This window comes from Mastacembelus armatus, chromosome 24, assembly GCF_900324485.2.
Source record: "Mastacembelus armatus chromosome 24, fMasArm1.2, whole genome shotgun sequence".
Lineage (NCBI taxonomy): Eukaryota > Metazoa > Chordata > Actinopteri > Synbranchiformes > Mastacembelidae > Mastacembelus > Mastacembelus armatus.
In genome coordinates, this window is record NC_046656.1 from 16,535,000 (window position 1) to 16,679,178 (window position 144,179).

General features: G+C 39.4%; 3 protein-coding genes across 16 annotated transcripts in view; 2 read left to right on the top strand and 1 right to left on the bottom strand.

Moving 5' to 3' along the window:
* Positions 1 to 2,825: 2,825 nt before the first annotated feature.
* sipa1l1 (signal-induced proliferation-associated 1 like 1) lies at positions 2,826 to 64,410 on the top strand. Of its 6 annotated transcripts, XM_026318279.1 has the most exons (26): positions 2,826 to 3,020; positions 9,395 to 9,524; positions 22,611 to 22,665; positions 36,586 to 36,708; positions 36,959 to 38,514; positions 38,752 to 38,974; positions 40,526 to 40,656; positions 41,936 to 42,124; positions 43,010 to 43,184; positions 44,010 to 44,113; positions 44,332 to 44,489; positions 49,031 to 49,610; positions 51,771 to 51,869; positions 52,207 to 52,382; positions 52,600 to 52,887; positions 53,272 to 53,421; positions 54,054 to 54,187; positions 56,452 to 56,549; positions 56,867 to 57,354; positions 58,389 to 58,580; positions 59,408 to 59,576; positions 60,130 to 60,364; positions 60,670 to 60,840; positions 60,964 to 61,075; positions 61,387 to 61,465; positions 62,493 to 64,410. In XM_026318279.1, the coding sequence occupies exons 5-26, from the start codon at positions 37,087 to 37,089 to the stop codon at positions 62,634 to 62,636; spliced, it is 5,523 nt and encodes a 1,840-aa protein (XP_026174064.1). In that variant the 5' UTR covers positions 2,826 to 3,020; positions 9,395 to 9,524; positions 22,611 to 22,665; positions 36,586 to 36,708; positions 36,959 to 37,086; the 3' UTR covers positions 62,637 to 64,410. The 6 variants fall into 6 exon arrangements, with proteins under 6 accessions (XP_026174064.1, XP_026174063.1, XP_026174065.1 ...); XM_026318278.1 differs by lacking the exon at positions 9,395 to 9,524; XM_026318280.1 differs by lacking the exons at positions 2,826 to 3,020; positions 9,395 to 9,524 and adding an exon at positions 16,532 to 16,620.
* An 11,261-nt stretch (positions 64,411 to 75,671) lies between these two features.
* Positions 75,672 to 122,227, top strand: LOC113137669 (regulator of G-protein signaling 6-like). Of its 3 annotated transcripts, XM_026319508.2 has the most exons (18): positions 75,672 to 75,739; positions 75,776 to 75,923; positions 108,274 to 108,370; positions 109,722 to 109,772; positions 110,392 to 110,498; positions 112,535 to 112,586; positions 112,990 to 113,054; positions 113,261 to 113,337; positions 113,991 to 114,072; positions 114,224 to 114,298; positions 114,558 to 114,659; positions 115,175 to 115,236; positions 116,691 to 116,801; positions 118,171 to 118,296; positions 119,008 to 119,194; positions 120,710 to 120,799; positions 121,349 to 121,402; positions 122,177 to 122,227. In XM_026319508.2, exons 1-18 carry the CDS (start codon positions 75,672 to 75,674, stop codon positions 122,225 to 122,227), a joined length of 1,605 nt encoding a protein of 534 aa, XP_026175293.1. The 3 variants fall into 3 exon arrangements, with proteins under 3 accessions (XP_026175293.1, XP_026175292.1, XP_026175294.1); XM_026319507.2 differs by having other exon boundaries at positions 75,672 to 75,923; XM_026319509.2 differs by lacking the exons at positions 75,672 to 75,739; positions 75,776 to 75,923; positions 121,349 to 121,402 and having other exon boundaries at positions 108,280 to 108,370.
* Positions 122,228 to 123,803: 1,576 nt separating this feature from the next.
* lama2 (laminin, alpha 2) overlaps positions 123,804 to 144,179 on the bottom strand; it is a 138,586-nt gene continuing 118,210 nt past the window's right edge. For 4 of the 7 annotated variants that reach the window (XM_026319504.2, XM_026319503.2, XM_026319501.2 and 1 more), the window contains 17 exons: positions 143,715 to 143,835; positions 142,679 to 142,834; positions 142,175 to 142,228; positions 137,675 to 137,826; positions 137,390 to 137,566; positions 135,757 to 135,946; positions 134,068 to 134,154; positions 130,777 to 130,889; positions 129,952 to 130,045; positions 129,331 to 129,426; positions 128,661 to 128,741; positions 127,707 to 127,784; positions 127,432 to 127,510; positions 127,149 to 127,280; positions 126,850 to 126,980; positions 126,297 to 126,516; positions 123,804 to 126,073 (listed from right to left, as the gene is read on the bottom strand). In XM_026319504.2, the coding sequence (XP_026175289.1) occupies positions 125,913 to 126,073; positions 126,297 to 126,516; positions 126,850 to 126,980; positions 127,149 to 127,280; positions 127,432 to 127,510; positions 127,707 to 127,784; positions 128,661 to 128,741; positions 129,331 to 129,426; positions 129,952 to 130,045; positions 130,777 to 130,889; positions 134,068 to 134,154; positions 135,757 to 135,946; positions 137,390 to 137,566; positions 137,675 to 137,826; positions 142,175 to 142,228; positions 142,679 to 142,834; positions 143,715 to 143,835 (2,122 nt within the window). In that variant the 3' untranslated portion in view covers positions 123,804 to 125,912. The remainder of the gene's footprint in view (positions 126,074 to 126,296; positions 126,517 to 126,849; positions 126,981 to 127,148; positions 127,281 to 127,431; positions 127,511 to 127,706; positions 127,785 to 128,660; positions 128,742 to 129,330; positions 129,427 to 129,951; positions 130,046 to 130,776; positions 130,890 to 134,067; positions 134,155 to 135,756; positions 135,947 to 137,389; positions 137,567 to 137,674; positions 137,827 to 142,174; positions 142,229 to 142,678; positions 142,835 to 143,714; positions 143,836 to 144,179) is intronic. The other 3 variants (XM_026319506.1, XM_026319505.1, XM_026319502.2) reach the window with 2 other exon arrangements.

The window sequence follows — 144,179 nt, forward strand, 5'->3', positions numbered from 1 at the left end:
CCGCTCTCTCTCTCTGGGTTACTGCGGTCATGTATCCAGAAGGTGGTTGCCCAGTGTCTGACTTCACTACTTAACATCTTAATATTTCCCAGACAGAATATAATAGTCGTCTGCTGCAGTGTTGCCATCAGCTGCGATAACATCACATTTCTGCGATGTAAAGGGCAAGCTGTAAATTCTTCTTCCTCATTTAGAGTCCTTCTTTCCACACAGTAAAGTTGAGTGATGATCACAGAGGTGGAGTCCAAAATGCCACAAGTGGAAAAGTTTTGACAAATTTTCTCTACCATATGGCGCCTGTACAATTTAAAGGCATGTAAAATAATTCCTTAGGGGAAGCATTCTTCTTTCTTCTTAAGGGTTAAGTGGTTGTTAAATTCCAAGTTCAATTTCATTTATATCCATCAGGACACATACGGGATTCATTTCCTGTACAAAACAGAAAAATGCTATGCTCTTTCTTTTAAACTAACTACACAAATTGTATAGTACAGTACTGTGCATTGACACTGATAAAGTAGCAAAACTTTTGTACCATTTGTTGATGTGCATACTAGATTTATGCATGCACTTTGATGTCTTTTGTCCCACACTAGAATGGACACCATAAATGTAACACCTAGTTACAGCTGGAACAAATTAAAATCAATTGTCTATAGCTCCAGATCTCAAAATAACATAAATCTGCACAAAATAATAAAGTTTTAATATTAAAAATAGACCAGACAAAGTTGGGTTTGTATACATCTATCAGTGCATATATTGTATCATTTCCTTTTGGCCAAAAACAATAAGTTCCATTACCTTGTTGTACACAAACCACCAAGGTATGCTTTGGAGAAAAGTAGGGATGAAACAGTCCATTACGCTGCATTGTTATTTGCATTGATTCTGGCATTAAGCAGTATCAGGCATGATGTGGCGGATTCTCATTACTCATTATAAAATTAACTGTTTCCATTATTGGATCCATACCTTAACCTAAAACATTTGAAAGGAGAGTTTTGATGGCAAAAAATATCAGCAGATTGTCAAGTGTTTTTGAAAACAGCTTCTGCTCTGCACAAAGACTGTAAATATGCCATATTTTAATCTGATTATAAAGGTACAGTAGTTGAGAGTGCTTGGTGAGATCCTATTACATCATTTCCAGAAGTGTAAATCTCATAATTCCATCACTATGAATTAAGTGTTCTCAAGTTGTTGCTATTTTCTGCTTTCCAAGTAACAGATGCATAACAAACAGTAAAGTTACATTATCTCTGATGGTTGGCCATGTGTCTTAATCCATACTGAATTGCATTATGTGGCTAACCCAATAAGACTACTTCAGTTAATCCTGAGGGAGCAGTTTTTCACCAGAGAACAATAAAAACTGCCCCCGCACATATCCGCCCCATGACAGAATGGGGTGGGTAGTGTTAAGATCCACAGAGCTATAGGAATAGAGTGACTTTAATGACAGTAAGCTCTTTTCCTTTGTCTTTATTAGATTGTTATGTAATCCTGGATGTCATTTTAGAATAATGGATGCATAGATGGAAAGTAGAACTAAAAGGAAGGAAGAAGTAAAAGTGAAGCGATTGAGTAAAATGACTATACAAACTGCTGTCACTGGAAGCAAAATGATTAATTGGAAAAAAAAAGAAAACAGGCAGGTTTTAAGGACAGTACAGAAACAAGGTTGTAACTATTCACAGGTGATTATGTAGGAGAGACTAAGATCAATTCCTGTGACTCCCATACTCTTCACCCACTCCTGATGTTGGTACTTGCTGAGCTGCTTTAATTAGGCCAATGCTCTGTCTCTTATCTAATTAAATTTTTATGCTGAAATCATTAATATATGTGAGGAAACTTGCAAAGCTGGGTGTATATCATTTAAGTAACAATTCCTCCACACAGTAAATTTCATGAATACTTCTACATTTACTGTGAGTTTGTATCAGGTTTTTTGGTGTTTTCCCAGTAAACACCAGACCAAATGTAACTGCAGCTGCTCAAAACAAGTTCCAGTGTAAACACAACCCTGAAGCATCAAACTTTAAAAGGCAGCGAAACACCCCAGCTGTATTTTATGGTTTCCCTTGAGCTAATTTATATTTACTTTTGGAAAACATGAAATGCATCTGCTGTATCCTGTCTGTCGTACAATGGGTTTGTATGTGAAAGGTTTATAAGGGATTGAATTACTGTGTGAAAGATGCCATGTCTAGTGAGAAATCCACACAAAATAACTGTGGGTAACTGTGGTGTGTATAAAGTCATGAGCTCCATACTATGTCAGTACTTAGTAACTCCCCTTTTGCCAACTGTTAACCATGAGATGGGAAAATATTGTGTTCAGTCTGTTAACATTTGTAGATTTATCTGCTTGTTGCAAGGGTGGTAGTCCCTTATTTTCCCTTATAAAGTCGAGAAAATATGCCATTTGCGCAGGGGTGCACAAACCTTTGCATACAACTGTACGTTTCCCCTGATGGTCTAGTAATAATTGCTGTGTCTGAATGCAAACAGATGATGCAATATCAGCTACCTGGGTTTCATCATCTCCAGTGTCCATCAACACCCAAACATCAGATGCTTCAGGAGAAACACCTCCGATTCTGTTGCCAGAGCAACGCTTTCGCTCTCTCCCATCCGTTAGCCGGTTATGTATCCGTCCGCTCTTCGTCCTATCGCGAGACCGCGCAGTCTAGCACGACCGTTTCGGTTCGTATCGCGATAGTAGAGCCGAAAGCAGCCGAAAGAGGCGGTGACCTCCTCGTCGACTCGAGGCGGAGCGAACCGCTGCAACTTTGGATGAACTTCTGATTTGAAGGAGCCGAGAGGCGGTGGGCAGAGTGCACGGACAACAACAGACACAAAGGCGAACAACCCCAGAAGTTTTCTGCTACGAAATCTTTACACCCGGTTAATTTTATCTTTACCGACCGTGACGGTTTGTGCGTATCGATGTTTGACCAGCGAGAGCGTTATTATTCCTCTCGAAATCGCCGACAAGGTGGAAATTCATAAAGGTGAGTGCCCTCGCTTCTCCGTTGGTCTTCTCAGAGACACTCAGGCGATATCACCATTAGTTTTTGTTGAGCCGCAGTCTTGTTGTTAGTGGTTTATTTAAACGCTGCATTTGGGTGTTTAGGTAAACGTTCATGGGCTCAGGTGAGAAAACAGCACTTGAAAGTTCAACTAGCAGTCAGGTAATGTTAATGAGAAACGCCACTGTGTCGTTCACGGCTCGTGCAGCGCCTTGATTTGTAGCTACCATCTCATTGAGCGAGCCGCATTTTGACGAGCTCTCGTATCAGTCGTTTAATTTAGTTTAGCTTTTAGCCACCATTCAGTTAACATCCCGTTTTCCGTGCCTCCCCATCATACAAGCCACAGTTTACTATTTGCAGAGATTCACCGTTGCTCTGAAAGAGTCAGGAAACCGTGCAGAATGACCATCAGATAAAGGTAATTGTTGTTTAGTTTAGTCCCTGCGTGGTTGCTGTATAATTGGGATGGCTAGTTGCTGCCGCTTTTGTGGGTTTCCTGTCTGTGTCAGCCTCAACCTCGCTGTCCATCTTTTAGTTTTCACCCACGCGAATGTCATGATGTGCCTGATTTATGTGATGTAACGTTATTTATGCCAGAGAAATGCAGTCGTAATGTTCTGGTGGAGCAGATCATTTCTCAGCAGCACTTAGTGCAAAGTCACGGCTGTTGCAGTGCATTTCTACAGAACAGGCAGTGCTGTCGTTTGCAGGGGGTTTGGACGTTTGCAGGCGGTATTTCACTAAAGCTCTGGACGGTGTGGATTAGGGAAGTGGCGCGGTGTGTTGGGTTTTGCAGGAAAAGTTAATTTTAATCCGAGTTTCTAGGCTACGCAGTGTTATACAATGCACATAATATGTTACTCATGAAATCGATGCACACCTGGGAACTTGCAGGAAATTAAGTTGGAGCATGACTTATACATAATGCTCTGTCAAAATCACTTTCATTAATCAAAATGGCCGTCTGTGTAGTCTAGTCAGATTGGAATAGTGATGCAACACTGGTATATTCATGAGATAATGTTACCATTAAGGCTTTAATCCTGAACTGATTTAATCCTAGAATAAACATATGCTATTCTTCAAGTCAAATAAAATCAATTCTTTAGGTTTATTAGGATAATTCCTAATACACTGAAGTTGGATTATATGAAAGTTTAATAGTCACTGTTTGTGTCTGAGCTCTCTTTGGTCCTAATGACATACTAACAGGATGAGGATGAGGATGTTTTTGTAAGTATCCCTTGTAACTGCTCTATATTATGTTACTGCTGCCATATTTACCTGTGGGTGAGTCTGTCCCCTGGGCATCACTGTCAACCCTCCAGGGGCCTCTAAACACACACAGAAACACTATGCTTCCTCCTTTGACAAGTCCTAAATAGACATGTGAAAGAGATCTCATTTCTATTCATCAGTTTGCAGGGGTGGGTCAAATTCTCAGCAACAGCAGCATTAGAGATACATTCCTTGCTAGACAGCGTGTCAGCTGCTTTGTCCGTTTTGCTTTGGCTACTGCAGCCGCTGCGTCAACACCCCCTCCCCAAAACTCTAATGTATTAGCAGTCAAACATCTCATGCCATCATCCCTCCCTTGTTTGTGCCTGTGAATGCCAAGGATGAGCAGATATGGAGGCTGTGTCGCATTTACAATATTAAGTAGGCTATTGAAATTGAGTGTGTAGGTGGAGGTGCACATGTTCTGTAACACATGTAGCTGTCGAATTAAAAAGGGGAGGTGGGGAAAAAAGAATTAAAGGGAAGAGAAAAGAGAAATGTCAGAGTTGCTGATAGGAAGCTACAAGATAATAATGGGTTAAGCAGCTGGATTTGGCTAAAAAGTACTCTTTGGGAGTGCTTCAGCTTCCTGCGCTATCTTACTGAGTTTCAAATGAAGAATTTCCCTCGGTCTTGGTCACTGGTTGCAGGCAAATATTTTAGGTTTAAATTTGTATCAGATGCACTATGATTGGTAAGTTGTGACTCTTCAAAAGCCTTTAATGTGTAGCCTAGGCATATCTGGGACAGGCAAGATTTTTGGCAGTACACATAAAGAAAAATCTGGCTAATGCAAAGTCAGGGAAAATGGGCCATTTCATTTCTCATAGTTGGCCAGCTTGCACTTTTGCTGCCTTTTAATGGCAAAAGTTGAAAATGGGATTTTACCTGTTTATGATCTCCTATACTGGCCTCACTATGTCCCTCCTCCCTTACCCGGGTACTTTCTTGCATCTCTGCCTCATCCTCCCCTTCAGTCTCACTTCTGTTGCTAATTCTTTACTCTCCACCTCCCACGAGTCCCTCCTCCCTTCTCCCATCTCTGACAGTGCCTTTTCCTCTCATCTTGCTTCCTTCCTGTTATGGAAAGCATGCTAGGACTCTGACATTCTCATCATTTTTGTCCACATTCCTCATCATACCTCTATTTCTCCCATTCCTCCATCTTCTCCCTCTTCTTTTACCTGATTTCTCCTTGTCCTTTTCTTTATGTTTTCCCTCCCTTTCTTAGCTGTATTTCTCTATGCAGGAGACTGGAATGTGAGTTCCTTCTGTTTAAGGACCTAGGGTGGGCTATCTCATGAGAATTATCAGAGCAAGAATTACTCTTTAACAGTGACTAGATTGCCCTACAATGCAGGATGATTTAATAAAACCACTAGACCCTGGCAAATCAGGGTTTTTCCAGTGAATGTCAAAGTGGCCTTCTTGCTGAAATGCTGTGCAGATTTTCTTTATTACCTGGGAATAATAACTCCTATTTCAACAACTCCTGTTGTCTATGATACTATGCTAGCTAATTAGCACTGGCTATTATTAGCATGATTCACATTGCAAACAATATGTGGAAACATTGTAAGGTCTTGCAGTGACAGATTACAGGGGAAAATGGGTTTGTTGTTATGAAGCAACTGCTGTTGCTCTCAGGTGATGGTTTTCTTGTGAACAAAGTGGTGATTGTAGTGAAAGGTAATGGTGAAAGCAAGAAGATAAGCTCAAGGAAGAAGAACACACCAATGTAACTTGTATTCTTTATTTAATTCATTTGAATTTAAAATACACCAAAACTGGTTGATTGACTTGCACAGAGAATGTTGCCAAGTTGCCAGTGCATTTCATCACCTGGATTGTTATTATTGTCTTTGTGTGTGTGCATTTCATACAGCCACATAACCTGAATGATAACACATCCAGGTGAACTTGGGACAATACATTTAATTCAGCAGATTATAAGTCAAGACCAGTTTGCTGAGGCAGTGGAAAGCCAGGAAATACTTTCAGATATTTTAAACAGTAAACAGAAAAACAGTATCCCTGAAGACTGGAGTAAAACCTTGTTAGAAAGCCCAGGTCTGTGTGCTGTGACACATTTGAAGTGCAAGCCAGCATATTGTTTTCACTTAAACCGCCCTGCGGTGTTTTCTCTGATATGTGAAATTGCTTATCTCTTTTGATCCATGCTCTTTTGCAGAGGATGAATTGGAAACCCTGTTGAGGGTTTTGGTAGGCCATGTCAGGACCTTTCATAGCAGAGAGAGAAGAAAACAGAGCACAAGAAGTGGCAGTTAATTTTAGCCATTTCACATGAGGTGAGGGGGACATAAAAACCAAGTTTTCCTTGAATTAGATCCCTGCTGCTTTCTCCATTTTATCTCAATTAGAGCTGTAAGTGTGGATTATAGCACACAAAGCAGCATAGATTCTGAAAGATCAGCTTATAGTTGTGAGAAACAACTCTATAAAAATATCGTGATACAGTAACAAGGCAGACTAATCCATGCAGAAGTAAACAGAAGGAACATACTGTACAGATGGCAAGCCCAGAGAGATAGAACAGTCTAGATATTATGGGAACAATGCTTAAATGTTGCTCTAGCTATGAAAAATAATTTGAACAGTGTAAGACAGAATAAAATTGAAGCACAAACTTTAATAACAGAAAAAAAGAAAGATACTACAGTGAATGTCTACAGTACCCTGACAGTGATTACATTACTCGTATTTTAATTAATCTGGCTAATTAGTTAGATAGTGAAAGTGACCAGTGAATTTAGATACATTGACCTTTTCAAAATGTCTGGCATGAAGAGTCAAATGCAGGTGTAACGTGTTCATTATCCTGCATCAGAAGTGGCTTACTGTGTGAAATGTGTGTGAATATTGTGAAAGATGTTTTCAAATCTTCCTCTCTTCGACTCCATGATGACATTGCATGAATGCGACTAAGAGAACTTGTAAAGCTTATCCCCAAACATGTATGGAAGTGTCACTGAAGTTCCCACCAACTGCCTTGCCATCTGTTTTCAAGCAGACAGAGCTCTCAAATTTCTGTCTTGCTGGATGACTAAAAGGATGTTGCTACTGTTGGCCGCCTGGGCTGGTATTAGTGATAGAATGATTTTCTGACCCTATTGGATTTGTTAATTGCTGCTGTCACTCTTGTTCCATCTTGTGGAAATTAGTGTGAGTGTGCCTAGTTATTTCACCATTCAAGTTGTGATTTGATGGTAGGCTGGAGCCATATTGAATTTTTTTGTCCAAAATGGGTTTATTAGTTTTATTAGATACATATATGGCATAAGTTGCAGACACACCATGGCACATTATAATCAAATGTAATACAATAAAAAATTTGGTATGATAAATTCTGTTCTGAAATCCTAAACTGGTTTCCAAAACCTGGAACCAAACAGTCATAATTTAACATTTTAACAGTTCCTCCAGTGAGAACAATTTTATCCAGATGGGCATAGAAAGATGTAAGGATAATGAGGAACATTTTGTTTTGCAAAGGACATTCTGTTAAGATATTAAAGCATTTCAATTGTGTGATGGTTTTACCTGAGGAGGCCCTGTAATTTGAAGTTTTAGCCAGATGGAATTTATTTGTCACAGGGATGTACACTGATTTTATTCCTCTGTGAAACACACAAATGTCTCCTTCTCTTTCAGTGTTAAGTGGAGCCTTAAATGCCCTTTGGTTTTTGGCATGATTGTCAGTCTTCTAATGTAATTGGTGGACCTTGAACTGAAATATTTTAAGTCATGGCCATCTAGACATCTTCTTCCTTGAAATATATTTATGCACTAATAATTCAGTGCCCTATTTTGAATTCAGTCCTACATGCAAATCAACTTCTGTGGGGTGCAATTAAAGAGTTTAGTTAGACTTTAGTTAACTGTTTTGCTGTGGAATGGCCTTGAGAGTCATTCACAGCAGACATCCTAAGAATATGGCAGAGCTGAAGCAGTTCTGTTAGGAAAAATGGTCCAGAATGTCTCCTGAATATTGTGCAGGTCTTGCACTTGACTCAGGTTATTGCTGCCAAAGGAGGTTTGACCAGTTATTAAATCCATGGGTTTGTTTAGTTTGTCCACCAGCACCGAGACTCTTTAATGGACGTGCTCCATAAAGACACACAAGATCGTCACTATTTGTGTGTTATTAGCTTAAACGTTTTGTGTTTCTGTGATTGGGACTTAGATAAAAATTTGAACCTTTAATGCAGAAAACTGCAATTTCAAAAGGTTCAGACAGTTTCTTGCCACTTGCCACCTAGGATGCAAGCTGTGACTGTGTGTAAAAGGCTACTCATTTTCACCAAGGCTGTCATGAACATAATATGATTGAAATACTGAATTGAATTTTCCCAAAGAATATCCTTGGAACTAGCTCTTTATCATGAACTACCTACTGTGGTTTTGCACTGCCTAACATGCTGTTCATTACAGTCCGGTTAACAAGGAGCATGACTAATGTTTTGTCACTCATATTCCCCTGGAACTGTGTTGGCATTCAAGCATTCAGATGGCATGAGAATCCACTCGATTTGACGCCTGAGTTACTTGGGTAAAAACTGTAAAATAAGTAAGAACATGACCGGTTACATAATGCATACAGTTCAATTTGGAAACATTTCTTCCTTCTGCTTATCCTGAAGATTTTGTGTTGATTGATAAATCTTGCAGAATCTACGGTTGCTATTGTTTTTCAGTTGCACTTATAAGTTTTATTGGTCAAAGCTGATGAGATAGTATGCAGTATTGTTGTCATATTACTGGAAAAAGAGAAGACTGCACCAAAATTAAAATCATCCTCTTGAATCACTGATTAGTGTATTCCTGCAGTATTAGTGTGATTGGGAAAAGAAGAAAAAATTAAACTAGAGGCTTTTCTTCTCAGTCAGGTAATAATTTGATTATGACCAGATTAGATTCAGACTAATTGGTAGATACTGAAAGTTTTGTTGTTCATCCAATGAACAACAGTGCTTGCATAGTGAAGTTTGCAAAATACCCTAAATTCAGTTTTCAAATGCAATTTCCATAACAAAACCTCTCTTGTTCTGCTATAGGCTGACCTCTGATGGCAGTCACACAAGTAAGGGAAAAACAGGCACAGGATTAAAGAAAGACATATGCTGGTTATTTCATCACTGCTGGATGAAGTTGCTTCTTTGGTCTAAAGGAAACCTACTATTTGAGGTTTGAAAAAGCTGTTATCTGTTTGCAGTGTGTTTTCTTTTTTAATTGCATGCAATCTATCTTACATACAGTTTCTAATATTGTCAAATGTTTGAAGCTTCTGCCTGCTTTATATGATGTAGAAGATATAAGGGATGTTGTCTTTTTCTGTGTCATAGCACACATTGCACACATCTGCCACAGCATGAAGAGGTTCAGAGAGAAAAATTTGGCTTTAAAGTCAACAAGCTTTTGAGTTGTTTCCCAGCCTTGAAATTGGTTCATTAAGTGTGCTGTAATTGACAGTCTCTGTGATTTCACTGTCAGTTTGAGTTCTCTTCCTTGGCTGTAATGGCCCACTGAGCCCCAACAAACCAAACAGATAATCTTGTGGCCATGTTGATGTTTCTGGTAATGCCGTGGCCTGGGAGGGGTTATGTTAAGAAACTGGAACCCACATTTCAGGCAGAGATGTGGGTTATTTTTCAAGAAACTTTAAAGTGTCAGTTAAGAATAAATTGACATTTGTAAAGAAATATTTTATAAATAGTTGTTTTGGCATAATTTCTGCTCTCCTTGTTTCTCCATAACATTTGATTCATCTTACAAAATAAACTGTCATAGTTTGGTAAAAAACATTGTCAAGATATTTGTTGAAACTGTAACAAAAAGGTATAAAATTGGTGTTGTGTGAGTATGGCTTGATCACCTGTGTTGGCAGTGCAGTATACAGTATATAGTCTTTTCCAGTTTTAGGTGGGAAGATAGCGTACTCCAGTGAGGACTGAATGTCTGCCCAGTGCACAGGGAAGGGTCCAGCCTCCCATGACCTTGATCAGAGTAAACACCAAATAGATAAATTGATTTTCCTGCTTGAGTGCAGGCATTGCTAACTTGCTAACAGTGCTGCTTATTTTTGTGCTGTGCTTCTAAAAGCTGTTTGAATGTTGTTTTAAATATGTGTATGTTTATGCAATAATTTATATTTTAACATAAAGCATGTCTACTATCTAGCTGATAATACATTGGTACTGAAGTTTAATTGCATGCAGTGGCATGGATGTAGAATTTTATATTAAAAAATGCTTCAAGCAAAGTATTTTTATTTGGTGAGCATTCAAAATCGGACTTAATGCACATCAAGGGAATTTCGGCTCTCTAAAAAGGTGAATGAAGATTCAGTGCTCACTCATTGAACAATGGATGAAAGATCATTGTAATGAAAGACATCTTTGGGTTTGTGCGTTCCAAGGATGTTCTTGATTATGCCAAGGGTGGTAAACACATAAATCCCTCTTGAGTTATAGAAAGCAGCAGTTTCTGGCTGAGTAAACAGTCTTCCTGCCTTGCAGATCCCTGTACTGACACAAAGCCAGAGATTATGCTGATAGTGGCGAATTCTTCTCCAACACTTGCTAGGAGCTTGATAGGATGCATATAATGCAGCAGTTGTTTAGGACTGGTCAACATTTTGTAATTTATTTTCATGGAATACCTGTAATATTATCACACTGAATGGTGTTATTGTTTGTGTTGTCTAACAGGTCAAGACATGGATTTACAATCATAAGCAGATGCAATGTAAAATGTAAACTGGCTATTGTTTGGCATTATGTGATGTAATTATTGATGTAATTATTGAGATTTTCTGTTTAGCAAAATAACTATTTAATAGCCTAGTAGCTTCACATTGTTGATTCCAGTGCCTCCTGCACAGACAGACATAAATTAGGCCTGAAGAAGAAGTAGACCTGTAGACAATTTTCCTCTAAACCAGAAAAATGAGGTCACAGTGGCTATGTGTCCAACATCTGTCTTGCAGGTGGTGGAAACAGAAACCAAAACAGGAAAATGAACTATCATGATCTTGAATGCTCATTGTAACCCCTCTGCTTACTTTGCTCATCCAGTAAAGGGGGAGTTTTGACATTCAAGGTGATGGTCTTTAAGTTTCCATTCTTGGATTTAATAGATTTCAGGTTCATGGCTTTGCAAAGACCAAATGTTTGCTAAAAGTGTATCAGTCTTAGGTTAATCACACAGTTATTTTAGTTGAGCCATGGGTGTACATTGGCATGCAGAGGAATGTGAGAGAACGCTGTGTATACACAATAGGGTTGACCTCATCGTTTTCAGCTTCATCTAAGCTCAGCATGTTGGAGGACAATAAAATATGTGCGGCCCACTACCCAGTCCTCCCCCTCCTTACACTGTGTGTGTGTGTGTGTTTATGTCCTGATCATTGAGGTGTGTATTTACTTTCTAGTTTACAGAGGTTCTTAAATATTTACCCAGGGTTGAACTGGTTAATGATTATTTGGACAAACAGAAGGCTACACACAATATGACATGTTGCAGAGAAACCAATTCCAATGGGCTTTGTTCCTGATGACAGTTAGTGGATGCAGTCCTAACCTCAGTGACCTCACTCAGCCTCCATGGATTTGAGGGTGAGCTTTTGGTTAAACAATCTATAAACCAAAAAAACCAAAAGAAATTATTTTTCAATACGAAGACTCATGGCAGCATGGTGGCTGAGTGGTTAGCACTGTTGCCTCACAGCAAGAAGTTCGTGGGTTCGCAACCCGGCCTTTCTGTTTGGAGTTTGCATGTTCTCCCCGTGCTTGCGTGGGTTTATTCCGGGTACTCTGGTTTCCTCCCACAGTCCTTCTTTCTACCTGAAAGAGAGCTGGGATAGGCTCCAGCAGATCCTCGTGACCCTGGTTAAGGAATAAGCGGGTATAGAAGATGGATGGATGAACGAAGACTCAGTGAGTGACATGGTCTGTTTTATAGTTTTTTTTATTGTCTTGATGGTTTTTAAAAACTTAAATAACAACCCTTCTTCTTCCCCTCCATCTCATTTATTTATTTATTTATTTATTTTTTTGAATTTCACACAACCAACCCTTATGTTGTTCAAAGTAGACAGCAACCTGAAACCTTCTGTCATCCAGAAAAACCTCTTGCCTCTGGGAGCAGGTGATAGTGACTTTGGCTGTCCGAAAACCTTCCTAGCTAACATTGCTGTCCTTCTCTTACACCTGCTTCCTCTGCATCTCTGTCTATCATCAAAACTCAGACTGTTGCTGCCTTGTTACCCAGTCACTCAAACAGAGTGGACCGCTCTATGGCATTAGAGTGCTTTAAATGGTCATTGGAGGCACATAGTGCTTTAATCCATTCCAGTGGCATTTTGACAACTTCCAGCTAATGCCTCCGCTGGGTCTCTCCAGCTGCAAGAAGGAAAGCTTGGTCAGTGGTTTATGGATGTGAGATGTGTGAGCTTAAGTAAGCTGCTGTTTTTCATTAGGAAGCTACTGGTGCATGTGAATAAAATTGGCTGCCCTAGCAATAGTTTCTCATTGACAGTAGGCCAGTTTAGAAGGATTGTTTTTAATGGAGTGACTGCCTGAAGCCCTTTAACATCTCTTAAAGCTCTTGGGTAAAATGGAGGTTGAAGAGACGTTGAAATGAAGTGAATCACGTCAACCAGCCCTCCATATTTTCTGTACTTTATAGCTGACAAACTGGTTTTAGAGAGGTGGCTTTTTTCCTCCTGTTAAACATTGCAGTTAGTGAACACAGTTTCACAAAATAGCAAATGGACTGAAGTAACTACTTTGTCTGGAGGATACTGCTGCTCCATAATTTCAAATTTGTGAAATGTGTGCCTGTGTGTAGGATTATACTTGTGAGAAGCCAAATGTAGTTATAATGAGATATTGGATGACTTGAATAGCATCATTTTAGTTGGACATCACAGTCTGTTCCCATGATGAGAAGAGTATCTAGAGGGTTGTATAGCTCAAAGCACCACTGGTTCTCATTGCTTCCTGATATGAGATTCAATAAGCTAATGTTGCCAGGCAACGGGTGCAATTCCACTTTTGGCAACTATTGCTTAGTAACAAAATTTGTTTCCAAGAAGTAAAGGCAGAATCACTGCTGTGATTAATGATAGATATAACCCTGGACTCTAATAAGCTGTTTTAGGAATTTAAAGCAGTATATGAAGTGCTGAGCCAAATAATGCAATAATAGTATGGTTTAACTGTGTTAACCCATAACTGAAGGGAATGATCTGCACAAGTGTCATGTTTTATTCACTTGAATCAATTATCAAAGTAAACGAGAAAAAACTACACACAGTAAGCTGCTAGATTAATATTGCTGGTTGGCCTAAGAGCGGACATCTTTATACACGAACTTCATTTTACATTTTTGAGTTCTACAAAGCTCAGTCCTTCACAAGTACCCCCACAGGTCGTGTCAGCACTGAAGCGCTCTTGTCTCACAATGCATTTCTATCTGCAAATAGCCAATGGTGCACTAGTGGGAGGCGAAGTAGGAGGAGAGGGGTGGTGTGAACAGGGCCTGCGGGGGTGGTGCTGTTACATAATATCAGATGAACCCAGCTGTGCTGTGTTGTTTAGCCCATGGGTGAAGTGGTGCCAGGCGAGCTGAATGATGCGTCCACCTGTGCTCATCAGCGTAGGTACAGGATTAGGGTACAGGTCAGAGAACAGATTGACACTGAACAGATTGATTGCATGTAGTCAATGTGGATCTGAAGGAACTTAAAATGGGCAAAACATGAAACTGCAGCACTGACGTCTCGCTTCCGGCACTGCGTTGCCATGGCAGCACAGTTGTTGTATTGTCAGAAACCTTGGAGTGTAATGATAATGTGGGGTTCCAACAACGGTAATTAGAAGCCATTTTTCTGTTCTTTTTTCTTTCTTTCTTTCTTTTTTTTTTTTTTTTTTTTTACAACTAAAGCTTCCTTATCCTTGCAGCTTCACTTTAGTGGCTCAGTGCACCAAGAATAAATATTTTTTTTTATCATGTTTTGTCAAAAAAGACAGCTTACACTAGTTAGTACCAGCACACAGATCTTGTCCCCTCATGTTAGCAATGTGTTACTCAGTGATTGTGAGCCTGAATTTCTGTGAAGACTCAGTTATTGTTAATTTCCCCAGCTGGCTGGTTTGTTTCCCTTTCCAGATTCTGCAAGTAAAATAAAGCTTGAATAAAGAGTAAATAATACACTACAGGTGTCCTCAAGGAAGGGGCCTATCACCCTGCAAGCTCTATTTAAATAAAGCCTGCATCACAGTCACTATCATTAAAAGCTCATCATGTTGCCCTCCCAGACCTCTGTAATTAAAGGCAGAGGCGTCTGTTTTAGCTTGAAATCTGTGTCTCCGATATGGCATTACAGCTAGACATACTGCCAAACAGTTTTCTCACATGTACCACTTAATAAAAGTTTGTTTTGAACAGACGGTGGCTGAAACTTGCACAAAGTGAGCACACTCTACTTGAACGATTAAAAGAAATGCTAACAGAACATTTCTGTTAGCAATATACAGCAATCAGGTCATTTCTGTTGGCTATAACATGACACAAAGTATAAATGTAAGGTTGGTGGAAATATTCTTCCAGATGCATAATACACTGATGAAAATGTACATCAGTTATCAGTGTTCATTTTGGTTATGTCAATGGGCATTTTTCTATCTTGAATGTACACTACTTATAAGAGGAAAAAATTGGGCCTACAGAAACAGGCAAAAGATTGTGGTGATTGATTTTCAGATGAGATAGTCTAGCAACAGTCAGTTGAACATTGCCCAGCAGAGGCTCCTTTTCCTTTTCTAGGCCCCAACCATTTTTGCCCCCTATGAAAATATCTGGTTAGAGCATGGTGGAGATCAGCATGTACTCTTGGGTTTCCTGTGCAGAAAGTTAGTACTTTGCCTCTTGGCACTGTCTCTCTACAGCCTTCCTCACCACTCTGTTTGATCCCTCATATGAGCTGGGTAAGTGGAAGAGGTTAGACAAAGAGGGAGATCAGAAATGGCCACAGAAAATTGCATAAAAAAACATGGGTAGGGACTGAGAACTAGGTAGGCGTAAGGCTAGATGAGGCAGCGATAAGGAGTAGGAAAAAAGAAAGATGAAGTTTCATTGGGTAGATGTGGAGAAAAAAACTAGAGGGAAATGTAAAGACATTTGATTTGTACAGGGAGAAAGTCAGAGGGTAGAGAGAAATACTAGTAGAGGTTTAAAAGTGATGGTGGAAAGGTGAACCTCACAAAGATCCAGCCCTACACTTAATTGTTTTGTTTTGCCAGGAAAAACCCCAGATGCCTGCAGTCAAGCAATGGCTTGACCCTTTCTTTGGTTGTGAGCTGCAGAGCTGAGGGCACTGCAGAGAAAGCTTAGCAGTAGGCCATTCATTCAAAGGCCTTTTCTCTTTTGTACCCATTTGGGAGGTGAAAAGCGACACATCTGTCAAAGTGTCACAGAGCTCGCTGTCTGCAGCCTTGTCCTCTTTCCGCCTTGTTTCTTATGACAACGAATACCCAGCACCCCCTGAACACTGCACTGTCTGAACATGCACGTCAATCTTCCTCCACATCTTGCGACTGATGGCCTCACAGATGGTTTAGGCCTAATCGATCTACTTCAGTGGTCCTGCAGAATGTGTCTTTGAGTGCTGAATCTATGCATGGTTACGTTTGTGCAACACCAAAATTGACAGATTAATGATTAATTTCCCTTTTAAGTCAGCCGCCATTGAGTTTGTTAGAAATAAAAACTACATCCACGTGATTCTTTTCAGATGGTCTGGGGTCATTGCTGTGCAGTTTAATGTTGCATGCATTGTTAAACCAACTAGATAGTAGCCTTTTTGTCTATGTCTCTATAAGGTTTTTTTTTTTTTTTTTTTTTTTTTTACTAAAACTAATGGTAATTATGTTTTATGCTGTACCATATGGTTTTGGCATGAATTCATTCTTTTGAAGCTCCGTGTTAGCTCCTGACTATAAACAGTTTAAACATAGAACTAAAATACCAACCACTTGTTTATTGTCAAAAGAAGAAATGTGTTTATGCCTTTATTTACACCTGTGGGCCCTCCCCTGTTAAAGTCATTGTGATCTGTCTTCCCACAGAACTTGTCAGCCATTTTTTTTTTTTTTTTTTTTTTTTTTGTTTTGCCTTTGCCTGTTAATGATGCTACCTGGGACCAAGCCTGCTGCTTTCTGATCATTCAGAGTGTCAGCACAACAAAGAGAAGAGGGAGACAAACTCTCAGCTAATTACTGTAAGTAGTAGGGTTGTGTCTTCAGTAGTCAAAATTAAAAGCATTAGCATTCACTGTTCTCTCCCTCTTCTTTTTATCATGACGTTAGAACGTTGTTAGGACATGTTTAGGAGCTCTTTGCCAAGAGCATGTGTTGTTAAATTGTCATACTGCTACTTCATACTATTCTGGTTAGCACTGACTCACGTTTCTTGATGTTATATCCTATGAAATGACACATATGTCGATTTCATGTTAACTTCTCCATTGATTTAACATAGTAGTGTAGAAATCAAATCATATATTTTGCAAACAGATCAGTTTGCAAAAATTAGGTTTCAATTACATACAGCTTCATCTGTCATTATCTTATAAATAAACACTATGTTGTTCACTTGGACAAAATACATCACAAGCTCTGCAGGCCGACTGAACGATGGTTGTATAATATTTATTTAGTCAGACAGTAATGTGTGCTTGTATTATGACTCATTACTCTACATTATCTTAAAATGTGCAAAGTTAGCAAGAAGGGAAAAACATTCCTAAGTGTTTAAAAAGATTACTGGCTTAATTTATAGTTATATAAATTTATAGTGTGAATGAGAAATAAAGAAAAGTTCCAGAGAAACAAACAAAAAAGAAAGCATGTTTTTTCAGGGTGTTGTGGGCTTGATTTTTATGAGCTTTGAGGCTGGGGATGTGGTTGCTGTGATTTATAGCTTTCATTATCAAGGTTTTAGCAACCCAGCCTTTCTATGTGGAGTTTGCCTGTTCTCTCTGTGCTTGCGTGGGTTTACTCCGGGTACTTCGGTTTCCTCCCACAGTCCAAAAACATGCATGTTAGGTTGAGTGGTGACTCTAAATTGCCCATAGGAGTGAGTGTTAGTGTGTGAGGTTGTTTGTCTTTGTGTGTCTCTATGTGTCCCTGTGATGGACTGGTGACCTGTCCAGGGTGTACCCCTGTCTTCCACCCAAAGAGAGCTGGGATAGGCTCCAGCAGATCCCTGTGACCCTGGTTAAGGAATAAGCAGGTATAGAAAATGGATGAATGGATTATCAAGGTTTTACTATACTGTTGGCTCCCTAAAAGCACCATACACACACTAGAGATAACTGTAGAGATTTGTGCTCTTCCTGTGCTCAGTGGGAAGTAAAGACACATAGCAGTCTGGAGACGAGGAGCATGGAGAACAGAAAGATTTTTCCAGTTGAACTTGTGAACTCAAGTTGCAACTCTACCCATATTTCTGTCTCAAACATTTTAATTTCTGTTGGTCTATTTGGATCTCAATCTGTGGCACTCTCTTTGGCCCTTAGTCCCTCTATTTACTCAGATTTTGCCCAGTCTTCTGCATAATAGTTTCCGTACTTTCCCTCTCCACCTCACTGTCTTCTCTCTCCACGAACTCTCCCGCCCTCAACTCTGGTACGATTTACAGTCATGGCAAAGGATCTGCAGCTTTGGTCACATGTTTCCTTTTTCCAACATTTATTGCCTAGTTTTTTTTTTTCAGGGACACGCAGACTTTCTAATTTTTCCTTTCTTTTCCTCCTTTTTCATGTTTTTTTGCAATTAAACTTGGCTAAAGCACCAATATGGCAATAAACCATCATGTCCTTAATGCTTGAGTGATTAACAGGAATTCTCTCAATAGACTCTCAGTATGTAGAAAATGGCACAAAGTTGGACCTACTGTTGAGGACTTTAAGGACATACTTCTGATGACTATGACCATGGAGATAGTAAATCTGAGGCTTTTATGGCCTTTAGGTGAACTCGTCTTGGCAAGTCAGGGGCTTCACAAATACCTTGGCCTGTCAAAGCTCTCTGGTCTTCAGTGTGAGCAAACACACACGACAGGTTTGAATAGGTTTTGAATAGCAGCAGCTAAAAGTGGGTTTAATCCAAGCTCCACTCTGAAGGTTTAACCGACAAATAGATTTGATACAGCAGCTCTGCCAGCCTGTATCCTTGTTGTTCAAAGGGTTGACGAATGTGGGAGAGGAAAACTGAGGCTTATGTCCCCATGACTGAGGAATGTGAAAAGCAGGCAGTTGAGACTTGATGGAGAGCTGTGGCCAAAACAATGAAGATAGATTTAGAATGGGCAGATGTGGGGATAGGTGGCAAAGGAACAAAGCTGGTTGTGCTGGCTCGCAGTGGCTTTGAAATCCAGAGAGTTTATTTGTACTGTGAGTTTCTACAAGTTCTCAGAGCTTCGTACATCTTTTATAGAGCTTCATGCTGCATGCTTCTTCACTACCTTTATCATGTCCTGCCACACACTTGAGTGATGTGGCAGGCGACACAGAATGTGGCACTTATGCAATGTGGGGCATTCTCTTAGTATGGGGTCTGAGGTTGATATTTTTATGGGCCATTAAAAATGGTGTTGACTTTACACCATTATGGTGCAGTTTCTCTTTTAACAGTCTTACCATTTGTGAAGCATTGCCAGCTGAGAATTTGAGTCCAGGCTTAGGTAGAGTGGGTTACATAAGAAGTACTTAGAAGGTGCTAATTACTCTTCCAGGTGAAATGCTTCTTCTCTTATAGGCAGAATGTGAGATCTTAATGGCATATGTGACAACACTTGAATTCTTTTCAAGCATATTTTGGCCTGTCTTGATTCATATCAGTTGAATACTTTGTGAAAAAGTACAAAAGCCAATATCCAGGATAATTAATTCTATATTGCAACAAGCACATGCTTTTATGAGTTTACATGAGAATAGAACAGGAAAAAGTGTCATCATTTTCTGTCTCTCATGTCACCTGTTGTCTTTTCCTAGTCCCCAGTGTACCCACTTACTTCTGTTGGAATAACACTTGATAAACAGTCCAGGTGTTTTAGGAAATTACTTAGCCTTTAAAAAAATGAAACTGCCATTTGTAATATATTATATTAATAAATGCCCACCACACTCTTTAAACATTTTCAACAAGAAATTGTGATCAAATCTCTTTGAATTCTTTGGTATTTCCAGAATGAATCCCAGTAAGGATTTGTGTTACTATTGGGAGGAATCATGACCATCAGTAGCTCAGTGGGGAGGAAATCGGCTCCTTAAATCCACTTCTGCGTTCTTGTGTGTCCTGCCAGACATCTGGACATTGTCTGTTGTATGACCCGCAACTTGAGGTAATGCTCTGTCTGAATCATTATACCACCAGGATGATTTAGGTTGTCAAACTGTGTCTAAAAAATCTTGCAAAGAAGCACATTCTTCTTAATAACAGCATTATTTTATCATATAGGATTTTATTTTATAGCCAAGTCTAATAAATGGAACTTGGCTCAAATATATACTAAGAATGGTGTTTACTATGGAAATCACGGTTACATTATGTTACATTTATATTACCAGGTGGACAAAAACTCTAAATCCAGCTAAGAGTTCGTTATGTGATAATTTGTTGCAAACTTCAACAGTCAAAGCTCTTGTCTCCTGTGTATGAACCCACATATTTTTCGCAAATCTGCTGAAAGAGAGTGCACTATCATTAACTAGTAGGTTTATAGAGCATGACTAATCACTGGGCTTCATTAAGCCGAACAAAGTTGGGCATCAGCAACTGTCACAAGTCTCCCAGTGTATAACCAGTGAGATGGAACAAAAGATTGTCCACATAGTTACTGTATGTCTCATTCATGTTCTTACACTCATTTTCACTGCATGTTTATATCCTAAAACGGTGGGTCAGGAATGTGTAAGATGTCAGTCATTTTCTGAACATTAGTCAGACTTTAGGTTTGCCAGTCAGAAAATAACAGCTGAAAGGAAGCTGTCTTGTTAATGGATAAGTGGCAAAAAGTCATGCCTGTAGAGGAAACGCTTTTTCTTTCTGTGGCTTCCTGAGCTTGTCATCCCCTCACATTGCCATGAGCAGGACCGGGCAGTTGTCGTAAAAGTTCTGTAACTAAAGCTAAAGCTGACTGTAGGAGCCAAAGTCAGTATCCACAGATATTTGATGACTGTTTGGTGAAGAAAGATGACTGGAGGGTTTGAGATACAGTACAATAGGATGACCTAGGGTTGAAGTGTAGTTGACTCATGCTTAAGTTGTGCTTGTCCTTTTGTCAACCAAGCAACTGTGGATAGTGGTCCAATGAGTGTGTGTGTACAGGTGTTCTAGTTTGACATGGGTGGACTACCAGCAAGCCTCATTAGGCTGAAAGCCAGTATGTAGACTACAGAAAGGTTCAAGGTCCAGGTCAGCAGTCTGAACTAATCGCCTGTCCTGTAGAGAAATGACAGTGAAGCTGACTAGTTGAGGCTTCGAAGGCACAAATAATAAAGTTTGGAGTTTAGGATTAGATTGTGAAAATTAGTTTGGAGTTGATTAATTATTTATATAGAGAGTTAGGAATTGAAGTTATTCAGTTTGTACCTGGGGCTAAAACCTGAGTGATGATTGATCATTGTATTGTTTTGACCTGCCAAAAAAACATATTGAACATATTACCAATGTAGAATATTTTTCATAATTACTGCAGCATACTGTAATTCTGAATGTGCTGCCTTGCTTTAAATAAAGATTACCCCTACTGATGTCAGTAGAAATGATTGCACTGGTAGGATATCTATTTAATGATTGGGCACATTTTTTGTGCCATCATCCAGTAACTTAACTGAATGTGTCAGCATTTGACTGATTTGGTTTAGCAGGTGGCAATTTTTTGTATGGTTACCTGTTGTTCTCTATATGAGAATTTGCTAATGTACAATAATAGTGCTTCGCTAGTTCAAACATTTCAAATGACATTTTAATTGTTTTATTCTTTTATCTTATTATGCCTGATCTTATTATGCCTACTAATACTACTGAGATCGCATGAATTCAGGCCATTCAATTTGTGTTTTTCTGGTCTGTAAGGCCATAGTGCATTTGACTGCTGCTAACTATATAATTACTAGATTAGTGACCTTTGGTAAGAAGCAGAATGTAAATGTTAGTAGTCATGAATGCAAAGCACAGATCAAGTCAAATCAGAATTCAAGAGGACCACACAGATGGAAATTATAACAAGTGTCTCTGGAGTCTGCAGAGTTGGCGGTTGCTGTTGCCTCGGTTCTCCAGGAAATCCAGCCAGCCTCCACAGAGGGGAAATGAAATATGTGTGTTGGTGTGTGTGTGTGTGTGTTTAAAAACAACTGCCAGATGACTCCCCGCTGCACTCTTGTTATCCTTTGTTACCAACTGTACAGTTAAGATCTATATTCGAGGCATATTTGGGGGGCTTTTTCATACCAATTTTTACCAACTCTTCTTTTTGGTGTTTATCCACACAAGCTGGCTATCTGCATTATACATGTAGATCACCTCTGCAACTACTCTAATTGATGATATTCATTAGAGTGTGGCAATTAGGGCCTGGACCTCATTATAGTCGTGATGATTTATAGAGTCTTGTTAGTGTGTCTCTGATGGTCCTTGAACTTGGATTAGAGATACTCCATTAAAGTTTGCACTTATTTATTTTTCCCAGAGGCTTTTGAAACTGATTTTAAGTAGAATGATTCTTTGTCGCCTGCAAAATGATCAGACTGCGTTTTTATTCATTCTTGCTTTACTAATAAATTTGTTAATGTTGTTGTAAGTCTGTTTATTGGTCAAAGTACAAGATATACCCCTGAGTAATTTCTGATATTTAAAGATGGGGTAAAATATAGGGAGCGATTAAATCATGGATGCCCATAAGGCATGTGTCAATCAGACTTTGCTTTTTACATGAGGGTGTCAAATAAGAATGAGGTGATACAATGTACAATGTATCACCTCATTCTGCCTTATTTATAAAGAAGTGAAGGTTTCTTGTCAATTGATGTCAATTTTAGTTTTAAAATAGTTTCTCATTAACCACTTGATGCACATAATCAGTTACACTTGAAAAAGCATTTTATCATGGTGGAGGTTAGATTTAACTTAAGTTTTATTTTATATATAGTTACTGCATTCATGTATTCATTCTTCTAACTTTGTCATACATCATTATCTCTTTCAGGTTCAGCAGAAAGCTTTCACAGTGTCTCATCAGCAGTTCACCCTAGAGATTATCAGTGAGTATCTAAATTTCTCTAATGTCGTGAGGTTGCTGCTCTTCTGTTTAGCTTGTTCTTTACAAAAAGAAACCTCTGAACGTTTTTGAAACGAATGACACTTGTGGTATTATGATAATAAATTTTAAAAGCAACCTCAAATAATGGTCAAAACAATTATTTTTTGCTTTAAGTATTACATTCTGATGCATTTCACCACAATATGGATGTTCTCTTGTATCCTATAATTAGTGGGATTTTATTTGAAAGGTTATATATTATGTAGTCATACTGTGTAGATACTGGACAGGTGGCCTAGCAACCTTAATGTTGTTTAGTCAGGTGGTAAAAATACAAGTGGACAGTGTTTTGGTTTGGTCGCAGATAAAAAAAAAAGGTTATTAATATACTAATATTGTTATTTGTAAGTTATAATATAATCATGCAGATTGTAAAATTGAGAAGTAAGCCTTTAGAGATTAAACAAAATGGTGAGTAGGCAGCCCTTGTCCATGAGATTGAAACAGCATGTTTTGTTCCAGTAAATGTTTTGCTTCTCTGTGTGTATTTCTTTCCCTCTCTCACTCCTTCTTTCTCTCTCACCTCCTCCTCCAGCCAGCAATGCTGCTCTCCTCCCCTCCCACACACACACAGACACTACTGTACAAGTACAAGAGAGAGAGGACAGAAAGGAATGAGAGATGGTGGGGAGAGTGAAAGAAAAACATGCCACAAAAGAGAAACAGAGATGATTATAGAACATGGAAGAAAGGAATGTAATGAGAGGGTGAGAGAAATCAAACAAAAATCTTGTGAGATCCCAAACTAATAAGAGTTGTCAATATAGTCATCAAACATTGTATCGTTTAGAGCCCTCCTGGTCACTCTGTTTTTTAACAAAAGAAGATACAGTCCAATTTTTTTTTTGTCTATAAAACATTAATAATTAACATGATATAGTTTGTTTTGTATTGATTTTGTACAAATTTTCTCCCTGTAACCTCAGCTAAAGATGTGCCCATTAAGGTGGTTTATAAAAAAAAAAGAAGTGGTTTTACAGCAGTTAGACACTTTGGACAGTGTTGTAGAGTCTTAAAGTTACTCTGTCAAGGGGAAATCAGCAATGTGCAGTGAGTGTCAGATCAGATGGCATCAAGTCACAATTACTGAGGTGAAATACCACTTATAGTCATATTTCTCACAGGAAGGACATTTATTAATGTTACTTCTTACATGTTCAAGAATTACTGTTCAAGCAGGAAAATAAGCTATGCAGTAATATCTGCTGTATTGCTTTTGCACCGCTTCTCTGGGACTCTCTGAACAATCTCTTTTATTACTGCAACACTCATTATATAAGGATGTATGATCATATGTTGATGTAAAGGATGTACAGTAGCTAAATTGAATTTACAATGGCCCAGAGTTCTCATTGGCGTATGGAATGGACTCTCTTAGAACAGAGCTCCACATATGTTTGCCCTGGATTTGCTACTTTTGTTCTATCCCTGGTAAAAGCTGCACAGCCCTGACAAAAGTGTCTGTGGTTACAGGCTTAGATGTGTTTGCCTTTAGTGTTTTGAGGGCTTGTAGCATTATGGATGGCTCCCCTATTGCCATGTCTGCCAGCTGTGTTTCTGTGAGTGAGTTAGAAGAATGGATGGATAAATGAGTGTGGGGAAAGAAGAGTGTGAGGGGGACAGTGACTTGACGGACTCACTTTTTCTGTACCCATCTCTCTCTCTCAGCATCTCAGCATGTCATCTCCTCCCACATGCTCTCACATAGAGTGAGGAATCAATCCTTCTCACTTCCATTATCTCTCCCTATCTATCTCCACTTTCTCACCACTTCATTCTGCCCATTCTGTACCAATCCAATACACTTGCTGTGGGCACAAATGAGTGTGTGACTCTCCAGTCCCACAGCAATCATACCACGTCCTCATTAGATCTATTCTAGTGGCCCACCTTATCCTGCTTCATCCTTTTCCCCCTGTAATTGGGCAGAAACCTTTGCCTACCTGTCAGCATGAGCCCCAATACAAACACTGCAATTTATTCTTTACTGGCACTGGGTTTATTAGCACAGTGTAGGTTTTGACAATACCTTCAGAGTGATGTTAGTTCATTGTTGTCCAATGTTAGTTTGAGTAAAATGGTGCATCCTGGTGAGTCAGATCTTATTCAAACTACCACCACCTTTGCTACCTTATGGATAATAGCTACAGTGCAACCAGAAATAGGCAATAAAAAATGAAGTATAGATTTTTTTTTTTTTTTTCCCCCCCAAGCGTTACACTTAAACTTAGATGATTTGTAAGTTCATTATTGTGACATCTTTCCTATCATGTCCAATGTTTAAAGTGTGACAGGCATGGTGGTGGCTCTCTTCAAAATCTTTTAAGAATGTTATGGATGAGTAGGTAGGTAGGTATGCATTTAACTGGATAACATAGAAAAATAAACATAACACATTACATAGTACTTTCTTAAAAATCTAATTTTGTTGTTAATTACTGAGTCGTAGTTATAATTATATATGTAGAAGGACAGACTTTTGCTTTCACACTTGTTTTGGTTACATTTATATTATTGTTAGAGCCTGTGTCTTTATAAGACAACTGGGCCATTTGGCAAAGGAACCTGTTTAAAGCAGTCTTTACATTTGTGGCATATAGGATTTTTTGGAAGGATGGCACCAATAGTCCTAAAATACAAGATGCAAGTTAGGTTATTAGTAGAGCATCTTCCATGAGCAGATGTGTCTCTCAGTAAAAGGCAGAACACAATGGAAAAAAGTAAAAGCAAGTATCAGGTGACTTCCATGGCCCAGTACAGTCTGGGAACTACTTAGAAACATCTTTTAAATATTAAAATGCTTAACCCTGAATGAAGTTGATTTAGAGAGTATGAGCAGATGACTGATTATAAGCAAGAATGATTTTTACTGGTTTTTGGCAACACTAAGTAGAGATGTCCTAAACCTTAGTCCCTGAGGTTTTCTGAACTGCAGGTAGTCCCAGTGGAAACAAAGCATGTATTATAAAACCTGCAGATTGGTGTTAACACACCCTAACACTTAAGCAGATAATCTGCCGTTTATTGAGGTTTTGCAACACCAGTTTGTAAGTGGTGTTACTTTTTCTTCGAAACCCACTGTCAACCAGACCTCAGTCTGGAGTGTGACTGGCTCTCCCATTCTCTATCCGACATGTCGCTTCCTCAAGGGAAGCAGGAAGTGCCTGAGATGTGTTTCCTGTTGTAATGAGAGACAGCTTCCTTGGCTGCAGCACAGGCTGGCACAGCCGTGAATTGCAAAGAAACAGGAAGGAATAGGGTTTCCTTGCCATGTATTCACTGCAAATAACAGCTACCTGTATTTTGCTTTTACTTTATTCACACATTTTCCCAAAGCATAAACAGCCACCTTAATATAGAGGCTTTTAGCCTGTTATTTTGACTGTACAGTCTTATTTTCTTATGCTTTTGTTTATTTTAAAATACACTTCCTGTCAAACAGTATCTTGTAAATAATTTTGGTAATCACTTTCACAGTTGACTTAACATAAAGGGCCTTTCTCTGTCTTCTTCATGGCATAGATAGTTGGGCTGTTGGTATAATGCGTTATACAGTAAAACGGATTATGATCTCTTGAACTAAAAGCCATCTTGTTTCCATTGGACCTGATTGATAAATATGCTGGCCAATATTGGCTTAGCACATAGATTTTCTTTTTTTTTGCCATGTATATCCATAAATAAGCAACAAGAGTTTAAGTACAAAATGTTTAGTTATTAATATAGTTTTTAAATTCTCCCAAATTAATATTGGTATTGGTCTTTAATATTTATAAACATTTTAATAAATATCTTTTTCATTAGAGGCCATCTAAAAGCTAAAGGTTTTAATTTTCTATCCCTCATTTCACAAGTGATTTTGGCACCCCCCCATCACTTTTCCAGAACATAATTTAGAGACCTTTGGCTGCATAAAACACAAAATGGTTAAATGGTAAATGGTTTGTACAATTTGTCCACCCACATCACAGGTTTTTATTGTTTATCAGGCTACACTGGACTGGGTTATAGAGGGCTAACAATACAGACAGTCTCTCCTGGACACATTTATAGTATTGTACTTAGCTGTTCTCATGAAGTGTCAGAAACAGTTTGCCAAGAATGAAAAGATGAGAGTCAGAGAGACAAATTCAGTTCCTAGCTTCTTTCTCACGTCCACAGCTGGCCAGTTACAGTGTGAAGTGGGTCGGAATATTAGATTTTCAGATTTGGAAAGTTACGGTAATGGTTTGATACAGACTCCCTTAATCTGATGTCACAAAGGTGTGTGGTGGCGGGGTTTCCGAAGCAATTTGACCATCGAAAAAGTGATTCTGACAGTATACTGGCATCTTTATTCTGTATCTTTGTCTTCTGTGCAGTTGGTAAACAAGAAAAGTGTGAATCACACCTAGCCCATGTTAAGGAATTAGAAATAGAAAAGTAGGCTGACAAAATCAATATGAATGCCTATGTGTTTAGGTAAATAGAGAGAATAAGAAATGAAAAATGTATCCCCTTTTGAGATTCTTTAGGAAAAGTGCAGTTTTTGGTTGGAAAAGTATCTTTTTTGTGCACAGAAGACTAAAACATAGAGAAAAATATGTAGTTTTAAATGCAGCCACCTTAATGTGGATGAATTCTACGACTGGGAGCTCAGGTGGCAATCTGTTGAATTCCTCTCTGGCTTCATTTATATTTCCCTTCCTTATTTGTCATGCCTGTCATTTCTCACCTCCTGTCCATGTTCTGTCTGTCCTTGTCTCTCTTCTGACACAGAAACTACATGTACATGCCCCTCTCTTCACTGCGGTGCTGTTCCTGCCCACGCAGAGCTACGCCATTTTGGAAGACTGCAGCTCTTTTCAGATTGCAGTTATCCATTGCTTTTTTTTCCACTGGGGCTAAAGAAATTACTTGCACTATGAGTCAGTGGATGACAAGACATCCTCATTTACTCCATTGACTTGTTTCTTATCAATCAAAATGCAGCATGTGTTACCAGTTAAAAGTGAACCTTTCATTACATAGTTGTAGCAGAGGTAGTGAGACCATGTCAGTGTGCCTCTCAAAAACATGTAATTATCATCAACATTTCTGATTCTGTTCCCATCCTTCTCCTTCATCTGTGAACTTTTGCAATGTTTCAAACTTGTTTTCCTACAGCCTGGATATTCTTTAGAAATAAGGACTGTAGATTTATTTTTGTACATATAATTCAAGTGTGACAAGGTCTTTGCCTTCTACCAGGATTTTATTTACAATTTAGTTTTGGTGACAGGGCTGTGGTTTGGAGTCCTCTCTCACTTGCTCGATTTCTCTACATTTTTTTTCTTTCTGAAACTCCCCAATCTTTAGTTCATTTAATTTCTCATAATTTTTTTGCATATCTTGTCATCCTCTTTCTCAGTGCCCTCACTTCACTCCCTTTCTTTATCTTTCTACAGTACATCAGCCCCCAGCCATCATGTTAATTACACCACAGTCCTTTTTCTCTATTATTCACCACTCTGCTATTTCTGTCACTCTCACTGCTATGCCTGCTTTTGCAACATTGGCAGCATTTGGTAGGGTCTGCAGTGGCTGTTGAAATGAGGAGGGGGTGTGTACTGGTGCCCAATTCAACAACAAATGGATGTTTGGCGTCATCTGATTGGCACAGATTAGAGGGCTCTCTGTGGTGCGGAGGTGGCTCTTGCACAGGACCATGCGGCTTCATTGCCGCCGTCTGAGCACAGCTGACTGAGCTATTCACGCAGAATGTGTTTTACTATTTTAATGGCATTTTGTGCTATCGCATTTAATTGAATGGATGAGTACAGAAAATGGCTTAGAGTGCTCGCAGGAAATAAATTTCACCTCGTTATTAGCTTTATTTTTAACAATTGCACCTCAATGCTGAGGTCAGACCAGCCTACAAACAGCTGCAGCATTCCTGACAAGCGAGAGTGGAAAAATAGTCGCTGCTTAAATGCATTGCAGTTGTCTCTTTATCAGTTTAGCAGTGATGCACAAAACATATTAAATGTAATTCAGAGAGTTCTCCAAGGATATTTATATATCAGCTGCCATCCCTTAACAGCCGCTTGCCGCTGCATGATTGGCTACTTTTATATGATGAACTTCATGAAGTGTAAGTCTTCGCACATGGCAACTAAAACCAACAATGAATTTTGTGTACCTAATTTAAAACCTAGGGAGTTGTCTTTTTTCAAAACACATTAAGAATAGTTTGAAGTCATTATTGTATGCATGCGGTCTGTGTTAGCTTCTTGTGCTGTTTTGTGTAGCTTTTTTGGGGGGGGATTTGTGGAAATAGTCACTGGAAACTCACCAGTCTTATCCTTTAATCTTGTTTAGTTAGGTCAGGTTTATTGATTAGTGTTGTCATGTCCTCTGCCAAAAACACTCATCCGCAATTTTTTCCATATCTGACATCTTTTGGGAAGGAATGCACCAATACTCAGTTTTGCATTAGTGACTCATTTACACACAGTACAGATACCGGCAATGCAGTAGTAATGCCTGTACATTGGATGGTATTAGTAGCTTATTTTTAGACACTAATTGGTTATGGTACATGTATAGGAACCTTGTAGATAGAATTCTTATTCAGTTTGTGTGTGTCTGAGTGCATGCATATGTTCTCCACTATTTACTTATTCATTGTCTCATGGAGATGCCCAAGTGTGAACAAGGTGTGCCAGCATGTGTTTTGCAGTAAATGTCAGCAAGTCCCAAGGTATTTCAGAGAAAGTAACAACTGCTTGTCAGACTTGCAATGCAGGAATTCTTATCAAATAACCTTTTCTCAAATTATCCCATTTGCCCTTTTGCTACAACTCCTGTTTCTCATTTAGGTTAGGTGTAGCTTTTGCTGTTTAAGCAGCTGTAATAATATATTATATTTTCTCACGTTTAAGTATCTAGACTACACTTGATCAGAAATCACAGGTGTGATGCAAGTGGGCACCACAGTTTAACAGACAGAAAGTTTAAAAACATTCCCATACAAACAAATCATTCAGTGAAATGCAAAGTAACAACAACAGAGCAACCTCCATTTTTCCACCACAAAGTTTTTCTTTTGTTGAAATAAGCAGGTGCCTATTCTGTCTGTAGATTCATTTAAATTACAAAAGTGATGAAGCAGGTATGTTTTTCAAAAGTTGGAAAATTGGCCTCTAGTGATGCCAGCTGTGTGGCCACTTAAAGTAGCTTACTGCTTATTCCAAAACTACAGTAAGTAAATAAATGCACTGACTTAATGTTTTTGGTAAACTCAGACGTTTATTTGCAGTGGCCCTGTTAGGACAGTTGTTGTATGCTCTGTGGATTTGTGCTACAGGAATTGTTTAAACCTTTGCAATGTCTCATCAGTCCATTGAGCAGCAGCCTGTCTGGTTCATGGATGGGTGAACAGCTTGAACCAAATGTGTTTGTTGTTTAATGGGGTTTCCTCAGCAGAATGACACGGAACAGAAGGATCTGGCACAATATCCCACCACTCTAACAGAATAAACTCAACCTACACCTGGTGGATTGCACAGCCATATACTGTGATATCAAGGCTCCAAAGGCTAAAACAATTGAATGTCAATTAGATTCAAGTGGACCTACCGGTCATCAGTGGAACTATAGTAAAATACTTCCTGCTCTAATCATCTAATTCAGCCAGTAGAAATATGGACCTGTGAGTGGCTCTTTTTTGCTCGGAAGAGTAATGCTGGCAATTTTTTGAAATTACAGTATCTGAATTTAAAGAACAGTTCTCCATGTATAATACTGTTATGTGCATAACTCAAAGATATTGCAATTTGAGGGTAAGGAAGTTGTGTGGTAAAACAGTTAATGTTATTATTAACCTATAAATGACAGAACAGCCTACAGGGAAAAATCACTTTACTAGTGGACCAACTAACCCTCACACTCCCAAAATCCTTCTTGCTTTCCGTAAATAATAGATCAGCCATCACAAGAGCACCTGGCCATGTGGACCTGATTCATCACAGCTCATGTGACCCAGATATACTGTGTTGTGTGAGTGATTTCAAGGCAGCAGGAAGGATGAAGAGAGCAGTAGTTCATTACTTCATATTGTGGATTTTTGGCTGCATGTGAGCTCATAAGAGTTTGTCTATAGAGATCGAACTGGCATTGCCTTTCAGCAGTAATCCTGAACAACAAAAAAACATTAACACACTAACGCTGAGCACAGAACAGAATAGAGGAGTCTTAAACACAGGTAATGTTTTGTGGCTTTGGTTGCTGAGCAGAAGAAGCAGATGTATCCTCCTTCATGTTCCTATTCTCAATATATGTACGTTAACCAGCTCTTTACTGTAACATAAATCTTACATGCACATTGACGCAAGAGATGTTGGAAGGCCACTGTGTGTCATTTGTGTCATGGTTGCACACTGAGCACTAAGTGGCACTTATCCTCAGGTTCTTTCCTCTGAATCCCTGTCCTTTCTATTTTCCATCACCCTATCTGTTGTTTTCACCATAGAAAGAGGCATCATCATAGCTGTTAATCCATAGGGATGGAGCAAAGTGTGTGTGTGTTACTGTATTTGCTGAGATGCGATGCTTAAAAGCACTAAAAACAGTGTTCACAAGCTTGCAATCTAGTGATGAGGGAAGTTACATGTCTGAAAGGAGCTTTCTAACTGGCTGTTTCATTTTACATCGATTTTAATTCCACAGGGTGAGCCTATCAACATGAAACTTTTTATCTGTTTATCTTTGGGGTTATTTGTGAGTCAGCCCCCACAGTCAAAGGACAGCTGTTTATGTCACAGTCGGATTTGCATATTTTTATGTCTTATACCAGCTTTCATGAAATCTGAGAGGGAGGATTTTAATAAAGTCACTAATATAAGTGTTAATGGGGACATGATGAAAAGAGTCACTGATATGGAAATTAGATGTACTGTATTTGTTACTCAGTTCTTCAGAAACATCTGTTTGACTAATGAGACAGTTGGAAGCTAATTTAGAAAAGAGTTAATATTTAAAATGTTAATCTATCTTGACCAGTACTGTACAAAACTGTGGTGTAAAGCAGTTTAGCTATCACTATAGCAAAATTAATATATTCCACTGCTATCCCACCACTCTATCACTAAGTGACTGCCACTTACTGTAACAATTGTACAAGTAACTGTCATCACTCAGTCAAATCTTGATGCTCATCTCCTCCTGTGGCCATTAAGCGATAGCTTTTGCAATTTCATACCCAAGCGAAAAAGACAATGACAGCAGACTTCAGAGCACCCAAAAAACCCCTTTTACATTTCAGTGAGCCAGAGAAGAGACCCCACCCTACTGCCAAGCTCTGCAGAGGGAGTGAAAACATCTAAGCACGTTTATCTTTCCACACAATTACAGTTTCACTTTAGAAGGCTCTGAGCTGAAACTCCACCACGTTGGACTGCCTGCAGCCTGACAGCTTTCAAAGAGAATAATGTTTGATTTAGTTATTTATTTTTTGCTCCTTATTTCTTATCTTTCCTCTGTGTCTTGGCCTGCTATTTCTTTATATGCCCTCAGACATGCTGAGATAAAAAGCAGCATGGCTAAGTAACATTTAGGTAAACTCTGTTAAGTTTTGACTCGAGAGCTTTGACATTACCACTGCATTTTGGTTAAAATTTTTAGTTTTAGGGATGTGAGTAAGGCATATCAGTCACTGCTTTTGTGTGTGTGTGTGTGTGTGTGTTGCAGTTTCCACAGAATACATAATATCTGGATCAGTTACTTTGAAAGGTTCTGCCTGAAACTTCAATATGCATTCCCACACACACTCACATAAACATTACCCCAACTGAATAGTTGACAGCCACTAATGCTGCACAGTCTGTGTAAGATGACTTAGGTGAGAAATTAAATATGTGATGTGATGCAACAATCATCTGGGTCCTTTGTGTGTGTGTGTTTGTGCGAGACAGCGAAAGAGGCACTTGAAAGACTGAGTAATAATCTGGATCTTTCCCATGTTTTTTTTTTTTTTTTGGTCTTAGGGTTCTTTTTTGTTACCTCTGGTTTGTTAACACCCAGTGCAAATGTCTTTACAGTCACACCTATGGCCAGCAGCATCTTGGCAGCAGGTGTTTCAACAGACATGCTGTCAAAGTTTGAGTCAGTCTCTCTCTATTTGTAATTGGCGTTTTCCCACTTGCAGCTCCTATTGCATCCCTAGTCATTCAAGAAGAGAAGTTTTCTATTTGAATTTATCCTTGAGAGGCTTTTGTCATTGTTTTCTTTATGTCCAAAGGTGTTTAAGTTCCTCCCTCTTGTCTCCATGGAGAGTTTGGGCTGGGTCTGGAACTGTTTCTGTTGTGGGCTTATAAAGCCCATTGAGACACTTAAGTGTTGTCAGTATTTAGTAAAGCATGACGAGACTTGACTTGACTCACCAGTTGGTGCGGCAGTGTCTGTGTGGAGAAACAGGTGTATAATTGTTAAATATTGGCTTTAAAACAGAATAATTACTAATATTAATATTATTATTAATATAAACTAGCTTATATATGTATATTTTTGGTTCTTTTATTATTATTATTATTATTATTTTTTTTTGGCTTTTTTTTAATTGCTCTCTGATTGCAAGGTGGTGATCTTTGGCAAATGTAGACCTGTGACGAACGCACCTTTTTCAGCTACAATACAGGCTGATTAATGAATACAGAACAGTAATTCACCCTGCAATTTTCGGTCTTTCAGTCATTTTTTAGCACTAGCCTCTGTCAGTCAGTTAGTCACTTAGCTCATGTGCTCTCTTATTTTCAGGTGTGTGTGACTCACTGTGCACTGGAGCAGATTTATAGTCACACAGGCCCGTACTCGTACTCATACTTTTGCTGTTTGTTTACAACCTGACTGTAGCAACCACAAACATTTACAAGATCTTAAAATTTTAGTTTCTTTTACAGTAATTATCTCATCTCAGCCATAGTACTCATTAATTTGTTTAAAGTTATTTAATAAATATTGCCTTTTAGTCCTCATCAGTGTTACTTTGAGTTTCATAGTTTTTTTTTTTTTTTTTTTTTTTTTTATGATTGAGATGCAACTATAAATTCATAGAAATATTTCCATTGGAAAGGCAATTTAGATGAAAATCCAGGTTTAGAAAATTAGATGTTTACATATCAATATCAGGTTTGTATCTATATTGGCAAATATTATAACGATGCTTTCATGGTTTGGTAATGTTTAAATGCAAATAAATTCCTGTGTTAACAGTCTGTTTGACATTGCCTGCAGTCACTCTGCGCATCACTTAGCTGCACCGAGCTGCGATGCTACATATTTACCTCAGGAATCGCTCTGATTTAGACACTGGTAAAGGTTACTGTGTATCTGTCAGTGTAATTGGTCCTCTGCGACTGCAGAGAGGCCAGCTATGCCACATTCATTCGTTTGAACCCCCAGTCTCACATACAGTATAAGTCTCTCCCGTCTTACTCTGTTTTGTCTTGATTTCTCTTCCACTCTCATTTACACTCATTTAACAGTACTTTGCAGTTCACAGCAGAGAATGAAAAGAGTACTCTGCAGGTAGTTACTTTTTTTTTGACTGAGGCAGCATGGACTTATAGAGGAGAACAGTGTTTTCTTTGTGGCTATAATGAATGTATGAAAGATAATATAACTGTTCTTATCTTTGTGTTTATGAAAATAAATAAGGCAATGTCAAACTGACCATACGTAGTCCTGTGAACTCCACATTTTAGTCAGAGTAGTGAATCATTGCCAAAGTACTGCAGTCCTTGAAGTAGCTCAAGTGGACAAATGGCATGTGACAAACTTTGTCTGCAGTGATAAGGTCCAAAATCTGTGGTTGTTAGGAAACAATCTGTTATTCACTGTAAACAATACCCCGCAACTCTTCCATCACCACACACACCAGAAAAGAGGAACATTTTATGACCCAGTCAAATGTATATTGTGTACTGGAGGTAAAGTGGCTTACAAGTGAACACACTTTCTCAGAGTTGTGCATTTCCAACTTTGGTTATTGTTTTATCAATTTCATTATTCTTATTTTGTGAATTAGAGTCTAATATAAGGAGCTTTTTGAAAAAGGTGGTAACCTGCTGGTATTGTGCTGATATTTTGATATGTGCAATGAAAAAAAAATAGGTCTTGACAGGCTTAATTGATTTTGTTGGCATAGCTGAAAACGCCCCTGAGGAGGTTCAGTTTTAATCATGCTTTTTCATTTGCACAATTCTCAATTTCTTAAGGGAATCAATTGATATTGTTTAATTATTATACACACGAGATAATTGGATATTGGTTGTACTAATACACCACACATGACTGCTTGTGAGATTAAAAAAAAAAATTACAGTGTGTTTGTCTTTTTATTTATTTATTTTTTTAAATATACTTTCAAACAGAAAACAGAGTGGCCTCTTTATAGTATAAAAATGTTCCTACAACACAAGGCTATGTGGTATGTGTGTCTGCAAATAACACATGTGGTTACCAGCACCTAGAGAGACTTTCAGCTTTTGCTTTGAGCTTCTCCCTGTTAGACTTCAAACGCTTTTATATTTGAAGCCAAACCAAAACTGAGATTGAGATGTCATGCTGCTTTAGCAGACCAATCTTAAAAAACTTACAAGCAGTGCTAGGGCAGAGTAGATACAGTAGTGTCACGAGTGCTCGGCTCAAGGCCACAGAATACCACAAAAAAGCACCTCAGATATTTGTTAAGGGGTTAGCTCATTCATGTCACAAATCAAAACATTTCCTCATTTACTAGCAGTGATATTAATCCATACAGGTAGTTTTGGTTTAATGAGATAGCAGTGAATTTTCCAAAACAACCTTAGACTATGGGAGTGATTGCCATTTTGTCTGTGCTATATTTGTAAAACTGAACAGTTCTCTGTGAGAACAATTTCATGGTTTCTTTTGATACTTGGTGGAGTTAGTACCAATAACAAACAGTTCGAAGTGAGGTCTGTGGGAAGTGAAGGAATCGATGGACTTGTTCCCTTTTTCTCTGTCTCTCTTTCACACGTACAATATACACACACAGTCAAAGAAACACGCACTGCACAAGTTCTTATCTCCATGGTGATACAAACTGGTCTGGAAGTGAGAGGTAGTGCGCCATTATAGACAAACCAGTACACACATAATCAGGCAAATTAAAGTATCTTCTCAGCTCTTTCATTAGTGGCCGCAATAATGTTAATTTTGTTCTTTCATTAATATTCCTCAAGGAAAATCCAGATTTTAGAAATGGCTACTTACAAGACCTACAAGAGATTGTAGGTCTTACTTTTCTAGGTGTCTGACAGTTGAAAGGAAAAAAAACCTTATACTCAAATAAGTGCTGCAGTGATAGAATACTGACTTGTAGTAAAAACAATGCTCACAATCAGTTCAGCAGATGCATGTTATGTGTTGCCCTTCTTGACTTTGAGTGCCTGGTATGGGTTTGAGATACCAAACTGAGAAACCCTGATGGAGTAGTTTGAGCAAAGTTCTCCATAGGGCCATAGCAGTGATTGTTCCCACAGGCAGCGTAAAGTGATATCAATGTGGAAAAATTGGATGGCTTGACCTCTGAGAAAACTTGTGAATCATCTTTTATGGCCCTGAAGTATTGGTCTTTTGAACACATAGAATATCCTTGGCTTCTCAAATATAGCCTCATTTTGATTGTTGCTTCAGGTTCAGTTGTCTTTGTTAGGTACATGATATTACAGGCCTCTTTCTTCTAAATTTCTTAGAAATACTACAGTTTCCCATTGCTGACTTTGTAGTGCTGATTTTCTAACTTAAATTCTCTGATTGTTCCTCTGTTTTCTTCTGGTTTTCTGCCCTTTTTTTTCTGTCTCTGTACTATTACTCTCAGTTGCTGGGATGGTCCCATCAAGAATGAACTGAGTTATCTTCTGGCATGATTGAATTGCGGATGGCCATTTAGACACTTCAGCTGTGAAAGCTCAACAAATTCTTTTCATTGAGCCCTGGAAAGGTACAGTTTCACTACATTTTTTTTAATACAAACTTACAATCTGGAATCAGTATTTCATGTTTTATGTACAGTAAGTTTTACTTTTTTAGTACTTGCTGTTTAATTTGTAAAAGTTAAAATCAAGCCAATGTTGCAATATCTTTTTTTTATGAGAGACTTTTGATTTCATTTCTTGACTATGATGACTATTGATTGTCATTGATTAGCATTGCATCCTATTTATGTTTGTTTTCCTTTCCCCTTTCTCCAGCACCAGATGTGTTTGTGAGACTCTGTCACGTCATTCAGTCAGCATTATGTTTACCCAAATCTAAACCCATCAGGACCCCATCCCTGTCTTTCCCTTCCATCTCCCCTCCCTGCACCCTTTTCTCCATCATGACCAGTCTGAAACGTTCTCAGACAGAGCGCTCTGTTGGGGGCTCAGTGCCAGCCACTGATGAGTTCTATACCCGCCGCTTGCGACTGCCCAATGGAGGGGCACCACCTCCCCGTAGTGAAAGCGCCCACATCTCCTCGTCGTCCACTACTGGCACCAACCCCGGCGTCCCCAAGATGGGTGTTAGGGCTCGTGTGGCTGACTGGCCCCCAAGGAAAGATGGGGGAGGAGGAGGTGTTTGGCATATCACAGTGGAAACGGATTCACCTAGCTCTACAAACACTACTAGCTCTTCAGGATCAGGAAGTGGGGATAGAGAAAGACTTGGGGGTGGGGGAGGAGGTAGTGGAGGAGGAGGAGGAAGTGGTGGTAGTGGTGCTGGTGGCAGTGGAGGAGGAGGGATGTCAGCCGGCACGGCCCACAGCAATTTGTCAGCCAAGCTGGGCCACCTGATAAGTCCACAGGACTCATCCATGCTGCGCAACATCCACAACACACTAAAGAACAAGATGCAGAGCAAAGGAAAGGATAATCGCTTCTTGTCACCGGATGGCTATCTGGGCTCACCTCGCAAAGGCATGAGGCGTATCCGCCAACGCAGTAACAGTGATATAACTATCAGTGAACTAGATGGGGATGGTAATGAGGGCTGGTCCTTCTCTGGGTGGACACCAATGCACCGTGAGTATGGCAGCACTTCATCCATAGATAAGCATGGTGTGTCAGGCGAGAGCTTCTTTGACATGCTAAAGGGATACCAGACCTCTGAGGCCCCTGATCAGCGAAGCCCAGCTCCAGAGAGGCTAACAGAGCTCCTTACTGTAGCACCCATAAAACAGGCTGCCCTAGACCTGCCGGATGGACCTCTAGGTCCAGCAAGAGGTAGTCCTGCCAGCAGGCTAAAGGAACGAGAGAAGCACTTAAAGAGAAGGTCAAAATCGGAGACAGGTGGAGAGTCAATATTCCGTAAGCTGCGCAGTGTGAAGGTGGAGGGTGACACATCGAGGGCTGGCTCAGATGTTGAAGATGGGGGGAAGGGAGATGAGAGTGGCCCACCTCCAAAACCTTGGAAGTGCCAGAAAGGCTTTGCCCATTTTGATGTCCAGTCTCTACTCTTTGACCTCAATGAGGCCATCCAAAGTCGACAGTCTGGATCCAAACGCAAGAACACCACAACTGGTGCCTCAGCTGCTGCTGCTGCCTCTGCTTCAGCCGCGTCTTCCCTCTCCTCCAATCAGAGTGGTGCATATGGGTCACCCTGTGGCTCACAAGAGGAGCTAAGCAAGGAGGGGACAGGAGGAGGACATGGTACAAACCCTGCTTTGGACCCTGGTGATGACAAGAGCAATGATCTGGTGCTCAGCTGCCCTTGTTTCAGGAATGAGATTGGTGGTGAGGGTGAGAAGAACATCTCTCCTGCTAAACAGGTAGGTTTTGAACAAGAATAAGATGATGATCTATAAAAAAAATGTGTGTACTCTCTATAGTTACTTGTTTTAATTCCTGTAAATATTCCTGAATATGGTCTAGGTCAGTTTTTACACATTTAAATCATGACTTTGCTGGTTATCATAAAAATGTTGGCATTAAAGATAATTTAAAAGGTTATTATTGCATTATGAATATGCATTTGCTTTACTTTAGTCTTGTATTTTATCCTTCAGCAGGGGAGTATAGGAAGTGGCGGGAGCTCAAGCAGTTCTTCTGGTAGTACAGAGGAAGGACCTTTGGATGCCACCCTAACTACCCACTTTACCAATGCTGGTGTGGCTGTGTTGGAGGCACCTAAGGATGGGCCAAGCCAACATGCTGACAGGTCCAAACGATACATTGTGGAACATGTTGACCTTGGCGCCTATTATTACCGAAAGTACTTCTACCTCAGAGGTAGGCAAAATTGGATGGGTTAAGCCTTTTTATTTCTAAAACCATCTTGACCTTTATTTGCTGTTCTCTCTCTGGTATCTTAAATCTTTTTGATCTTATACTGTGTTTTCAGAATTTTTGTTGAAAAATATTCCTTTAACCCTCTGGGGTCTGAGGGGGTTTTTGGGGCCTGGACAAATTTTGACATGTCCTGACATTTGTGCTTTTTTCAGTGTTTCTTAAACATATTAATGTCTAAAGTCTAATAACACTGTAATCAGCACAAAATTGGCTACAATAATATGTGAGCAGCAAGTTTATACATTATTGTGTTTTTGAGAAAAAAGTGTTTATGCATGGCTAGTGAAAAACTACAATTTTTTACTCACTGAAATAAGACCATAAAACACAAACAGAACATTGGTTCACAAGACTTTGGAGACCAGCATGTTGTAGGCTAAAGTGTTTACTTCAGAGTGCTGTGAATGTCATCTTGTTCACACATTCACAGAAAACAATACACTGATTTAAATTTTCTAAGACACTTTTTGTCCAGAAAGGCCATATGCAAGAGGGTGTGTCTGAGGATGAATAGTCATGTGATTTACCTGAGAACACAAAAGACGCACTGAACGTCCAGACAAAGGCGCGCATAATGAGCCTTTCAGTCAATGTAGATGGGACGGATTAGTGCTGTACAATACAACACAATGAGGAGCCAAACGATCCTCATTTGAGTTAAAATCAGTGTTTTTACTCTGAGGACAAGGTAAACTGTTTGTCTCTGTGAGGAATGTAAGGAGCGCCGCTTCACGTGCGTAACGCGCCATCATCCAAACGCGTCGAAAAAGTGAGTAAATTCTATGATGAAGTTTGATATTTTGTGTCATTTCTCGGGGGCGTGCACATATTTACCTGGTTCACCTGAGATTATTTACATGTGAACAGTGGACAGTGTATAAGGCGGGACCGCATTACCTGTAATGAGGTGAGACGGGAAAAAACGGACTTCTCCTTAGGTTCATATGGATTAAATAAAAAGTGATGATTTGTTTTCGACTTGAATTGTTTCACTCAAAAGAAAACATTTCAAGCTTTCTAGCCATATAATTCTTATTTTTAGGAGCCAAGTATTCGCTGAGATTCTGGTTGTTTTATTTACGCGTCTGTGAAGAGAAATGACAGAGACAGAAAAGTCCGAGAGCGCACCCTGTCGGCTTTCTTTATTTAAAAAAAGCACAACGTTTTGTTGTTATTATGATGGTATACCACTAAAACTAGACCCTTTACAGATTTGAATGATATACTTCTTTTATCTGTACGATCAGAATTGACGGAGTAATTTAAGTTTGTTTCGGCCTTATCAGAAAAAGATGCGTCAAAACGCGTCGGCGCGTGCGTCGACCCCAGAGGGTTAATTGGCAGAGAAAATTACATTTTCTACTTACAGGCATGCTTCATTTTAGACCACTATCACAATATGTATGCAAATTCTTCCTTCTATAATTTCCCCTTTTCTTGGCTATAATCTTCTTCCACCCCTGCCTCAAATCCCATTCCTCCTCTCCCTAGAACACTGGAATTATTTAGGGGTAGATGAGAACCTGGGCCCAGTGGCAGTGAGTCTGCGGAGGGAGAAGTTGGAGGAACATAAGGAGCATGGCCAGCAGTACAACTACAGAGTCATCTTCAGAACGAGTGAGGTACATTAAAATGGACACATGGACCTCTTACACTTACTGTATATGCACATTTACACGTATAGAGCTCATTGTTGTATTGATGTATATGTAAATAATCAATCTCCTGTGTCGGAGTTAACTTATAAGATCCATGACTAGCTTTGCTTATTGAAAAACGCAGATGGAGACATTATGCCGCATTCATCTCAAGGTTGGCAGATACAACTGAAGACTTTAGATCCCACAGCCTCCATTCTTTAACACCACTTCTATTACTCTTTCTTTCATTTGTAAAATTTGTTTATTCACAATTCTCAATCTGTAGTTTTCAGTGAAAAGAAATTCCTTCAGCTCTTGCTATCATCTTCTCCTAGAGCCACAGACCCATGTCCTCATTCCCTGAGCTGAACGCCCACCGACCATGTTTGTCAGCCTTCATCTGTGAAGGACTGAGCCATTTTGCAGCTAAACGAGACTAAAATAGTGCTGAAGGTATTTGAGTGAAGGAAAAGCGCTGCTCTCGTACTGAAGTGCACCATGAGTAATAGCCATTCCAATCTCTTGGGATGACGCACGACCTACTGTGCTATGTTTTTATCTATTTTCTTCCATTCTCTTGCCTCCCTTCTCCTCTGAAATTGCTATTTTCAGACCAGGGAGAAGGGCAGGTATAGATATATCTGAGTATGTCTATGTCGGAGTGAGTGGGTAGCACTAAGCAGTAAGTCCAGTGTCCACTGAGGACAGTGAGTGTCCACTCTTCAGCTTCTCAAGTGCTTCTTGTCTTTAGTTTGTTTAACCCTGAGGGTGTTAGCACCAATGCTGGACCTACCAAAAACTATGTAAAGACACACAGACACAATACACATATTCATAATTGATTTTAGTAGCCATGGGACCACTCTAGACATCTAGCTGTATATATGATAGAAATTAAGGTCCTGACTTATTTATGAAAGTCCTCCTAAAGTCTGTTTTAGCCTGAAGTCTAAAAGTTTTCACTTTAGAAACTATAGCAGCACAACCGACATGCTGTCAAGTTTTCTACACCCTGTACATACAGGTAAAAATTATCTGACAGGTTCAGTTTTTCTTGCAGAAATAAGGCCATTAGTTAGGCAATGGTAACTATATAAATGTCAAATTATACTGTTATTGACTTTTTTGACTTGTTTTCACAAATCTACAAATTATAGGTGTTTTGTTTCAAAATCAGCTTGAAAAAAATTGTTGTTCATCTGATCCTTGCATTTCATATCGTATTTTCTTGTTTTGATTCCCTCTGGTTGGCTGACTTCAGCTAAATACCCTGAGAGGCTCCATCCTGGAAGATGCAGTACCTTCCACATCTAAGCATGGTCTAGCTCGGGGCCTGCCTCTTAAAGAGGTGCTGGAGTATCTGGTGCCTGAACTGAATGTTCACTGCTTACGCCTGGCACTCAACACACCTAAGGTCACTGAGCAGCTGATGAAGCTGGATGAGCAGGGGGTAAGGAGACAGTGAGCCAACTGAGTTTGACCTTTGATTCCTCATATTGGGGAAAATGCGTTTTATGCTGCTATCCATTCAGTGAAAAGACAGTGTTACCCAGACTTCCTGTTGTCATCGTCTTTCTTTTGATGCATTCAGCATGACTGATCAATATTAAGCTAAAGACTAAAGACAGGCGTTTCCCAGTGTTTATCGTGTACTGTGTACAAATAGTACAATTTATTTTCAGTAATTTTTTCATTTTATGTGTAGCTGTTGTTTTCTAAAGGAAGTATATCTCATTGTGGAGCGGAATTATAATTTTTGCTTTATTTAACCATTCACTTCCACTGATTATTAGTTGAATTAATATTAATAACACCCTCACATGTCATAAACACACACACATACATTTTTGTGCAGCTATCTCTGCACACTTTTTGTAATACAACTGTTTAAAAGTGTGTCAGAATGTAAAGACTGGCCAAAATGTCCTGTCTTATCTATAATGTCCTCACTACCATGGTTTAAAACTCAAACTAGCCCTCACAGTGTATAGCCACACACACACACACACACACACACACACACACACACACACACACACACACACACACACACACACACACACACACACACACACACACACACACACACACACACACACACCTTAACCTTAAAAGGAAGAAATAGACAAACCAAGCTCTTTGATACTCATGCTCCCTGATGCAATCACCAGAACCCCTGTAAATGTCAGCATGATTTTGCTGCAAAATGGCATCGCGATCACTGCACAACAACTCAAGGTGGCTGTTCTTAAAATGCCAACATGTTTACTGTGACATGAATTTTACAGACTAATATACTTATGTCTCCAGTTATTCATTATTGTTCTCGCTACAGCTGAGTTTCCAGCGGAAGGTGGGGGTCATGTACTGCATGGCAGGCCAGAGCAGCGAGGAGGAGATGTACAACAACGAATCAGCTGGTCCTGCACTTGAGGAGTTCCTTCATCTGCTTGGGGAGAGGGTTAGACTAAAGGGCTTTACCAAGTATCGGGCTCAGCTGGACACCAAGAGTATGTACATACACAGAAATAAGTTCACTTACAAGCATAGTGGAGCAGCAGATAATGTTAACACTAGCTCTGAAAACAAATGCCTATTGATACTACAAGCATCTGTACATATTTCTTTTGTTTTACTTTCATCTATGTGACATTTCTGTTTTTGATTTTCTGCTCCATACCATCTTGCTATCATTTAAGTAAAGTTTGACATAAAATACAACCTTCAGTAACATCTAGTAAATTAAATACAGTCATGCAAATCACTCCCTGTAGGAGTGTAATTAATTGAGGAAATCTTGCTAGGTAAAGAATGGCCTTTAAAACACCTTGCGACTGTTTTGTTCTCTGAATAGAGTGCATTGCTAGACTGTGGAGGTGGTTATTAACATGCACCGGCTGTCTTTAGGGCCAGAGCCTTTTAAGAGCTTAGGGAACACTGTGCTATCTGATCAGCATTTGCAACAGAGATAAATGGGGAACATAAGGATAATGCTTAGTCATGATTAATACTTAGGTTTTTATAATGGAAATGTTTCCCAGAGAGAAATATGGTATGTTGGATGATAAGAGTTCTCTGATTAACTGTTTTCTGTGTTCCTGGAATGTATTTTTAGGTCATTGTGTTTTTGTACTCTTTTATGCCAGCAATATTCTCATCAGAAACCTGCTAATACAGTGTAATGGTTTTTTCAAATTTGAGTACAGACCAAGAAACCAAACCAATCTGAAGATCAGTTCTAATCAGAGAGATTTGAGATAATCAAATATATTGTATTTTTTTTTTTTTCTGATTTAAATGCCTGAAAAATTCACATGTAGTTATGTCCTTGTCAGCTGATTCAACAGGCACCCATTCCTTGTACACTACTTACAAGGATTACGAGATCATGTTCCATGTGTCCACCATGCTGCCCTACACACCCAACAATAAGCAACAGGTTTGTTAATTCAAAGTCTCACACTTTATGATAATGTCAGTCATTTTGGACATTATACTCAACACTCAATTTCTACAGGACTCCTATGATACAGTGTATATTTTATTTTAATATTTCAACAAGTTGAACGCAATGCATTGTTTTTCTTTGTCTGTGCCTGATTTAATACACCTTGATGTCTAACTCTTCTTTCTTCTGCTGTTCTTGAACTTTTCCAGTTGCTGCGGAAGCGTCATATTGGGAATGATATCGTCACGATTGTGTTCCAAGAACCTGGGGCACTTCCCTTCACTCCCAAAAATATTCGCTCACACTTCCAGCATGTCTTTGTGATTGTGCGGGCACATAACCCCTGTTCTGAAAACTGCTCCTACAGGTGAGATTCAACAAACCACAAATCGTATACAGTATTTATACATGGTAGAAATGGATAGGCAGTTTTTAACTTGTCTGGTAGTGAGTGCCAGAGTTGGCCAGCTGCTAGAGTCTAGTCAACCTCATGTGTCATACAGGAGTTATCCACAGGCTTACCATATATTGTCATAGAATATGATGTTATAGGGGGATAAGCTCAAAAGACATTCTGGGCAGAGTAAACAACAGAAAAGCAACACCTACTCTCCCAAATCAAGTAGAAAGTTTGGGAAACACCCCTAAACAGCAGAATTCACACGCCAATGTAGAGTGTCCTTGGGCTGAATTAGAAAGACATATAAAAACACGTCAAATAGATTGTGCTGTGTTAACTATAGTATACCTGCTTTTTGTGTTCTTTTTCATATTCTTTACCCAAAAAATGGGGAGTTGGGTGTGTGTCCAACCAGGGTGGTTGTCTTAAAATGCGCCATCTCATATTCAGGCCAGTGCATTATACATATTTTGAAAATGTCTAGATAGATACTTCTATCATACTGTTGGTATGCACTTGACTTCTCATGAATCACTTTCCATGACCAATGAAACAATAATGCTCTTATCTGCTGGTTGAAGGAGTTGTGTAGCTCTCATTGCCTTTGCAGTTCTATCTCTCCATCATGGAGTAGTCTTTGAATGTTGAGAGTCCTCTCTACAGCTCATGATTTATTACCACTATTAATATTAAATGCAATATGACTGCCTGTAGTTATTTTTGAGAAATAGTCAATTCTGCTTTTTCTCTTTCTTGTTGAGCTGTTCTTAAAATAGCTATTCCAGTCTTGTTAGCTACTTCACTGTCTTGCTCTCTATGAGTCTTCCTGATAGCTGTTTTAATTGTTATCTTTTAGCACACTGTATGAGTTCATGATTGTCCCATATGGGGCTACTTCATTACTGACTAACAATATGAATGAAAAGCTTGGCGCTAAAGTGAATATAGGGCAAATGCTGTTTACATGTGCCTTCTGTAATTCTTGAATGTGAATTCAGTTTACAAAACTAATTACACACACGCTCTGTAGAGATGGAACTTAAGGTTTCAGAAGTAAATTACAGCTCATAGTTACCACCAGGAATTTGGCAGTGAGTTGTAATGTATTGAGTAAGGATGACCTAAATACTGTGAATCTCTAGTGTGGGTTTCTCTAAGTTTTATTCACATTCATACAATGCAGAGTAATCTTAAAGGTCTTAAATTTGGAAAATTTTTAAGTGTCTTAAAAAATACTAATGTGCGCATGGGGCCTTGGTCATTTTCCTGCCTTCCACACTGGCGCTGGAGCTTATTGCCCAGAACACAATGGTGAAATAAGAATTAGATCACGGCCCTTGTTCTGTGTGAAAATGTGTTCCTAAGTTCACCTGAGGCTAATATGAATCTGCAGCACTTCCACTAAGGTATAACAAGTCGCCTTCTTCAGTGTTAGTCTATGTCGAGCTGCAGCAGAAGGATATCTTCCAGTAGGTTTCATTGCTGGAAGCAGCTTATTACTTGCCTGTTACAGAGTGAATCAGAAATGCAGTGCAAAAATTGTTCACAGCACAGGCATCCAAAGGCAGTACAGTACTGCTGAAAGTGATATTGTATTCTTGACCAAAAATGGTGTTGTTCCTTAAAATAATATATTAGCATTGTGTCATTGTAAACAAATTGTAGTAGATGAGCTCATTTCTGGGAAAGCAAGTAATGACATCAGGGCTCTAATGCTTGAATATGTTTGAAAAAAGTGATGCCAGTGCAGGTGTACTATTCACTTAAGTACATACCTATCATGAGCATACACTAGACCAGACAAGCAAGCATTACATAGTATGAGGTAATAATGACTGTATGACTGGACTCAACCCTATGATGTGCTTTGCATGATGTGAGCAATCACTTGCTTCTTCACACAGATTGATTCTAGTCTCATTATTTAGGCCTGATTGGCTTTATGACAGTTTTAGGTGTTTTTGGTGTGTATGTTCGTCTTTTCTTGCAGTCTACTTGGGGTAGTATTGTAAAAATGATAAAAACACTGCTACTACAGGGCTGAAGAAGCTCCCATAGTCTTTCTTTTTATTTTTTGGTAATAGTTTTTTTTTAATTTCAAATCCAAATTTTTCTTTAAAAATTTCCATTCTGTCCCTTTGAACATCTTCTGAAATGAATATACATTTATTGTTGTATATATCCCCTTATCTTTTAGATCATGTTAACCAAAAAAGCCATTACACAAACCTGAGCTTAGTATGTGTACCTTGCCCATATTCACACTCCTATACGTGCATGTTCTTTTTCTTGCCCTGGCTCAGTGGGCAGCAGGTTGTGGATACTGGAAGAGCGAGACTACCCACACACTGGATATTAATAAGACCTCAAATCACTGAAACCACAGGAATGTGCTCTTTCATTTCTTCTGCCAAGCCTCCTGCCATGAGTATCACACAGCAGCCACAGAGCTCAGCAGTCTTCACTGCACCAGATTGTCCTTTCACTCCGTGGCTTTTTCATGATCATCCTCTTTTTTGATTTGGTCTTTATTTTCTTATTCAATTCTGTCTTGTTCTCTGGCCTCTGTATTCTAGACCCCCTTCTTCTCTCTCTCTCTCTCACACGCATCCCTTCTTTCTGTCCTGCATGAGTCACAGGTCTTTGGTTGACCGATTCACAGGTGTTTGAGATCAGCACAAGTGCTTTTAGAGCTCAGTGTAATGTATTGAGTGATGTTTGTAGTGCTGGAGGAGAATAAGAATAAAAGGTCACAGTTTATTTTCATCATTTGTTCAGCCTGCTTATAACCACTTTAGCGGCTTGTCTGAAATACTCTGCATGATTCATTTGCCATCTACAGAAATGCATGGGAATAGTGACTGTCACTCATTTGTGCATGGGCTGTTGATTTTGAAATTGAGATTGTCATATATTGATTATATGTTAGTAACAAATAAGAACGCTGTAAAATGGAAGCTAGTTACAAGGACAGTTGTGAGCTATGTTTTATCTGGGATTTGTTTTGTTGATGTCATGCCAATAGATCTTTTTCTTTTTTACTTTTTACTATTTTTTGCTAAACAAAATAGCTTATTTCAGCTGGAAACAATGCTGATGAGGGTGGTAAAAGTGAACCAGAGCAGTAAAGCTGTGGGCCAGAAAACCAAAACAGTAAACTGAACCATGCTGTTGAGCTCTGCATTGTTGAGGGGAACTGTAAAATCTGGAGTCATTGTTTGAGAGGGTTCATCACTATGTGCTACGCCTTTCACATACAATGTATCCACTGACGTTGGCTGCCCAAGGTTATAAAAAGCCTAATTATGAAAATTCAACACCTTCTTTAAGTTGTAGGGAAGTAATACACTAATATATTATCATGTTTGTATGACTCTATACCTACACTTACATACACACTCTGCCTTCTTCTCTGCTTGTTTTTGTTCATGAGAATTCTGTAAATATGCCATGTGGGGAATGTGGCAAATGTACAGTAAACAACGTGTATGCAAGCATTCATTTATCAACACTGTATTATTAAAGTCTATATTTTCACTCTCCAAGGCAAGTTCAGCCAGAAAAAATGGTTTCCTCTCTTGCCTAAGTCTGCCACAAACAAGGAAAGGTAGGAAATCAGGTGTCAACAGTTTGATGGGTAGCATAATTGAACACTGCAAGTCCCCCCTTAGGACAGGGCGTCTTAGAGATATGTTTAGAAACATGTGGGAGACATATTGTCTTTAGTTGCTTATTAGAAAAAAACGATTAATCCTGGTGTCAACATGTGTGTTGATGCATGTCAGCAGGGAGCCATGTGGGATGAGGGCTCCGGTTTCCAGTGCTACTCTTGTCAGCTGGTAATTAACACCTGAGAGTAGATCTGTGCTCATTTGGTCACAGAGCTTGAGACAGAAATACTGCTCTTTAGGTCAGATAAAAGCCGTTAGTGTCCTATTTTGTCAAGTGCCTCAGACTGAGACATTCAGGAGATCAAATTATTACAAAAAAAGATTTTTCTCCTAAGTAAGTAACCTTTTCATTCCTGCACAATCTTCTCATTTTCCTTTTTTCCCACTTTTCTGGAACTACTACCAGGAGGTTGTGCATAGCAGTCACCTCTCATCGTTCTCCTTTCCTCTCCTTTGTCTTCGTGGCTGAGTTCTTAGCATACCAGACAGGGCAAACGGCCTCAAATGGCCATTCCAGGGACCTAATGAAAGGAAAAGGGAGACGAGAAGAAAGGAGGTGGAGAGCACTTAAGGGGGAGGTATAGGGAATCAAAATATTATAGCATATAATATCTATATGCTATAAGGTAAAAAGGCAGTCAGTAAACAGAGCCTCTATGCAATAATAAATTCATTTTTACTTATCATGACCAACATTTAGACAGGACTGTGTAATAATGCCAGCAACACTGAATCTAAGCTGTATCTGGCCAAATTGTTGCGCTGTCTAAAATAAAAATTTATTTATTAACCATTAGTTATTCTCTCTCTCTTCCTGTTCCTCTTGTTCTCTTATAGTGTGGCAGTCACTCGTTCCAAAGATGTGCCCTCTTTTGGTCCACCTATCCCAGATGGTGTGACCTTCCCCAAGTCCTCTGTGTTCCGGGACTTCCTGCTGGCCAAGGTCATCAATGCAGAAAATGCTGCTCACAAGTCACACAAGTTCCGTGCCATGGCCACCCGGACACGCCAGGAATACCTGCGTGACCTGGCTGAACGCCACACCACCAGCACACCTATCGATCCCTCTGGAAAGTTTCCTTTCATATCACTGGCCCACAAGAAGAAAGAGAAGAGCCGACCGTCTGTAGGAGCAGAGCTACGAAGCCTTGGGGCAGTCAGCTGGCCTGTCCACGCTGAGGATCCTGGGACCGGAGGGGAACTGGAGGCTCTTCTGGCTGTCTCTAATGACTTTCTAATCCTGTTGGACCAGGAGGCCAAATCTGTGGTGTTCAACTGTGCCACTAAAGATGTGATTGGCTGGACACTGAGCAGTCCTGCATCTTTGCGGATTTTCTACGAGCGTGGGGAAAGTGTGTCTCTGAGGAGCATCAGTAATAACACTGAAGATTTCAAAGAGGTGGTCAAACGTCTAGAGGTTAGAAGACACACACACCAATACATTATAAAGTTGATAGCACTGGTGGTAGTGTCCTTAGTATGCTTAGATAATGAAACTGTAAAACCTATTTTTAATTGGAATGTGTTTGAGAAGTACTTATTTGCTAGATTTTTGTTATATAAGTATCGTGTTTATATCAGTCATTGCCATTTGTTTGTCTTCCTGCCCTGTGCTGTCATGGATGAGGTGGTTAGTACACATGCAGAATAAAAATTGGTTCCAGTTTTTTTTGCCAAGAGGGCTCATATTATGTAGTCCAGCGCTGTCAGCAGAATGAGTTTTGTCCCTGTTACTACTGCATTGCTCCTGCTATAATACTAAGCCATGAGGTTGTTAAAAGAGCTAAGAATGGCTGAAGGTGACACAGATTCATTCACGCAGCACAAACCAATGCTGGGAAACCATATCAATGAACTAAAATACTGTTGGCAGCAGCTGATCATTTACCTGGCCCACTCAATCTCTCTCAGTATCCACTGTTGGCTGTCAGTCTGCCAGAATGACAACATCTCTGTGTTTACATGCCAAAGCTGCTGTCTCATTATTGGTCTTAGCTTATTGAGGGAGTTTCAGAAACACCTCTGGACAACATGCTGCTAATGGCCCATACATGTACACATACAGTGAAGTGGCACTAGCTCTTCCTTAGCTGTTTCCATGGAAACTGGAGAGAAAAAGGTGTTTTCTTATGTAATCAGTGCTTTAGAATACATTCATTTCCCCAGCCTCTCTCTCTATCGTCAAACTGAGTGTGTGGGCGAGTCTGTGTGCCTGGTATTACTCACACTGTCGGGACCAAAACCTGTTTAGACACTCACATTTTTGGATTCTACCTTTCTCGTGGTCCCTCCCTTTGAATTTATGGGTGACAACTTGGTTTAAGTTTAAGCTAAGTTCAGTAAAATTCTCCAAGATATGAATATAAGTCATTGTAAAATGCCCATGAGGCATGAAGGTACACGTCCGTGAGAAGGTTTTTATCATGTATTTATATAACCTAGACTAAGTCCACCATCTTCAGTTTGCCCACCTGCATACAAACGTACTTGAAAACACATACATTGTTATTTGGCTCAGAACTTAGAAGTGTATCAGTTTCAAACTGCATTTTATGCTGCTGGTGTTATTTTTCAATTATTTGGAATACCTTGGTGCTAGAGAGAGGAGGGGAAGTGGCCTTGAGCCATCTGATTTTTTATTTTTTTATTTTTATTTTCACTCATCTCTGTCTCTCTCATACTCTGTTTCTTCCAGTCTTTGCTCTTATATTTTTCCTCTTGTTTGTTCTTTATCATTTCCTGCTTTTTTTCTTGTACTCTCTTCCTCTCCCACGCTCACATTCCCACTTCAGGTGCCAGTCTGCAGCATCATTTATTCATGCTTTTCTGTGAAGTTTCACTTCTATAGAAGTTTTGTTAACACTATTCAGACAGAGAATTGCAAAGAGTAGCAGAGAATGAGGACTGGTTTTACCAGGTCCTTTGTCAACTTATTGGTTGCCCTTTGCAGTTTGACAAGCAATCTGGGTGGCTTCTTTTTAAAAATCTAACCATTTTCAACTTTTTCATATCACACTCTTTGAAAAAGACGTGCTTGCAGTGTTCCTCGATCCTGCCTGCTAAGCATCACATCCTTCCATGAAAAAACATGTAGTTCAAAAACGTTTCTTCTGTGTGATGCGTCAGTGTGTGAACTCAGCCTAAAGTGTCACAGCCCAAAACATAACTGCTTTCATTTGTGTCATCTGTCGAGTGTCTGAATGTCTGTGCACACATTTGTAGTGAGAGGTACACCACTTTGGCTGGAGCAGAAATTTGTCTGTATTTGTAGTAAGATATCTCTTGGAGTTCTCTTATGAGGCAGCATGGTCACACACCTGAATAGACATATACTTGGATAATTACATCCATTGCCTTGTTTGTCTATTAAAGATTTGTTTCCAATATTGGCTGATTTTACAGACAAAAATACTATGGCTGCTTTGGAAGAAAAGTTTGCCTAATTTTTTCTTTCTTGTTCTTTGCTTCCCCCTTTCTATTCCCATTTGGCCCTTTTTCAACATCTCTCATCCCATTGTTACCATCACTCCTCTCACACTCTCTACATTGTGCGTCTCTCTGCTTTCCCTACGTCCAGTTCCTGACTAAGGGCTGTGAAACATCAGAGATGACGCTTCGTCGCAATGGCCTAGGACAGCTCGGCTTCCACGTGAACTATGAAGGCATTGTGGCTGAGGTACGTAATCCAAAGGCTCATTGCACATCTGAAAATACTTCATTGTTCTGTTTTGCTTTAATGTGTTAAACATCAGTCAGGCTGTGCCTGTAATTTACATGTGTTGTTATGCAATATGTAATTTTAGATACACTTTATTTTTGCAAAATGTCCAAATATACAAATTTGAAAAGCCAAATTGTTAATTTCTGTACTGTTGTTCAAAATCACACAATATATAAACAAATGATGATCTCCATACTTTTTCATTGTGCATAATCATGAAATGACATATATGGACACTTTGACTTGCTACCTTGGATATTACTATTCTAGTATCTCACTTTGTTACTCCTAGGTGGAGCCATATGGTTATGCCTGGCAGGCAGGACTGCGTCAGGGAAGCCGCTTGGTAGAAATCTGCAAAGTTGCTGTAGCAACATTGACCCATGAGCAAATGATCGACCTCCTGCGCACCTCAGTGACGGTGCGCGTTGTTATCATCCCACCTCATGACGATGCCACACCACGCAGGTAAGTGGGATGGGAGATTCATAAGTGCCACAGTTTGTTCCATACTTACACTCACCACTTGCTCCACCACTTCATTTTCATTCATTGTTACTGTTTTTGAGACATGGTAAACAAATGAGCTCTTCTCTCATACCAGAGGTCACATAGCAATAAACAGGAATTACGATAATCATATTTTAGACCTTTTCTATTAAATCTGTTTCCTCCCTCTCTGTAGGGGCTGTTCAGAGCTCTATCGGATGCCTGTGTCAGAATACAAGGGTAGCAGCAGCGATAGTGGCTCCTTTGAATACAAGTTCCCCTTCCGCAGCAACAACAACAAATGGCAGAGGACGTCCAGCAGCCCTCAGCAGTCACTCACTGCGTCGCCACAGCCCCACACACCCAACCGGGCCATAAGTCTGGGTAGCTCTGTGGGAAAGACCTTGTCAGCTGAGAGGCTAGAGAGGGGTGCAGTCATTCCACGCAGTGTCAGCAGCGATGGCCGACCCCTGGACTCCAAGAGGTTAGAATATGATGGCTTTTTAAATCCGTATCAGCTGAATTTCACATTTTATTAGGGAGAGAGTGGTAAAGGTTTTCAAATGAGAGTATAAACAAGGAAATACAGATTTTGAAGGCCAAAACTCAACAGCTGGTGAATCAACAAACCACATAAAGCAGACCATTGGGTATTTAGCTGATTTTCCAGCAGAAACCTAAATAACATGTTTTTTTCATTTGATTATGTGGGAAATGGGGCCACAAAGTAGCAATCAGTGGAATTTCCTCTGAAGGAAAAACTTCTGCAGTGCTTTGTTTTGTTTATTTCAATTTTCCTTTAGTTCCCCTGTTCCCATTTGCCTGTGAATTCTCACAGTTCCTGTGTGTGTGTTTATACATATCCTAGAATGTCTCCAGGCAGTGAAAGCTACAGCCTAGCTTCCTCCCTGGCGTTGGGTCGTTCCCCTCACAATCGAAGCTCTCCCAGCAACCTGTCTTGTTCCAGCGACGCCTCCGGAAGCTCTGCTCACTGGAGACAGAAGTCCATGCCTGAGCAGTAAGGAAGGGGGGCAGGGCTGTGTTTGTGTCTGGGCTTGATTTTGAGTATTTTTATGCAAACTAATATGTATCATATATTAAAAAAACAAAACCATTTCTCTCAATATCATACAAAAGTTTTAAACTGTCTTGAGGCAATTAATTTTTGCTTTCATGTTTTTTTTTTTGTTTTTTTTAAAATTATATAAATAGTCATCAGTATCTACTCAGTCACTGATGCATTATATTGTCAGAGAATTTATTCATTGTCTTCTTTAGAAACAAAACATATTGAGCACTGTCAAAAGCAACAGTTAATCTCATCTTATGAGACTGTTTTAGAAGCTGCTTTCTTTCATTTCATGTCAGTGAGTGAAAAGTTGAAATGACTGTTGTATCAATGTATGATATTAATGTAGGTGAGGTGATAGCATTTGTGTCTTTGTCTATGATGATGCTTTTGACACAAGCTCTTTTTCTGTCTTCCACCCACTAAAGCCTCTGGCAAAGTGTATTATGTTTCAAGCTCCTTGATTCTGTCATTTATAGCTCTGCATTTTTGATCAGTGGAAGCACACATTTAGCTGATTTTAAAAAAAAAAAAAAAAAAAAATTGAATTCTGATTTTGTGTGTTTGTGCTCATTTACTAGGTTTGTAGGCAATCGCCATTCTCCGATGTCTGCAGAGAGACGAGAGGCGGTTGGAGAGGGTGGGTCCAGTGGAAAGTCCACTCCCAATTGGTCAAGAATGGAAGATGGGGGAGGAACAGAACGAGGGTCAACAGGTGAATAAATCTTATAGTAAAGTGGAGTTAATAGACTAATCTTAGTAAAAGAGCAAGGTGCATTGACTTAATATAAATATATTCTAAATCTTAAAGTATAAATGTATTTATTCATGCCAGTTTTATAAACATGAGCTACTTGTGTGTATGTGCACTGATGTTTTTTTATGGGAGGAATGTGAAGGCACTTGAATCTTGAATAGGAAGGCAGGGAGAGTCTAGGAAGGAAGTGATCCATATTAATAATATTTCCAAAGACTTTGAAATGAAAGATATCCAGAGGAGCGCTGTGTTTCTGTGGGCCTCCTCATCTTCCAGTGACAGTGTTTTGGTTTTTTTTTTTTTTTTGCAGCAGCTCCTTCCAGTGCTGAGACTCTGACAGCATCTGCATTGCCTCTGAACAACACTTGTTGTCATTCCCAGTCTTCCCCTTTTCCCCCTTCTCCTCCTTCTCAGCTAGCTGTGAAATATATTGCTTTCACCGAGAAGGTCTTAATCACTGTGCAGACAAAAATGTGGGAAGATAATGAGACAAATAGGAAAAGAGAGAATTGTTGATTGGGGGAAAAGGAGGTATTCAAACAGTCTCAATTATAGTATTGACTTATGGCTTTTTTCATCCCTTTCCCTTTATTTTACAAAAGAAAATGAAAGGGGAGAAATTCCTTTCTTTACTGTTAATACAGCTGGCCGACCTCTTCTTTGTGTGCCTTTTTTTCCTTCCCTTCCTTTCCTCCAGTCTGTGCCTCATTCTCTCCTTTCATGCTTGCCTCTCATTCTCTTTTTTGCTCTTGTACATTGGCTTTCATTTAATTATGAGTATTCTCCCATGCAGTGTTTTGGGGAGTTTTCTTATTTAGCATCTTGAAAAGCTATGGAAACTACATGCTCCTCTGCCGCTCTTCTGATTCCCAGCAGGATGTTGCTTTAGTTGATTGTTGACCAGCCAACTTTCAGCCCTGTCCTCAACCTGCTCTTGACCACCACAATCACAGAGAAAAAGGCTGTAGTCTTTCATTTTGTGGTTGTTTGTAGCACTTATGTCCTTATTGGTCAGGGTGGAACAATGCAAGCTGGGCCAGCTTGGGCTAAGTCAGCCAAGTGTCCAGCCCTATACAGTCCACTCTGTTTTCTGTGGTTTACAGTTCTGTCCTCCTCTCTTCCTCCCATATTTACCCCTTGACCCTCTAGTCTTCAGCAGTGATGATGTGGCTGTGCAATGTCCAGAAATAGCACAAGTCATGCAAAGGGCAGAATGGTCACTTTTTCTCTTTTTGCCTCTCAAATGCCGTCACACACAAAGAAGACATTACGGTAACTTGTCCCTTAATGCAGCCTGAAAAGGGTTTTGCCTTAGAGCATCAAGTGTTGAATTTTCCATTTAACACAGCAGTTGTTTGTTTTGATAACCTGTATCAGGTTTATGATTAATTCATGTAATGCCCGGTGAGATGCAAAACATTGCTTTTTGTCATGACATTTTTTTTTTTGTTTTTTTTGTTAGGTTTTTCTTTTAGCTTTCCAAAGTCCACAGGAGTGCACACATTTCCCCAAAATACTGTAAGATTTTGTTCTTGTTTTGTGATGAAATGTCAGGCTTTTTAACCCGGAACATGCAATTGACCAGTCACATCCAACAAAAAGTATGTATTCACATATGCTGTATATGTGTACAGAGGCCCTCAGACAAGAACGTAAGCACATTTACATCCAGTTATAATTAGTGCAGAGAGCCCCACTGGCCGCTGGGCAAAGAAAACTGCAGACTAAGGATTATTCTAAGATATGAGGAGCTTACAGAATTACTAGATTCACCCCACCAGATGTTATGATAATTCCCTTAGCTTCCCCTCTCATGGTGCTGTGGTCATTAGCTGCCTACTCTATGTCTTGTTGCATAACATCTAGACAATTATGCAACAACCCAATTTATACCCAGATTTTTGCTTTAAGACACATCAACATATTATCTCACATGGCACAGCTTGTCCAGAGCAAACAAACCAAGCAAGAACTGTCTGGGGACAAATGTTGTGTTTCATCTGTGTTGCTTTTGATGACAAGTGATCTTTGTTCATGGACAGAATGAAAACACTGTAAGTGTTAGAAGCCTCCTAGAAGTACTATAGTAGCAAAATACTCATTAAATGAACAGAGAGGGAAACAGTTGATCTGTTGACTCATCAACAAATCAACTGTTTCCACCACAGGGTCTGTGCATGTGTTTGTTACCAACCCTGTGTGTTGTGGTCTCTTTTTTGCAGATGCCCCAGTCTCCAAGTCTGGTCAAGGCTACTCAGGAGCCCCACGCATCCAGAGGCAAGAGCAGGTCATCCACCTGTCCCCAAAGAAGGGCAGCCAGGTCAGCCTTTTCCACCTGTCTCATATAGTTTACTTCTGCCCTGTAACTCCCTTTTCCTCAAATGACTTTTTTTTAATGAATTCTGGATCTCTTAGTCCATTTTCTTAGTATAGTTTATGATAATTTATAATTCAAGTCTCATGTTTTAAAGACATTTTTACAATGTTTTGGTCACCAAATAACAGTTTTTTTTTGTTTGTTTGGTTTGTTTTGTTGTTGTTTTTTTTTTTTGCTGAAGATACGTGTTTTTACTAACACAGAAACCTCCCTCATCTGTAATTTCTCCTTCCTGTTCCACTTTCTGTTTGTTCTGGCAGTCGGACGGCCCTTACTCTGGTCACTCCAGCAGTAACACTCTATCCAGCACAGCTTCCAGTGGGGGTCACAGCGACAGTGATAAATGGTACGAACTGGGAACAGGTGGAGGCTCCAGTGGTGACCAGGGTGACACAGAGCCCAATGGCCTAGGAGGAGGAGGCTACCTCCAGGGGGCGTCGGCCGACAGTGGCATTGACACCAGCTCTTATGGAGCCCCACACCATGCCCACCCGCACTCTCATCATGGCAGCACCACCTCCCTGCTAGCACCCAGTGGCAGCAGAGAGAGCAGGGACCGCTCAGCATCCCCATGGCACAGCCCGACTGAGGGAGGCCGTAGGATGCTGGAAAGATCACCTGCTGCTGCTGAGTCACCAGGCCCTCCAGGAGAAAGGAGCCTGGACGGGACAGGCCGAACCCCACCTACTCATCTCCTTGTTAGAGACAGCAGCACTTACAGTTTGAGTGAGGCTGGATCGCACTCAAGGTCTGTCTGTCTGTCTCTAATTGTGGTGATATTTAAGTGTTTGTGTGAGAGGAATGATAAGTTAATGCGTTTGTGCAAACTTGAAGCTGCACTCCTGAGAGAGAGTGTGTCCAAATCTGGGGGTGGGACCTCCTATAGAGTTTCAACATAAGTCTGAGGTGTGTTAACATGATTAACATTAACATGTATAAGAATAAAAAATCCACGTCCACACAGGTTATACTGTTTATCCAGCCCAAAAATATATTTAGCTATTAGCAGGATAAGAGTAGTAGAGATTATCGTAATTTTAATTGTAATTCAGTTATTCACCTCATCTACCTTGTCATTTATCTTATATGAATTTGCCTGACTTCTGCATCATATTTCCAATTCTCAGTACTCATGCCAATATCATTTCACCCTAGAAGAACAAACATTGGACCACCTCCCTCTTAACAACTTTTTCCTGGAAACTAAGTGCAGGAGTAATTTTAACTCTGTCTTATCTTTCCACTTGAGGCCTCCGGAAATGTGGAACATGTCATCCTTTTCACAGCTGACATCTAGACCTGAGGGAACTCCATTGTACCACTATTTCTGTTTGAGCAAGTTTCCCCCATTCAGAGAGAGTTACAGTTCCTGACCTTGGCATCAGAGTTTAAGCTACATTTGTATTTTGTCATAGTGGCAGAATAAGATGAGGCTGCCAGGACTGCACTTACTGCAGATGATACTTTTGGTGATAGCACAATAATGTACATCCTCCCTGGAAATTCCTAGATGATAAGCATCTTACACTATTAAATTTTTCAATTAATGCTTGATCCAAAATCAAAATTGATTTCTTAAGGGGAAAAAGTTTGGATTCTTCTGTCAAATCAATATAGTGATCTTGATAAATCCTGTCACTGCCTTAGATATTTTTCAAGCCCAGGATTGAAATACATGTAATGTGCATGCCTTATATCAGTGTCCAGGTTTTCTTGTATATGGTGCATTATGATGATATGTAACACCTCTCACTCACCTCCCTCCTTACCTCTACTCATCAGCACCAGGCACTCAGGCCACAGCTCCCCCAGAGAGGAGTCATCATCTTCAGCCACATCTCCTTCATCCCAGTCCTCAGTGTCCCCTGGGCCCAAGAGCTTCTACCCCCGCCAGGGAGCCCAGTCAAAGTACCTGATTGGCTGGAGGAAGCCTGGCTCTACCATCAATTCTGTTGACTTTGGAGATACACGCAAGTAAGAATGCGCCCACAAAGGTCATGAATTGTGCCAAGTCTGACAGTGGATTTTAAAGTGTCAACAATTCAATACATTACAGGTAATGTTGTGCATTGTTAATGTATGATTTTTTTTTTTTTTTAATCAAGGCTTTGCCTCTGGTAGGTCATCATCATATTTTTCATTATCATCATAGTATGTGTGGTTTCATTAAAGTTTACAGCAGAAGTTGCATTATCCTCTTTTATCACTGAAAACCAGCCTTTTCATAAGATAGTCAAGGATTTGTGGCCAAGATCAACAGTTTCCATTTATAACAGATTATGTACAGCAGCTCATGCATGTATGAATGAACAAATGCATATGAGAACTTGTACAATTTATTCATCAGCGCATTAATGTTAAATTAATGACATTTTGTGAAGATTATAAGCATTTACGTTGAAACTGTATCAGAGGTGATGATGGAGTATTAGACTGCAATATGCATTTTTTCTGCATCCTTAGTTGTATAATCTGTGACAAAATATTACTAGCTTTGCTATGATAGTATTTGTTCCAGTGCTACTGCATAAGACTGCTTTTGATCCCATTTTGTCCACCCACCATATTTTCCTCTTGAGGTGTGTTTGGTGCTAACAGTATGCATACTACTTGATTACCCCCTTGTGGCTGTAAAGAATATTGCACTAAGGCCTAATAATGACACATTTTCTTTTGCAAAAGAAAATGTCTGTTGCTAAATCAGAATGATCACATATTTTTATCTCTGTAGGGGTAACACATTACCAGCACATTGTGTGTCATTATTAGGTTTGCCTAATTGTCAGGCTGTGTGCGTTTAGGAAGTCTCCAGGAGAGAGTGGACCGGAGGTCATTCCAACTCCAGCAGCCAGGCCTTCTCTGAGAGACATGCACTCTCCCCAGCCCCATGCTAAATCTACTATTGAAGAAGATGTGAAGAGACACAGTGCTCCAGACAGCCCTCCACCACCGCGCAGACATAAGGAAAAGGTGCTTCTGCAAGCATGTTTGTGTATCTTTTACACGGAAAACCTGTTTATAGAAATATAACTAACAAAGTAATAATTGCTAGACTTTAAAAGTGATTAAAAACAACTTGCAAATTACAGTTAAGTCCGGCTTGCATTGATTCAAAATTAGGTCATCATAATTTTGGTCTTAATACCATATGCCATACTCTCAAGGTGTAATGTGTTAAATAAAGATTTGTGACTGGAGGATTTCACTTTGAAACCTCAAGGCATTATCAACTTTTGTCTGATCCATTTTTCATGTTGCAGAGCTTTCTATTATAGGTGTAATTTGTGTGGCAAAACCAGTGAAATCTGAATCTAATCTATATGTAAAAGGTGAATTAAATATTAGCCAATAGCTACCTAAATACTAGTAAATACTGGTAGCAAGTTAAACTGGATGTAGCATTAAAATTTTCTTGCACCCAGTAACACTGATGCTCCTGGTCTCTTTCCAGGTGTTCATCTATGTAACGCTTGATTTTTAGAATCAGTTTCATTTTGTCATCCTTCACCTGTAATTCCTGCAGCATGGCCAGAAATCACCACCAGGCCAGCCTCTCAGCCGTCGTCGATCACTCCATCGTACGCTGTCTGATGAGAGCATCTATCGTGGCCAGCGGCTTCCTTCCCTCAGCGATTCAGTGGCTGAACCGGCACTTAGCCCCGACGTTCTCTTCAGCTGCTCCACCCTCCCACGCTCACCTACCACCCGTGGCGTGCCCCTTCGACGACCTTCCTATAAGTTGGGGGTCAAACTCCATGGTAAGAAACTAATCTTTCCCAGAGAGGTATATTTACCCCCAAAGTTTGTTCTTTTCTCTTCTGTTAATGTGATGTTACTACAAGTCATTCAAGACTAAAATAAAATCATCAAATCAATACAGAAAAATGCATATGGTTTCCATCATTATATCCTTTGAATGAAATTGATGCAGGAGGGTTATACATCCACACTGTGTGGAAGGATATGACAGATCTAATATGGCTATACTGTAGGTCCACATCCAAGTATTCAGGTACTTACACTACTTACACTATACACTTACACAATACATTTTTCTTTATAGGTGACCTGTCTGCATCTGACACATCGCTGGTGGATTTGGTGGAGCGTCACCGTGGACCCCTTCCACAGGAACTGATGCCCCTCCCGTCCTCAGACAGAGACAGTCCTCTAGAGTGGACACACCTGGTGGATGTGGCCAGTACCTTTGAGAGTGAAAGAAACACACACTATGGTATTACTAATAAATGCGCAAATCTTTATTTTCATTTAGATGATTTTGTGGATTTTAGTTACTTCTGCACCTGCTGCTTTGTTCTTCCTCTTTGTAACTGCCATGTTTTCTGTATTCTTCCAGTGCAGAGAAGTTATGTGTTTGGGGATTCAAACCATCGAAGCAGCGGCGCCTCCAGTCCCCAGCAGCCTCACATAGAGCTGCAGCCTGCTCCACTGTCTCGGCCCTCTTCTAGGTAACGCCATATCCTATTAACAAATCACATATCCTTTCCCTGATTATGGCCATAAGCTGTGGTACAGACATGGCTAAAATTGTGACTAGAAATACACATGAAACACATTAAGTAACTTTCTGATTGCAGCTTGTTTATTTTGCATCTAAACTAGAGATGGTGCCACATGGTGTCTGTTGGTAGTGTTCACTCATAGTTCTATAGGATATGTTAAGGCTATGCTTAAACATAATTTAATAGACTTTCTAACTCTCATACTGAATGCATTAACAGTACATTACAAATGGACTTTGTTACTTTCTTCTCCACAGTGAGGGTCACATAGGGCTGGAGAGGAAGGTTACTAAACTGGAGGCCATGGTAAAGATGCTTCAAGAGGACCTGAAGAAGGTGGAACCGAACACACACATTTTCATACAGTGTACACAGTACTTATATACCTCACAATGCATGCGTAGAGTTCCAGGTAATTTTAATGCATCATGCAAGAACATTTGTCTGAATGTGTTAATGTACTATGTCTGCTGTTCTACACTGTGCTGAAGGACTCATTTGTGGGCCCCTATTGAAGTACCAGTAGGGATGAAACGTTGAAGGTTGTTTTTGATAACGTTTTAGCTTCAGTTGGTACTACAGTGGCCTGGTCTGTGCCAAGAAAATCCTTTTCACACCATTGTACCACTATCTTGGGCCTCCTTTGTTGACACCAGGGTAGATAGATCTTTATATATGCCAAATTCTACAACTTCTATGCCAAACTCATTTAGTTTTTGTCATTATGTACAGTGAATCAGTCACCTGGTTCATAGTTGACATAATCAGAAGGTGAAAGGTCCTCTGTTTCTGTAGCAGTATTCCTTTGAAAGATTTGAGTTGTTTTGAGCTGATAGTTGCAGACTTTACAGGCTGCCTATTAACAAGCCTTTTACACGGTGAAATGCCTTCATCCAAAGAATTGCTGCAGTCTGCTAGTGATTTATTTTGTAAGCAGTTCTTATTAAATGTTCACCTTTCTGTGAAATGCTATGCTAGATGTTTAATTTTTTTTATTACAGTAACATTGGATGATTTTAACACCAAAAAAACTAATATTTTTCAATCCCACATCTCTCTTGGACAACAATTTTCATTCCTTAGAATTCAGCATTCATCTGCTGGAGCACCAATATTTTGTTTATACTACAATTATGGATTTAGGTTTTTGTGCTTTTGGTGGATTTACCGAGACAACTGCTAAAATCTATCTACATAGCCCTGGAAGTTCTATGTAGCTGTGACTGTCTGCAGGGCTGAAATGTTTATGTAAACACCAAACAGATACACTTCAATTTAGCAAAACATTCATTGTGTATTTATAATTAATTTTAATAGATATTTAATTTATAAAATGTAACCAGCCTTTCTCCACCTTTCACAGGAGCGTGAAGAAAAGGTGCGCCTTCAGGCTCAGATCAAGAGGCTGTGGGAAGACAACCAGAGACTACAGGAGGAATCCCAGACCTCTGCTGCCAAGCTCAAAAAGTTCACAGAGTGGGTCTTCAACACCATCGACATGAACTGACTCCTACTGCACATTTTAACACACACACAAATGCATACATCAGCACACACAGTCTGGAAGGAGAAGTATTGGCGGTCGACACTAACAAGAAATTGTGCACAAGAAAAGTGGACACTTGTTAGACCCATTTAGCCGGATGCTAAATCCTCCTGCCATCTTCCATTGGCTTCAAACATCAATGGCCATTATTGCCAACCAGTCTCCACATACCCTATGTTAAACCTCTCAGGATGAGACTCAAGAAAATGGGTATTGTTTATCAGATTATGAAGGAATGACCTCTGCTTTCCGATAGCACCCTGAGACCGTTGCTGAATTGATCTTCCTCTCTTCTTTCTGTGCCCATATCTTTTTCTCAAAATTACTAACACGGAGAATGATTTTCTCCTCCCTCTTTTCAAAGAAGTCGACTTTGCCTTTTGCAGTTGCCTCAGAAGTGAAAATTAATTCTCCTCATCCCCCTGGCATTTTTCTCAGTGGATGTGCCCCTGTTTTTAGGACAACCTACAGTCGATATCGGTCACTTTTTTGTTTCCTTATAGTTCTAAATACCTTTCTGAGTTGAAAGGCGGCTTAAGTCTCTTGTGCCAAATCAGACCTGCCACTGGAGAGGCTAACAGGAAGTCCCTGAAACGCCACACAGAACTGTCAACTCGGCCACAGGTGTTTGCTGTAACACAAACACACACATGCTAAATCTAAAGTCACAAGGCCAGTGGACACAGGAGAAGCTTTCATTTCCTTCACATGTACATAGGGCGTAAAGAGGTTAGACAAAGCTGAATCCTCAGAATGCTCATTTCGGCTGTTTTTACGTCAGCCACCAGCACACAGGCAGGTCAGTCGTCTCTGCATGGGAGAGAAACCTAGATTTGTACAGTCGCTTTTTTAATTTTTTTTTTCTCCTCTGTGCCATTAAGATTTGGACTGCAGCATTCTGTCTGCTTCAACAGCACAAACCAACGCCCTACACAGGAGTATATTTAGAAGCCATTGGCAGGTGTGCCATAAAGCTAGACTGGTAGCCAGAGTGCTTTGGTGCATCATGAACGCATGTGTCTTAAAAGCAATAGAAAGAAGTCAGGAGTCCTGCCTTTCTGTCACATAAAGGAACAGTTGGCTCTTTTTGATGTGGGAAAAGATGAAGATTACACTTATAAGGCACTGTTCCCTGTTGCACAAGAGCTGCAGTTTTTCCACTGAACACCATTCTTTGGGGAAAAAGGAAAGAAGACACAGTCCACTGTCTGAAATACAGAGAGCCCACTGAAAACAAATGACAGATGTTTTTGGGAGGAAAAAATAAAGGGGGTCTTTTTTTTCCCAGGTTAATTTATTTCCTTGTATTATAATTCCAATAAATAATGTTCTATTCGTACAGTACAACTGACATCAGTGTTTAGGTCCTCAAGACAAAGGTTGCTAGCTATATTATTTAAATGGCTTTCTTTCTTAATTCTGGCTAAAGCCTGACTATATGCTTTTTATTCTGTATTATGTTGTATTTTGTGGTGCCCAAGCCTGCTGTCGTGTTGCTTACAGTGCCCTCTAGTGATGACCAGTGGAAATGTCATGATTATTTAATGTGCTGCCAGTCGCTCTCTATTTTTCCAACGCCTCTTCAGAAATCAGACATCGACTAGGAGGCCACACAAACACACAGGACAGGGGAAAAATCAGATGCCAGCTTCGAGAGACAATCAAAAGTTGATCTTTTTTTTTTTTTTCTTTTTTGGATAAAAAAAATGAAGCTGACATTAGGTTTACGTGTGTGTGTGTGCGTGTGTGTGCGTGTGTGTGCACGCGCGTGTGTGTGTGTGTGCGTGTGTGTGTGGTTGGGGTTGGGGTTGGGGTTGGGTGTGTATTTGTGTGTGTTTGCGGATCTATAGTTTCCTTAAGATTCAGTATTTGCTGAGAACACAACAGATCTTTTAAGAACATAATCTAAGAAAAATAAGTCATAAGATTAAAATGCCCATAATAAGAGAGAGCTGCAGTACCTGTGGTTCCAGTGACCATGTGTGTTGTCAGTGTGTGAATGTACATTAGTCTGTCCAACTGTGCCTACACTCACTTATTTTGGCCATTTACTCCCAGACAGAGCAGGGATGTGCCTTTGAAACAGCACCTGGGGAACAGATAAAAAAGGCTCTTCATCCTGAAAAATAAACACACCTGGTAACACACACATACACACACACCTTATCCACTTATTATTTATAATGAAGCACACATTTACAACTGTAGACTGGTTCTCAAATGTTGGGGAATTTACCGCTAGGCTTTAACCTTTCTTTTGCTGAGATGGATATTTTTACTGAATACAAACAGAGCAGGCAAAGTGTATGGAAATGCATCTGTTTGTGTGTCTTTGCATTCATTTACATGCAGTATATCAGTCACACCAGATGGGTCCTGGAATAAAAGTGTATTGGAAGAAAATGTTTCTCCAAATCACAAAGCTACTTACAACACAAACAGGAGCCACAAAGTTAATTTCCCCAACCAGGTGTCTGACCCAGCTCCACTGGTGTTGGGGTTATTTCAGGTCTCTAATGTGAGCATGTACATTGAAGCTGTTGTTCACAGTGGGATAAGCCTTAATTCCTTATATTAGCAAAGAACGTTTGATAAAAATCCTGGTATTTAAAAGTAAATTTGCATTTTAAATTGATGCAATTAAAACCCTGCATCATAAGCACAAAACGGCACCTGGTCTGAATGTAAAGAAAATATACAAACCTAAAGAGATATGATCTTTGCTGTAACTGACATTCAGCTCTGCAGGGTGATGACTGGACCCTTAACAAGTCTTGGTTCTGTTTTAAGAATCTCGTGTCAGTGTGTGGAGCATATAGACACCAGTGGTGGACATTCAGTAACTCAAATATTTGTTTGTTGAGAGGATGTGGTTGTTTTAAAAGTTCAAACAGTTGGCCAGTTGTGAAAAGCAGTCTAGCCGTCATCCAATAATGTGAAATCCTTAAAATATTACCCGATGACGAGTCATATACGCAGAACTATCCCTGACCTACAAAGTTTAGACGTAAGTTCTTTGCCATGAAGACTGGTTTCCTGTCCTGAAGTATGTCATTGCTTAAATAATGACTTCTAGATAATATTTTGTATTTTATTGTACATGGAGTGTTCTAGTTTTTTGTATTTTAAATGAAGTATGGCCAAATGACAAAATGTGTAGTGTAGCTGTTCTGCCTGCATCTTAAAAGGTGTGCATCAAGTTGGATGTTAGATACAGTTGTCAACACAAAGGCAAAAAAACACACACACACAAAGTCCAGTTCCTGTGTTCTGAATGAGTTATTTTACAATGCATAGTTTTGTTTTTCTTCCTTTCACTAGGTTTTGTTGCTTTTCAGAAGGATATGGAAAATGTGAATGTGCAGATGTTAAAATGTTTTCATTTTGTAAAATCTTATTTTTCAGATCCTTTGCACAGTGTTTTCTATGAGGATTGTGTTTACAGGTTTTGGATAAAAGAAGGGTGAATTGATCCATTCCTGTGCAATATTGTGTAGATGTTGCTCTGTAGTTTTCCTGCCAGTGCAGTTTCAAACAGAGGAAGGTGCTTGACCTTATTCACTTCAGAAAAATTGGAACCCTCCTTTTGTTTAGGCATCACTGATCAGACAAGAGCAGACTGGATGTTGTTTGTACTATAGGGGTGCTGGTTTTCAATCAAGCACAACTTTGCAATGTCAGTGACTGCATCAGGGGAAGAAGGTTTCACAAAGCTCAGTCACAGCTTACACTGATCAGCTTTGTTTCCTTTTGGTGGAACAGGCAGAACAAACTAAACAGTAATGTGATCAGCTCTGACTGGAAACAAAGCACACAGTTTCAAGCGGACCATACATTTTGCAGCGTTAAAGAAACTGTTTACATCCCGGATCCATTGTCTTTGTAAAATGTAAAGGTATGAAAAAGACATTTGCAGTGATCACAGTATTAAAGTTTATGAAATAAATAAACTGTTTTGATTTGTGATGCTGTCAACTTGTTTATTTCTGCACTATTAATGTCTTGCTTATGCTTTTAACAGCAAACATTTGTCATAATTTTCTTCATAATCTTTTTCAAAGCTGCTGATGCTGATTGTGTCCTTTAGGGAGCAGGTGGAGTGAGGACAGGGTAGTGGACTGGCTGCCTCAGGCTCTTGCTGTCCTGCTAGAACACGGATTCACCTGATTGCACTTTACCTGCCAGAGCCATAACAAACCACTTCACCTGCACTCATTACTCACTAGGTTTGCTGAGGGAGATTACTGGAAATTGAAAAAAATTCAGTTGCTAAACTTTGCAGAAGAAATAGTGCTCTCATTTAATCATGGAACTAAAAGTCAGCAGGGAATCAACCTAAATTATGTATTTCAACCTAAAGTGCATCACTGTCTTACAGGTCAGTTTCAGGTAATGAGTGCTTGTCCTTATATTCTGTATAATGATACAGAAATAAGACAATTATAGTACTTGTTATCAACAGAGTGAATACCAGCCTTTTTTTCTAAATAAATGAGTCATAATATCTAATGTTGGGGTGAATAAATCTTAGCTTTTTAATTTCTGATGGTAGCAAATTTCCGTAGATATATTTTGTTTGCCTTTGTTCATGAGTTGGATTGGTCCCACAGTGGTCACGTACTCTAAAATGCATCCATTTTTATTTGGAAAAGAGAATAATAGAGGGATCGACCTTGGATTGGTCTTTTTGATGTTGAACTGCTTCTACAAATGTGTGCTGCATCAATAAACATCTGACTAACATCATTACAAAACATGTAGCTGCAGCTGTGAGCGATATAAACAGACTTGTCACCACTGGTGCTGTGGACTGACCGGTGCTTGTTTCAGTCTGTCCACAGGCAGCAATGCTAGAGGCCAGCGCAGCAGTCACAGCAGCGGTGCTACAGAGGAGGAGATGTGTAATGCGGAGGAGGCCACTGATTACTCATCTTTATGTACAGGTGGAAAATATGGAGGCTGAGTCACCTGGGGTTCCTTTCAAGGATTTGCTGATCAGTGAGAGCTGGACTCTGCTGTGTTTTTGTGCTTGTGTGAGATCATTTGGGAAGAGGTAAATGCATACCCCTGGGTTTAAAAATAACACCAATCAGTATGTCCAAGATTCACAAGGATTGGGTTTTCCAAAAAAATCTATATTTGTTTAAAATGCTTATGTATTTATATATAAATTGCCACAAAAAACAAAAAGTGTTAAAATAAATCCATTCTACTTTCTAAGAAATAATTTCCCCAGTAGGTTCAGATTATACACTTACAATCTATACACTTACAGTTGCAAAAACACCATTTTAATAGTATTATCTTAAAAGTTAATATAGTGAATGCTAATTCACCAATGATCTGTTTACACATTCAGCAGACATGGAACAATATTATTCAGTTGAAGCCATTCTTTGGCCAGCTGTTAGGTGTAAGTCCAGTATTCATTTTTCTTTTAGCTTTGTTCTGGTTTTCATCAGGGAAATATGTGGTTCATTTGCTGCCAAATGTTCCATTACCTTCACCAATTAGTTACTGTGTTTGCTTTTTGGTGCTGGGCTGCCTGATGCTGCAGGAAATTCTGCTGATGAGAACAATAAGAGTGAACCAAAGCACCAGAGCCATGGGCCTGAAAACCAAAACACTGAGCTAAATGACATTAAAATGCTCCCGAGAACCAGAAGGAACCACAGAACTACGTGATAAGTTTCTGTGCATTTAACACTACAGGAGACACTTAACTTTGCACATAGTGTTTCCACAGTAATATAAGAAGTTTAGTTTGTGCAGTTTTAATCATGCTTACCAAAAAATGCGTACCCAAATTAAACTAGCTGCCGTACTTACATTTTAAGGGTTATATTGATAAGCTTGGTATCATTAGAAATGAAACACTTGCTAATTTATTGTGAAAACGTCTAAAAGGATCGGGCTAAGTCACACTGTACTAAACCTACACAGACACAAACTGGGTACGTCTAGGTGGACCTTATTGTGCCATTTGGAGACTCCAAAATTGGCACAATGTAACCAAATGACTATGGATGTAGAACTGTAAAACACCATATGTTTTTAATACAAAGCCACAAAACTAGATAAACTACTCATAGAAAATGTATTTATTGTAAAAAAAAAAAAAAAAAAAAAGGTGTAAAATAGATAAAAACAGCCAATACAGCTGTAGTGCTGGTTCCTCCTGCCTGGTCCTTGCTGCCAGTTCACCTTCTGTTCGTCAAACCCACAGCTCAGCCTGTTGACGCGAACCTGTTTACATAGAAAAACAGCTACACGAGCTGTGAAAGCGTGTAAATAAACCTATATACTTATAGGTATATAGTTGTGTAATAGTCCTGAGGTCTGAGTGAATATTTCAGAGAACAGAACAAAAAACCAGGAGCTCAGAGAGCAGCGGATATTAGCTACCCTGTGAGTCGTGACTGCCACGGCTTTTATACTGATTGAAGGTCTAAAGCCTGACAGACACGCTTGGTTATGGGTTTATTTTATTCACAGGAGCCTGCAGAGTGTAAACATCTGTAAACGTCTGTTTGTTTGTGGTAAACAGTTAGTGGATTAAAGCTTTTTAATGAGGACTGAAAAGTGAAAATCGATGGGTTTTTTCTTTCAAGCGTGATGCGTCTTTTGGACTAAAAACCTGGAGGCATTTTGTTCCCTGGACTTTTAGGAAGAAACTGATAACAACACTTCAGTCCATGTGTGGATCTGTACACATCAGCAAGGGGAAGAAGTATCGCCTTGCTGTGTTTGTACTCTTGTTAAACATTAAGAAACTGTTGTCGCTGTCATAATTCAATCCTGTATTGGTTTATACCATTTGAATCTTGAGGCTTTCTGCGATCAATTGATATATAGTTTGTTTGACTTTATTTATTTACGATCTTTAGAAACATCTGGAAAAACAGTTTCCGGCCCGGATACAGGCCATGGACTTTTCTAAGAGTAACTACGTCTGAACTGTGAAGCGAAATGCAAACATTAGTTAAACTGTGATCAGTGAGTAATGAGTAGCCAAGCAGAGAAGACCATCTGTGGATAAATATCAACTACACATGTTTCAATAACAAAGTTTATTTTCTTAGAGTCTTAAAAAGTCCCTTTTTCCTCAAATGATTAAAAGTGACGGCTGCACCAAACACAACTCAGACGCTCAACAAACACTTCTCCCATCAGAATCTTTTAAAGGCTGTAAAATGTTACATACAGTGGCTTTCATTATATATGCATTATGAACATTGATGCTTTTATCCCACACACTCCAGCAGTCCACACAATGCATTTATGTCTCTGTGCAGCTCTCAGCTCTTATCCAACACTCAAGAGGAGGGAGGGAAAGTAGAGATGGTTTGTTCTCCAGAGGCAGAGCTTTGTTGTTTTCTGTCATTTGAGACGTGAACACTTTTAAGGCCATCTATCAGCTTACACAATACCTGTCAGTCTGTGTATAGTCAGCAGACTGTCGCAGTGACACACACATGGACAGCACTACTACTTCTATTTTTGATCTCAGTTTTTATGTGGTGCATTTTGAGAAGCTGTAATTAGTCCTTTAACAAAGACTCAGAATTTGTCTCATGAAAATATGATTCATAAAATGGACACAGAGACCTGATACAGTCTGAAAGCTTTCTGTCCACTTTTAATTTGACCACACAGGCCATGAAAACACTTTAATTTGGCAGAAAATAAAACCATCCAAAATTCATGTTAGTCACCTCTTAATTTGCAGACTGGAGTTCACCCACCTGACATACAACCCCCCCCCCCCACCTGACCTCCTCTGCACCGTCCTTTGGGTTTAGATTGAGAGCTCTGGCTGGTATCCAAAAGAACTGGATTGTAGATAAAAGCAGCTAAAATGAGGTTCTTTTATCGGGTGTCTGGATTAAACCCCAGTGCTGCTCCTTTGGACTGAAAAGAGCCAGTTAACAGGGTTTGGGAGTCTGATCAGGATGCCCCCCTGGATGGTTGTGGAGGTTTTTCAGCCATGTCCAACTGGAAGGATTTCTTGTGGGCAGGCCCAGAACACACTCAGGGGCTGTATATCCCATCTGGCCTGGACATCACTGAGATCCACAATGTGGAGCTGCTAAGTAGCCAGGGAGAAGTACATCTGCTCGCCCTGTGACTATACTGCCGCAGTCCTGGAAAATCTTAGAATGTTTTAGTTTTTATCTCCATATAAACATTTTCAGGCTCTGCACTGGGCTTTGTGATTTTTTTCTGGAACATGACCACAGTCCTGATCTCAGTGCACTATTGAACTAGATTAGCACACATCTCATACTTATAGAAAACATATGCATTTTCTCCAACATCTGTATTTGTGCACAGTCAGATATCAGATATTTCAAAGCCCAAATCGTCCTTATACATAAATAACAGAGCAAGTGCTAAAGGACAGAACCACGCCCCTGATGTGTCTCCACTTCACTCAGTCACTTCAGTTGATTTGAAAATAGAATTAGGTCTAGCTCATCAAGGGTCCTTGCAACAAATAGATGCACAATTAACTTGTGTATACAAATACATGTTAAAAGACATGTAGCAATAAAAGAGTAAATGTGGAGCAACCCCCCAGCCACTTACCACCACATGCACACACAACCCAGTGGGATCTTCTTTTCCTGTTTACTTACTGTTGCTTAATAATTCAGTTGGTCCAGAGTGGAGGATTCAGTTTCCAGCCACGAGAAGACATGATGCTGCTGCTGATGCTATGTGTCTGACTTTGTGTGTGGATAGCAGCCTGTCAGAGTGGTCCATTAGTATCATTGTTGTTTTTGACGACAGTTATCTGGTAAGTGCATGTATTGATTTGTGAGCGGATGTCAGTTTTTCCATTTGTACACTAAACAGCAGATGAAAGTGACTTTTGAAGTGTGTTGCCACTCTCTGTCCCATTAATATTCTCCTGAATTAGGCCAGCAAATATTTTTAGACTCCACCACCAGCGGTGAAAATATATACAGCTTTAACCACTGTAAACATGCTGTGCGCCTGACATGCTTAATGTGAGATCTGATCACATGCTCTGTGGGAGTGTAAACTGCTCCTGAACACAGTCACCACCCACTTTCCCCTGTTAGTCCATCATTGCATCAGATGCTTTGATGTGCCCCGAACCAAAAGACCCCATCAGTTACAAGCTTATCTGCCGGGCCTGTGGCTTCCTGGTGTAAAGCTGCTAAACCTGCAAGTGTTCAAGACAAGAAAATAAGGGGCTGGAGGGGAAGGATGAGCATGTCTCCACACTTTGTTTGAAGGTTTGAAGAAGGAAGGAAAAATAGTTGAGGGCTGTTTCATGTCTTTGTTGCACAAGCAGCAGAGCAAACAGTCCAAAACATTTACAATTCAGTGAATATTCTAAAGCTTGTGGGCACATTTGTCTTAAGAATATCAAATACCTTCCTCTGTGCATCTGAGATACAAAACAGTGTTGAACAGTGTGGAATCTGAGGTAACTTTTTAAAAAATCTGGTCTCAGGATCATCAGAGACGTTGTTTTCTAACAACAGGCTCATTTTGTTATGATCTTACCAAATCTCTGGAGCTGATTGTATAATGAACTCATTTTGAGAAAACTGTCTTGTTGTCCTGAGATAATTAACTAGTGAATGCATTTATTTCATCTGCAGCCTCAGCATGGTAGAGACTGAAAAATAATTTAACTAAAGAGCTAAAGAGCAGTGCTTAGACTGTTTTACCTGGTCGGACTCTTCTCTGTTGCGAATGTAACCACACCCACAGTGATGTCACAGCATCCTGGGGTACACCTGTACATCACTACATGCAGCAGGAGGAGTTCAACCACTGGGGGTTAGCAAAAACAAGGTTTCCTCAGGGCATTAGGTGATCCCTGAGAGAGGTCAGGGTCAGTCAGTGTGTGGTGATACTATATGCTGTATGCTGTGAACTATATGTGGTTCACAGGATATCATGCTGCATTTTAAAGCCAAAGAGAGAAAACACACACACACAGACACTTTGATTGCGATGTGGCCTGTCTGAGTTAAAGTTTGTGTGAGTCTACCTTAAACCTTACACAGCTACATTCCTGACCCTGATCCATTCCAAAACCAAGACCTAACCTACAGTGAGAATAAGAGACTGGTTTTCCCTAAATGTCAGATGTTGTACAAGGCTTGAATGTTCAGCTAAGAAAAGATGACCCTAAAGTCCAGCACACCCCTTTGGCCTTTCATGTTCTCACAGCTGAGAGACTCCAAGTCATACTTTTATATTTACATCTTAGGATTGTTGTTTGATGAATTGCATATTTGTTTGGGAATGTGTAAAGCTGATATACAGTGTCGACCAAGACTCCAGGCATTATTACCCAAATCCTAATGCAGGAACAAATGCGCACACTCTCAAAGCAGGATTGATTGTTAGTGGGAGAGAGAGCAGTATATCTCTCTGTCTCTTTCTCTCTCTCTCTCTCTCTCTCTCTCTCTCTCTTGGTGTGCAGCTCTTTGCTGGGTCGGTGAAACTGCTTTTTGGCTTCGGAGCTCCAAGCGGGAGAGAATCCGGAGCTGAGGTAAGGAGGAGGGCTGTAGGGGCGAAGATGATGTGATGACGATGTGAGCTGGTGAATGAATGAATACATGAAGATGTTTAAAGAAAACTGAGTGTCTATTGCTTTGTGCCTCATATTGTTAATACTGAGGTGCTGCGATGCGAAGAGTGATGGACTGCTGGGATGTTGGATGTTTCAGAGTGTGTGTGTGCGCGTTTTGCTGCTGTTAATGTATCTAACATTTCTTAACGTGTGCGTGAAAATGCGTCTTTGAGAAACATAAAACTGGAGGTGTCTTGTATAGAGCAGGGTATATCTACTGATATGGGTGTCTGGGGGCAACGTGCACGCTACTGTCTGTGGCTGCACCGACGGTTTTAAGTGTCACTGTGTGTGTGTCAAAGAGTCTAAATCAGGCTGCAGCGCTGCTGGATCCGTGCGTTTGGGGCGCGGAGCGGTCCTGTGAGGATAGAGAGACCACGGACAGCTGCTGGAGAGAGAGAGAGCGTTTTGTATATTCTTATGTTGATGTTTCATCACCACCATCCGTCACACCAAAACTCTTATGTTTCATATTTTAGCTTCATATTGATTCTTTATTCACACATGATGGAAGTTGGCCCATTGGCTATTAAATGCACATTGTGTGGCCATAAAGAGAGATGTATGTCGCAATAAGGGAAAACTTAATGCTTCAGCTTTGTGGTGACTGTGGAGAAGTCCCTTTACTATTTAAGTGTCTGTGTACAAAGTCACATCCATAGAGAAATACATTTCCCACTGTGGTGGAAGAGCTTCATGGCTCTGCATACAACTCTGCAGTCCACCCCATCCAGGATCTTTGGGGTGAAGTGGGACACAAGTCAGACCTTGTCCCCCAACACCAGTGGGCAACCACAGATCCTGTGGCTGACTGTGCAGCCAGGTTCCACAGTCTTGTGACAGAGTGCAGGATGTTTTAGCAGCAAACCTCATGCTCATGGTTTTGGAATGAGCTGTACAATCACACATAGTGCACCAATGTGTCACCTAGACGGTCTTTTCTGTATCTTTTGTAATGCTGAAGATCAACAAACAAATGTTTCAACCAATGCTTTTGTTAGAGGGTGTTTCCTTTTAAATGGCTTTATTTGGTCAGGTTCTAAGACGGTGATTGATTTGTTCTGTGTTGACTGTTGAAGAAGAAAGGGAACACACACAACATGTTGTGTTCACATGTAACATATGGGGCTCAAGCGTGCACACAGGGCTTGTATGCTCAGATAAGCACAAACAGCTGGTTGATGAGAGTATTGATCTGAAGAGCAGTTATGCAGCATAATGTCTGTGCCAATGGCCACGACATAAGACATGCACACACACACACTCACTTAACAATCACTTCCAGGTGTTTGTGTTGTATTTCCTCTTTTTATCATCTCTTTTTATTTCCTGCTGGATCTTCCATGTATTTGGACTTTGAGAACTGCACCACTGAACTGCATTTCCCATGTGCCCTTGCATGACAAAGCACAGGTGTGGTCTATTTGATGTCGTTAAAAGCTTTTGGCAAACATTTGCCTGTTGAAGGTCTGAGAATTGTTTATCTTTAAACATTTTCGGTGGATTTAAGTATGCAGAGGCTTCTTTTCCCCCTACACACCTCACAGTTATGGCCTTTTTGTTGAGCGTGTTGATGTTCTCAAAACAAACTACTACAAGTAAGTAGTTTCTTCAACTTGCCTGGAAACAAGAGAGTAAGTCCCATTTAAAAAGGTAAGGAAGATGGTTTCACTGACAAGTTAATCAGAGTTTTGATTATAATTTTGTTTTAATTAAAGTAACCTTTACTTATACGCGATGATGATACTGGTGTGATTGTAGGTGCTTAGATGCTTCTGTGAAAGGTGTTTCTGCAGTGACTGATGTTTTTTAATGCTTTCCTAACCAACACTGGGTATTGTTTTGTTCTAGCACTTTGTGAGCAATTTCTTTGAATAATTTAGTGCATTTCTCTTGTTTTCATAATGAGTCTGGGTTATTGTTTCATAATGAGTTTAAGTTATTGACTTGAAATAAGCGGAAAACACAACAAATGGAGATGAAAGGTTTTAAGTTTGCTGTACTCTAATGGAGATGGTTTCATTATGCGTTTTATGACAGGAAACATAGCAGCCTATTAATTCTTGAGGTGAGTGACACAGAAAGATGCTGCAGGGACAGAAAGCAAAAGTTGATTGGAGAAAGGAGATAATAGAAAAAAAAGGATTTCTGATGCCTTTATTTCATCCATCCTGTGCATGCTGACAGAAGACAAGAAAAAAGACAAAGATGGGAGACTGGAGCCCAGCAGTTGCACTAATTCATCTCTTTCTATCTGTCCTTACAGCAGCTTCATAAACACAGGAGGACATAAAGGAGGGAGACAAGGCCTAACACAGATAAAGAAGAGAGGATAACTTGACACCGGAGAAAACAACTGAAAGGAGATTTTAGTGATGGCTGAGGCCCTGAAGCAGCAGGAGCAGGAGGAGGAAGAGGAGCAGCAGCAGCAGCAGCAGCAGCAGCAGCAACAGTCGCCGCTGTCACCGCCACTGCCAAGCACTGAGGAGGAGACCGACCCTGATGAAGACTCTGAAGAACTGAAAGAATGTGTCCGGCCGACCCCGACTCGACCTCTGCTGTCCATGAGGTCAATGAGCAACGTGGAACCAGATGATGATTCCCCCAACATGATCGTCTACAGAAAGGTAAGAAAAAGTCTTCTGAGTGTTTAGCTGGTTATGTTTGTGAGCGTCGTGGTGCTGCTGAGAGCTCAGATGGAGGCAGAAAAGTGGTTTCTGTTGGTGATCACTTGCACCTTGTCACTCTCATACTTTGTTTTTTTAAATATAGAAACATGAAAACTTTAAATGAGATAATTGTTTGAGTGTTACAGAATCTTACAATTGGTTGTTACTGGTTGTGCTGTAGACACTGGAAAGAAGCTGAATCCCTCCCAGCACCATCAGGGTGCTCTAGGGAAGAGGAGAGGGCATATCTCTCTCAACACATAAGTGATTCTTACCATTTTAGCTGTAAGTTTAATCTCAGAGGTAAATCAGGATGCAGAAGTATAAGTTCAACACTGAGTCAAGTGGCAGCAGGGAGGTCAGCTGGTGAGTGGTTATGATTGTTTGTGTATAAAGAAATTATGAATCCAGACTATTTTGTGGTGTCTCCTTTATTAGGTTGGCATTTCTGAATTGGACTGTTTGGATGCATGTTGTTGGAAGGACCAAAGTCAAACTCATTCTTAGTGTCTTTTCGTGAAATAATAGGGAGGAAATTGTGATTTTCATTCACTGAAGCTAAACCTCTGAGTTTTTGGACAGATGGTGGAAGGAGGGACAGGTGGCTTTCAAAACAATATTTTTATCTAGATTTTGGGATAGAAATGAAAAACAATCTTTTTGTGGCGAGCAGTACATTTTATATGCTATGTGAGCTAAACTTTGAGAGAATCTAAGCAATATATGCATGACACTACCTCTGATCTTAGGCAACAACACATATGGCTCATTTACTGCCATGAAGGACCAGAAACCTGCAGCAGAACACTTCTTTCCTTTTGTTACTTATCACCTCACAGTCACCTTTTGATCTCATCATGAAATGAAAAAGAAAAATTTCAGTTTCTCACAGAGGAAATCAATACAGTATTTGTCTGTACACTGTAGACGTGGAATAAAAGACTAGGGACGGGCATGAATCAATTCTGAAGCCAATCTTCCACCTCTTAAAATGATCTGGGTCTGAGAATGAATGCAGGGACATGTGAATATAAACATCCTCCACCTGCAGTGTTTTATCCCTGGTGAACATTGATAGAGAGACAGGCTTGCGTGCTGTCCTGATGCTCTGTAAGTATGGGAGCAGCAGGGAGGGGAGTGGTGATATTCCTGCCCTCAGCATGTGGAGGCACCAGGCTAAGAACATGGACTCTGTGCCAGTATTGCTTCCCAGCAGGCAGTGAGTCCACAGATTTACTTATTTATCATGACTGTGGAAACACACAGTGAAGAAGGGATGAGACAAAGACTGGTGTAGGGAAAAACTAAATTAAAGAAAACACATAGAAACATTTCAGGCCTTTTCCTATGTATACAAAAATATTATTTGCTGAATTTTGTCTGAAGGGAAATGCCAAGAGGCTATAATTAAAACTGAAAACTCCAATTCATGCAGAGTATAAACAGTATATTTACACACAGTGGACAATATTGATTAAAGTGCATTTTATAACATGCTGTCAAAATGAATTTTTATGAGCCTGCAGGTGAGGAAATGCAACACAGGGCATCAATGTTGCTACTAGTCAGCAAAACAGAGAGAACAGCTTTAGATAGATTTTCCTTCTGGGGTGAGTTAAAACCAAGTGACTATGTTTCATTTTGGTCAACAAGCTTCTGGTGGACTCTGGCTCTGCTAAATGTGCTAAACCTTAGGAGATTACAGTAGTGGAGCTACTAAAATAAAGAACCATTATGCTGTACCTGTAGTGAACCTGCAGCTAATGCTGAGGTTGAATTGGTCTGTAGTTTTTGTTGTTAAAAAAATTCTTGATGTAGTTGAGATCAGTCATGATGGTCCATGTAGGCACTGAGGCAGGCTCTGTGAGGATCTGAAGGCTGATTTCTTCTAAAGTGTTATAGTTTTAATGGACTGCATAGTTAACCACAACAGACCGGATGTCTGTCTACTCTAAAGTGTAAGTGCTGCTGCAGTGTTTTTCTTGGGGAGATGTCGCCTCAATCTGACAAACTTAGTGCACTGATTTCTGGTTAAACCTCTAAATATTTGCCACAGACTCACCCTGACCTTTGCTGGGCAGAGGAATATTTCAGAGGTTTTTCAGCTTGGCTTTCAGTGGACGGCATCATTTATCTTGTTGCAGTGCCATCTCCGTAATGAACAAAAAATAATAATTAATTGAATTTTCAGGTCAAAGGAACCTTTAAATGTATTGGTAACTTGCATAGAATATAAACTACTGGTGAGCTCAACATGGTCAATGTCACTAACCACAGTGAATCAGGCTGTGAAAATCTGTATCTGTTGGAAGAAGCCTGTGTTGCAGCAGGAATTACAAGATGCCAGCAGCTGCTGTTGGCTTTGATAAATTTGAGTCTGTGGCTGGTTAGAGAGGGAAGTTTACAGAGAGAAAGTGGGAGAATAGACAGAGACAATATATGAACGTGCAGCAGAGAGTATGAATCCTTAATGTTACTGTGGGGGAGCAGCAGTTAATACACACAAAAAGTCAGGAGAGATCTTGAACAATGTGGGGGTGGAGAAAGTTTAAAAACACAACAAACCTGAATGAATGAGTAGATGTGATTGACATGAATTATTAGTCCATTCAGGAGAAGCTGTTTGAAGCCACACACATATATTGGCAGAATTCAGAAAGAAAACATTTAAGCAGTTTTTTCTATGTTTTCTAAACTTCTAACTTTGATTTCAGAAATGTGTTGTTTGGATTTGTCTGGTTGTTTGGATTCTACACTTAATTTAAAGTGATGGCTTTATGATTTAATTAGTGCCTGTCAAATGACTATTTAGATTATACAAAGTAAATGACAACATTACATAAATGTGATATGCATAACAGTACAAGCTGAATCCCTCTATGATCCTATGGTTAATAATAGAGACACAGGTTAGTAGTCATTTATACTATATATGCATACTACATATGTATGTCAATCAGTCACCCATTCAGTTTAATTCTATTTGATGCTATTCTATTTTATATTGTAATATATTCTTTTCAGTGCTGACAAAAGTGGAGGGTGTTGACTCACCTTTTCACCATCCTGAATTTAAACCCGTCAGCCAACATCTGCTCACAAGCTGTGTGTGTGTGTGTGTGTGTGTGTGTGTGTGTGTGTGTGTGTGTGTGTGTGTGTGTGTGTGTGTGTGTGTGTGTGTGTGTGTGTGTGTGTGTGTGTGTGTGTGCGCGCGCGCACACGTTGCATGTTTCTGTGTACATGTGCATGAGATTGTGTGAAAAAAGGGATGCAGAGTATTTGTTTGTCTGTTCTGTTGTTCCAATGTATGCGTGTGTTTCCGTACAGCTGTGTGTGCATTGCATCGCACTGCACCTTTTTTTCATTATTCTCTGGTCTCCACTCTAACAATAGCAGCTGTTGAACTCCATGCCTGTTTAACAAGCTGTTTATACAGATACCTGTTCCCATATTCCTCTGAGCTCCACGGAACGTGCTCGGAAAGAGCTTGAGATGGTTGTTCGATGTGGCTTTTGCAGCAAGGTGCTGTGCTGCAAACTGGACCTTTTCAAACAGAATATGATTTTGTTGCTGTTTTTATTTTGCATTTGGTGCCACAATGAGCAATTTTTGTATACTAGCCAGGGAAGGCAGGATATATGAGTGTGTATACATCCAAGTTGCTCTTTAGTCTTTCTACCAAAGCAATTTTTCTGCCTCTTCCCAAACAACCCATATGAGTTTTTTTTGAAAAATTACTGATTTATTTTCTGGAGCTTCTATTGTAAAGTCTATGAAGAGGTGATGATCATGGTTAGAGAGAGATTGAAGATGTGACAGAATCTCAGGTGGTGAACTCAACGACTGCCAAGGTATGGGTAAATTAGGAAATTTCAGCTTTTAATTTTGGCCCTCCTATTTAATAAAAAGACTTGCATTAAGATTTTAAATTGTATCTCACAATCATGACAGCATGGAGCAGTGGAAATGGAGTACCAGATATGAAATATGTTGAATAATGAAACACTGGAATGAGCTTAATGGCTGTGGTATCTCTTAGTGGCTCTATTCATCAAGAGCTTTGCTTGAGGATGTTCAAAAAATTGGCTTTTCCTTTGGGGTCAAACCCTCCAGTGGTAATGCTTTACAGTCTGCATGGGCTGCTGGGAAAGATGTTGCAGAAGGTTCCTACAAATTAGGAGTTTGAAGTCGTAGATGCTTTGTAAAGTAAATTAAACATTTTTCCACTGGAAGTTTAATAATTGCTTTTACTTCATGTCAGTTAAATTCTCTTGTTAGTGTTTTCAGTAGATTTTAGTCTATAAAGCTGGTGGGTATTTAATTTTGACTCCAGTGCTGCAACTGTTAACATAAAAAACAAAAAAGTATTTTTTCCCTACACCAGTCTTTAAGGAGCTGGAGCAGAAGTGAGACCTTTTGTTGTTTCTTTTGGAGCGTCAGTATTCAGCAGCTCAGACGGTGTGTTTTATATGCTTGTGTTTTTATCATGTCACATGCCACCACTAAAAGTCCAGAACACTTCAAAGTAGCTGTGGGGGGGGGGAAGCATCTTTATGTATTAATACATAATTTTTCAGATTTAAGCTGTTTTTCATGAGAGCATTTACAGAGTGACTTTGAAACTGAAGAAAACTTTTGGAGACAAAATTCATACATAAATTTACAACCATATACAGAGAAGTTTGAAGGTTATGTGTTATAGGAATGAAACTGAACGTGTTAAATCAGCAGATCAGAACAGTCTACACTCCTCGTAAGGATGATCACAGTCACATTTTTTGAGAGGGGATTTGTTAAAGTGATTTGTGCAGGGGAAAAAACAAATGAGTATAATTTAGTGTTAATATTTAGAAGAAGTATAGTTTGTTGTAGGTCATGACTTATTTTATGCTGTTGAGCTTTTGAACCCTTTGCAGCTGATAAACTTCCAGACATATACAATCACTGCAATCCAGCACATATCTATTAGGCAAAGATATTCATTATGAGCAAGAACATGAATCATAGCTCGTTGAATCCTCTCCACAGCTTTCACACTGATGGCATCAGTATCCAGGCAGATGCGGATGAGGATTGTTACTTGGATCATGTAGGAACGTCGTCATTTTTTTCAGGACATAGAGGAATAGGTTTTCAACCTTATAGCTTTCTTAATTGCCTGGTACAAAGACTGGAGATGATTACCTTTATCTGTCAATGTGTCAGACAGTTTTAGGATTAATGAAACAAACACAACTAAAACAAATCAAGGATGATCCTTTTAAATTCCAAAACCAGCAGTGAATCCTACTAGAAAATACTGTAAGAATCTGTGTTTGTAATGGGGGTAATTTGGTCACATATATACTGACACTGCACTTAGATTATTAGATAATTTTTTGTGCTTTTGCATTAGTACATGAGACATGTCTTCATGTGTTCATGTTTGCCTGCATGTGGGTTTGTGTGGAGGTGCCACTTATCACTTAGTGAATGACTAAGTGCATCTAATCACAGTGCAGTCACATGCAGATGTCTGAGGAGAGCTCATCACAACAGAGCAGGTAGAGAGCAGCAAGCTAATCAAATCAAGGTGATGGTGAGGGGCTAATTGGGGGAGTTTAAATTGCAAATTTTACAATGATGGGGTGATCATTCTTATCATACATTTCTGCTTTGCTGTGTTCTTTCCTTCTAGTTTGGTAATTTTCTACAGGAAGAATGAAAAAATGATTTTGGCATTGTTGAATGTGTGAAATTTAGGCCCCAGTGTTTTTAAGGAAAATTGTTTCAATACTTTACTTGTTGGCAAACAGTTTCTTGTTTACACATCTTGCTGTTTATGTCAGTTTGATATAGTAGCTGGTGTATTGTTGGCTCCTGAGTAACTCCGTCATCATGTTGAAAAATCCTACAATTGTCAAAATTGATATTTGGTCCTGATTGCACTTGGGTGTCTTAAAAAATAATGTGTGCTTACATGAAGAGTTTAGATCTCACTTAAATAAATGTTTAAATGTTTACATTTTTCCAAAGAAACCTCCACTGGTTTCATTCTTGGTAGTGAAAGTGATGAATAAGGTCAGAACTGGGGTCAGGGCAGTATTTCCTCCAGAATCTGGTGGTGGCAGTAGTCCCTCCCTAGCAGGGAGTATTCCCTGGGCCTGCAGAAATAATGACATCCTGAGTGCCCACTGAGTTCCTGTATCGGTCTCATCTGATCCTCCTCAGAGTACACTTACTGTACAGCTGCACTGATTCAGTGTGTTTTTCTGGCTTTGAATGAGTAACTCAGTGTCTTTGGCATGTTTTTAATAAACCCAAGTCACAAAATGGGAGCTTTAATGTAATGGGAGTTCATCCTTTATTTCTTCTCACTGATTAAAGAGTTGAGTTAATCTTAATGTTTAAGTAGTGAAAACAAGCTGCTGAGATCTTCTGTCAGTTTATATCTAAACATCAAAACACCAGAGCCAGAAAAGAAACATGAACAACTTTCTGAACAGAGGCACTCGAATGAGCCTGATCTGAGCCAGTTTCTGAGCTCCTTGTAAGCCCGTTCAGTGTTTACTTCTCTGACAGCAGAGTTTAGAGAGTGAGGGGTCTATTGAGGCATCACTGTATTTGTCATGCTCTGGTTGTGTTGGGCAGCAGGTGTCACACAAATCTACTTGCTCTTGCTTCCCTGTCAAACTGTAGGTGCATTTGGGAATTTCCAGTAATGTGTGCATGAATAAAGTGTGTGTGTGTGTGTGTGTGTGTGTGGCAGCACATCAGTGAACTGAGTGTTTTTAGATTGATATTCATATTTCTGGGCAGTGACTCACCTGAATCATTGGTGGGAAACTACCCAAGTACAGTTGCTAAGTACTTGTAATTACTTGAAAATGTACATATTCGTTTTGATTTTCCTCGTTCTATTTTTTCTCGGTCCTATTTTTTGCACATTTTTATTAAAGAAACATTGGATACGCTTATAATGTTAAACTGATGAAGATTAAACTGGATCAGTGTCTGCAGTTTTTAGTGTTTCAGAGGTCTGAGTTGTTAGCAGATCCACCAAGATTGTTTCTGCCTATAAACATCTCAAATAACTGAATTACTCTCTGTTTTAGGCTGAAAGATGCAGAAAACTGTCCAATCCAATCTTAAACATTTCACAAAATATTATTGAATTATTCAAATTTTTTTGCCCTGCTCCATTAATGACATGACTCCATATTTATCCTCTGGCCTTTTGATTGGTGGAAGAACTGGAGTAAATGATCTGACTATATATGAAGTAGTAAATGCAATTAACTGGAATATCTTCTTGTATATATTATGTGATTGTGTGCACTGCATGTGAGATTTATGATGGTAACATACAGCAAATACTGAGCATGGGCAAACAGGCTCAATAAGTGAGCAGTTAGTTGTTTATCAGGCTTTTGTAGCACCATAATTCTTTGTTGTTCACACATTGGACTTGTCCTGAGAGCAAACTGTATAATCCCTAATTAATCTCACAGATATTCATGGTGTAATAGGGATTAACATATTGTTTTGTTAGGAAAACAATGACGCAGGCGTTTTCGGGGCTGTAATGAGACGTAGCGCAACCTCCTCTCGCTTGTCAAATTTTGGCAGAAATTACAAAGCACTGCACATCAAAGGACTGTAGCTACACAAAGAACACTTGAGCTCCAACATACACACATATTCACACTATTCTCCCCATATTCAAAGGCAATTATGAAGAGAAAGCGAGTGTGAGAGAGAGAAATGGCAGAGTTCTGTACAGTAGAGGTGAATATATTCAGGAAGGTGTTAATAGTTGGATAGAAGGTTGAGTACAACTGTCAATAAATACACCTGCAGCCATTATTGTGTAAATGCACTGAAGAGTTGCCTCAGTCTAATGTGGCAACAACTGTTTTGTTTATTGGTAACAGTGAAGCAGGCAGACACAGCCAGAATAATGAGGCAACACAGTCCATTCAAAGCAGTCTCTCTTATCATCCTGCAGCTGGGACGGGATGGTCCTGACCACAGAGTTCCCAAAATGTTAAATAGGTTTCAGATAAATTATAAAGGTGTGAGATGCAGGCTCCGAACATCAAATAATCATCTCCATATTTGTTTAGAGACAAACAAAACTATTTTTGAAAAGATAAACCCCTTTCAGCCTCTCATTTGTTTAGTGATCTGCACAGCACATTGTGTTAAATAGTCTGGATTCAGTTCTGCCACATGAATAGGAGAGTAATAGTTAGTGTTAAAACAAAACAAGATTCTCTGTCTAGATCCTGTGTGGTTTGTCCGTTCTGAGCTACTGTAGAAACATGGTGGTGCAACATAATGGAATATATTTCTTTATGAATACTATATTCTCATCTTTCTACTAATAGATTGCTGTAAATATTACACATTGAACCTTTAATAGAACCAGGTTAGCTATTCCCCCTGCATGCAGTCAGACTGTCCTCCAGCTCTACTTTCACAGTTAAACACATATATCAGAGTAATATCATTAGTCATGTTGACATATTCCTTTTAGTCTCCTTTTAGAAGCTCTTTTGCATTTTAGAATTGAAGTATGCTGTAAAAAGGATTTCTCCTGCACGCTGCCACACACAGCATGGTGCTCTGTGTTAAAGCTAATGTTGCATGCATTCATGTCTGCATTGTGTGGAAGAGGTATAATGAGGCTTTACTTGAGGGTCTGAGGGAGATCTGAGACATCAGGAGCTGAGCTACCAGAGGTTGCACTGCCAAGTACCAAGTTATGATTAATGGACGTGAATGTTTGTCAGCACGTTCCCCATTTGTACAATGGGAAGGCAGGCTCGCACACAGACCTACACATACGTAAGAAAGGGAAAAGATTACCCACACCTTACTGATGGATGGAAGGATGTAGGACCACACATTGTTTTTCCATTACCGTCTCCTCTCATTTGGTTCCGTCTCGTTTTCTGCCTTCCCCAATCCATCATTAGCTCTGCACCGTTTTAACCTCCATGACTTCCATTTTACTTTCCGTCTTCTATAGTCTGTCCAGGTTTGGAGACTGTATGCATCAAGTAGCAATGCTCTTCTGGTAATTCTTGACAGTTGATTTACAGACATAAACACAAATTTCCCAGTGCAGCCACAGACTATTCTGGTCTGTTTACTCCAGTTTATTTCAGTTTGCTCTTTTTTACCGACACAGCAGAACTCAAAAGAGTCCCAGGAGAAGCATATCGATCCATCAAGAGCCGATCACATCCCTGTAGTGTTACTCTTCATTTAGACATCTTCATCACAAGGGCCGCACGCAGCATTTTATTACATCCATAAATCATTACAGCATGAATTTTTCAGTACCATTACCATCATAAGACAAAGAAAAAGAGACATAGAATTTTAAAAAAAATCATTGGCCTGGATTCACTGCATTTTACATTTTTGAACAAGCATTGTTATGCATTATGCATTTTCATTGCGAGCTATAGATACAGATATCCACTGGATTATTATTACTGATGCATTAATATACTGTATGACTTCAGTGTTACAGATGCTAAAAGTTGGATTAGTTTAAACTACTTTATAAATTGCTTAATCTGAGTACAATAATCTGAAATAATTTGATGAATATTTTTGTATTACTAATAAGAAATAGAACTAAAGGTGTTGAATAAATATAGTAGTAGCGTAAAAAGGGCAATATTTGTCTCCAAAACTTATTTGAATTATTTGTGTTATATGTTTTTGATGTCTTCCACCCCCTTTTACTGCACTTTTTTTGTCAGTGTTGCCAGACAAAGAATAATATTTCTGTAATGTGAGAAATAGGTCAGACTGCGTCTCTGTTCCACCGGGATCAGAGCCAAAGAGAAACTTAGTGCATTTGGAATTACTGGGGTTAAAACGACTCTGTAGCATCGTCTCAAGTTTGAGTGATCTAGATGAAAATGTCCACGGACCACTTGTGAAATAGCCTGATTAGCTTGCAACTAGTAAATAAAGGGTTAGAAGGGATTGGTTGAATGAACTTTTCCCCTCATTATGTAATTCTGCTGGGAACACTAACATGAAACTGTAGCGGCATGAGTCTACACTTACAGATGCTCCCTGCTGTGGCAAAACAGAATATCGTCTTTAAATAACAAGAGCGGAGCATTCCAAGTAATTCCCTCAGTGGGAATTAGTTTAGAAATAAAGACCGCCCCGGCTGCACAAAAAGAGGGCAGAATCAAAGCCACTGCGGCTCTTATGAAGAGTAGAAGCAGCACAGACTGATTGTGAGTGGGATGTCCTGTAAAGAGGCCAGAACACAATGAGATGTGGTGGCTGTGGTTGGCTAGTGTGACTTGAGGTGCAGTCATATTATGCTGTATTACTCCATCCACTTGATTGAAAGTAAACTTTGATTGGCTTACCTAAGCCTGACATAAGCAGACCAGAGCAGCAGGCAATAAATCAAATATGAGGAGGATGTTTTATGTATTGCACACTGAATGGGGAGCAGCAGGTTTGTGGTAACCCAGTCATGAAGTATTAAAAGGTACTGTGATGTTGGGAGCTTTTGCTTCTGACTGTGGCGTTTTGAGTGATATCTCATTATGTAGCTGCCCTACCAGACTCTGAATAGCTTGGACTTATGGTTCCCAACCTTTTTCTCTTGTGACCTTTTAATGTCAAGCAATATCTATTCATGACTCTTGGGCTGCATATGTTTATGTTTGAGTTGTGAGCAGCTCAACCAAAAACAAAAGGTGTGTTTTCATCCATGGGTTTAATGTGCAGTAAGCACATTGAAAGACCTGAGAAAATTCAAACAATCTTGACCTGATGTAAGAGGCATTTACGTTTGGCTGAGGTAGAAAAGCTGGTGTATCTAACAGCAAGATTTGAGTAACCGCAGTGGAAATCAAGAATAAATCCTGACATCTGTTTAAATAGCAGATATGTGAGTAGGCTGTTAATGTTTTTTCAGTGAATGCATGAAGTGAACATGAACGGTATATATTAACATTATTTTTTCATCATCTAGATGGTTCCTTCTCAGATTCTTTCGTTTGAAGAGGCTTTAGAGTATTTCATAATGAAAAGACAAATGTGAAAAAACAAGTCAGAAGAAAAAAACATAATTTATCAGGAATATTTACACTTTTTATATCCTGTTCTATTAATTAAGACTTTATTTTTGGGAGGCCCCATCTGTTCAGTTGGCAACAACGGACAAACTATTTGTTAGAAAATGTAGTGTGATTAACTTTCATGGTCACTCTAGGAGGCAGGTGAGCCATGTTTAATTGGAGATTTTACAGACTGCTGTGTGAACTCATCCTGTAGCAGTAGTGCTTTGCCCTAGATATAAAATATACATACAGAAGTGATCTGAGAAGAACAGGAATGATACATTAAAGTGAAAACTATAAAAGGTTTAATTAAAGGCCAGTATTAGCCTGATTGCATCACTATACAGTATTTTACATCCACCAGAATACTGTGTATTTGAGCCAGTGTGTAGTGCTGCTGGTTATGATTATATTAATTACATGCTGAATTGTCCTTATTTGTTTTTCTATCTAACACACAAACAGGCTCCAGGTAGATAAACAGAAACTGAAGCTAACCGTGTCTTGTTCAGCAACACAAATGTTTTAAGTTTAATGGCTTTCATTTTACTTTATTTTCCTCAGCTGAATTGCGCCGTTGACCTTCTACAATTTGAGCTCCTGCTCAAATTGTGGTGAAATTGAATGTCATACCTGAGGTTTTATGATTGACACAGAGGCTAGGCTTTGAAAAAATGGAGACACAACAGAATTACACAACATTATTATTATTATTCTATGCAATCGGGCTCCTCCAATCTACATTTCACGTAGCTTACATTATGCACATTAAAGGCATATTAAAATTGAATTCATTTTCCTGTCTGAGACATTTTATTAGATAAGCTGTCCACCGTGTCTATTTATGATTATCTTAACAGTTTGTAATAACAATGCTCCAATCTTAGCTGTCACATGTGAATGTGTGCGTCCACAGTTAAGTGTGGGTCGGTCTTTTTATCAGTTGTGTGACCGCACAGAAATGGTTTATTTCAGAATCAGGATGCTTTGTAATAAAAGTTTGAATCTTTTAAAATCCTTTAACACAAGAGAAGCAGCAGTTGCCTCTGAGAGGTAAATACAGTCACTTATTTAAAAAAATACCGCTATCAATAACAGCCCATCTACCTTTCTTCTATACATCCACAAGTGGCAGATTAGTGTTAAATGTGGATTCTAAAGTATATATCTTTAGGATTTAGTAATCCAACAGCAGCAGCAGGTAGAGATGGTGGGACAAACTTTTAATCTTCTTACAGGTTTTAGTAATAGCAGAGACATTAAAGTACATTTTATTTTGGATCCAGTCACTAGAGCCATGTTGAATCAGGCACACACACATATTTTGTTTACTTGCTGTGCCAGGTGATTGTGAAGTTGGCATAAGTGGTGTGCTGTTTTGTGTGCCCAATAGTGTAAATGATGTTCAGACTCCAACATGTTGCCGTTACAGACTTTGAAATTTCAATTCAAATTTGCATTATAATTTGATGGAAAGTGAGCTGCCGATTAGGGTGGAGGACAAGAGAAAGACAAGGGTGGGAAATAAAAAACTGAGACAGAAAAAGAGAGTATGAAAACACTTTGAATATGAAAATGAATAGCAATTAGAAAGTAAAAGCTAGAATATCATCTTTGTCATATCATATCAAGAGCAGTGAAGAAGCAGTAGCAAAACAAAAACAACTAAAGATGATGAACAAAAGCCTGGGACATGGATAAATCTGTCAGGATAGATAGACAGGAGCTATTTTCCCTGTGTCGCATTGCCCCTAATTCCAAAAAGAGAAGATGGAGGAGGTGTTTACACAATTCAGATATATATAGATTTTATACAGCCCCCTCTATCAACAATCCATTAAGGTGTAGACATCAACTCATCCATCAGTTTAGACGTTTCCTGATCTATCAGTTCATCAGACTGATCTATTAGGGTTTGTCGCTACTTCAATTATATGAATCCGATCTTTCTTTACTGTATCTGCCCTCTTTCCATTTCAATCTGCTTCCTCCTTGTTTGTTTTTCTGTTTTGCAGCCTCATCACTCTCTTTCCTCTACAACTCATTTGCACACCCAGAGGAGTTCACAATTTCCTTAATTCACCTCCTGTATAATCCTTCCTTTATCTCATTTCTCTGTAAGCCTTCTGCTTACTGCTGTTGCCTTGTAGTGAATCTTCTAATTTGCTGTTTCAGTCCAAAAACATCCTCCTAATCTTTGCATTGCTACTGCTGCTGGAGACAAATTGCTCATGCTTTTAATTCTCTGTGAATGTCTGTGTCAAGACAAAGATTTGTAAAACGATCATAAGAGTTTACTTTGCTAGTGAGCCTTTCCTTTTCCATTTCAACACTTTATTCTTCCACTCACAACCAAACCCATGAAGCGATCATTGTTTAATAAGAAAAAACTGCTTTAAACCTTTAGCAGAGGATTATTTGGATTTGAAGGATGCTACAATCTAGATCTCCTCTCCTCAAAGTTTTGAGCAGTTCACACTGAGAGGCATTGATCCGTGAGATTGGCCTTTGCTAGTCTGTGTTAATATTTCATAGGGCTGTGGTGGTGCAGGGTTTCAGACAATTAGACTGACAGACAAAGCTCACTGAATGTGAGTGATCAATATCCATCAGGGATGAGAAATAATCTGGAGTATCAGGTGGAGAAGGCCTGGCAACAACCTGAAGAAAGCTGATAGATATGCAGTGGTGAAGACGTGTGGTTAATCAGAAGGACCTGAGGGCGGCACAGGCATGAATTTATATTTTAAACTCTCTATATATAATCGCAGTATGAGTTGATGTCACTTTGACACCAGATACAGATAAAAGCACAGAAAGTTTCCATTAGCACAGTAGCCCAGGTAGGTGTGAAATTAAAGTTGTGTCTGTGGACATTGGATAAGAGAAAAAATAAACCTTCACAAGACCTACTCAGAAATCTGTCTGAGTGAGAGAAGACTGTGAATGGCCCAACAAGTTAATGCTCCAATAAACTCAGATGCTCAGTTTCATTTATTAGCATTCAGACTTACACTATTAGTTGGCACTGTGCTGGGTCCAAAGCACAAAAAGAGCCTTACTGTTAAATAATGAATTATTTATGGGTGTGAGGTCCTTGGAGCTTGTCCTACTCCATGAAACATTAGGTTTATTAACTGGAGAGGGAGGTCAGTAGGTTAGTAGAAGCTGCTGTTTGGGGCTTATGGGACTCAATTTCCTTTCTGCTGCAGGAAGCTTCAACTCACATTTTAGTGCTTCAATTTGATAGTAAAGTTGCGTAAGCCTGTTTATCTGAGCAGTGCTGTTCCACTCTGTCTAGGTGTGAGCAATAAATGGGCTACAGTTTGTCTGTGAATAATCATCTTTAATCATCAGCATTCTGCATTACTGTTACACTCACAACTGTCCTAAAGGCAACTTACTGTTCATGGTACAAAAATAATAACGTCATAGCAGTTTCATCCAATGTGCTTTATAATTTGCCTCTTTCACCCATTTACACATCTGGTCTGACCTTCGGGAATAATTTTGGGTTCAGTGTTTTGCCAAAAGACCTTTGGACATATAGACATTATTTTTTAAAAGTAGTAGTTTTTTTCTAAAAAGGGTTCTTTATCGAGAGAAAGATCTCAATCAGGATTAACATTTCTGAAGAACATACATCCACTGTAGTGTAAGCAACTACAGCCTATAGCATACAGGCTCTCACCACCTTATTTTCCCCACAGGAAGGGTCGCCCTCAGTGCATCTATTCGCCCTCACTGCATCCATTTGGATTTTCTTGCCCCACTTCTCACACCCTGACAATTTCTTCATGAATCTTTTTCTTGAACCTTTAACCTAAAGCTTTCCAGGCACGGCTCTGTGCTGCTCATTGAATTACTGTAAGGCATTAGAGGGTTTGTAGAAATTAGACTGCAACAGTGATTCATCAGGGGAATTAGTTTAGAGAGAATCAATGGAAAATAAAAGGTGAATCCATCCACTTTTTCATGGCAATTAACACATGCTCATGTCAAATTAAATAACCCTTTTAGCTTGTTTCACCATACAATGGCGGGGGAATGGATGAATGCTTGTGTAAAGGTATGCACATCTGGTACAGTTGTTTATATAGGAGTGTAACTATATGTGTGTGTATGTGGTATTGTTTCAAAGCCTTTTCCTGTGGCACTGATGCTAAATAGACCTGTCATTTCCCCTTAAGCACAGCCTGTTTCGCTATAATGAGACTGTCGGTTTCCTCATTGCCCACCAGAACTGCAGCCTCCTGTCCTGCTTCGAGCCCCACAGGTCACTGCCAGAGAGAGATTGTATAGACATCTTAATAAGAAGGTCTATTTCATTGTTACTGATACCATTTGGGAACCACAAGCCCTTTCCCACCACCTGCCTTGTTGCAGAAGCCACCTCCCTTGTCACACTCCTTCCTCTGCCTCTGAGAGCAGCTGCTTTCATGTTGAGAAGAAACACAGTTTGTCAGAGACGCATGGGGGCAAACACAAACTGCAGGACAGGAGATGAGACTTTTTACTCTGCAGCAGATGGGAGTTTTGATTTGATAAACATCTACTCTGTCTTTTCAGTTCAACTGAATTATTCCCACGCATTCAGACCAAATCTACCTACTATAGGCAAAAAAATAGCAGAAAGGCAGAGTCATAATCTTTAACATTAGTGGACAGCTTGCTTCAATTGCTGGTTGGTGGAAATGCCCTTAAATGAACATTACATGTGGTGGTACCACAGGAGCTCCAGAGAGCTGTCTCAATAATTGGAGCTGTTACACCTACAGAGATATGCTGTTCTCTGTTTCAGGCTGCACACACACACTCACTGCTCTGAGTCACAGTAAACTTGCTATTTGAAATACAGTTTGAAAAATGAAAAAAGTATTAAGTGAGAATGCTTGAAGGATCTCTGCTAATTGCAGTTTTTCCAAGTTTGTTAAAAAAAAAAACAAAAGTTTATGAATTGACTTACGCATTTTTTCAAAATGTAAATGTGCTTTTTAGCGGGTGATGACGAGGCTTTCTCTTCTAGTTAATGCTGCTTAAGTACCACTGACCTCAAGCTGCTCCAGGGCTGATTTTTTTTGTTTTTGTTTGTTTATTTCTTTTTTTGTAACTCACCATGTGCTCTGACCTTTCCAAATCATTGCAGTTGTGTAAGAGGAAGTTGTTTCTGCCTTGGAGGGATATTTGCAAGACAAATCTGTTACTCTGCCTCAAGAGCCTGGAAATGTCATATTTTTACTCATTTATTTATATGTTTATTGATGGAGAAGTACAGAGAAGGCTAGAAGGCATTGTGTCTTTGTAGATTTGGAAAAAGCGTATGACAGGGTGCCGAGAGAGGAGCTGTGGTTTTGTATGAGGAAGTGGCAGAGAAGTATGTTCGAGTGGTGCAGGACATGTATGAGAGCTGTAAGACAGTGGTGAGGTGTGCTGTAGGGCTGACAGAGGAGTTCAAGCAGGTTGGAACGGGTGGAGGAAAGTGTCAGGTGTGATGTGTGACAAAAGGGTGTCAGCAAGAATGAAAGGAAAGGTGGACAAGACAGTGGTGAGACCAGCAATGTTGTCTGGTTTAGAGACAGTGGCACTGAGAAAAAGACAGGAGGCAGAGCTGGAGGTAGCAGAGCTGAAGATGTTGAGGTTCTCTCTGGGAGTGACGAGGATGGATAGGATCAGGAATGAGGACATCAGAGGGACAGCTCATGTTAGATGTTTTGGAGAAAAAGCCAGGGGAGCCAGATTGAGATGGTTTGGACATGTTCAGAGGAGGGACAGTGAATACATTGGTAAATGGATGCTGAGGTTAGAGCTGCCAGGAAGGAGGCCTAGAGGAAGACCAAAGAGGGAGGCTCTTGGATGTAGTGAAGGAGGACATGAGGATAGTTGGTGTGGGTGAGGAGGATACAGAGGATAGGGTTAAATGGAGGCGGATGATTCGCTATGGCGACCCCGGAAGGGAGCAGCCGAAAGGAAAAGAAGATTTATTTATATGTTTATTGGATTTGGAGGAATTGCTGTCAGGAAAGATTTCAATAAGGCACAATCTTCTTTCAGCATTGAACGCCCAAACTCTGCTAATGAGGTGTTACCATATTAGCTCCCCAGATGATGAAATATTATCTGTTGTGCATTTCAAGGCTCTCTTATCATATTTCCCATCACACAAATGATTACTAATTTCATTTCCAGTTTGGTTTTCATGATAATGTTTATTGAGAGGTTATTGGTATTCCAGTTAAATAGCAGCTTAGAGAGGCCTTTGTGTAGAGTGACTGTAGTAGCCGGTCCACATACATGTATGTCAGGTTGATTGGTGGCTCTAAATTGCCCATAGGAGTGAGTGTGTAAGGTTGTTTGTCTCTGTGTGGCCCTGTGATGGACCCCTTATAATTCATGGATATGTTTTCTTCCAATCCTTGGCAAAGAGCAAAATGAAAGGCAAATCAGCATATTCTCTAAATGTTTCAATCTACATTGGAGGTCATTTATGGACTTTTTATTAAGTTTAGAAAAGTTTTAGCTTCAGTAAAATACAACTGCATCCTAGTGCCACTGCTGTCATTATTCCAATTGTTTAAATCATTTTCAGTGTAGAAAGCTGGTATAATATTTCAGAGTAAACTTAGGGCCCACTCACTATTACAAATGTCATTATGTGGAGACCAAAGGGGGATGGAGGGATGTGTCTTGGAGACTTTATTACTATTAGCTCTCTGTATCTGCTCACTTGTGGTGTAAAGGAACTATTAGACTGCCTGGGTTATTGAACATATGGGTTTCATTGTCTTTTCTCTGATGGTATTAATCAAATGGTACAGCAGCGATGTTCTATGAATTTAGCAAGCAAATATGCAGAGGCATTAACTCTGACAGGTTTATTTTCAAAGCAGGTTGGATTGTGAGAAACTGTCTGTTGTGTTTATATATGTCACGTTTTGTGATTTATTTTATAGGGACTTCACAGATGGTTTATATGCCCATCAGTCCTTCTGAAGAAACGCAATTACATCAGATTGCACTGATGTACTGAAAAGTTTTCTGCATCTCACTGGGCCATTAATAATAAACAGTCAGGCTAGAAAGACCTGGACTGTGGTCGGCCCATTGTGGTCAGTCAAGGATGAAACAGGTGGCAGTTACATGGCAGGTAATTAAAGTGAAAATGGAAAAGATTTTCATTGCCCTGTAATGACCATAATTTGGGCGAGTGGGTTGTTGATCAGTGAAGGCTAGAAAAATTCCACATAGTAAACCAAGTAGTGTTATTTCATCTTTGGAAGATGGGAAGCCTTGTTTGTAAGCAGCTGACAAAGTATTAAACATGGTAATAGTGATTCATATCTGTGTACATTTGGAACTAAGAGAAACTGAGTTGCAGTTTTTTTTTCATTATGCTTGCAGATCTTGCAGGACAGGAAATATAAATTCCTAAATGTTCTTTTAACCACGGTTTGTTTCTGTCTGCATTCAGAAATGACCCCAGTGTGCATGAGATGTATTCACTGTAATGTGAGATCAGGGTGCACACTATTATTTTAAGATTTTCTCTCTGTTGGATTAAACACTCAATTCATAATTCTTCCTCTGACTTGATTAAAGAGAAATGCTGGATTTCTCAGTTGTGGTCTATGACAACTAGAGTGGGGTAATAGTACATAGTACATACAGTACACAGGTTATTACTATTGGTAATATGTTGTATAAAACTTAAATATTACAGTTTTAATCACTTTCAAGCTAATTATACATCTGACTCTTCCACCCTTTTATCATTTACGACTAAAGCAGTCGAGCCTTTGATAAGCCATTTCAGCATATCTGCAATCAGACATCATTGCCTGCCTCTAAAAAAAAAAAAAAAAAGACTGCCATAATTTTGCATGCACTTTCCCTTTGGTATATTTTATCTCAATTTAGCTGCTGCCTGCTGTGATGGAGATGAAGTGGCCCCAGTTTTTTTTTTTCTTCACAAAGAACCAGCAATAATTGGCAAGTGGCGATTTTGACAAGGAGACAAAAAGGCAAAAATTCAGACGCTCGGTCAATTGTGAAGCAGCTGTGATTTGAAAGTGGTTCCTTAAAAACTAAATTTGACCTCAGTCTACACATGTATGCTGTGAACTTTTCCAGGCAAAAATGAAGCAATGGAAGCATTTGTCACCTGACCCTTTTTCAGAGCAAAGTTTTCGATGTTTTTAAGTGCTATCAAATAATTGGTTTGTATAATTGGATGGTTAACATACTGTGTTTAATATTGTATTGGAATTAGCTCGATAAGTGGGCAACACACTGACAAATATTTGTCCTACATTCAAATGTAAAATTAATTGACTCAGAAAATCCATCAGAACATTTGATAATGATTGTTGGTAACGAGACAAAAATGCACAAAAACACTTTAGTGTTGTCAGTGAATGAGTGTTCTGTGGTTCAGAAACAAGCTGTACAGGTAGTACTTTCATGACGGAGGCAAACAGCAAATCTGTGGTCACTGTCCTGTATTTGGTTTAAAGTCTATTTAACGAGGCCAAAGGTTCAGTTTTCTGACATTTGCTGGATTACAGTGGCCTTTAACAGTCCTGAGAAGTGACTACAGGTCCCCCACTGCTCCTCTTTATCATCTTGACACTTTTAAATATCATCACAGACTAATGGGCTCCCTGCTCAGTGGCCAAAGGATAGGTGCGTGTGTGTGCGTGCGTGTGTGTTGTGTACATTCATGTGCATCATAAAAGATGAAAGGACAATCAGAAGTGGGGAAAAAAAATGCTGTTTATAAAATTAGTGTTATTTATTTTGAAGCCGTTTAAACTACATTGAGATGACTGAAATCTATGAAACGGGGGAAACGGTGTGTGTCTTTGCCCACAAACCTAAATAATTGATAGCTTGGAGGGATGAGTGAAATGATTGCCCTCCATCAGTTTTGTTGCACTCACCAGCTGATCCTAGGAACTAAAATCACAGTCATTTCATTGCAGCTTGCTGTTTCTTGGCAACATTACGTTGTCTCGCTTTTCTTCCTTTTTCCACGTTTCACCTCTACACTTCATTTCCCTGTCCCCACACCCTTTTTGTTCCAAATCAAATACATTTTCATTCATGCCTCGACTCTGACGCTGTCATGCTGCCTTGAGGAATAACTGCCCAGAGTATTCCTTGTGCCTGATAAGGGCATGCTGCTATCTCCCTCCACTCTGTGCTAAAAAGAAATGACTTTCCTATGTTATGGCTTTCCTAGACTGCTCAAGCCTTAATGAGCAGCAGTGCATGGGACTTCATTTGCAGCACTTGACATCCCAGTCAATCTCTATTTTCTTTAAAAATGACTTTTTATCGCGTTATAGAATTTCTGCTTGTTTTGACAGCTTACATGGTATTAGAGAGCAGGAGAGCACGATAGCGTACGTGCTGAGTTTATTCAACAACTTTTACTCTGTAAATATGCAAATCGCAGTTAATTTTTTAGCCTTTGGCAGCTCTTTTCGTATTGACTTTCTAAATTTGATGAGTGGAGTAGAGGCAGCTTTCCAGTGCAGGTAGACTACAGCATCCTGACTACATTATGCCTTCACCACAGTTTAACTGTAACATAACTTGTAAATGAGTGGCGAGAGGCTTGACTGGCCCATGCTGAAATGGAGCTACACTGATGCTGCAGTGTGAACTCCTGCTTTAGTGGGAGAGGAGAAAGGACTATATTTAAAATTGGCAGTGTCCTCTTATCTGGTACTTTACTCATCAAAATGAACCATCATGATGAGCCCTTTCTCTCCTGTCTGGCTGTGTTGTACATCCTCAGGCCCCACTCACTTGTTCATTTGCAGAGTGCTCCTTCTGCCATGGCCTCTGCAGTGTGTTTTCTCCGTCATTCTTTGCCAGAGCATGTACTTGTGCGCTCTCCTGCCTGAGGGCTCTAAAGTACAGCTTAAAAGCAATGGCTGCTCAGGGCCTTACATCTCCACAATGGCCAAACCTGTGGTCATATTCATCTCCTGGATCTGTTAGAAAATAGGATATGGTTCTGAGATGGGCCCAGGATGAATAGGTCTGTCTAGGACTCCAGAAGGATAGCGAATACTGGAAGAGCAATGTCAGGCTGCTCCACTATCTTATCAGGCCAGCACCTCCCTGGAGGCCATCACAGCAATCAATGGCACTCCATGATGCAAGGCTGAAATATGGGGGTCCCTTCACAGGGCTGTAGGAAACTAGTGCTGCTGTTGTTGCACGTTGAATACTAACACCAGTAAATGGATTGGCCTCTTGGTGTATTTGTTCCCTGCTTTTTCTCATTCCTGGCAGCCAAAGCTGTCTGTTGAGTCTAAAAGGCTGCAGCCCCTTTTTCACTTGGTAACAAATCACCAGAAAAATTAATATATTCAATATCACACCTTGAAATGAAAAGCTATAAATAAATGTAATATTACCACCAATATTTATTGAGAAAGAGAGATGTCATTTCCTGAAGGCTGTTCAGTATTTCATACCAGATGAGTGTTTAATGGCCTCAGTTTGATTATGGTTGAGGGTAGTAAACTGTTGCTCTTGCAAATAGGCAGCACCAAACCATGGCTGAGCTGAGTGGAGGTGCAGAGCCAGTAGATCTGGAGCAGGCAGCAACACTGATGACATGGGGGTTTCAGTCAGACAAATCTCCAGAGACTCAGGCCTTGCAGTGTCAGATGTGCGCATACAATGTTTAGGGTGCTATAGAAGATTAAACCCAGAAGTGACAATAAACCTCATAATCAATTCATAATATTAATTATTAGCCATGCTAGCAGCTAATGCTTATTCACAGCTATATCTTTAGACTCAGTTACAAGCATGACTTCAATTCATTGTCATGTTTTATAACCCAAATATGATAATCCAAATCTTTTAACAAGAGTGCCTAAGACACAAAATTGTCTTGACACATACGTATTTAGAAGCTCTGCAGCCTGAGTTAAGATTGTATAACTGGAATGGGTTATGCCTTCTTCAGATTGTTTCTAGGGATATTTCTTTAAAAAGTCCAGCGGTGTGGTAAAGGACCATGTGAGAATCTATGGACACTAGTGATCTATGTGACACTAAATGACCCTTTTAAAATTGGTTGTTCTGTGAATAGCCTGGACTGTTACTTTGCCAAATGTGGTGAATAAAGTTGTAACTGTTCTCACTTTTAAGACTGAACATGATAATAAATGAGTCATTGATAAGAACATTTTCAGTTTTCTAAAAATAACTTGCATTTTAAGAAGAAAAATCCTCAGTAGAAGATGTTATGGTTGTATTTCAGTGGGGTAGGTACAGTGCAAAGGAGAGTTCAGTCCCCACTCTAATTGGGCCTTTGAGGATGCGATGTAGACAGCAGGCTTTGTTGTTGAATCTTTTGGGGAACTCACACCATCACTCACCCAGACTCACAGTCTCCGCTTGCTTCATACCAGCAAGAGTATGCAAAGTTGTTGTGTATTGTATTATTAAGTTAAATCTCAAAGACTTTTGGGCTGTGTCCATTTAAAAATTAGAGCTATTGAGATGAGTTTTGTTCTGTGGTCCCTAATTGCCTCGGAGTACTAAATAACAGTGCAGAGTTGGAAAGTGGCATACAAAAGAAAATCAAAGTCTGTACACAAAAGGTATGTCAAGTATTTTTGCATAGACTTATCTGTTTCTCACAAACCACAGAAGCATAAAAAATAAGGCCAAAGCTCCAGGGAATGTTACACTGACAATGATGTTTGACAGATGGTGTAAAGACAGATTGTTCACTCCAGCTGTTTGCTCTAGTGTCTTGGAGATTTTGGTGGTCAAGGAGCCACGAAAATGTCTGATTAATTCTTTAATCTTCTTTTTTTTTTCATGGCATATTCTTCAGGGCTAGAGCTAGTGTTTCTGAGAGATACTTTAGGGACAAAGCATAAGGGTGCAGTGGGGAAAGAGCCAGTCTGAACCTTTATACCCTGGCAGAGCTGGGTCTTTGGCTTGTTTCTCAGATCTTTGTGCTCCCTTTTGCACTCGGATGCAGCCAAACTGCTCCCCAGAGTGTGGGAGAAGGAACCTGGACACCCCCAACACTCCATATCCCCTCTTTAGTCTTATGGATGTGCTCTGATCAGACCCAGTCTCCATTATATCTGACAGAGCAGAGCTCAGCTGCCTGTCCCTGACTAGTCTGCCACCTGCTGATCAGTGGGAATGTGAAATAATCAGTTGGTGCATGTTGTAAATGACACTCAGTCAGGGTTTTAGTTTTGTATGTGTATGCCACCTAGTTGTGACAGTTTTGTTTAAAGAGAAAACATGGTATCATCTATGTGTTGTCTTATGTTGGCCAGATTAGACGCATTGTTTGTCAGGAAAGAAAACAGTGTGTGTGTATTATGTTATTGAGAGAGGCTATTTTTGTTTGAAGAACAAGAACTTTGTGCTTGTGTGTGTGTGTGCGTGTGTGTGTGTGTGTGTGTGTGTGTGTGTGTGTGTGTGTGTGTGTGTGTGTGTGTGTGTGTGTGTGTGTGTAAGGTAATTATGACTTATTGTTTTCTTTATATGTCAAAGCTTGGGCATTAAGCTCTTCTGCTCTATTTGCAAAAATAACTAAGTCCCATTCCCTGCACCCACTCACTTTCTACCTTAAACATCTCATGCTATTGGCTCTTAAATATTTCTATTTGTTATATTTAGTCATTTCATATTTAATGAGTGATCATGATAGACTGTGCTCATTTTGACTTAGAGATATTTAGTCATAAACCAAAGTGTTAAACAAGATGAATGTTCAATATGATGATGGCAGTAGGTGAAGTAAAAATCATTTATCCTTATGGCAATGTGAATCTGAGACACATTTTCTTTTTGTTATATAACAGGAAAAACAGCACAACAGAGCCACCAGACTGCATCCCCTTACTGTAGAGGTCATGTTTTTCCTATAATTTGTCACCCATCTCCATATACTGTCTTGATGTAGACTGTAGAATAATAGTGCTTTTTCAGAATGCATGTATTTCCAACTGATAATTCTGTTCTGACAGACTTCAAAGCTCTAATGAAATACAAAAAAGCTTCGGAAAGAATCCTGACATTCCCCTCATGAGTCGGACAATCTTTCTGTTCTGTTGGTGCTATCTCATATTGAATCCGTGAAGTGTTAGGTAAGATGAAAAGATTTTTAGTGCCATTCCAGAGAAACCCACGTACCCGTCCCTATGTGCTCTGACAATACAGCAGGAGAGCAGGAAATTGTAGGCTGATGGATTTTTCTGACAAACTAAGAATAAAGTCGAAATGGGCAAAGTCTCATCTATGAAAGGAAATGCCAAGTGATTTTTTTTTTTTTTTTTTTTTTTTTTTTGATGTTCTTTGTACATGCAGTTTTGGTATTTAACAGCTCAAACATCCAAGAGAAAAGTCTGAAGTAGCAGCTAATATTTGTCTCAAGTGTCTGTGGTTTAATAATATTGGAGATGTGTTTTTGTTTGTTCTTGAGTAATGATCAAAAAGTCCTTTTGTTCCAGGAAAGAGGACGGTTAATTAGGGACACACAGAAACAGAAAACTGTGCATTTCCTCTAAAGTCTGGATTTTAATTGGCATCTCTGGGAGTAAAGTGATACAGAAAACTTTGAAATTAAATCCCTCTGGAATATTTGGAAGTCATTGTCAGCTGTGACGATGAAGATGATGATGATTAGGGTAATGATGATAAAATGGCCATTAAGTGTCATTAGGGATGAAGTTATTTAACGCATATTGACATAATTTGTTGTAGGCAGACTGAACTCCAGTGGGTAAACGGAGACTAGAGAATAATCAGCCTCCTTCTGTGATGATTGCACACTCTCTGCCAGGTCTGGATGTGTCTGACTTTGAGACACAAGGTCAGCTCTCTTGGTGTCCCTCGCTGGCAGCAATGAAAGCTTGTCTGGACTGATTATTGCCCAAGGAGCGTTAGGGCACAGTGCACATTCTGCTGCCAGACACGAAACTCAATCAAGTTTTTATAAGAACTTTGACCTTGTCTCAGCATTTCTGTCTCTGGAATTCATCACTTTCCTTATGTCTTAGAGCTTAAAAGCTTTGATGATATTCAAATTTTCTATGCTATGCTCTGTGAGAGAAGGGCAGCGCTGAGCTGAAGAACAAATGTTCTTAGTTTGAATGCCATTTGATTTGTGTTGGCCAGGCTCACTACTGACTTTGTAATGCATTAACACTGGTGGTATTTACATGAGCCTAACTATGCCATCACCATATCTGAGAGTGAATTAGCTATGAGAACAAGAGAGGATACATAAAATCTAGATTTTATTGATTCTTCCCCACAGGAGGGATTCCCTACGACAGAGGAGAAAGTTGTTGAAAATGGAGTTGAACAAAATAACACCATTATTATTCACATACAGTCCAGCTGGTGGTTAGTGAACTCCGACAAAAGATGAGGGTAATCCATAGGGCATTAGCCAAGGCTCCACCTGCACCCACCTCCCGGCAATGAAATGGAAATTATTTTTGGCACACGAGAAACAACCAAGAAATGGCTTTTAATGCTCTCCTGAGGAGTAGCTTAAATTATGTCCAGACACTTGGGGTGAAAGCAACTGTTTATCCTTCTGGCACTCCAACTGGGACTGACTTCCAGCTTTGTTTCCAGTGTCAAGAAGTGCTCTTTTGTACTTATCTCCAGAATTTCATTACTGATATCCTCTGTGCCAGGCTGCCATTAACAGTATATGTGTGCACATATAGTACTCAAGTAAATGTATTACTAAACCTTTTTCACATTTCTAAAATCTAACTTTTTTAAGACTCCTTGTCCCTCCTGTTAACTCTTTCCTCCTTCTCTTTACTTATTTTATGTTCTTTTTTGAGGCAGAACAATTGGAAGCTGGCAGTAAAAGAGCACTTGTCTTTCACGCCTAAATTCAGGAAATCTTTAGGGTCCTGCTGCAGCAGGTACAGCAGCTTGTCCTGATGACGATAACAATACCTAAGGCTAAGGCTGTAATCTCCCACCCCTCCTGCAGTGTGAGAATGACAGGCTGTCTAAAACTTTTATTTTATTTATTTATTTTTTTATACAACTTGATTCCCAGCAAAAAATGTGAATAATACAACAATCTGGTGTTTACTCTCTATTCTGTGAGTATTTGTATTCAAAGAGGAGGTTATTGCCTCGTCAAGCTTGTTATGGGCACATATCCACGTTAAGCAGCTTTAAAGAACGATGTTATTTTTTCTTTATAGGCTGTATAGTTCACTGTGATGGATGACTACTCTTCTCACTGTGTGCTTCTGACGTGGTGAACACTCACGCTGCAGTAGTTTTTGCACTTGTCAGTCAAAACAGAAGTAGCTGTGAGAAAAACATTTCATGGTCTCCTGAAGATGAAATCTACTGATTTTGGTGATCCAGCACCATCGTCACGATTTTTGGTCTATTATCAAACACTCATAGGATGAATGACATTCTGTACTTTGTGTTTAGCTCTAACTACCATGATCAATGTGCACATGTTATCATGCCAGTGTTAGCACTGCTGAAAGCATAGCCTCATACAACCACTAGTGTGGTTATAGACTCTTCTCTTCCTAGTCTAGTCTTTTCAAATTGGCACTGAAATAATAAAACCAACATATAACCAAGAAGAAACACATCTTCCTATAAGACATCTTAGTAAAAAAAGTTCTGATTAAATACTATCTTATTTAGTGAAATATAAGCAGATGGTGAGAACCTTTGCAGATTCTGGATGATCTTTTCGTAGTTTGTTTGCAGCAGAAACAATATCATTTCTGTTGCACAAATCACTTTTTTCATTTTGTGGTCCAGAATCTTGACCAGCCTCATAAATTGCCCTGGGATGGTATCAACGGTGGGTGGGTGGTGGGGTGAAGCACTAGTAGTCAACTGTGGCATAGCCATCCTGTTGTCATTACACTTCCATTAACAGTCATGTCACCCTGCTGCCAAATGCACTGGGCTGAAACCAGTAAGACTCATCATCACTGTCAGAGTCATCGTATCTGACCTTCAGACATAAACTCGTAGACTCTGCAGGCAGACGGCTTCACCATCGCTGCTATGAGTCATTACACCCACTCTGAGTGAATGGCAATTCATTTGTGTGTGCGTGTGTGTGTGTGTGTTTGTGTGTGTGTGTGTGTGACAGATACACACCCATTCATTTTGATCGAGTTCACTGCATTTTATAATGTTGATGAAACTATGTTGACCTTTGCCAGGTTGCTATGGTGATCTTCTATTCAAATCAAAAAAAGATGTGAATATCCTGCTTAAGATATTAGATTGAATGTGGGAACACCCACAGCCTCTTATTGCAGAAATCTTATGGATGTGTACTGTATGTTCCTTCATTGTCCAGGCTTCATTAAACCTTTTATGACACAAGGAACATTCTGATCTTAATGACACTTCAACAAAAGGTTGATATACCATAGTTGGCCTTTTTATTATATCTAATTATATATTACCTCTAAAGGGCTCGTTGAGAATATATAGGTTTATTCAAGTACCAAGTGTGAGAGAGAGAGATACATGCACAGCAATGGAACAGGTATTGACTGTAGGGTAGATTATTTACATATATTTCTTAACACAACAATAATGCACAATAGCAACACATTTGCACTTGCAAACCATATATTTCATTGTACATTGAGCTAACATTATATAGAATAAGTACCAGATATTTCAAGTGAAGTATTTTTTAAGTATTTGGCTGGATCAGTGATACCTGGTACTTTTAAAGTAAAGTGCTTTCTGTTTGAATTACTCATAATGAATGAATGATTTAAAATCCTTCAGCATTACAATGGTACAGTTGTTCTTTGCAATAAAAAATATTCCAGAAGAACAATGAAAGGCTATAATAAAATGCAAAAACGTATCCCTGTAATGACCCTTGGCAGTCTAATCGTACAACTCAGCCTGTGTCTGATCTGCTCTACTGAGAGCCATGTGAGGAGAGTGGCACAGAGATCTCTGAGCAGAAGCTGTGAAATTCAAACACTGCAGGAGAGGAAAGGTGTCCTACTGAAAGGAAAGCCTGGTCTCAGAAGAAATTGTTAACTCAGATGAAACCAATACATATACCTACACACACATTCAAGTACACACCAAAGCTGCATGACCACACATTACTGGACCAAATTAGGCCTAAAACACCAGTGAACTGTAACTTTGATATGCGTAATTCACAGTCGTGGATGTGGAGCGGAGTAGATATCTTTAAAAGCGTTAGTTTCAGCGTTCTTATCTCTGGGGTTCCCCAAAATAACAATCTGAGCGTTCCTGTTAACCAGCACCATAAAACACACTGTGTGTCTAATGTCAACTCCATGTCTAAAGCTGCTGTTGTGTATTAGGCACATAATGCTGAACACTGTGTGCCTGTAACACCATATTACTGGAATTACACCATATAAAATATTCTGCTTTCTATTTCAAGAGATCAGAATGAAGTTATTTTTAATGAGATGAAAAATCTTTGTTGAGAAAGTTGAAGTGATATAAAATACAGGATACTGGCCAACTGGGATGTGTGGATCATGAGTCTCCTCACACATAATATATAAGTTCTGAAATAAACATGCTAAATAAAGAATAAACACATGGCATTGACCTAAAATGCAAATTAAGTTCTTTTAAATCTATTTAAACCTCTAAGTCGGGCCAAAAATGACTTGCTGTCACTGGATGTGTCCTTAAATCTTTTAACCATTTAGAGATGACATCTGATAACATTTGCTTTTGTTGAATGCATTTTCATTACAACCCTAAAGCTTCATCTCTAAATATTCAGTTGTCTTTGCAAAACCAAATTGCACTGTATATTTTACACTCTTATTTTTTAATATGTGCATAGTCCCATTTTAATTCTGTTTTGGTGGATGTTAGAAAGTTCTCCCATCTCCTTTCAATTGATTGTCTGTGTGTTTCTTGTCAGCATGCAAGTGCCACTTAAAGCATTGTGCAATCAGTGTGGTGTCTCAGTGCTTGAAGGATTTTGTGAAGGTAGTATGCAGATGTACTGAAGTGGCTCTGAAAGGTGCTAAATCAGAATCAGCCCGTGGTCTCAAAACTGGTCTAATCACAGACTTTGCCTCTCTGGAAATCAAGCAATAGAAAAGCATGATTTTCATCCAAGGTATTTTTGTGCTCAATCTCCCAGGTATATATGACCACAAGCATATGAATTACATCCAATTTTAAATCATACTGCTGTTGCCATGGGTGAGACTTAGAGCAGCCTCTTGAAAGATCTGCCTGGAGTGCTTTAATGCATCAAACCTAGATGCCTAACATCTTTTTAATGCTTGAGGGACAGAGCAACATATTTGTTTTTCTATGTTGATGATACTTTTTAATGCTCAGAAATAGTCAAAGCATCCATCATAATGAAATTCGAGTAAATCTGCACAGTTTTAGTGACAGTAATGAGATGTCTAAAATAGTTCAACTGTCAAACCTGTGGTCAGATATAAATGGCCAGAAAATCCAACCCCCCCAGATTTGTTGACTTGAATGTGAGTCATCTGTCTGCTGTTCTCCAGTTGGCCTTCAGCCAGCCTGCCATCGATCTGGCAGTGTGTTAAACTGTCACTGTGGGGATTGCTGGGAGCTGCATGCTACACAGGAGGATTTTTCCCTTTTCTCTCAAAATGTGTTACCCAGGTATCTCTGTGCAGACCTCCCCATTTCTGAGGGCCATAGCTGACATTTTCTTTTTTTCAACAGGATGTATGCGAGCTTCATTATAGCCACAGTGATGCTGCTGTTGGTCTTCTCCCACAGATTTCTCTTTGTCACAAGAAAGGCTAAATGCAGCTGTTTCAGGGTCAGGAACTCAGAAGCTATTTCATAAAAAAAACCAAACCTTTGTTTGTTTATTTAATATGTGCATGCCAGGTTCACATGGCTTAATGTGGTTGACTCAGGATGCTTTAGCTCACTTAAATGTGAAAACCTCTTGTGTAACGTCCTGTGCTGTCATTAGCCAGGAGTGACAATATTGCAGTTGCAGTATTTTAATGCAATATTTTTATTTTATGCTATGGCTGTTTTTTATTTTAAATTTTTGAGGAGGTAAGCTAAAGATGAAATTATTGGCTTATCTTTGCCTTCACTGATCAGATGCTTCATTGAGTTTTGCATGAGACCACTCAAGCAATAAACAGATCACAGAGAGATGGAGAAAATAGCATGTACATTGCTATGGAGTGTAAATAGGTGGCCATACTGATGCCAGTAGAGATGATTAAATCACAAACCACAGCAACAGTCTTTATCTTCACATTACCCGTCTGTTTGTCAATCTGCCCACCATCCCACTGTTGGTCTATGTTAGCGTGTGGGGATGACACTGTAATCAGGAAGCCCACTACCCCACAGAGTCTTAAATACAGTAGCTCAGAATAAGTACAGTGAAATTTCTCCCATTGGGTTGTATTCAAAGCCAAGACAGAATCACAAACACAGTTTTTAGTTTGAACATCTGCCAGCTTTTAAACAACATTTTAATGAACTACCATCCAACATTTCCATCCATGGGTGTACACTGTTTTTTATGTTTGTTTTTTTTGGGTGTTAAAAGGACAACATTAAAAGACAATAACAAAAGTTCTGTTTATTATTATTATTAAATGGTCATGTGCCTCAGCCTGTTGTGCCCATGTGAAGGGAAACATGTCTCTGATGCACATGGAGTGTTGTGTGTTCATTTTTAGTTTGGGGTCAGCAGCTGTCATGCTGTAATAAACCTGTTGCGAGTAACTGTTTTGATTAGTGAAGCAGGAGTATATTGTTCATGACAGTGGAAGCCGTTACAGTCATTTGAGCAGCAGCCTCCACACACTATCAAGACCTTGTTAGAATTGCATTATTATATTGATTTAGATGTGTAGCCTGAAGCTGTCTCTGCCCTTTCATATGGCAGACAGCCAGGATCTGTTTCTTTCAACAAGAGAGAGAAAGGGGATGACAGCAGCCTGATGGGCAGAGAGGTAAAGGCAGAAAGCTTGTCACATTGAATCTTCAGACTGGCTGGGGATATCTGTGCTTGGAAATGGTTCTTGTGCTCTTTCTTTTCTTTAATATTTGCTGTTACTATGTGCCGGAGAAAAGGACTTAGTTAGCAAAAAAGAGGCCTGGGAAGGTGTTCGGTCTGCTTTACATCCATCACCCTGATCACACTCCCTGAGATTTCTATGTTGGAAATATTCACATTATTTTTGGCAAAATTATACATGATGCTTTTAGTATTCGAAGACATACCTGTACTGATACTTTAGTGTTTTTTTTCTCACATGTGTACACAATGTGTTTTTATACTGTTGATTTGTCTTTATCACTTCTTTAATATGATTATTTTAATGATCCAGGTGTAAAAACATATGCAACCACCTCTGTCTCTCCTGGATCTGACTCAGGGTTTATATTTATATATATATATATATATATATATAGCTTCTGAATTGTGTGGTAGCTGTGCGATAGCTGTCTCCAAAGCGACCAACTTCTCACCTCCCACTCTCTCTGACGCAAACAAAAAAAAAAGCATCTGTGCAGGGTACAGTTGTGATAATACACCAAATGCACGTGTTGTACTGTTGAACCTCATTTTCTGTTCATATCACGTGTTTTATTTTGACTTATTATTGAGAGTTTCCTCCCACTTCATACTGATGTAGCAGATTTTGTACACAACATGACCATGTAGAATAATAATGCCTGCATTTTGCATGTTTAGAGGTTTCATGAAGATACAGTATTAGTCCCTTGATGACTTCGTTAACCAGTGTAGCATGAGCTTCCTACCAAAAACAGTTTTCCAAGTGTAGTGTCCATTTCATAGAAGCACATCAACATAATTTCATGGCCAAATAAATATAATACAATTAAAAAGCCTTGGTACCACAGAAATAGAAAGCTTAGTATTTGTTTGTGCTGGAAAAATAGCATCCTTTTCTGTTTTGTAAAAGAAATCAGACTTAGACACTCTAGAGGTTATGATTAGTGAAGACTACAGAGATTGAAGACACTGGTTCAAATGAAACAGTTGATCTTTAAATGCAGGAGCAGCCCCAGGCAACATCAACGTTAACAAATTTTCACCTCAAGTGGTGCTTAACTTTCCATTTGCTCAAACTTCAGTTTCTTTTTAGTCTCTCCATCTTCGTGTCTTTTTTTAATTTTGTCTTCTTCTGCAGATTGAAGATATTGTCACTCGCATGCAGGATGAGACAGAGGGTGTGCCCATCAGAACTGTCAAAAGCTTCATGACCAAAATCCCCAGTGTGGTCACAGGTAAGAAACAGAGAGGAAGCAATGAAGAAAACTGTAGTGTAACAGTGTAACAGTCTACACTCGGTGAGCGCCTGGAAAACAAAGATGTTTCAAAGAAAAACGGAACCGTAGAAATTTTTGAGGTGCTGGATCATTACATTTGACAGAGGAAATATGCTTATTTGCTTTTATTCATTTTTATGCTTCACTTTTGATACAGATTAGACAAAGAAGATAATGACCTGTTAATCTGTGAGCTTTAGAGATGCTGGTAAGCGTATTTGTTACCCTGTTGGTTCCTCATATCAAATGGACAGTGTGGAATGTATCGTCTTATTTAACTCTCAATGGGAATGTGAAAAAGCATATATCCTAAATGTGAAACTGAAAATCTTGAAAGTAGGTGGTGAAATTAGGCACCACTTCAGTTACCAGTTTCTGTTTGAGCTTGGAAATTGTAATTTTTGTCAGAAGACATCTCAGCAACCTGCAGATAATAGATGCCATCTTACCTGTGGGTAAGCCCCATAGCAATGATGAATTATCACAACTTTGATAGTGTTAGAAAACCTTCGCCGTTCGGATTTGTAGCAACATAGTGTGTGTGACAGCATTTGCGTCTCGTTTTCTTCGGCAAAGGATCACTGGAGAATAGTTGAATAGTTTTGGGAAAAGTGGGAGGACAACATATTATTAAATGTTTGGAAAAGAAAGTGCGAGTGTGGAAACAATGACTAATGCTGTCCTCCTACTGCCAAGGTGCCTTAAAGCAAAGCAGTCAGTTGGGACTGTGGGTGTCAGTGTGTTGACCTGTATTAATGTGAATCTCAGTCAAACTTCGTAAATAAACATTTAAAATGGAAAAATAAAAATAGTATTAGCCAGGTCAACCTGACAGGTAGGGATGGATGTTAGCCGCTTTGCCTGCTGGCTGTCACTTCACTAAGCTTAAACTAAACTTCACTCTAGAACCCTACACCGTGGGAAACTTTGACGCACACTAAACAAATTATGGAAACAAAGAATGGCTATTAAAATTCTGCTGTTGTTTTCAGTCCCTGTCCTTATGGAAAATGTATTATCCCAATATGCTATAAGCAGAGCGTATCAATAAACACAACTATTACAGCGGTGGTTGGATGTGCAGAGCAGCAGCTCAGATGTTTGCAGCTGAGTGCCGAAAGGCAGAAAACTAATGAATGATGGAGAATTAAACGCCGCGTCCCTTGGGACTGAGCAAAAGTACAGAGGAAGCACAGCGACAGCACAGTTTTCATATTTTTCCTGCTTTTCCTGTGTCCTTTTCTTTAATTCAGATCCCATCTCCCGTGGTGTTTCTAACACTCATTTGTCTCTGTCTGATCTAATTTAGGTGCAGATATTGTACAGTGGCTGATGAAGAACCTGTCCATCGAGGACCCAGGTATGTTGTAAAAAATGATACCAAATCATATTGTGCTGTATATAATGAGGCCACAGCTTCCCATTACAGCAGAAGCCCTGTAGAGTAGAGTTTTAATTAACATTCATGAAAATAATCTAATGACAAAGATCTTCTGGGTGAAAAACCCACAAAATAACACAACTTTTTTTGTTTGTTTTAATATTGTGGCTAGTTTTACCCCTGGGTTCACTGTTTAGTTGGCCTGCTCTGAGGCTTGGTGTTGGGAGAGCAGTTTGTTGGTACAATGACCCACAGCCTGGACACTGATTAATGTACTGTATGTCCAAGGCTGAATCCTTTAACTGACATCCAGTTACTGTACAGGAGGCATCAAGTGTGATTTTCCTCAAAAGCTTCAATGTAAGAAAATCTTTTTTTTTTTAGAAGATGATTATATTTGACAGTGGAATCATTGTATTACATTCATGTCTTGCTCATTTACACGAGTGTGTAGCTTGAATTCATTGTCCTAATATTACTAATACCCTAATAATACTAGTAAGGTAATTCCATCCATGAAGTTATTACATTACAAATGTTATGTGAATTGCTGAAGAACCTGCTGTGATCTCCACTCCCCCTCCTGTTCCTTTCACAGCTGAGGCCATGCACATAGGGAGTCTGATCGCAGCTCAGGGGTACTTCTTTCCTATCTCAGACCACGTCCTCTCCCTCAAAGATGACAGCACTTTCTACCGTTTTCAGGTCAGCTGAAACATCAAGTGAAACAAAACACTGTGTAAACGCCTGCAGATAGAAACAGTGAATCATCTTTACTCTGTTTTTAAATGGCTCTGATACTTGGTCTGCAACTGAGTTCTGTTTTTCTAATTCTAATCTTAGAGGTTGGTGGCAAGAGAAAACAAAATAAAAGAATACATGGTGCTGCATGCATGGGCACAATGATGGGCATCCAGCAAAAACTGAGCTGTGTCAGTACTAATGAAAACACCTACCTGCGTTACGTACTTAAAGGTCCCCTATTATGCAAAATGGACTTTTTGGTTATTTTGGCACTTACAGTACATGGCTGTCTGTGTCTGTGGAGACGCACCAGGCAGAGTAGAGATGTGCTGCCACCTTTTTCTTTTTTTTTTTTTTTTTCCCTGTTTTCTGAAGAGCAATAGGTTTTCCACTTCCTCCTCTTCTATACATATATATATATATATATATATATATAATAAAAAAGAGACAAGTTCCTCCTCTGGCTCTGCCCAAACACCGCCCACGGAAAAGTTTGTCAGAACTCCACTGTCCGCCATCATTGTGCACTCGCTCCACCCCCGAGAGGATAAACGCAGCACGGAGACAAGCTGAGCACAGAAGCTGCTCTGGTGTTGACTGTAAGGTCAAGGCAAAGCAAAATGGATGACAGCATGTCTTTCTCAGATAAAATTCAAATTTCCCTAGTGCTTTTCATAACAGACCTAAGCTACACCCTACTTCATCCTGTGTGACGTGAGAGATAATGAAAAGTCCAGTGAATTTAATCTGATCGTGAGGGCGCTTGCTTTCATAAGACCCCAATCAGCCAGTGAAGATTACTTGTTCCATTATGGAATTACAAGACAACAATCTTGATCTTGATGACAAAAGGCCCTGTCTGCTATCTACAGCTTCTTCAGTACTATGTTAGGATCCTGTGACCCTATTAAAAATGAATGCAGATGTGTTAAAATATTCATCAAGCGAGCAACGAAAGCAGGTCTGGGTTTGGGCTGAGTAGGTGGCTACCAAAAGCCTGATGGAGAAACATGCTGTCGTGGAATAGCACACTAGAATTACAGTCTCATCAATGGACGAAAAAGAAGGCAAAGCCTGCTGACATTTTACTCCTCTTTCACTGTTCACAGATAACACATTGGCAATAAAGTCACAGATTAATTAATGCCACACTGTTTTATCCTGAAATTTTTAATTAAAAAGAGGAAAGAGTGTTTTTAAATTCCTCGGTGTGGAACGGCAGAGTGGCATGTGGCGAGATTAGAATGATCTCTGTAGAGAATCTTCTTCCTTCCTATTCACCCAGTCTTGGAGGGCTCAGTCTCCACTAGAGCTAGAGGAGCAGTTTAATTAAACCAGACAGCAGTGCACATTGCTGTGCTTTCACCTTGGCTGTCCTCCTTTTAAAATGAAGTGGAAGACCAAGCAAGAGAAAGCAGGATAATCACCATTCATTAGCATTTCATTTTCTAGGCAAATTAAGTGCAAGACAAAGAGAAATACAGAGAAGGAACATCAAAACATCATTAACATCATATAATATCTCTCCTCACTGTAGCTGCTGGAGATGGTTTTAAAGTGGAGCTGTCAAACAGTCCTATCAACATCTGTTCTTTGCCTGTTGTCTTTATTGTTTGGCTTCCTCAGTGTTTGTTTTGCAGCTTTCAGCGCTTCTGATTTTATTGTGATACTACAGCACTCCCACGCCTCTGCAGCACCCCAGGATGCCACTTACTAGGGAAAAAGTTTTAGGAGTCAGCTCTTCTGAATTTGTTCAGTCCTGATAATAAAAATATATGATTGCTCACATAGCAGTGCAAGGCAATCATATGCTCTGCTGTGTCTCAGAGGCAAAATAACTGTCTCCTAAAGGTCATCATCATCACTCTGGTTTTGCCTGAAAGTTTGGAGATTTCTCTGCATAGTTGCATCTCTCCAGCTTCTTGACTACACATTTCAGTCCTTGAACTTCAATGATATGATCAGTTCACTCACTTTTTCACTTCCTTCCCCCTCAGGCACCATATTTCTGGCCTTCCAACTGCTGGGAGCCTGAAAACACTGACTACGGTGAGTCGAGATATATATATATATATATATATATATATATACTTTTTTTTCCCAGCTTGTCAGTGAATAGCATGTCCTCCCTCATGTTTTAAAGATCAATGTTCATCATAAATTAAATAACATTTTAAATGGGAGTATACAGTAGTGCCACAGCATGGCACAAAAAGTATTATGCTGCGTTTGAGTGTATTTGTGAATCACATTAAACAGAGCTGAGACTACACTTCCTGAATCAGCACTAGGTTTCTTTTCAGTATAAGATTGACTTATAATTAAATTTAAAATTAAATAATAAGTACAGAATGTAAATTCATGCAAGCCACAAATATCAGTATCTCTGAAGGGAGTGGGGATGTTTATTCTGATAAACCTCTGCCTTCACTCCTCTCTCTCTCCCTCTCAGCTATCTACCTGTGCAAGCGGACCATGCAGAATAAGACCAGGCTGGAGCTGGCAGATTATGAGGCGGTGAGTGCTAGAATGCTTTCTAAGCTCTTACTATTTGGTATCGATCTGTACTGTATGTTAAACTCGGGGCAGAAAAACACAACAGCTTAGAGACCAGACTTGTGTGTGTGTGTGAGACATTAGAAGATCTAAATATCTAAATATATAATATATATAATTATAAAATATAAGATTATAAAATATCATTGGGTTTCTATCTCTAACAGGAGAACTTAGCCAGGCTGCAGAGAGCCTTTGCCAGGAAGTGGGAGTTTATCTACATGCAGGCTGAGGCCCAGGTCAAGTAAGTGTGCTCTGTTACCATGGCAACACATGAAACTACAGTGCATGCAGTGATGCTGTTTACACCTAAGGTAAAAGATAAAACATACAGTGCAATCTCAGTGTGACATCCCATATCATGACCAGTGAATGTTTTTGACAGTCTCGATTAACACTGCTGTAATGGAATTTCATACAGGATTTCCTGTCTAGGATGAGTAGACAGTGTGTGTTTGGGAACATTTAGAAAATGAAAATTGGAGACAGAAGAGAGACAAGGGAGGAACAGATGGATGCAGTACCTGCAGGGCTTCATGCTCATGTTTTTTATGACAAATTATGATGTGAAACTAACTAAGCTGGCACGCTGTCAGATAAATATAATAGAGTGAAAACCACAGTGTTGGAGTTCAGTGGCAACTCCTGTAACAATCAGAGAGCAGCAGTTTGTACAATTCAGTGACTGTGAATCATGTGTACACAGAGAAGAGGGTTCATAGACAGGTGCAAGGACCATGCTAAATCTTTGAGCACATGAAGTTCAGTACTGTTAAAACTAATACACATCCTCAAGTAGTCTAGTCTATCTTTCTCTCATTATTTTATCCTGAGTCAACTGCAGCATCTGATGCCAGCAAAGCTGTAAGGTTTCATACTGACTGGTCTAATCTGCAGGATCGACAGGAAAAAAGACAAAATCGAGAGGAAAATCCTTGACAGCCAGGAGAGAGCCTTCTGGGACGTCCACCGACCTGTGGTAAGCCACTGTCTGTGTATGTGGGGTTGTAGCTTCCATCCATCCTGCTTTATGCTCTCTGTCTGGGTTTAATGGAAGATGAAATCACAAAATACCTCAAATTTGAGACTTGAGATCAATAATTTGCACTTTTTACTTGCTTTTTTTGCAGCCTGGATGTGTTAACACCACAGAGATGGACATCCGAAAATGTAGACGCATGAAGAATCCTCATAGAGTTAAGAAGGTATGAGCAACAACACCAAAGATGAAATGACAGTGACAGAAGCTTTTTTTGAAAGTAAATAAATAATCCTAAACACTTTATTAATGAGATGTACTCATTTAATAATTTTTGAATTTATTAAAAGTTTCAAATGTGCGTCATGCACTATGGAATTTTTTTGGCTGTTGTTTTCATGCCTACAAGAAAATAATTACACATTCTGTCTTTATTCTGTTACTTGTCCCACTTCTTTCTTTCTTATTATGTTCAAATGGCACAGTCAGTGTATGGATTGGCCGAGGAGGGAACACAGTCTCACAGCCCCATACATACTCCGTTGCACCACTGCAGAAAAGGCACCAAGGAGGATGTTGAGAAAGAGGTTAGGCCAAATATTTTGCACTGTTGAAGATTTTTATAAAAAAAATGCTGGCATTGCATAAGAAAACCTCCCTGTGCAGTGTAACATTCATACCGCCAGGATTTGATGTCATTACCAGAGAAGCATTGCACAGAGGACTGATGACCTCCACAGTGCATTTTACACTTTCTGCTACCAGGTCAAGTTTAGCAGGAGATCTACTGTATTCATTTGAATGCAATACATTAATTAATACGTTAATTCATGTGACAACTGCAGAGAAAAAGATGATTTAAAAAAAAAAAAGTGACAGAAAACAGGTGTAACAATCTTCTGGGATGCCACCAGCTAAACATGATCTCTTTGGTAATTATAATTACACTGAAGTACTTGTTTGTTGCAATTTGACAATAATATGGCGAATTATTTTCTGTTTTTTTTTTTTTTTTAATTTTTTTTATTCAAAGCACTTACTATGTTTTGTTTTTACAAAACCAGCAGAAAAAAACACTGACTCCAGGCTTCTCTTCTTTCAGATCTTATTCCTAAACACCCAGCTAGACCGTCACTGCATGAAGATGTCTAAAGTTGCTGAAAGGTACAGGAAACTCACTTCTGAGCTAAATTCAAAATACTGTGATTCATGAGGACAATGTCTAATTTTTCAAATATTGTCAATTGTGAGTAGGCTTGTGGTGTCTTCTGAGATTCCACTGCAAGCTGGAAGAGGTCAAAGGTCAATTCACAGGCCACTGCACATCATTTAACATGCTTGTCAGATCTGTTACTTCCATCCATGTGGAACCCCACTAAAATAAAGGAAAATAACAGCAGCCTTACCTAAACGAATACTACAAAGGAGTGTCAAACATTACTGAAAAAAAAAATGCCTGTAGGTTGTGTCCATGTTAAAAATGTATGTAACATATAAGGAGCTATATGTGTTTCTGCTTCCTGTCACTGACAGGTGGCTGAAACACTTCAATATCTGGCTCCCTGGCAGCTCCATTCTCTGCTCAGTCAGTCAGGACAGCCATCCCTTCTCAGCAGAGCAGAAAACTGATTACTGCAGGCTGCCTCCCTGACCCTTTGGCCTCCTGACGCATGGAGCTGAACTTAATCGATGCTCCACAGAGCAGAAAGTTTGGAGCGTTAACCCAAATATTGAGTGAAACAATATGACAATCATTAATCATGGCAAATGATACCATTCAAAACAACTTGTATCATACGTTTATTGTTTAGCTACTTAACATTAGGAATAATTGAACTAATATATGGGTCACTTCTGCCTCACTAAACAAAATAAACTAAATAAAAGTATGTATAGACAGGCATATGAATTGAATGGCTGTTTTAGCAAATCTAGACACTGTAGGTTCTATTAGACAATAAAGAAGCCAATAAAAAGACACTGGTAAGAAGCCTGACGATGCTCACTGGACACGCTCTCACAAGGTTATTCTCCAGTTCAAGTTAAATAGAGATATATATATATATATATATATATATATATATAAATTTTTGTTGTTTTCTGAGATGGAGGTTTTGTGCCTAGCTTTGGATATGATGTGCTTTTTAAAACATCTTGAAGATACTATATATATACTGTATGTTGAAGATACTATATAAGCTTGTTAGTGCTTAAATATAATATTACTGCAGCCCAGATTATGTCCATATTGTATGTAATGGGGGAATTCTACAGTAAGGAGCAGTTCATACTTTAAACTGTGAGCACCGAAACATCCTGCTTGTCCTGCTGTTGTTGAAGCTCCACTGCTCCTGCGCTCTTGTTTATCTCAGGTTGCGAAAGCGAAGTAGGAGGTTCACATCTGTGGATTCTGATAAGAACATATGTTCCTGCTTAACAATTCCCTTTTTCATAATTTACTTCATTTTATTCTGAAAACCTTCAAGTCATGACTATCAGAGGATGACAGAGGAAGCTTTAATCTTGAACAATTGGTATAAATGTCACTGTTAAACTAAACATTTGACCAGTTGCGACTTCACCTTCTGTCCTCTGTCCCTTGTGTTGTGTGACGTCAGTCTGATAGCCTACACTGAACAGTACATGGAGTACGACCCATTTATGACATCACCGGAACCATCCAACCCATGGACCAGTGATGACCCCTCCTTCTGGGACCTGGAGGCCAGGTACGAAGCCAGAAACCGACAGTTCTACTTTCAGTCAGTGAACATTTTGAATCCATTTCACTGAACTGACCAGTCATATCATATGATGTCATTCAGTTAAACCAACATATTTCTTACATTGCAAATCCTACGCTTTGTGGTAGTGGGTCATTTTATTTCTGCTGTGTTTTACTGTGTGTAATTATTTACCGATTAAAACTCAAATCATTTTCATTTAGAAACCTGTTAAAAGAAAAACTAGATGCTGTTCCATGTTGTTTTATATCCAAAAATAGTTGTTGGCAAGTGATCAGGTGTGTGGCTCAACAACAAGAAGAAAAATCATTCCAGTCAGTACAAAAGGCATGCTGGGAAAGATTTTATCACTAGATACTGAAATTGTGTTCAAATTTCATTTTATCCATAAATGTCTCTCTTGGAATTTTTGTGTCACTTTGCTTTTAGTTCTGGTTGGAAACTTTGTTAGCTGCTCAGACGTTTAAAGTGCCTCAGAGGTGTGGCATGATTTTTGGCAGACTTAGTAATACACACTGCAATGAAAACCTTCTTAAATAGTCAGTTTAATGTAAATTGAAGTTTAACTTTCTGAAAATGCATGAAGGAAATCACTGGTGCTTTGAATCCTGTGTTGGATATACAGTAAATCAACTCACTTAAAGAGTTTGATATATTGAACCACTGCAGAATGAAGCTGAATGCAATAAAGACAGATTTAACTTCACCCACACACGGCATACTTACAGATAATTACAGATGAGTGATTGGCTGTTCACTGAAGTAGTAAAGGAAATTCAGGGACCACTCAGCTTATTCATCAATCTAAATCAAATAACCCACCTCAGATAAGCGGGACAATGCCAAATTATTGGTGAATCATTGAGTTATGTGGAGATATGGAAGTATTGAACTGAGGTATTGTCTTTCAGAGATGGAGGTCATAGCTTGCAGAAAGTTGAACTCCTGGGTTGCCTGAATTATGGAAGAATTAATTAGAACAGACATCTAATCAATGTGCCTAATGTAGCTTAATATTTCAGCTGAACAGATTAATTGCTGAATAGGAGAAAATATTCCCCACAGAGATTAAAATGATCACTTTGCAGATTAATGCTGTCATAATGTGTTGCTTTCAGGATACCAATATCACATCAACATCAGCTCTGCAAGAAATGTCAGTGATCAATCGAATTTAAGGTTTTAGTGCTTTCCTCTGTTTTCATTTATCTGCCCTCCACACACTGAACCTCTCTCCACCACTTTCCTGCATCCTGATGTTGTTTTAATGCTGACCTTTCTGCAGCAGCTCTAGGTGGATGTTTGCATTGCACCCCTGGCTCTCTCTCATCCTGCCCTGTCCCATCTCTTCCAGTAAGGAGCCCAGTCAGCAGAGAGTAAAGAAGTGGGGTTTTTCTCTGGAGGAGGCCCTGAAGGACCCGGCAGGACAGGAGCTGTTCCTCAGGTTCCTGGAGTCAGAGTTTAGCTCAGAAAACCTGAGGTAAACACACCAGATGCTTCAATAATTATCTACAACATTTTTATATTATGGGGACTTTTGCCAATTTGTAAAAATGTTGCTGATTTAAACATGCTGTGCTCCAGTGAGTGAGTAAATGGTGCAGAATCCATTGTACACCTGCAACTGTTCTTTGAGCTGCAGGTGATGATTCTATGTAAATGTAAAGATGTACAATAGCAGGTTTTGTCCATTTTCACTTGTGGTTCAGTGAGATGAGTATAACTACTATCGAAAAGCTTTTACTGCTCTGAAAATAACCAGAAAACATTGCTTTTATTTTGGCATCCCTACTGTTCCAGCCTACCACTTCAACCCACTTGCATGCTATAAACATACAGAAGGAAGAACAATTACGAGTGAAGGGTTTCTAGTTCCTAGTTGTTTGAAAGGTACCAGAGATAGGAGCCTTGAACACATTAAGGACAATGAGCCACTCACACAAGCCTAAATACAAAATTCCAGGAAAAATAAGAGATGGAAGAAGCCCTTTCAGATCCATATTGTTACAAAGAGTAACAGCAAGTGAGGACAGAGGAATAGATCTTAAAACCTTAAAATGTTAACTAGACAGTGGTATCAAGAAAAATGCATTTCCTATGTGTGATTCAATGTAAACATTATTTGCAGTATTCACTTTACTTTCTATTAAGATTATAACAACTGAGGTGCATGTGATCTGTACTGTTGCAGGTTCTGGTTGGCAGTGCAGGACCTGAAAAGGATGCCCCAGCACGAAGTTGCACACAGGGCTCAGGAAATCTGGGCAGAGTTTCTGGCAGAGGGAGCACCCAGCTCCATCAATCTGGACTCCCACAGCTACGAACGCACCAGCCAGAACCTGAAAGACCCCGGACGATACAGCTATGAGGATGCACAGGTGGGAAAATATTTCCTAGTAAAAGGTGAATAAAATCCCTTTAAAACGCTCATCAATTCCCACACCCATGCAAAATGTAGGAGTACCAATATCTGCAGCTGACATTTAGAAATTACATTCGAATGAGAAAGTAAAAAAATAATCCATGTAACTTAAAATGCCAGGAGTCTTTTTTGGAGATGCAAGAGCCTAAACTCCTTATTCTCACCTGTCAGCTGAAAGGTTACTCTCTAGTTTAAGTGAAAAGCAATAACATGCACAAGTGATATGCCTGTGGCCTTTTAACATACAAAATATACTGGTTAAAGAGTAAAGCTCCACATACTGCCAGATGTTCAGAGAGAGATGCAATGGAAGCAGAAAGGAGAGGGATGCATCACATTTCTGACCTCACATTAACGAGAAACTGTCTGGCCAAAAAGTCTCTAGCACATTAGGCAGAAAATATGAAACCTGTAAATAGACATAATCACCTGATGGCACAAGGAACACATTAAATAAGACAAGATAAGTTATACACAGCACAGACTGTGAGCTCTCCTTCAGTTACCACAAATACCAAACATGTCTTTAACAAAAATAGAAAGAGGAAGAAGACAGTGGCTCTATAGCGTCTTTCATACACAGAATCCAGTTACAATCCAATTACAGTGTGTTACTCTATATATATGAACATATTAGAAACAATATTAGACAATAAATCAATAATAATGACAAATATTCCTATAAAGGTAAAAAATAGACATTTATGTTTATTAGCTTGGTTTCTTCTGCTAAGTATGGAAATACAGCTGTTGAAACTGACTTGGCATATACATTGGCAACAGCTAGTTTAGCTTTGTCTGGAGGTGATGCAAATCTTCCCAGCATCACTAATGCTCACTAAAGCTGGCTATATTCAGTGTGCTGATGTGAGAGTCATATCAATCTTTTCATCAACCAATTCATTTAAATTAACCTTGTCTGTGCATCTAGGTTTCCTTGTCATACAGAATATAATAGATTATCCATACTTTTCCTTGCTGAGGTCAAAGATATAAGTGTAATGACAGATCTGCTCCTACAGTGTGGCGTTCTAAGTACCAGTCAGAATGATTCTATCTCCCTTTTATTACATATCTCATCAGGTGATCAGTGTCAGTGCTGCCTCTTCAGAAACTCTATCCTGCACTGTTGTCTGCCTCATTCATCTTTCTTACACGCTTCACCAGTGTCCACTAATGGCTTTACACTGTGGAGTGATTTCTAGAGAATACGCCTCACTGGGAGATTGATAAGGTTGGGTGGAGGAAGGAAGCATTGGGGGTTGGCTGGTGTCTATCAACTTTCCTGTTCTGTTAAAGGCTTAAAAGAGAAGAGCTAAACAAAGAGCTTAAAATATGTTGGCAGTGAGCTTCAACCATCGTTTTCCCTCAATGAGTGTCTCATTTCGTTCTCCCTTCGTACATCATTAGCACAGCAGTGTTTATAGATGAGGATTACCCACCCTCCTTCTCTTCTCTTCTCTCCACTCAGGACCACATCTACAAACTGATGAAAAGTGACAGCTACACACGCTTCCTGCGCTCCAACGTGTACCAGGACCTGCTCATGGCACGAAAGAAAGTATGTGTGTGGTTGTATTTGTCATCATACCATGGGCCAACACTTCTGTGTACACAGTCTGTATAACTGTATGTGGCATTGGCAGTATGCAAACAGAAGAGTGTTCAGCTCGCTGAGATGTCCTAAATGGTTGACTCTGAAGAATAAAAACACATTTTCTCACTTACATGTTGTGGCATTTAGCCATGAAGCAGGGATGATTGAAACTGGATGTGCTGAAAATGTATTAGTGCATCTAATGACATTACCCATGAGGCTGCACAACACTCATGGTTTATGCAAGTAGCTAAATGGCTTGAAAAACTTCTAACAACCATTTTAGGATGAAAAGCTGAGCACCCAATTTTTCACATTAGCAACAGCAGTTGCACAGAACTATGGTCTATAAAAGTCATGATTGACAACTTTTGCTATTTGGGTGAACTCACCCTTAAATGTGAACAAATTAGCTGAAGTTCTGTATGTGTGTGAGATGCATCTGAATAAGTTAGCTGTGAAGACCGAAATGGAGAATTCTTACCCCTTTTTTGTACAACTCTCGTCTTCCAGCCTGAAACGGAGCAGGGGCGACGCACATCCCTGGAGAAGTTTACTCGCAGCGTGGTAAGAGTCTAGCCTCCTCAGCTTTTACCTCTTAAAACTGCATTGGTTAAATTGTAATGAAATATAATACACAATTCTGTGTCATAGAAAGAGAAATTCAAACATCTTATTCTATAACTGGAGCAATAGAGAAGAAAATAGTTATTATAGCTCATGTATGCTCTTTAAATGGAGCTGTGCTTATTATGCTTTTTATTATTCTGCACACTTTCATTTTCCTAATCAAGATGATGTGCTTTTAAATAATCATTTTCTGTGCTCAGCAATTCAAACACTTCTATTGCTGCTGAGGCTCCTTCCCTGAGGGGACATGATCTTTTTCTAATATTGGTTTCAAGGAATAGTCTGGTGATCAGTTAACTGAGGGGAATAAGTTGTTCATTACACTAATTAATTTGTCCAGATGTCAAAGAATTGCTTGCAGGAATATTGAAGGGAGAAGGATAAATACTGGATAAATTCATAACAGGTTTTATAACATGAAATTATAGCTGAGAAAACGGGGATTAGGACATTCCTCAACTACTGGCTTTGGAGTTTGTTTTGCTTCATGAAAACGTTGCTGTACACAGATCATAACAGACCAAACAATGCAACTACTCTTTAACACACTGAGAATAAAAGATAAGAATCAAAAATGTAAAAATAAATGTTACGCATGACTTAATATATGTATTTAGTTTGTAGGTCACAATTACAATTCCCTGTCAGGACTTCTATGTTGATGGCATTTTGCCATCCTCACCCCTACTTGCTCTCTTCGTTTCCTCCCAGGGCAAGTCACTGACAGGCAAACGACTGACGGGCCTCATGCAGTCATCCTGACAAGGCCTGGATCAAGAGTAGGAGGAACCATAACCAGAAGAGCTGCTTATCCCTGGGAAGTGGGTGGAAGAGGACTCTGGGCTGTTTGGGTGTGGCTGTGGGAGTTGGGTGAGGGTGCCACATGAGCTTAGATAGCTGGACTGGACTGCCACTACATTTGAAACTTACCTCACATCAGAGGACAGACAGCATGCAATAAGTCACCAGACCTGACACTAGGACAGTGCTGTCACAGTGTAGAGGATACTCTTCTTAGGGGGTTTCTAGTCAAAAGCCTGCACCATGTCAGGCTCTGTTGTTGTCTTTATCTAAACTCACATTAATACGGTAGCTGAAGACGCTTTTCACTTTACTTTCAGTGACATAAACATGGAATGCTTGAATGTCTTGACCAATGTCACAGCGAGACTTAGACTAATGCTGTAGCTAGCTGTTTACGTCATTCACTGGGATCATAAGGGAAAGAGAACAGAGGGGCTTCACAGTAAACATCTGCACTAAACTGAATTTCTGCTCACTCTTTACACTGATGGAAGTCACACTGCCCGATTTAATGCTGAACCTGGTGTAGCACACCAACATTTTAGCAAGTGATCAATCTTGCAAATGCAAACACAAGATTAGCATCCTCTGTGTGCCCAGTATTGGTTAAGCTGATTATAATTCATGTTTACATTTCATACAGTATATCAGTGATATGAACTGTCTGTTTTTATGCTCATTACAGACTGATTACATTTTCTCCTCTCCCCTTGACCTGCTCTGGTACAGTAGGTCTTTTCTGGAAAACAGGTAAACAGGAAATATTTTTTAATTTGTTGCAGCAACAGCATTTTTGGTGTTTAACGTTTAATTTCATGAAATTAGCACTGCCACTGTAAGCACAGTATCTACTCTTAGCCACACTGACCATACAGAGGTGTATAGCTAATCTTGATGTCATAATAAGATATGGACAGCTTAATCGTTTTACACACAGGTGGTGTTTTACTTTAGTGAGTTGGGATAATATTGGGCTATATTCTATCTTCTGAACATTCCACTTCAGGCAGCCACTCGGGGTTTACTGGGCTGACCATTATTCACCTTATGTAAAGAGTTCCACTATAATAAAAGAGGAATGCACAATGAAGAGAGGTATTTGGCCCATCATTTCATCTGTGTCCATTTAATTCCTCCAGGAGCTGGAAAGGTCACATGTAAAGGAGACAAGTCAAGTTCCCAGAAAAATACAGGGGTAATGGAGGCAAACAGCAGCTTTTGAAGTCTGAGTGCAGTTCCACCAAACAGGTACATCTTAGTTCTTTATAGTCACATACTGCCCTCTAGTGCATTTGGATTGTAAATGCTGATAGATGTGCATTTAAATAATCAAGGTAACTGTGATAGAACATTACTAATTAGCAGTTTAATATTAAAATCATCCAGGTTTTTTCTTCACTAAAAAAACGTCAAACAAATATTGTTCCCTAAAATCTCTTATCCAGCAACAACTGGCATGTCCTCATGGTCCAGAAGTTAGTTTAGCACAGTCTATCTAATTATGGCCGTTTAAAGAAGGACAGGACAATCTGGGTGATGCTAGCAAGAATATATTTCACAAAGAGCTGGTTAAGTATTTTCAGTCAAACCATGCAGAATACAAACTGACATTAGCGTCCTGCAGAAACCTCGTACCTTCAATTGGATGTGTCAACATTTCTGAAAAGTAACACAGCTCCAGCTTGGACTGTCAGCATGCATTGAGTGACATGTTAAACACTTGATTTGCTCTGATCTCCTCACCATCATGTGAGTAGACAGAAGTGGTGTTTGAATGTTCTGTGTTGCTAAAATAGTAAAAAAAAAGAAATGACCATGATGAATTGGCAAAAAAACAAACAAACTTAGTAATATTCTGTAAGAGAGCAACAAAAATCAGATCAAAGACTTATTGGCTCCACAGTGCAAGTGCAATTTGGCCATTTTGGGTAATAAAATATTTTTTTACCACGTTACTGATTGACTCAAGGACTGCATACTGAACATGTAATTCCTTATTAACTGGTCACTTCTTTTGCTGGTTAAAAAATACAACTGCAGAGAAACCAATCTTCAGGTAACAAGGTTTATGCAGGACAAATTTAGAAAATTGCAAAGCTATTTTCATTCTTGTCCCGAGAACTTTTTGTTTTATGTGTATAATAATATAGCCTAAATCAAAGGCAACACACACCGGCATCAGCTATTATGACAAGCCAAAATGCTAAAAAAGCACAGTTTCCCAACCTGTACAAACTGGCAATGATGCCACTTTTACAGCATAATTAAATGCAGTATAATCTGGAAATGAATGAGTTTTTCTGTATTTTAAATGTGGTAAAATACAAGATTTATGGTAGTGTAAGAAACATTGTTAAATAATGATAATCTCCACCCTGTGGCCTTCATTGATTTCTTCCTCAAACATCATTTGCTTCATACTAACATACTGCACTAAAAATACTCATTTCCTGTACAGTGCACCAAATCTGTTATTAGGCAGCTTATATGTTATCTAATGCTGCCATCTGCTGGCTTAACTGCTTGTATGCCATGAAAACTGGTATCTTGTCAGTTTGAGTGTTGGGAAGTACTGCTTTTTTTTGGCACTTTTGTTTTACCATTTGGCACCAGTGCTTTCCAAATTGAAATATTCCAGAAAATCAAAACAGTCAGAAAATGACAGTTTTTTCAAAGGCTAATTTAAATGTCTGAAGACATTTGGCTTGGTTGTATATTTAATGAATGACAGATCTTTTCATAGAAATGTACTAAATTAGTGTTGATCACCTTCTTTGATATTACATTGAAAACATCACCCATGATTTCACTAGTAAAAAGGCCCAATTACTAAAATACTTGCCCACTTCAGTAAACCTGCACTAAATTTGTGATGTGACACTGCTGGTGTGTGTTGCCCTTGAAGAATTCAGTTTTGCTTCTTAAGAGACAGAATCTAGTCAAATCACACATGCTGTGAGCATCTCTAACCACAGCACTACATTTAAGCACTGTTCTGTTCATAAATTTACATACCCTTGGCACAATTTGAGAAATATAACTGAACATGCAACACATCTGCCTTTTTAAAATCATAACTACAAATATGAATGATTTTCCTTGCAAAGTTTTCTCTTTGATCATTTTCATCTTTTAAAAAGAAGCCAGTATTTCTCAAATGGTGCAGGGGTATGTAAATTTATGAAGGACTGTATCTCCCTTTGCATAAACTTAGCGGACTAGCTATAAAGCACAGAAACCTCACTTTGTTGCCATTAAAGATTTATTGACCAGAGCCTTTCAATGTACATAATCAGGGTCTCATAATTGAAATGTGAAGATGAATTTAAAGATGTTCTGAGAAAAAAAAAGGTTTTTGCTTTGCTGTTTGAAAACTGCACTGGGCATGATAATAGCCCCAAACAGCAGCATGGTGTAGAATTTATTTTTTGCCCTCGATAGTGTTTGCTGTTGTCAAGTTTGCAAATTACTTCAGATACATTTTTTTAAAAAAGTATGGGGCGATCAACATGCAAAGTTGTTAGGCATTGAGAATCTGGGCCCTGAGCCACATCTCTCAGCACATTATTCAGGCAGATGGGACGAATTTACGTTAGTTTCATTTTATAGTCTTTTAGGGTTTACAAAGGCTCTTTGGTACCAGTTAGGCAGCTAAAGCTGGACAGGAGAGAGGCTGGACTCCTTTAATCTCCAGGGCCTTGTTGAACTGCACATCCATGGTTTTAGAAGCCTTGGTGAGTTTCAGGTTTCTCATACAACCTCTGAATGATGTGCTGGAAGAGAGTGTTACCTGGCGAACTCCACCTGTGCGGGAAAAAAAAAAAAAGAAATGACCTCTCTAGATTTCTGTGGTCTGGTAAAACTTAAAGTTTCAGCTTTATTTTACAACAGGATCCTTCATAGTAATTTTTCTGTTTGTGTGTATTGTATTGTTCATGAACTTTGTCGTAATCACAGCAGGTTTAAAAATGTAGTTTATTTATGGTTGAGTATTATTTTAGGAATGTGTGTAAGAAGGCAGTCATACCAGGATATCCTCCAACGTAGATGGGGTCATTGGTGTCACATACGTTGGAGCGTACAAAAGGACTCTCTGCTTGGCTCTGCTTGCCGTCCACCACCAGCTCCACCCTGTGGCGTATTTTGTGGGCAGTGACAGAGTGCCACTGGCCATCACAGAAGCCCTCACCTTCAGGCGTGTGCATGGCTGTGATTTGTCCAGCTCCATTGTTAACATGGAAGAGCAGCTAATGGGAGGGGAAGCATCAGTAAAGAACACAGGTGTGTGTGTATGTATACAAAAGACTAATACCACCATAATCTGTCCTTTAACTTTAAGGCTACGGCCAGGTAGCTTAGCACCAATTAAAACGGGGAAACAGCCTAAACTAACGATAACTGAACACTGAATTGTCATTTTTACATATATGATTTTATATGGGTCAAACTATTATATATATTAATCACTAGGTGTTAAAGTGAAACAAGCTGTTGCACAAAACCAAACTAGCAGTTTTCCCATTTGCAGTCTTTGTGCTAACGAATGTATTTCCCCAAAGAAATAATCATTCAGTAGGTACCTTCCCCTGAACAATCTCGAGTCCCAGTCCGCTGTTGGCTTGGTTGCTGATGGTCAAAAGAACTCCATTGGTCCTGGTGGTTCTGAACTCTAGTGTTATTGACAACTCTAGACCCACTCTGTAGGAAGAGACTGGATAAAGGGGTAGAGATGCAAAGAGAGATCATTAGTTGTATTATTCACTGTGCTTTCATCCTGAACGACAAGGTTTAACATCATCATGTAAAATGTCCTAACTTGCTTTTCAAATTTTACAGAAAACCTACAGCATGCCAGTGACTGGTCTGGGTGTGATCTTACCTGCTTTCAGGAAGCCAGTGCCATCAAAATAGGTTCCTGTCTCAGTAGCAACAAAGCATCTTCCTATCATGTGACTGGCAGTGGGCGTTGCCATGTTCAGTTTAAAGTCCTCATTGGCAGCCTCAGAGCGACCTAGGCAAAGACGGGGGTTAAATCAGTTGGCCACAGCAAACAAAATACCTTTCACTGAATAAAAGAACAACCTGAATGAAAAATAATCGCCCTATTATTGACAGTACCATGTGTGTACACTAACGTGACACGTTCAATACAAAACCATTACTTGCAGCAGGGGCCTTAGGGCTCACAGGACCTCCCACCATTTTAAGGCCACGGATGCATCCATTGATACTGTAGAGGATCTGAGAACAGTTGGAAGAGAAAATTTGGTTCAATCTAAGACAAACATTTCAAAACATGAGTGAGAAAAGTTAAAGTTGGAGGACAATAATTCTCAGATGACTGTTGCAGTGAATTAGTTGAGCTGAACTACCAAACAAAAACAACATTTAATACTTTTAAAAATGTTTGTTTTAATATGCGCGTGTGTTTTCTTACCGGTCCTATCCTCTTAGTAGTGTAGTTTTGTGGTAATCCACCAACATATAGCATTCCCACCACATCCAGCAGGTCAGCCTGGTAAAAAGACATTAACACAACATAAAAATCCATTCACACACTTGCTCGCATGCCATGAAACTGTTTAACACACTTTCAGGTTCCATCACACAGCTGATTGATAGATATAATTTACAGCATGTTACTGATGTCTACTTTTATACAAACATACAAAGCATTTTAATTCACCTGATAGTTAGCTTAACTTAATATCAACAGTCACTTTATGTTATCTTAAGACTGACTGACTAAACAAAATTCAACACGTTCCTAACAGTAACATACTGTAAGCTAATGTCTTACTCCCTGTTGCTCAGTTTTAGAATTTCTGTGATTAGAACATCCAGAAGCAGCACAAAAGTCTGGTGTTTCCTACTATTTGAACTGGTCATAACGGCCAAGGCAATATTGCGGCTGGTGAAACGTCGTGAGGCAACTATCTATGCACACCACTCAAGAATACAGAAGAAGCCCACTAATTGCCTGCTAAAAGCTGACTGGTTGTGTAGTTTACCCATCTTAATTACTGTCTTCATTTGTATGACAGGAGCCATCAGTTTAAATTCTGAAGGCCTCAGAGTTACACAACCATATAGTGACAGTGGAGAAAAAATTTGATTGGCTGGATTTTTCTCTCCTTTTCATTCCCTACTGATGCAGACAGATCACACCGCAAAAATAGGAATTTTTGTACGTACTATTTCAAGTAATACAATAATTAAAGTTTGACATTATTTTACATTTTAAAGTCTATAACACCTTCAGTGAACATCTTGAAGGTCTTAGGGAGTTGCCACAGCTATTATGTGCAGTTTTATAGAAAATGTCATGTGAAAATGTAGAAACAGATACAATTATTAAAAAAAAAAAAAAAACTAAACCTGGTGAATGTACCTTCTTAGGACTGGTCATTGGTTTACTGAATCTCCCGTCAACTGAAAGAAAACCTCTCTGCTTAGTACGAGTCACACGGATCTGAGAAGACAGGAAGATAAGAGAGATGCACAATGAAAAGCATACAGAAAGAGTGATAAAGAAAGAAGACCATCATACAATATGTTGTGTTGGATGTGAAGGCAGAACAAATGATGCCTTCACATGTGCTGCCAGAAATCTTGAAATGATGATTTAGCACTGATGTAACAAATGATGTTGTCAAGGTTGCAAAAACATTGAAGCTGTGACAAAATCATGAGTGAAAATCATGTACCTAGCAAGAGAAGCTTTAAATCTAATATAAAAGGGCAACAGATAAAAAGCACAAAACATTAAGCATTACAAACCTAATGTGATATTCATAACTGATAATTAGAAAAATGAAGGGAGAAAAACTAAAACTAAGTGAGTAGACAAATTAGTTTTTTTGCTGTAAGTTCATGTATTTCTCAGAATGCTTAATTCTTTGGAAAAGGGCATTTATTATTTTATACTAACTCAAATTATAGAATTAAAGCTTATTTGGTAGTAAATGAGTGTGTATCTGTTGCTCTGGGTAATAAACTGCTGCATGTAGTTGTCCTCACAAGTATAACACTGTATTGAATGGTGAATTGAAGTAAATTACCGTGTGCCAGTTCCCATCGTTGATGGAGAAGGGGACACAGCCAGATGTGTTCCCATGACCCAGATCATAGCCCAGACAAACCTGCCCGTCTTTGATCTGCATGAAGAGAGAGAAGGGGATGACATGAGGATGACAGGTTGCTGAATGTTACGACCACGGTGAAACAGACTACAAACAAATTCAGCCTCTCTACAGTATCTGTACATGTTGGCAGGAAGACCAACATCAATGGAAAAAAACAATGTATTGTATGTCTGCACGTTATTCTGCTTCGTGATAAAGTATTATTAACTCAAATGCAGATTCCTATGTGAGTCATGGGATCTAATTGCACAGGAAGAAAAGGAGGAGGAGGGAGCTGTTGAACAGATTCAAGTTTTTACTGTAAATCTGTCACTGGCATAGAATGTCCCAACATATTTCTCTAGAGAAAGAGCAGGAACCATCTATTCACCCATCCATTTTCTGCCTTCTCTGATATTTTATGAGTTAGGCTGTAGTGGCAGCAGGTTAAGCAGAGTCATTCCTTTCCTACAACTCAGGGTCCCATGGGCAAGGGCCCAACCACTAGATGCTCATCAGTGTAAAGAAAAGCCTACAGACCGACAGGTAAGCAGGTACCTGAATGGACACAAAGTCGGCGTGGTTTATTCTTGCCATGTAGAGAATGAGGCCAGATTCCTCCTGTGTTCTCAGCTCAAATTCCAGTATTAGCCTGAGACACAAACACACAATGTAATTGATTACACCAAGAAAACAAATGCACAAAATCAGTTCGGACACAATATAAAATACATCTTTATGCTGTTTTTTTTGGGGGGGGGGGTTTTATTAAAATACCTTATCTAACAGCAAATAAACATTAGCAGAAATTACTTAAAAACAATGAAAATTTTCTTACCAATGGGTACAATTACTTCTGTATTAAAGTATTTTACATGTAACTGTAACACATATACACAAAGCTTACCCACAGACTATACCCACAGACTATATGGATGACTAAATGTATTTGATCAATTTTCCATCATTTTGTTATTTTTGTTGCTACCATTTATTTTCCAGTGTTGGTCCACTCAGCATTATATTCATGTTCATTTTAACACAGTCATTTCTTATTCAGTAAAAAAATGCAGCCCTGGACTTTGACCTGGTGTACACCTGCGTTGGTAGAAACATCAAAAGTTTTTTTTTTGTTATACGAATTCTTTACTATACTTTCACTTAGATTATGTTTTATGTTTATATTTTTTATGCTTTTGATCTGAATACATCAGATCACTATACTGCTGTACATACAGTAAAGATTTCTATATTTTATGGTTTTTTTCCCATTTAGATGAACTTTATTATTCTACTACAATGGGGATGTTTTCTTGAGAAGCATGTTCTGTTACTGACAGGTATTAAAATAAAGTAAAATAATAATTTATTAGGAATACAAACCTCTCTCTGACTTTGGTGTCATCAAAGGCAAAGCGCATATGGCTGTTCCTGGTCAGTCCAAACTGATAGGCCTCCTCCACTGTTGCTGGGGCCACAGCTGACGCACATGAATCCTGGAGATCAGACAAAACATGTTAGTTAAACAGAATCCTCAACACCTGGGCAGAGCACATGTCAATCAAGCTAATAGGTCTGCTGCTTTTGACCTATAGGGACCTGAAGTGTTGGTTGGTCACAGTGTGTCATCAAACAGCCTTTTATTGAGGGTAAACAAAAAGTTTTAAAAGGAATCTTTGAAGCCACAGACAATGAAATGAATTTACATCTGTAAGTGAGCCCTGAAAAAAAAAAAAAAAATCCTATTCTATGCATAGACCATACTACAGTATGTAGTGTATTAAAAACATTTTAACTGCATGAAATCAATCTTGCCAAACTCGAGTGCAGATTAACATGCTGAATAATTCACATGGTCCCAACAAATGATAGCATACAGCTTATTAAAACTGTAGTGATATTTCATTGGTTTATTACCTCAATTCATGGTGTATTTTATTGACAGTGCTAGAAAATTAAAGCTATTTGATTCTTATTAATTCTGCCTATATTTTGTTCCATCTGAACCAAGTATCAGTGACATGTTGATTTCTGCTTGTATAAGCTTTTACTTTCTGTAGGGTAAATAATACTATTACTGCCACCCCTCTACTCAGAGAGCAGTTCAGCCATTGGACACAAGGTGTCAGTATTGTAATACATGTAAGGCTATCCTATGCCTCCCACTCTACAGCCAGATTTGTTCTCTTCCACTTGCCTGTGCTTTACTGCTTCCCCATATTTCCTTCTTGTTCAAGTCTTTCTCTCAATGTCTTCCTCCTTTCCTCCCATCTGTTTCTACTTTTCCTTTATTCTCATATACTCATTCATCGTACTTCGTCACATATCCTCTCTTCCTGTCATTTCCCTCTGATATTAACTCCTCTGCATTCTTCCTTCATGTTCTATCTTATCCATCTTTTATTATCTCAAATACTGATTCTTCATCCCCTTGTTCTTTTGTCTTCTGTTGTCTATTTTCTTCTCCGTTCCTCTACCCCAACTGTTCCTTTCCTATCCTTCACTATTTTTCCTCTACTTACTATTGTTTTCTTTCTACTCCCACTCTCCTGTCTTTCCTGCTCTTCCAACCTTTCCTTTTTCTTTCTTCACTTTTTTATTTTCTTCAGCTGTTCTAGATTCCCACTCCCAATCTTTTCTTCCCCTACTTGAACCACTCTAGCTTAATGTTCTCCCTCTAACCCATCTTCTCTTTTTCTGACCTTTTACACCTTGCTGCTTCCCCTCCCCTCCTTTTATCCTTCCTTATTTTCCTCTTCTGTTATCTTTTCTCCATTCTTTTTCCCTTCACTTACTGCCCACTCCTCATCATGGCTCTTATCTCTTTTCCTCTGTCCTTTCTGCCCTATCTATTCTATCTTCACCTGAAGGAAAAGCTCTCAGTCCTTCCCTTTTTCCTTGCTTCATTTTTCTTACATCCGCTGCTCCCGTTCACCATATCTTCTGTTACCAGGAGTACCTCTGTTTATCTCAGCCTGTCTTCACCTTCTCTCCCACCAGTCCCTACACTTTAACTGTCCTCCTCTTCCTGTATGTTTCCTTCCATCCAACCCGTTCTATCATGTGTCCGGGCCTTCTCATCTTTTTCTGAATGTCTAGTATCACATATTAAGTAACAAATCTGCTTTGCCATACCTTCAGCACAAGTGTGAGACAGAATTGAGACTCTGTGTGTCTTAATCTCCTCTACTCTCTTCGAGTGAAGACATTCCCCACAATGTGACCTTGCTTTGTTACAGCTGACACTCACCTCTTATCGCATTCTGTCCTCATATCAGCTCCTCCTCAACCTCCCTCTTTTTCCTCTCTCATTCTCTTCCTATCCAACAAAAGGGAGACGTCACTTGCTCAGAAGCTCTTTCCTTCCCGCTCCTTTCATTCTTCTCCTGCTTCCTCTCCTCCATCTTTCCATTAAGCCAACAAAAGGCAAGCACTGCTTAGTTCAGAAAGACTGTCCTTCTCTTTCTTCCTCTTCCTTCATGGATGCACCTTTTCTCTCTTCCCTCAGTCATCTATTCTTTATCCTCCGCCTTTTTCCCTCCCTTTCTTTCATCCCTTCTGCATCTTTCCATTAAGCTAACAATGGGAGAATCCATTCAGACTGGCTAGTCTTTGGTTGGAGGTCACAGCAATAGAATCTGAAGTAATTTAGTCAGGATTTTGTAAAAGTGTGTGTGTATAAGTCAAGACAAGTGTGTGTGTATGTCTGTAGTTAGAGTTGTCACAACTATTGAGACTTAAGATGTTCATTCTCTACCTGTTTTATAGAAGCTACTCTCTTGGCCTCCGGTAGTAACAAGCTTTAAACGCAAATTCACTGATATGTACAATTGTATTCAATTGTAATATGCCCAAGCTTTTCTTTAATGAAAATGAGTAATACAAGCTGTACAGCAGTCATACATTATAGCACTTAACCCCAGCTGCTCAAGCAGAGCTGGTCAGTGGTGATTGCTCTGTGCATGTGATTAACATATTTGGAAACTGTTATAATGAGAAACTCTGCTTTAATTAGGACTGGTCCCCTAAAGCTGCTATAGTCAGTATTTTAATATTAGCAGTGGATCAAATAATTACTTTTATATGAAAGATGTCACTCATACTGACAAATCCACTGAGAATTGTCACCCACTTCTTCTCTTCATCTTCACGCTACAGTTTTAACATCTTTAAGCTCATAGCCCTAGAGTATTACAGTTTTTGTTCATGCTCATCATCATCATCTCAAAAGCATGTGGCTGATTCAACATAAAAGGCTTTAAAAGCTCATGTGTCCAGCACCAAATGCCAGACAAAATTAACAACTAGCTAACATAGTGGAGCATTTAGTTACCATATATTTTCCCCTGGAGTTGACAAAAACAGACTGAGATGGAGGATGACTATAGTAACATAGTTCCAAATGAATGCTCATGTTAATATCTCCTAGATGTTTAAATAAGCTGGTGGCTGATCAACTTAAAAGCCTTTAAATATGTCAATGTTGTGTTTACAGCTTGTTTTGGTTTCAAGTGGCCAGTAATTCAATTATTACAGTTTAAATTCTAATGTTTTAGATAGACCGCTGTAAGACATGAGGTAAATAGAGACAGATAAAGTTTGATAGAGGTTGGTTGTTCGTGAAACCGACTGTAACACAATGTGCGTATGTATGTGTGTGTATATACTGTATACCAAGTCAACACTGGGTTCCTGTTTAGCAGTGGGCGGGGCAGCAGCAGTAGTAGATGTTGTAGCTGGTGGTGCAGGGGGCGTGGCCTCCTGCAGGTCAGCAGTCAGGGAGTGGGAAGGAAGGAGATTAATGGCAGCAACAGAGCCAGAATGGTTGACAGTGTTTACAGCAAGCACACATCTCTCTCCAATTCAGCTACAGGCAGGCAATGACGTCAAGAAGATGAAAAGTCAGAGGTTAATGAAGTAATGGAAAAACTTTCACTCCCTACACTGAACAGTATTTGATTAAAAAAAAAAAAAAAAAAAGGCTCTCCTCCATTGTTACGACTCTGAACATGACAGATTTTGTTACATGTAGAGAAGCATGAGTCAGAGCCTATTTCTAGTTTTGTAAAAAGAAGCTGAAACTCTACCCTATGCTATACTTTAATGTTGGATTCTAGAGTGACTATGAAAGCTAATTAGAAGGCGATGCCATGAAACCATCAATCAGAAGTAAAAAAGCACTATAGTCTTAAAAAATGAAGTCACTAATGCAACGTTTTCCCATATTCAAGATTTTTACATTGAGGTGTGCCAATGACAATGTATTATGTAGTAACCTACTTGTCAAATTCTGCAAAAAAATAGTGAACATTCCAACAAATAAAAAGCTGAACCAATATTTTTTTGAAAATGCAAAGAGTAAATTGTATAACTGTTTTCGAAGTTGCTTAGAATATCCTCAGAAAAGCTGCCTTTCATATTTTAGCCTTACATAAAGATAAAAAAAGACACTCTATAGAAACATGCACTTTGAGGCCAGAGAAACTGAAGACTACCTGGAAGTGACTCTGCTTCTCTGTAATCTGCAAACTGTGATGTTGATGACAAATTAAACATGAATAAAAATAACGTAGTGCTCAGGCTGTGAAATATATGGATGTGGATGAAAAGAAGTATAACTTCTCACTGTTGTACAATTCAAGCTGGCATAGCCCTTTGGCTCTGTGTGTCTTGATCACTGTGTTTTTAGAGGTACAGTTTAGTAGGAAACTGGGTAACCAATAACATATGACTGTTGTAAGACACTATAATATATAAAAATCTATGAAATAAATCTTGCCTATCCCAGGGCTAAGGGGATGATATCAATGACTCACTGCTGACCAGCTTCTTAACATAGTGGCTCAGTGTTAGCTGAGAGTGTTTTGGCTCCTGTGGGCTTATGAAGCATAAAAGGCATGCACAGTTAGCCTAGCATAGTGCAGCAGCCCTGCACTGTATGACAGGCTGCCAGAGGTGGAGTTTAGTGGCTCAAGGCTAAAGGGACTATAAAGAAGAGTTAATGGGCTGTACAACTGCTGTGTGATGAAGCGCTAAGCTAACACAGCAAGGCCATGGCTGCATTTCATCAGAGAGAAATTGGTGTGTGTTTGTGTATGTGATACACATATATGATGAGTGTTTCTCTATATCTGTCTTGTGCATATTGGTGCTTTTCTGTGTCAACTTGTTTCTGCACGTGCCAGTGAATTAAAAGAGGCTGCCTTAAAAAAACAATGCGAATTGTGTTACAGCAAACCAGACCGTCATAGAAAATTATACATACACTATTAATATATATCTCAATATAATTGTTGTAAAATGTTGATGGTGAAGGTTTTGCAAAATGTTCAGTAGTATAACTTCATGTGTGTTCCCACTTACAGCAGGAAGCCCTGGGGATGGTGTAACAGGGGCTGGAGTCAGTGGAGGACTGAGTGGCTTGGACTCTTCCTTTTCTTTCTCAGGCTCCTCCTCTTCTGGCAGAGGAGGCAGAGGTGGTGGTGGGGCGAGGTTGGGGCACTGGCCGATTTCAGCATTCTCAAAAGACACTGGCTGGGAGAAATCTGAGAGACTGAGAAAAAGATGGGCAGTTAAATTTATAATTAGTAGATGTTTGAGCTGATGGAGAAAGCAACAGCCAAATCAGCTCATATTCTAACAGAAAAGTGAACCTGAAAAAACAGTCTGACATTTCTGGCTTCTTGCTCACGCTTCATTGTCTTTCAAAGAGCTAGCTGAGAAGATCAATACCACTCTCTTTTTATAGTGTACTACAGGTATTTCTCAACTTTTGCCCATGCTTCAGTAGCAAAAATATTACTACTGTACTTTGCAGTTTGTGTTGTTCCTGCAAAAAGCCAGTGTGCTTACAGAACAGCTGGTATCTATTAGTCACTGTACTAGCAATATACTGTATATACCCACTATTGGTGTTTATATCTTCGAGCCAGACTCATTTGTCCTGTTGGTTATTTTCCTATTTTCTCCTTTTTACTCAAATTTTTTTTTTTTTGCAACTCCGGGTGATCAGGTGTCACAGTCCACTAACAAGGTTTCTGTTACTAAAGTATGATCGTGTGACATAAGTGACATGGCATATAATGAGAACAATCTCAGACTAATTAAAATAATAATGTATAATAAAAAATAAGGTTTAATCAAGATAGGATTCTCAAGTAATCAACCAAATCAAATACATAGAGACCTGCTAAAGTAAAAGCCACTGACAGATAGATAGGCCTATATTAAGTAGAAGTTACAGCTTCAGAGTGCCAGGATGAAAGGGGTGAAATGAGGTGAGCGATAGACACAAACATAAACACACAAAGATGAGAGAGGGGTGTAATTTGAGTTATGAGTATGTTTATGATGGTGGACAGCTCTATTACTGCTGTTCAGACAGAAAGAGACCCTGGCTTTATTGTTGTCATCATCATCAACACCATCATCATGACCTCCTGCAATCATATTATCTATACTTTAACTCAACAGTGCAGGAGGTCAAAATTAGGCTTGTCATCTACTGCCAGATAAACATTATAAGATGCTCATTAGGACAGCAAGCTGAAGCTGTTTGAGTACTGATAGAGTAGCTTTATGGTCAACATTGTTAATATACTACAAAGAAAACTGAATTTAATTGGTCAGTTTTGTCTGTGTCAGTGTTTAGCGTGGTAGAAACCAGGGGTGAGAAAAATCCCAAATTAAAAGCTGCTACTGTTGATGAAGGCAAAAATAGATTCACACTGCTAGTAGAGTTAGAGTTAACTAATGAAAGTCACTATTGTAAGACAATTGCTAAAATTTAGCTTAGGATGTGATCCAGCAACAAAAAGTGTAAAGACGTAGAGGAGAAAAGGGAACATCAGTGATTAAATGAAAAGGAAAACTTTCTTTGAAAGGACAAAAGCAAGATTATGCCACCATAACATAAACTCAGCACACTGCTCTAAGACCACACTACTGTCTGTTTCCATACATATTTGACTAAGGAGATTGACAAAGTTTTTCATACATAGCGTTGACCATGAGGTTCCATATACATCCCTGGAATGGGACATTGGCTCTGTTGGATATTTGCTCCACTTCTGCAGGAATACCACCAAGGAAGAGACGCTGCAAGTTAATTGGCTGGTCATTGGGAAGTGTGGCCTCCCTCTTGGCCTCCTCATCCACCTGAACTGCAAAGGATCTAGTACGAAGCACACACAGACAAACACACAAACAGTATTAAATGGATTATTGAGTACAGTGACAACAGTGACAGAAAATACAGAACTCCACACCCACACACACCAACCTGCCAGGTAACCTCTCTATGCGCAGCGAGTGCTCCCTCCCATCATACAGTATGCCTTGCTCAGGCCGTCTGATGACGCGTCGTGGACTGTGGCTGCCAGTAAACAGCACGACCTCAAGAGAGCCTTTGTTCAACATGACCGAGAGGTAGGGCTGCAGGATTTGGACATAAATCGTATTAGCTGAGAAAATCTACACTTTTAAACTATTGAGACATAGAGCAGACAATAAGCCATGAAATGGAGAAAGAAAGGTTCAGCTAGACGGATTTGAATTTCACTATGTATGAGCCAGTATTATACATACATGCTCCATACAGCACCTAAATAGCCTGAGTGATTCACAAGGTTGCAAGTATATTACTATAGTATAACATAGTACTCAACACAGGAAACTGAAATAAATAAAATGAAATGAAATGAAGGCATTCCAGAAAAGATTTTGATGTTCAGCAGAAGTTAATACAACCACTTGCACTGAGCAGGGGTGTGCTTTATGAAATGTAACCTTTAGAAACCCTGAGATTAAAACACTCTTTTCAAAAGGCTCTAGGCCAAGGTAAGCAGCAGAAACAGCTAGTTACAGTGTAAAACGATTACACATAAAACACAAAACATGTCACAAGGCTGCACAATTAATTACTGAATGAGCTGCATATAAATGTTCACTCTTGCTCTTGTAGACAGTAGTTTGACAAATCATTCTTTCTCCACAGCTTCCACCTGTGGAATAAATATCTGGAAATAGAAAGTATGGGCCAAAACCAACAGCTGTCTCATGAAAAGGTCCATTTATCATAACAATAAATATTTCAAAACATCTGCAGCCAAGTGTTTCAAATAAAGTGAGGTTGACATGGGTAGTTGTTTGTAGTTGCTGCTACATGCATCAGATAAAGAAAAGACTTAATTCTTCAGTGTTTGCTATCATCAAAAGTGTTTCCTTGTCCCATCATCATCTTCTCCTCCTTTCGGCTGCTCCCGAATCATCTGCCTCCATTTAACCCTATCCTCTGTATCCTCCTCACCCACACCAACTATCCTCATGTCCTCCTTCACTACATCCAAGAACCTCCTCTTTGGTCTTCCTCTAGGCCTCCTTCCTGGCAGCTCTAACCTCAGCATCCTTTTACCAATGTATTCACTGTCCCTCCTCTGAACATGTCCAAACCATCTCAATCTGGCTTCCCTGGCTTTTTCTCCAAACCATCTAACATGAGCTGTCCCTCTGATGTCCTCATTCCTGATCCTATCCATCCTCGTCACTCCCAGAGAGAACCTCAACATCTTCAGCTCTGCTACCTCCAGCTCTGCCTCCTGTCTTTTTCTCAGTGCCACTGTCTCTAAACCAGACAACATTGCTGGTGTCACCACTGTCTTGTTTTCCTTGTCCCATAACATACAATAAAAACCCAATGGCCAACTTGGCTCATTCTTCACATTCATGTTCTAATTCTCTGAGTATGACATGAGAAAGACGGGACATGAGGAGAAAACAGATAAGAAGTGAGGGGAGTAGAAAAGACAAGCAGGAGGACGGAGAGACTGGGGATTAAACAGGAGAGTAAAGGCAAAGGACTAAGGGGGTGAGAGTATGGGAGATGTGGGGGTATATAGAGGAAAATTTGGGGGAAATGAGAAAGGTAGGAGAGGAGAGCAGAGCAGGGAGGAAAGGATAACAAGAGATGAGAGGAACAGAGAAAAGAGGATAATAGGAGGAAGAGATGAGGGGGCAGAGAGCAAAACAGTGAGTGAGGTAGAGATGGGAAGAGAGAGAGAAAGAGACAGACAGAGAGGTGCTAGAGAGCAGTGGTGCAGGGTCAGGCTAATTTGAATTTTAATTCACTGTGTGCCAGAGGGCGAAGTGGGAGACAATTTACCACCTGAAAATGGAATTTCAATTTGAGGTCGGGGACAAATTGAACTGAGATGTAGCTACAACATGCCTCTCACTGTGCCATCTTGCACGAGCGCACGCACGTAAGCACGCACACAGGTGCACAGATGTGCACACGTGTGCACATATGTTACACACAGACAAAGCCAGACTATGACAGATGAACTCAATTGTACACATAAATGTATACACTAAATTAAAGATACCACAGACACACACAGACACACATGCAGACAACAGGGAAAGCAAATATGCAACAGACTGTGTAGCTAACATGCATGAAAACACCTTTACGGGTGCTAAATCACATTCACATGAAAATTAAACTATGCACTATGTAGTACATTCACACATACACTTACACTTCTATCTCTGTTAGGATACTCACTGACATAACACATTCCCTAGCACTTTAACATTAATCATCACAAATAGATGCCCCAGCCCTAAAACTAATTCTAACCTTAACAATAAAACCAAGTGTTACCCCTGAAACAAGAGTCTGAAAGAGTGAGGACTGGCCAGAATGTCCTCACAAAGATAGAAGTACACACACTCACGCACACACACACACACATACAAACGCACACACCTCCTCTACTTTGCTGCTCTGTATGATTACATTTTGGCTTTGGATTCTCTGTGCCTGGACTCAGACTGGAAAAGTAAAGCAGGCTAAAATCAGTGCTAAACTGAAACCAGCAGATAAAGCAGCCTGGGTGGTGCAGGGTGCTGACTGCAGATAACCAGTGAGAGGTCACTCTCTAATACTTAAGAACCAATTTAATGCCCAATTAAAAATATTTTGTTACAGCACACCTTAAAGCTAACAAACCTTATTTTATATACAGTACACACATTGTTTTATAATTGCTAATTAATTATAACATAGTGGACAGAGGCAGTTTGGTACGGCTGGTAAACTAAGTATAACCACTTATGTTTTGTTTGATGTAAACCAATATGTGAGAAATCAGTCAAACAGAACAATCTGAATTTGGGGTCTCAAAAACTGGGATTTTTCCAACCGATTTAATTTTCATATTTTAAAAGCTAAATAATCATTTAACAAAAATAAAATGGTAAATCAACAGTTAGCCATTGACTACTCAGTATTATGGGAAGCTATAGTCTTGGATACTGTAGTTTCTGTATGTAATCTGATTCAATTGCAACATTAATTTGAAATAGTCAAATTTCATTATAGGATAGAGCAGTTAATTGTCAAATATTCAATAAAACTAATATATATTTTTCTTAACTTCTACTAAGAGTTATAAGTTCCTAGCTCTCATCAATAAAGTATTGTTGATTAAATGAAATTTTAGTGCTATGTTAATTCTTTTTATTTTTCTATTTTTTCAATCCCTAGTGAAAGAGAACCTCAGCTTCTTTTCTGGTGGTATGGGAATTCAAACTCAAACTCAAACCTACTCAGTGCTGCTTCTGGGTCAGGAAAGTTACCATGTGGTGAATACCTTAAATTTTGTGAATGGTCAAGCCAGACACTTCTTCTGTCCTCCCTCCCCTGCACTCCATTTTTTCACTATATTCTTTCATCTCAGCTTCCCTTATTCCACTCCAAGCTCTCTTCCTCCTTTTCTTTTCATCTCTCTTCTGTCATTCTCTCCTCTCTGTATACTATCAACTTGCCCCTTTTCATTTCCACCCTCTCTCCTTTTCAGCTCTCCTCTTTCTCCTCTGTCCTTCCTTTCACCTCTAAATCTCTCTATTTTATCCTTCCATCCTTTGTCTCTTGTCCCCTTCTCTCTTCCTGCATCTCTGTCCCTTTCTGAAACATCCATTAGTCAGGGCCAAGTTGAGTTGATGGTGTCTTTAACCTCGCTTAACCTTTCTTCACACACACATACACACACACACACCCTGCCTGCCAGCACAGTTAGTAAAAATAGATTTATGCGCCCAACAACCAGTGATGATGGATAAGCCAGTGGTAACCCTTCTCTCTCTCACACACATACACACACAAACACACAGTCATGCACACATGCACATACACTTTTATATTTGTATTCATGTGAAATGCTAAAGCACATAGATATACATATGAATGCAAATACGAATGCATGTGTAAACACACTACTTATACAACAAGTGCTTGCGTGTTTCCAGCAGAGATAAACTAATGAATTTGTTTATCAGTGATTAGGATGTGAGAGGGTACTATTAGAACAGGGATTTCGAGTGTGAGTGTGTGCGTGTGTGCGTGTGTGTGAGAGAGACAGTGAGAGCACTTGTGCTTTTATCCATAAGACAATCTAATCAACCCAGTTGCCAACAAACACATATCTCATTAATTTGCACTCATGGAAACTTCATTCACTTAGAGAAAAGGTGCTTGTGCATGTGTGTGTGCTTGTGTAGTCAGCTAAAAGCTACTGTAAAACAACATCTATAAGACTGATCAAAAGTCCCAATGTCTAAGTGTCTTTGTGTGCCTGTAAACAGGTGTTTGTTTGAGCATGTGCATTTTGGATAAAAGACAATCCAGTTAGCCCAGTTTCCAACCAATGCAAATCTAATTAACATGCACTTATGAAAACAGGACAGCATGTTGTGTACATCCGGAGTATGTCGAACCCACCTCTCCTGACTGTCGGCGTCTCCTCTTGGAGCTCACGAGATTTGTGTTCTGGGCCTGGTGGTAAAATTTCCAAAACGTGAGAAAAATCAATGAATGCTATTTTATTTTCAGCATCACCTAGTTCCCTAATCATTTCTTAGAAAAATATCATTCTAGGAAAAACTGAGTTGGGGTTTCAAAGTTTTAACGTGAGCCTAATTTGTTACTATGTACAGCAGGATTGAAGTAGTAAACAAAACCTATGATTTTTTTCCCCCTTGACTGATTTGTTATTTTAATGGTTTACAGTTCATTTTAATTAGTTAATTAGTGTAACCCAGGCAGTCTTTGAGTGTATAGTGAAATATACTGCACCTGACCACACAAAAGCAAAACAATGGACAGAGTTCTTTCTAAGAAACCTCCAACAGTGTTGGGCTTAAATTTTAACCCACTACTCTAGTTGAACCTACTTAGAATTACTAAGTAAATAAAAGCTTAAACACAAAATAGATGAAACCAAACCTGCTTGCTGCTTGGTGAAACTCCTCCTACTGCCAGCAGTATAGTCCCAGTGTCTGCAAGAGTGCTGAATGACAGACTGATCTCTGTGTCAGTCCCCAGCGACAGTCCACCCAGCTCCATGTATCCTGGCTTAAAGAAACTAACTGTGTACAGGTTCTGTAAGACACAGGTGAAATAGTTGGACTTTCGATGTGTTTTATAATACAACATGAATTAATATGTTGATAAGTCACAGAAGACATTCAGATGAAAATCAAAAAGGCAAGTTGAGGAGTGAAAGCTGTGGAGAGTCATAACAGTAACAACTATTAGGAGCATGCTGTTTTAAAAAAACTTTTCAGATGTGGCGTAATCCACTTCTTACTACATTGACTGTGACTGCAAAGTGAAAATACACACACACACACACACACACACGCACGCACGCACACACACACACACACACACACACAGAAGAGTAAAGACCTTCAAAAAAACAGAAAGACCTTCACTCCACACAGCCTCATTTCTGGGCTTTTTCATTACTGCTTTTGTACAGTCTGTGAGCATGGTTATGTATTTGTATGCATGAATGGTCCACGTGTATAGAAATCATAGTTAATACCTTGTATGGTGTAGAAAATTCAAAAGCCATACAAGGTACACGTTTGTGTAAAACAATAAATTACAAAAGAAAATGATAGAAATGTGTGCATGTATACACACAGCACATTTTTCTTTGATTGTACTGATTAATACAATATTTATAAGGGGAAAATGGAAAAAAGTCAAAAGAACAAGTTTGAACTTATCCTTGTCTTTCTGACCTTTCTGTCACCTATTTCTTGAATAAAGCTATGTAAAAAAAATGAATGAAGGACAATTAATGAAAAATAGATCTTTCAGTATATAGACCTTTTAAAAATTATTTACTGCATATTATGCTAATTTTCCACCTTAGAATTAAATTGTGATATGTACTACTAACTCCATACCTTTATATATATATCATAATCTGAAATATACAATACTCTATGTGCATGTGTGTATATCTTACCTCTACATTACATCCTTTAGTGACACCGGTATAATCTGAGCTGCTGAGGAGATTATATGGTGTTCTGGAGACTTCAATCTCCCGAAAACAGCCTGCATACCGCTTGAGAGTAACCTCTGACCTGTGTTAAAATAATTTTAGTAAAGAGTATGTATAAAGATATTGAAAAAAATCCATAGATATTCCTGTCTCTTAGCAGTGTAGCATTATACAATGTCGCTGAATTACTGCAGCAGTGAAGCTATTGCATCATGTGCCCAAAAGCAGTGATGTCCGGACATCAGCAACAAAAATAATCTGAATACTGCATTTGTCCATATTATCCATACCAACTGATTTGGACTTCCTATAATTACCATTTAATCAGCAGAATTTACCTATACAATGCCAGGCTTCGTTGGTTTTGCATTATTATTCAAGAAAGAAGGACAAATCCATCATCAGATAATCTTGGGCTGTGATCAC

Bases quoted from the DNA above. Each gene is read 5' to 3' on its own strand.
- sipa1l1 (XM_026318279.1), top strand. From the start codon at position 37,087: ATGACCAGTCTGAAACGTTCTCAGACAGAGCGCTCTGTTGGGGGCTCA. The intron at 38,975-40,525 runs GTAGGCAAAATT...TCCTCTCCCTAG, and splicing joins AAAGTACTTCTACCTCAGAG to AACACTGGAATTATTTAGGG. The intron at 49,611-51,770 runs GTTAGAAGACAC...CCCTACGTCCAG, and splicing joins AGGTGGTCAAACGTCTAGAG to TTCCTGACTAAGGGCTGTGA.
- LOC113137669 (XM_026319507.2), top strand. From the start codon at position 75,672: ATGGCTGAGGCCCTGAAGCAGCAGGAGCAGGAGGAGGAAGAGGAGCAG. The intron at 113,338-113,990 runs GTAAGTGTGCTC...TCTAATCTGCAG, and splicing joins CAGGCTGAGGCCCAGGTCAA to GATCGACAGGAAAAAAGACA. The intron at 116,802-118,170 runs GTACGAAGCCAG...CATCTCTTCCAG, and splicing joins TTCTGGGACCTGGAGGCCAG to TAAGGAGCCCAGTCAGCAGA.